The 127,381-nt window shown below is 40.8% G+C and overlaps 8 protein-coding genes across 10 annotated transcripts; 3 read left to right on the top strand and 5 right to left on the bottom strand.

Annotated features, from left to right (window-relative positions):
- Positions 1–5,419: 5,419 nt before the first annotated feature.
- Positions 5,420–12,156, top strand: tab3 (TGF-beta activated kinase 1 (MAP3K7) binding protein 3; the record flags this gene model as incomplete). The annotated part of the gene is made up of 7 exons (XM_084548737.1): positions 5,420–5,710; positions 6,367–6,538; positions 6,784–8,029; positions 8,668–8,828; positions 9,115–9,208; positions 11,449–11,532; positions 12,011–12,156. Exons 2-7 carry the CDS (start codon positions 6,437–6,439, stop codon positions 12,154–12,156), a joined length of 1,833 nt encoding a protein of 610 aa, XP_084404863.1. The 5' UTR covers positions 5,420–5,710; positions 6,367–6,436.
- Positions 12,157–14,212: 2,056 nt separating this feature from the next.
- Positions 14,213–19,151, bottom strand: tmem47 (transmembrane protein 47). The gene is made up of 3 exons (XM_084548738.1): positions 18,777–19,151; positions 14,651–14,791; positions 14,213–14,395 (listed from the first exon to the last, which is right to left on the bottom strand). The coding sequence occupies exons 1-3, from the start codon at positions 19,000–19,002 to the stop codon at positions 14,217–14,219; spliced, it is 546 nt and encodes a 181-aa protein (XP_084404864.1). The 5' UTR covers positions 19,003–19,151; the 3' UTR covers positions 14,213–14,216.
- A 3,388-nt stretch (positions 19,152–22,539) lies between these two features.
- prrg1 (proline rich Gla (G-carboxyglutamic acid) 1) lies at positions 22,540–28,447 on the top strand. Of its 3 annotated transcripts, none has more exons than XM_084547953.1 (4): positions 22,540–22,935; positions 23,597–23,637; positions 24,486–24,646; positions 25,829–28,447. In XM_084547953.1, exons 2-4 carry the CDS (start codon positions 23,628–23,630, stop codon positions 26,291–26,293), a joined length of 636 nt encoding a protein of 211 aa, XP_084404079.1. In that variant the 5' UTR covers positions 22,540–22,935; positions 23,597–23,627; the 3' UTR covers positions 26,294–28,447. The 3 variants fall into 3 exon arrangements, with proteins under 3 accessions (XP_084404079.1, XP_084404078.1, XP_084404077.1); XM_084547951.1 differs by having other exon boundaries at positions 22,612–22,658; XM_084547952.1 differs by having other exon boundaries at positions 22,540–23,637.
- Positions 28,448–28,780: 333 nt separating this feature from the next.
- On the bottom strand, positions 28,781–33,155 carry cpox (coproporphyrinogen oxidase). The gene is made up of 7 exons (XM_084547950.1): positions 32,364–33,155; positions 32,019–32,162; positions 31,795–31,905; positions 31,540–31,681; positions 30,535–30,753; positions 29,491–29,595; positions 28,781–29,390 (listed from the first exon to the last, which is right to left on the bottom strand). The coding sequence occupies exons 1-7, from the start codon at positions 32,926–32,928 to the stop codon at positions 29,306–29,308; spliced, it is 1,371 nt and encodes a 456-aa protein (XP_084404076.1). The 5' UTR covers positions 32,929–33,155; the 3' UTR covers positions 28,781–29,305.
- Positions 33,156–35,473: 2,318 nt separating this feature from the next.
- Positions 35,474–39,997, top strand: ccdc181 (coiled-coil domain containing 181; the record flags this gene model as incomplete). The annotated part of the gene is made up of 5 exons (XM_084547634.1): positions 35,474–35,575; positions 35,953–36,948; positions 37,077–37,223; positions 37,677–37,834; positions 39,590–39,997. The coding sequence occupies 5 exons, from the start codon at positions 35,474–35,476 to the stop codon at positions 39,759–39,761; spliced, it is 1,575 nt and encodes a 524-aa protein (XP_084403760.1). The 3' UTR covers positions 39,762–39,997.
- Positions 39,998–40,344: 347 nt separating this feature from the next.
- On the bottom strand, positions 40,345–88,932 carry p3h2 (prolyl 3-hydroxylase 2). Its single transcript, XM_084548621.1, has 15 exons — positions 88,266–88,932; positions 54,490–54,642; positions 53,745–53,934; positions 49,487–49,618; positions 47,786–47,919; positions 45,743–45,832; positions 45,222–45,262; positions 44,727–44,818; positions 44,483–44,610; positions 44,157–44,252; positions 43,711–43,861; positions 43,432–43,549; positions 43,233–43,308; positions 42,603–42,743; positions 40,345–41,556 (listed from the first exon to the last, which is right to left on the bottom strand). Exons 1-15 carry the CDS (start codon positions 88,680–88,682, stop codon positions 41,464–41,466), a joined length of 2,052 nt encoding a protein of 683 aa, XP_084404747.1. The 5' UTR covers positions 88,683–88,932; the 3' UTR covers positions 40,345–41,463.
- Positions 88,933–92,252: 3,320 nt separating this feature from the next.
- LOC311491018 (claudin-7-like) lies at positions 92,253–94,426 on the bottom strand. The gene is made up of 4 exons (XM_084548852.1): positions 94,052–94,426; positions 93,490–93,654; positions 92,835–92,913; positions 92,253–92,732 (listed from the first exon to the last, which is right to left on the bottom strand). The coding sequence occupies exons 1-4, from the start codon at positions 94,251–94,253 to the stop codon at positions 92,567–92,569; spliced, it is 612 nt and encodes a 203-aa protein (XP_084404978.1). The 5' UTR covers positions 94,254–94,426; the 3' UTR covers positions 92,253–92,566.
- Positions 94,427–105,322: 10,896 nt separating this feature from the next.
- On the bottom strand, positions 105,323–126,774 carry ccdc50a (coiled-coil domain containing 50a). The gene is made up of 13 exons (XM_084547765.1): positions 126,480–126,774; positions 123,088–123,150; positions 118,439–118,568; positions 115,144–115,234; positions 114,190–114,292; positions 111,010–111,906; positions 110,249–110,275; positions 109,979–110,130; positions 109,533–109,577; positions 109,126–109,254; positions 108,899–108,981; positions 108,698–108,807; positions 105,323–107,569 (listed from the first exon to the last, which is right to left on the bottom strand). Exons 1-13 carry the CDS (start codon positions 126,532–126,534, stop codon positions 107,550–107,552), a joined length of 1,905 nt encoding a protein of 634 aa, XP_084403891.1. The 5' UTR covers positions 126,535–126,774; the 3' UTR covers positions 105,323–107,549.
- Positions 126,775–127,381: the final 607 nt, after the last annotated feature.

Here is a 127,381-nt window from a genome sequence, read left to right on the forward strand (position 1 = left end):
TGCGTCCAAGGAGCAGTTTGGAGGTTAGATGCTTGCCCAGGTCACCTCACCCATGGACACGACGGGAGGTGAACCCCTTGGTCCCAAGCTGCACCTCTAACCACTACTCCCCCAAAAAAACCTTACAGAAACCTTTGAGAAGTGGCACATAAAAAGTATTTTTTGTTACTTTGTAACTAAGTACAGCACTTGTAATATCTGATTTATTTGGCACACTAAACCTGTAAAGTTACATAATTCAACCACTCACTCAGTCAGTGTGTCCGAATGGTAGTGTTGAAGCTTTGGGAAACCCCCGACAGGAGGGCCAAATCTTTGGTTAATACTGTACTTAGAAGTGAAACTTGAGACTTAAGCGTCACAGTGTCGCTGGAAAAGAAAGAAGTTGCAAATATGCATAGGGCCCCTTTGCTAAAGCACGAAGACTGTTAGAAAGCCCTTGCATAAAACTTCAAGTGAAGGCCATTCAGTAACACACAGAATAGAAACTGAACATAAAAATGGATGCAATGTAAATACATAGAAAGCCGACCAAAGTAATGCTAGTGTGCGCTTCCCCTTAGCAGCCACTTTTTGTCTGTTCTTGATCATTTTAAGCGCACTTAAAATGCTGTAAGCGTTATATTTGAACATTAAAATAAACAAAATTGCAAGGAAAGCAATGTTTTTGCATCGTTCTTTTCATTTCCTGCTCAGACATTTAATGGCTTGGGAGCCTGTTCTGTGAACTCTCAGGGTTCTGCCCTCCTCTGTTCTGAGACCTGCAGGGCATCAGGGACAACAAGGGGACAACTGCTTTAAATAGTGCCACAGCTGTGGCAACCAATCAACACATTAAGGACAGCTAACCTGAGTCAGACTGGGCCTTAGCCTCAGCTGCTGCACCACAACACCCCTGTGAATATTTATGTGGTGGTATTGCCCATGCCCCCTGCTGTGGCCCCAGTAGACTGGCTCAGGTTAAAACTGTGACTTGGCAACAAATCATCCAAGATTTTAGGTTTACCCCCTCCCATCATTTGAACCACTAAATCACAAACACATGATCAAAATAGCAGGTGAAATAATTTATGACTCTTCTCAGTGTACTCGCTAATGTATCGGTGGTGTGACAGATACCTGCCTATCAAAACATCCTGTAAAGCCACTGTGACTGTTTTTATTTATGTTTTTTGGCACGTCATGCCATGTCAGCCATGACACACTGCCATCTCAGTCTTGTGGTGTGGTTAAATTAAGCTTACTTGGTATTTTGTTCAAAAGAAACTATCTCCACTGATTGAGAGGCTATTATAGCAATCAATTGTCTCAGCATGAGACATCCCATGCAAAGAGGCATGTACTGATGATATTGTGTGGCTGCACTTTGGAAATGCTCCCGACCAAATAGCAAATGCAACTTTTCATCTTGAAATGCCTGCATTTAATTTAAAAGAAAAACACCATCTTCTATTGCCATTGGATAGCCTGTTTGGAAGCACACACATACTTAAAATCTTAAGCGATGTGAAATTTGGCGCTCTATACTACTGTTATATTTCTCCTTGATGTTTATTTTTTACAGTTTCTCTGTTGAGCAACACAAGATGTAGGTAATGCCATCATCTCCTGGCTGTGACGGCAGAGTGCTCAGCTGTCACAAAGACCACAAAGACTCTACCACAGAACAGGTGCAGCCTGCAGACAGAGCTGTCAAATGTCTGACCAAGCTGGTTTATAAGAACACAGAAAATCTTTTCAACTGAGAAGGCAATATACACTACCGGTCAAAAGTTTTTGAACAGCCTAATTTTTCCAGTTATTTATTGCAATTCAAGTCGTGCAAGTCCAATGAATAGCTTGAAATGGTACAAAGGTAAGTACTGAACAGCCAGAAGTTAAAAAAAAAAAAAAAAAGGTTTGGTTACCCAAAACTGAAAAATAATGTACATTTCAGAATCATACAAAAAGGCGTCTTTCAGGGAACACGAAGTGGGTTAACAATTTAAAGCTGTTCTGCAGCAATGAAGGTTGAATCAGCCTTGAAAGCTGGTGCTACTAATTCCTACAGGTGTTCCAACTTTTCTTGATTACTTACAACCCCCTCTGTCTGCATAAAAGCAGTGTTGGAACACACTGTGGTACCAGACCCTCATGAGCATCATGTGAACAGTATTGTACTGCAGAAAGTAGTGTGTTGCTACAAAAATGGCGAGAAAAAGGCAATTAACAATGGAAGAGAGACAGACCATCATAACACTTAAAAATGTAGGTCTTTCAGAATCATAATCAGAATCAGAATCAGCTTTAATGGCCAAGTATGACACATACAAGGAATTTGACTCTGGCAACTTTTCTCTCTAGTACAGAAGCATCTTAAATAAGTGAAATAAAAATAAAAAAAATAAAATAAAATAAGATAAAAATAAAATAAATCTCAATTTGTACACATAAACACATAAAAATACACATAAAAATTTCCTACTGGGAAATTGCAAAGAAAGTCATGGTGTCAGTGAGTACAGTTTTCTTCACCATCAAAAGGCACTCAGAAACTGGGGGAAACTCTGACAGGAAGAGGTCTGACAGACCCAAAGCCACAACTGAATCAGAGGACAAGTTTCTGAGAGTTAACAGCTTGCGTGATAGGCGGCTCACAGGACAACAGCTTCAAGCACAGCTTAATAGTGGTCGTAGTAAGCAAGTCTCAGTTTCAACTGTGAAGAGAAGACTTCGAGCTGCAGGTTTGACAGGACGAGTTGCAGCAAGAAAGCCACTGCTAAGATGTCAGAATACGACAAAGAGGCTTGTCTGGGCAATGAAACACCGCCATTGGACTACTGAAGACTGGAAGAAGGTATTATGGACTGATGAATCAAAATTTCAAATCTTCAGTTCATCACGCAGGATCTTTGTACGCCGTCGAGTAGGCGAGAGGATGGTTCCACAGTGTGTGACATCAACTGTCAAACATGGAGGAGGAAGTGTGATGGTCTGGGGCTGTTTTGCTAGATCCAGGGTCGGTGACTTGTACAGAGTGAGAGGCACCCTGAACCAAAACAGCTACCACAGCATTCTGCAGCGCCATGCAATACCCCCTGCTATGCGCCTAGTTGGTCAGAGGTTCATCCTACAGCAAGATAATGACCCAAAACACAAGTCCAAGCTATGCCAGAACTACCTCAGGAAAGAAGAACAAGATGGTAAGATGGCCAGCACAGTCTCCAGACTTAAACCCCATCGAGCTGGTTTGGTATGAACTGGACAGAAGAGTGAAAGCCAAGCAACCTACAAGTGCCACACATTTATGGGAACTTCTGCAACAGACTTGGGAAGAACTTTCTGAAGAATATTTGATTTCTATTGTAGAAAGAATGCCACGAGTGTGTTCAGCTGTTAAAGGTGGCTACTTTGATGAGTCAAAAGTTTAGAATACCTTTTGGTCTATAAATTGATTCCATGATTTTTTTTCAACTCAAATTGCTTATTTGTTCTATGCTTTCATTTCAGAGTGCAATGAGACACTAAACTGAATAATTTTCAGTAAAAAACTGGAAAAAGTGTGGTGTTCTAAAACTTTTGACCGGTAGTGTATATTATGCACTATATAGTACATACAAAACTGCAAAGTAGCTCAGTGTGATTTTAAACATTTGACTGTGCTCCAACACCATTATATAGTACATAAATAGATTTTTTTTCATATTGCCCCAAAGTTTAAATGTGTCCATCAAAAATGCTAATGTCAGTCCCCTGAGCTGACATTGTCTTAAACAACATATAACTCTGTGTCACAGCTTTGTTGACAATGAGAGAAATTGTAGCACAGTAGTTCATTCATTCATTCATTCATCTTCTGTACCCGCTTATTCCTGTTAAGGGTCGTGGTGGTCTGCTGGAGCCTATCCCAGCTGTCATCGGGCGAGAGGCAGGGGTACACCCTGGACAGGTCTCCAGTCTATCGCAGGGCTAACACAGAGAGACAGACAACCATTCACACTCACACACACACCTACGGCCAATTTAGAATCACCAATTAACCTCAATGAGCATGTCTTTGGATGGTGGGAGGAAGCTGGAGTACCTGGAGAGAACCCACGCAGACACAGGGAGAACATGCAAGCTCCACACAGAAAGGCCCAGTCGGCCCATGGATTCGAACCCGGGACCTTGTAGCACAGTAGTGCTCTGCATTATTATTTGTAGATTAACAAGTAACTGTACACACATCAACATTGTATTTTCTGCACCCAAGCAATTAAACAGTTAAAAAATAATGTACAATTTCCTTTACCTTTAAGTCCATCCAAGTTTCTTCCTGTTATTGTTACTGATGTGTAAGCACATCATTCAAGCATCTCTCACTGCCCCCTAGTGAACGAAGCAAGACAAATTTCTCTGACAAATCCTGACTTTGAGGTTACAGTAAAGTATTGTAACCAATATGTGAGACGACAAATACCTCATTGATATACAGTATATCAAACATTTTCAAGGCCAGGTTTCAGACCTGTGGACTGAAAAATGGAAAATTAAAGTTAGTAAAATGGTAAGTAGTGTCTGTGCAATGCACTTCCTCTGAACACCTTTCAGGCTACAGACTCACAAAAGCATGTGAAATGTGACATATGATATTGATGGAATAGCACAGCAAGAGCTAATTAGGTTCCTTTCTTAGGATTAAAAAAACCGGGAGCTGATCCTCCTCCACACATTTCCACACTTTAAATAGACTGAATATGAGTTCTTTCCTCCCAGCACAATGTACAGAAATACTTCTAGCCTAAATGAGTTTTGCTTGAAGTCAGCTCACTCGAATATTTGAACTTATATTTGAATTTCACTGCACCAAATTCCAAATTATATATGTAACTTGTAATCTCATAGTCTGTTTTCTAATCATCAACTGCAGAGGAACGTCTTTCTCTGCTCACCTAAAGTCTGACTTTAAGTTTGTACAAGTACAAATATTGATTTAACATCACAACTGCTAACACAAATGTGACGTTGAAATAGTATTATTTAGGGAAGAGAAGTAGACTAAACGTACAATTTCAAAAATAAATAAATAAGTTGAATTTAAAAAATATATAATCAATACATAATTTCAAACTGAGTGTTTTCATTTTTTGTCTTAAAATGTAAGGATTGTATGTTTAAAATGTTCAGTCTTTTGTGAATCCCAGTTCTAAAAAAAAAAGATATATATCACATTTGGGGAGTTTCTTATGAAAACACATATCTGTTTATACGATTAATTATATTATAATAAGAATATATTATTATTAACAATAGGCCTAATCATTGCTAGGTAATATGATGAATATATTAAAGAGGTCTAGTTTGTTTAATCATGCAGTATTTATAGGAATTAGGATAAGGAATTAGGAGAAATATTTGTTTGTAAGACTGATAACAATCGATAACAACCATAAAGATATATAAGGTAAAAGGTCGATGGAGTTCCGCCAGCATGCACACATGCGCACTATTGACAACGTCCATCCCGTCGATTTGAACAACTTCCTGGTCCGGGAAATCTGACATTATCGCGATAGACAGACTGTTCTTATGCAGTTCAGCGGCAGGGGCCTGACGCTGGAATGCGAAACTACAAGTTATTTAGCCGAAACAAAAAATTGACAAACGTCGGCGCACCATTTCAGAAATATCACAGCTCTCCTCGGGACCCAACTATGGTCCGAGACATGAGGGAGAGTCATAACATATGGTAAGTTTTCATGAAGTCGTTAGTGGCTAACTCTCGCTGGCTTTAGCATAGTTAGCTAGCTAATCCATCAACACCCAAGCTTGTGACAGCTGACCAGCCAACAGGACCAAGCTATAGCTAGCATTAGCAGTTAGCTGGCACTCAGTTGACGAATTGAGTTAATCTTATTTAGACTGATGACTTGTTTCGGCGTTTGCGTCGCTGAATTAGCCACGGGTGACACCAGACAGTCTCCCAGGATTAGTAAAGCAGTTTCCGGTCGTAGCCATACAGTATACAGGTGCGGTTGTTTGTTGTAGTGATGTTCGGAGGCTGATGTTGATAGCTAGCCTGCTAGCTAGCGATGGTATGTCGTCGTTGCTTGGTGCAACAGTATGGCTAAACAAACAACAACACACTGACCAGCACATTGCTAGTTAGCACTCGTGTGCTAATGCGAATGAATGCAAGGTGTGTTTTCCCTCTGATTCTGTGTGATATTTGGGTTGGTAGAGAAGTTGTGCCCTTTTGCAAAACTCAGGTTCTCATGCCTTACAAAGATTGCTTCATTGACATGTACGTGTAGATTACTGCTGACACATATGGCGTGTCTTAACAGGATTATTGCAAGAAATCCTCAGATATTTTAGCCGTGTCTCTCTTCTCTGCACCGTCAGGGGATGAGACCAGGTCGGCTATTTCGGCGTCTGCAGCTTTGGGCTCGTTGACTCTCTGTGTTGGCTCAGGATGGCGCAGGGAGGCTCTCAGCTCGACTACCACATCCTGCAGGACCTCAAGCAGCGCTTCCCAGAGATCCCAGAGGGGGTGGTGTCACAGTGCCTTCTGCAGGTACACACACTGATCACGTACACATTACTGCATTTCCATTTCTGCACTTGGTAAGACATGCTTCTACCTAAGTGATATTCACTTTGTTTTACGCTGCTTGCTGTGTTTATACTGTTTTGTTACTCTTATTTTTGTGTTAATATCCCTCATGACATTCTGTATTGTAAGGTGTCATATGAGTTGAAACATGATAAGAGCACTGATCACAACATTGATACTTAAGGACTGTTCTCTGTTGCTCTCAGAACAACAATAATCTGGATCTTTGCTGCCACCTGCTGGCTCAGGAGAGTAACAGATACCTGTATGGGGAGTTCCATCACAGTCCAGAGGAGGGGCGGCTCAGTCGAAACCACATGCTACACATTAGCGTTGGTTACCCGGGCCCAGAGGCAAGCAAATCAAATGGAGGAGCGGTAGGAGTGGGCCGCTCCCTCGTGCACAGCACCAGTGACACTCACATCGAACCCCAGCGGCCCAGCTACCCTGAACCGCTATCAGCTCCTGCCACCATAGCTCCTTCCCCTGGATACAATCCTTTCTTTATGGCCGATCAGAGCCGCTCGGCCAGCACTCCCACCCCTCCACCCACAATGCAGGGCATGTCTCCCACATACTCCCCCGTTCAACGTTATGCTATGAACCCTATAACAGTCAGTCTTTCGCAAAGCATACCCAATGTCCCACAGGCTCTGCAGATCCCTCCCGGGCACTACCCTAATAATACCAACACCACCTTGTACATTCGACCCTCACCCTCCCAGAGTCCACAGCCAGGACCCTGGTCAGCCCCAGGGGCACCTGTCTATCAGCAGTCCCCTTACAGCACTCCTACATATGGCTCACCATACAGCTCCCCACAGCATCAGGTCCAGCCACAGCCCCAACCACAACCCCAACCGCAACCACAGCACCAGCAATATGTCTTCCTCCCTATTAGCTCACCAAACGTTCCCAGCATGCCCTACCATCACCAGCAACAGCCCCAGCAACAGCCGGCCGTTTACAGGCCCTACCACACGAAAACCTCCCTTAAGAATCAGATAGAGATTACTTTGGAGGGTCCACGGCCACGCAGCAACTCACCTGTGCACACCCCACACCCCCAAGGAACGCTTTACATGGCCACCAGCCCTTCGCCAAGCTCCCCTTCAAGGGGTATCACAATGACTGGACCCTCAGGATCAGCAGCGTTCCACCATGGGATGTATCTGCCTGCAAGGCCTCGACCTGCCTCCTCTCCTCAGCCGGGCCAGTCAGCCTATACCTTCAAAATCAAAGTGTCCCCAGGAGGTCAGGCTCAGAGGCCGCCAAGCTCACCTCCTGTGGCCGAGGCAGAGTCTCTTCTCAACATCGTAGACCAAGGGGAGCACAACGCTGCCCCTCCACCTATCCTTCCCATTTCGGCTTTACCAGGGAATGTCGTCAGTCCGTTTCATCAAATGCCCCGACGTTCAAGCTCAGGCTCTGATGACTATGCCTACACACAAGGTAAGAAGTTCCTTTTTTTTTTCTATTACGCAGCATGTTTGTGACTGTGTCACTAATTTCTGTATTTTCAGTTGGAGTGTGTGTTTTTAGGCTGTGTGTTCTGAAATAGAGGCGAGGGAAAGCCTTTAGCCAGAGAATATCTGACTTTGTCTTAGCAGACATTTTAATTCTTGCTGGTATTCATAAATCAGCTGTAGAGCAGACTTGTCTTGTTAGAATTTGTACGTAACTTTGTGCAATAGAACCACAACGTTTCCAGATTGATTGCAAATGTGTGCAGCATTTGTTGCTTGTTGCAGCTACATGATGCATATCTATGTGTGGCCCGGGATACAACATGTTGCTACTGCAGTAATCCTCACATGCTTGGAACTTTGTTCTAAAATTGACATTGTTGTTTATTTTTAATTATAAGAGAATAGTGCAGATAACATGTATATCATAAATCATTGGCTGCTATCTTGTTTGCTTGTTTTAGACTTTAGACTATCTATGTTAATTGTGTTTGATTACTTTGTGCTCCTTTGTCCTTTTTAAGTTTGTTTGTTTGTTGACTTAAAAAACAGGTGATTGACAGCCTATTTTGAAAAAGAAAAAAAGTAATTTTGCTTTCTGTTCTTGAATGTGTTTTCTTGCAGCTCTCCTGCTCCACCAACGGGCGAGGATGGAGCGTTTAATGAAGGAACTACGGCTGGAGAAGCAGAAACTAGAGCAACTGAAGGCCGATGTCAACAATATGGAATATGATGCCCTTCAAAGACGCTTTCGACGAGTCAACTCCACCAGTCTTATACCCAGAGTAAGAATGTGTTTCAACTTCTGCATGTACCTGCACATTTACATGTTAAATCATTCCGAACTTTTTGCTGACAAAAGGGCGACCACCATCTGTGAAATTGTCACAGGTTTAAGAAAAATATTTCTAGTAACTCGGTAGGCTATAACAAGCACATAGTAAATTATACTCTGGGATTGAATCGGGATGTTGAGTGTAGCTGAAATTAAGGAAAAATCATTTTAATATTAATTAATCCCCTTTTTTGGTCTGATCTGTTTGGGTTGTGTGTTTTTTGCTGTGGCTGCAGCCTGAAGAGATGACCCGGCTGCGGAGTCTCAACAGACAGCTTCAGATTGATATTGACTGTACACTGAAGGAGACAGATCTGCTGCAGTCTAGAGGTATACCCACATCACGCTCACACACACATAAGTGCACATGCCTACACAAACCTTTGAAGTGTGTCTCTGATTTATTTGAAAGCATTGATCTTGAAACAGCCAAGCCCTGAAGCAGACAGAGTTGGGTCCAAAATGATGAATGAGGATCTACCACAGTGCATACAGATGCTGCGTTGTAAAAATGACCGGCTGGTCCCTAGCAGGACCCTGGCCAATTCTTGCTTGACCCTCTCTGTGGTTGATGCACAGTGTTTGGGTGTTATGTAATCCTTGTTGATTATGTTATTGATAAATGCATTTACCCTACCCAAAATGTGTAGAATTCGTTGCAGTTCTTTATCTGTCTACCAGTAGTCTTGATGTTGCTGAAACAGTTTACCTGGCACCAGCCTCGAGAGTGTGACCAATACTTGCAATCAGCCTAGTGCTACTAATAGGTTTGTTTTCTATGTTAAGTTGACGCAGAGCTGACATGCACCTCCCCAGAAATGTAACTATGCGCCATGGCGACGCAGAGCGCAAGAGCTGTGATTGGTACGCATGGTAGTAGCTCGTTTCTGCTTCGCATTTCTGGCGGCTTCTCCATCGCTGCAGATTGTTTTGGATCAATAAAGAATCGTTGAGGTTAACTGAGGAGGTTTGGAGATACAAACATTTGCATTAATCTGAATTTGCCATCAGGAATGTCACAATATCAGACATTTGGTGGTTGGTTCCAGATTCTGCAAAATAATCAACCTGTTGTCGGCCTTTTCATTGGTCTGCTGACTGCAAGCCTGAGGGCTTCTAGCCTCTGTCAAGTCCCAAGTTCTTATGTTGCTGTTGATGAGTTATTGAGCAAACAATAACCACGCAGTTGTCAATATCCGTAAGATACCCATGGAGTCGTTGGCTTTGAAAGTCATATACAGCTGGCAGATATGGGTACAGTGGAGGAAATAATTATTTATTAAAACTGAAAACTGGCGAGAAGACTAGTAACTTTTCCAATGGCTTCCAGCTTTAGCATCATTGCAAGCATTACCGTCTCCACCTTACACCTAGACTCAGTGGGAACGGACCCCTGCATTGCTATCTAGGTTTAACCTAGCAACAGTAACATAAAAAGGCAGGACATGACAAAGCGTAAGAGTCTTCTTATTGCCAACATATGGACAGTTGTTTTTGTTGTTTTTTATTTGTAATTTACTATAATTACTCCTTATGCCTTAAAGTGTGTTTACATGTGTTTCCAACTTTAAAATGCCAACACATGCTTTGTATTTTTTTAGTTACACATGTGCGCTTAACTGTGTCTCTTTCATTTAGTGACTGATATTCTTTTGTCTTTGTTTATTTTGTTATTCTTGCTGCCTTTAAATATTTGAAGCTGTGGCATGTTTTTGAATGGATAAATTCAGCTTTTGGAGAAGCTAGTTGTTTTAAAGGGCTTCTGAAAAGGTATTTATTGTGCTCTTTGTTTTGACAAAGAGCCAGTGTAAATGCATACTAATGTGGCTGCCTTGGACCTTTTCTTTTCCTCCTTACAAAGCAGTTTATTGAGCTAGAGAACTTTTCTATCGGATTTGTAAAAATGTAAAATGCAAATGAAATAAACATCTGTCTTGCCTAGGCCTTTACCTGTTAAGCCCACACATCTTTATAGTGGTTGAAACCATCATTAGCCTGCACTCAGCAGGCAATAAAATTGTATGTTGGTAATTGACAGAAGTCAGATTGGATGGTATCCCTTTGTGTATATGAACACTTGAGAGAACTCCCTTGTTTCATGTTGTTGCTTGTATGTGCTTGTTTGTTGTAGAATCAGCATTTACCCTAGCAACCAAGAGTGGCACTGTGTTAAAAAGGTGCATTGGTTGTCACTCATTGCTTCTGGTACTAGTGTGAAGATAAAATACTACTGTGGTCCAAATTCATTTAAAAGCTTTTAAGATTTCAGAATGCTGAAAAGCCATTTACAATGGCTCTCCATCAGTGGGATTAAAGATTAAAGGCATATGTGTGTTTTTGTGTGTGTTTGTCCAATAGTTAATAAGTTACTACAAAAACTGAGCAGCATTCACAACATTTTTGATGACTGCCTTCTTTTTGCCTGTTGACACTGCTATGAATGTTATTTTCACGCACTGCTCATGCCGCTGTCAAGTCAAAAGGCTCAGTGGGAGTGGCTGGAAGTAGGACAGGGCACTCCTAAACAAACCAATTAAACGTCTGTATCTGATTTCTGCTTTCCTCCACAGGGAAGTTTGACCCCAAAGCAATGAACAACTTTTATGACAATATTGAGCCTGGTCCAGTAGTGCCACCCAAACCTGCGAAGAACGGTGAGAACTGGTGCAGCTTTCAGGACATAACCCTGAGCCGTGGGACATTTTTATAAGGATGTGTAAAGAAGAGAAGAATGTGTGTTTTGTGAGGAAGAATAACACTTTTATACGGTTGCCAAGATACAGATTTGAGTGTCAGTGTGAACCATTCAGGTCCATATTTTCAATTTGGTACAATTTGGTACATTGTGTTTGAAAAGCAAGACTAAAAGCTTCACTGACTCTGGTCTGTATTGGCCTTCACAGACCTGTTGGCATGGAAACTAGATGAGAAACCTTGCTACTTGGTGAATGTCCATGTCTATCAACATTTATACTTGAATGGCTGATGCTTGAATGCATGTCTCACACTTGCCAGCTGAGCGACAGCCATAGTTAATTTCAACCCAGAGTTGATGACACTTAAATTGTTGGTGTGTGCTGTTCGTCACATGAATCAGTAGTCCTTTTCATGCATTCTTTCTGTTTTTGTCAGAAGGGGAGCAAAGCTCCAAGCCGGTGCCGGGGCCCCAGAGGGACGAGGACTTTGAAGGCGCCCATTGGGACTGTGATAGCTGTACCTTTCTCAACCACCCTGCACTCAACCGCTGTGAACAGTGCGAGATGCCACGCTACACCTGAACTTAGCACTGCGCTGTATTGCTCCCATCCCTTGCAAATCCTTGGATACTATAAGCCGCACCCCTCCAGAATCTGTCTCGGGATCTTCCCCTGTCAATCAATATATAAGTCCCTCTGACCTGCTGAGGAAGAGCCACTGTCCCTCTCTGCCCACCTGTCCTGTCCTGTCCCATCCACTACTCCTGTGCACTTTGACCTTAGTTTTTTTCGGCGGATGATGAATCTCATTCAGGACAGTCAGAGCCTCCTCTCATGGCAAATCTATAAAAGAAGGAGTGACACTCTGTGACTCTGTCAGTAGGTGGCTCAGGCTTCAGTAATGTCAAAGCGATTTGAGGATTGAAGAGAAGGAGCTACGGTTTACCTAGCGAACATTCCATGCAGAACAAGTGACTGCCCTGTTTACACTGTGCCCATTCCTGAACTCAAAATGGAGGCACTCCCACTTTAATCCAGGACCCCGAACTCCCTCTCTCTGATAGTGGAACAACAGAAACAATGGTATATAAGTTCTGACTAATGCGAAATGTAGACTGTACACTGTATCTGGCTCTGTATTAGAGCTCATTTCACTGAAAGAACACTAAAGACACTTGCATACAAGTATATTCCTGGTACTTTTATGCATATTATGCCACCATGTATTATGTGTTCAAAAGATGTTGATTCCGTGCAAATGCCTCAACTTGCTGTACTTAATAAAAGGAGCTGATTCTATGTGACTTGACCATGCACAACGTGCCTGGCTTATCTTACAATTCATGGATGTTCATTTTTTATCCCAAATCAAACAATCACATTGTTTTTTCAGTACATGTTTATTATGTTGGTACTCAGCAGCAAACAGTAGTGACATGCACACTCTCACTTTAACTAATATTGCATGAGGGAGAAATTTATGACCACCATAAATGAGATAGGTGATAGGTGGTCATTACCATAGCAGATCAGTGCAGGTCTATCCTGTGAGTCTCCTCTATCGCTACACTACTCATGCACAGCACATTACACTCTGGTATTTCCTTAAGTACTGTTTGTGTGGACCTTAACTTGGATGCAAAAGAAGTATACTGCCTTCTTCAAACTAGTGAATGTTCTTTTGCTTGTTTCCTACGGAGTGGGAAGATAAGGAGACATCACATGAGGTCTGTGAGCACATGCCGGGTGGTATGATCATGCAGACATGTGCGCGCGCTCAGCAGACATGGTTATTTGCCATCTTCCTTCCCGGTGATCTGCATGGAATGAGTATTACTTCATTATGCATATGTACATCTAATACAGCAGGGATGCGTTGAGGGTCTACATTAGTGGCTGAAGGTTTTACAGCTGTGTTGTTTTGCTTTTTTTTGTAACGGACTCAGTCGTTAATCCTTAACCAGTAAATGTTCCTCTCAACAGGATGATATCTGGAAGGTTCCTGTGGAATGTTTTTACTTTGATATTTCATCAGAGCACCACGACACGCTTGCACCAATCTACCCTACGAGAGGAAGAAGGCTTAGCCAAGCTCCAGATGCCATGTAACTCAGGGGAAATGCAGCATGTTGCATTCCCTGTGTCCCGTCTTCCTCACTTTGTCATCCTCAGGATATCACTTCAATAGGACATCTTCCTCTCCAACACAGGCCTTTTTTTTAAATACGTCAGCTCTTTCCTTCTCTGCTCTGATTGGTTAATGAGTCCCACCAGTTCGTCCGGGTATGGGGTCGGTGAATCCATCTGTTCCCTCTAGATTTTCTGTCCAAATCTAAGACCTACTGGAGATACTCTTAAAGGGGACATGGCTGCGTTTGAGTTTCTTTTCCACTGACAGGTTTGTTGCCAAATCTCATAAGAGAGCACAAGGCCTCAGTCCAGAGAGAGAGAGGATAGTCTTTTTGAGACAATAAATTCTCAGGATCAAACAGAAGAGCTCCATTCCACTTGGTAATGATGCGTTTTTTTTTCTGTTTCTATTCTGTGGCTGTGCACTGTGCAACAGACAGAAAATACTTATTACTATGTGAACACTGGGTGAAACAGAGAGTCCTGTGTTTCTCTTCTGGCCATGTGTATTTTTAGTAGTAGTCTTCGTAGTTTTTAGGATTGAGGCAGTAGAGGATGGCGCCTCCGAAGGAGAAGATGGTGGATCCCCAGGCCAGGCCATAGCCCCAGTTAAACTCGTGGTACACCCTCAGACTGCCTGTCTCTATGAACTTGATGGGGAACAGGACCAAGCTGCCCACCTGAAGCACCACTGCAGGGGGGAGATGGAAAGGGCTGATTTCAAAATAAACACAGTAAACACACAGAGAGAAAGATACTGACCATGAACAATGACCTGCATACAATAAATGAAAGGAAGGAAATGCAATGCACTCTGGTGGCTGCTCAAATCCTGAATTCAAAGAATAGTTTAAATATTTTTCCTTGGAAGTTGGTCAGTTATTGTTTTGTGTTTTTGGATTATCATTTCTTATTGCTCCCAGTAGCTCAGAATCTCCTTACATACCTGCAGAGAAGAGCATGACAGCCACAGGCTTGTAACAGCGACTCCTGGAGCCAAAGCACAGGGAGACCAGCGCCACGAGGAAGGAGAGCAGGGTGAGGGCAGCTCCCCCCAACACCAGGGCCAACGTGGCAATCTGCCAGTCTGATACAAACACAGGGACAGAGAGGAGGGAGGGTGTGAGGGAGGAAACCGTGAAATCGCACTGAGACAGAGAGTGGCATAGGTAGCTAAAAGGAGGTCACTCCGGAGAGCTGTGTCGGTGCTGCTGACAGGAGGGAGGAAAGTGGAGAGACAGATGAGGGGGGATAAAAGGAAGAAGAGGGAGGCAGCAGAACAAGTCACAGGTCATAGTGGTGACACTGCAATGCTCATCAGCAGAAATTAAAAAATGATTACTCCCACTAAAGTTTGTGGCAAATCATCGCACTATAAACACAAACTATTTGTGGTCGGTAGGCAGAGAGAGATCCTCATTCTGAGAAGCTGGCGACTGCTCACGAGGTTACGGTGCGAGCCACTGGGGATCCATGGCCAGTGGCAGATGAAGAATGTGAACCACGCAGAGAGCAGCCCTCGAAACGAGCACGGTGCTTTCTGGCTGACAAGAAACAAATAAATGCACACACATGCTTGGCTGCGCACACGTTCGAGCGCCTCGGTAATGGATCCCAGTGCAGCAGAAAAAGCTCTGATCCTGTGAGGTGACTCAGATAATGAGTATCCCTCCCTTCTGGCCGGTGCCTAGCTCAGCAGCATTCTCAGCATTTCATTCAGATTTACTCCAAAAACACTCAGCTGGATATGGCTGCCATATCAATCATACTTTTAGTGTTTTGTTGGATTTCCAAAGTGGAAACTAAATGAGAGTATACATGAAAGCCTTACCATTTGTGTTTGTCAAAAAAAACGCTACAGTTAAGATTTGTGTCTGCCTTCTGCACACAAAAATAAAAACAAAGGATGTTTGTGAAAACTGTTTTTCTAGAGTTTTAATTAGCCATGGGACACTAACTGGGGATCGTTGAGGGACACAATATATGTTATTGTTTAGAGAGGAAGGGTCTCTTCACTGTGTACTCGCGGAAACAGGAGGTCTATACGTAAACAGGCGGAGAATATTATGATGAGGCATTTGATTACACAGGAGGAAATCATTTAAAGTACACTGGGTGGAGAAAATAACAGACATCAAAGCACAAAGGAGATTGTAATGGGTACATATAGTTCACTCTAACAGTTCAAGACTTCAGCTTGAGAATGTCTTTTTTTTCTTAGTAAGTAGACATTGTATTGTCTATTATGGAACCCAGAAAAAAAAAAAAAAAAAGAATTGCCGAGATTATTTCTTCTCTATTGAGGCAGAGAATCATTAAAACATTCACCAGCGCGGAGAACGTGACGGAACATAAGCTGCTTATTGGAGGGAAACTTTATTCCTGGGGCCAAGCAGCTCAAATATAAACAAACACTTCTGACCAAATATGGTTCAGGATTTGGAGTTTAAAAATGGGCCCTGTCACCACAGGATGTTGGAAAGAGCCCACAAAAAGCAGAGCACCCATTCCCTCCAGCCTAGAACTTGCACAACACGAGCCCCCCCCCACACCCGTTTAAGGCCGACCCCTCGACGTTCTCTGTCGCTGCCTCGCTGGCCGCCTCTCGAAAAAAAGGGGTTGCAGTGACTTGACCTGCAGCTGTCAAGGCCCGTGGTTGCTTCTGAGATAAGTTCTCTGGGTCAGCTTGCCTTCAGCCCAGCCAGTCTGCAGCTGAAAGCGTTATCAGCCAGCTCATGAAACAGCAGGATGCAGAAAGTCATCTCCTCTCAGATTTGGAACCGTATGCTATGCACGAAACACAGCCAGAGCTGCAGCGCTTAAAGGCTTTGACGAGCAGGAAGCGCCAAACTATTAATCGGGGCCTCGCATGATGACAGATGGAAAAGGAGATACAGTACACAAGATCCAATCTGAGCATTAATTATGGTACCCTGCGTGCTTGTCAGGGGCTGATCAAGTGTTGATCAAAAAAATCCTTCGGGGCCCCAGTTCGTTTCTTTGTCTAAGAGTGTAGTGGAAGATCTGTGTCACAGAAGTGCCCCGAGTATCTCTCCCGCTGTCACACACACTTAGCCTCACTCTCTCAGGGTAGCAGGATGGAGAAGTGTTTGAAGCAGCATGATCGTCAATTAGAGGTCCCTGGTTCAAGCCCTCGGTGTTCTTGAGCAAGGCACTGAACCACCACAAAGTGGCCAACACTGTGCTGTGACAGCCCTCAGAGAGAAGCATCCAAAAAGGGGAATGATAATGTGTTAAATTATTAATCTCACCGAGATGGACTCACTCACACACTGGCTCCACATTCGTCCCTTCATCTCGCACCACCCTGGCATCAGCACACTCTGCTCTTGCACGGGTGTTCCACATTCCTAGCTCTGTGTCAAGTCTGTATATTCTATATTTGACCCCTGACTCTCCATGCCTAAGTGTGTGTGAGAGAGATACAGAAAGTGTGTGTCTGTATATAATACGCGCTTGTAATACTCTAACCCACCGTGCATGTTACTGTGATTTTCAGGGCAAACACACACTCAGGCCTCGCAGAACCAGTTCAAAACATCTGCGTGGCCAGCTGGTGTTTCAAACTAACAGGATTTATTTAATGCCCGGAGCATGACACTGAGGAAATATTGGGGAGGTAGAAGGGGTGGGGGGTGGGGTAGAAACTGATTACTGGGATTCAAATCAATAAGCCTAGCCAAGCACAAGCCTGAGGAAATGGGAAGTTCGCTGTGTGCATTTACTGTGGTATGCTGCTGCTGCTGAGAGCTGACAGGGAGACTGCATGTCTTTATATGGCACCAAAGTGCACTTTGTCTGTGCTGACAGAGTAGCTGAAGAGTAAGAATGGGTCCAGTGTGAGCCACGGTTACTCATCTCAGACGGAAAGAAAACATTTTGTCAGACTAACAAAAACACAATTCACCGCTAAGCGTGTAGAAGGACGTCCGTGGCAGCAGGGGGGACAATTGAATATACAGGAGGACACACGGTCACATAATGTTAGAAGCTCATCTCAGGGATGGCAAAATCTGTGTTTTGAGAACCTGATAAAGATCCTCTTGAGATAATTTAACACAATATTAACCACTAATACGTCAGTAACTTAAAAACAACCCATAAAACCTTGCATAACTTAATCAATTTTCAGAACCCTTTTATCATTTTGACTTTGATGACACTGCGATGAGGTGCTGTTATTTTATGCATCTTACCACCCAGTGAAACCTAATAATAAGAACAAATCCCCAAATGGAGTCGAATTCTCTCAAAGTTAAGCCTGTTCTATCTCAGATTGTCCAGCTGTGATGGAAAACATGAAATGCTTCCAGAAAGTGCTCCATGAGGGGACTCCATGAAGAAGTTTCCCTAACAGAGAAAATCAGCATTTCTGGAGTGCTTCACTCGTTTCCCTGGTTACTAATCTCCAGGCATCTGGATCTCTGGGGAGTTCTCTGCTCTGTGTTGCCCTTGCTCCTTGGCCGGTGGAGGAACCCACACAAAGGCTCATTTTGTGCGCAACAAAAGGCCAAATGAAACCCCAGCTGGACCGCTCCTGGCGAGGCAACATTCCCACATCATTCTGTGGAGCAATGGTCAAATGTTTTAAGGAAAAAAAGTTAACTAACCTAGAAATACTACCAAAGAGGGACTTATTCAACGGACTTTGAAACTTATAAGGATAAACTTTTTTTTTTTTTTTTTTTTCTGTCGAGGATAATTTCCCTATTGGAGAGCAGTGCGCAGCCCATTGTTCACCGCCTTATTTCATGTAGAAAAGTTCTGCAGTTTAAATTAACCAGGCAATAGCTAATTATAAAGTAATTAACATTTAGCATTCTCTGGGGTGATGTTTTATAATTCTCACTTACAGAACAGATTGGTTCAGCGGTGCACTGTCTGCAGGGACCCTTTGTTATCCCTGAGCGCTGAATATGAGTGTGGGTGCCTGTCTGCGCCTTTAATAGTAAAACAGCCATTAAACTACAACATCCAACTGGTTTAAAAACTTCCAAACAACATGGTGGCGCATCACCCCATCACCCAGCATAAGCTTATATGTTTCTCACCGGTGTCCAGCGTGCTTTTGCAGGACCACTCCACGGAGATGACGGGCTTCCAGCAAGACGCCCACAGGGACATGTAGTACTGGTCATCCGCCGTGACCCACGCCGGGCTCAGCATGGCTCCGACATCCAGGCACAGCGCGAGAAAGACGCACACCAGTCCCACCAACTTCAGGGGCGTCAGCGCCGACACCCGGACCTCCTCTGTGCCGCTCACGGATGAAGCCATACCATCTAAAATATCTCACTAATTAGATAAAGGAGTTGAAGAACAACATAAGTGCGTTTCGTGAAATGCGCCGTTCCAGAAGTCCACACTAAATAAGTTAGGGTTAAGTTCGTGGCTGCCCCCCCTGCCCGTGCTGTGGGTTGCAGGATGGGGAGCCGCCGCTCACTGCGCGTCCTGAGTGCAGAGGACGCTGCTGTGGACTCAGCGCTCTGCTGCTCTGCTGACGGGACTGGCACCACATCTAAAATAACACAGGGCTGCACCTGCTGGGTCCTAGTGCCTAGACCAAATAACAGACTCTCTCTCTCTCTCTCTCTCTCTCTCTCTCTCTCTCTCTCTCTCTCTCTGCCAGCTCCTAAACTTTTTAATTGGTGAAGCAAAAATGTCCATTTATCTGACTCGTAGAGACAGACTGCAGGGTGGGCCGAGTGTTGACCCTGTGACCCTGTGGAAGTCCAGCGTGAAGGCCAGACTGAGGCTGGAGTTTGGCTTCCACACAGTCACAGGAAACATAGATGAGTTTAAACAGCAGTGGGCTCATAAGGAGCTGCTGTGTAAGGTGATCAATGGAGAATTAATATTTGCACCATTCCTAAACTGACTTATTGATCATATAACTGTTTGTTTGTTTTGCAAAAACTGTAAATAAAGTGCTGTTTAAAAAAAAAAAAAAAAAATCTCTCTCTCTCTCTCTCTCTCTCTCTCTCTCTATCTATCTATCTATCTATCTATCTCCTTCTTTAGTGTTTATAATTTACTGAAAAAGTATTATTATTGTCTTCATAATCATTATCCTCATTATTATCCTCATTATAATATGTAGCATGTTAAAGTCATAGACTTGTGGGCACTTGTGCATTGTGCTACAATAGCTGAAATTCTTACAGTAAATTGTCTTTATTGTAAGACACCAGATACAGCCAATGTTTAACTGATACAAGGCTCAGTTTATAAAAGAATATTAAGGTGCTATTTATTTTTTCATTTTGGCATTGTACACCCATTTCATGCAACCATGTTCTGTGACGCATGGCCTATAAATATCAGACTAGGTTAACAGAGAAAGAAATCCTGTGATTCCTCCCACAGTGAACAGTACAGGACTTCATTCATACCAAACTCAGTCCAGCTGTACAATAACTCACCTTTCTGCAACAGATAACTCCATGTTATTTATGTTAATGGACACTATTGCACCTTACTATCATTCCTATGTATATAATATATATTCTTCCATCTCTATTTCTTGTACATTTGTTCATTTGTTCAGCTGTGGCTCAGTAGGTAGAGCGGGTTGTCCACGAACCAGAGGGTTAGTGGTTCGATCCCCGGAATGTGTCATAAGCCGAAGTGTCCTTGAGCAAGAACCCCCAGTTGCTCCCAGTGTGTGGCACTGGTGTGTGAATGTGTGTGTGCTTGTGTGAGCGAATGGGTAGATGCGTCTGTGACTGTAAAGCGCTTTGAGTACCAATAGGTAGAAAAGTACTATATAAAAGCAAGGCCATTTACCATATTTATTTTACTTGTATTTTATTTTATTTGAATCTCATTTTATTTTATGTTTCTTTTTGCTTATGGTTCTTAATAGTGTGTTTTGTATGCGACTAAGCTGCTGTGACCAAGCAATTTTTCTTGTGGATCAATAAAGTTTATCTAAGTTTAAGTCTAAGCACTGAAACTCAAAAACTAAATATATCAAAAGATCAACTTTTCTTTTAAATATTACGCTGTCGATCAGCCTGTCTTGTGGATGCAACAGAAACCATGGTGATATAGTGTTTTGTTATGTTTTCTTAAAACTTACTGTATTCCCAGGTTAAATGATATGAGTCTCTTTTAGAACAGTGTGGAGCCTATAAAGGACAAGGCTCACGTGGCTTTCACTGGTGGAGCAACGGCTGCTACAGGTTTTGATGCTTTATTCTGGGTGGGAAATGTAACATTTATGTAGAACACCAGTAAACATGTAGCTGTCGAATATAACCTTCATCCACTGAGAGAAATCCGTTTTCATCCAAGGTATTTACCATTTCCTTCTCTTCTAAATGACCTACATCCAACATGGTAACTGCTTTTCTCTTGCAACACATTTCCCTACTTAATCTATTCACAACTGACTTTTTAACTTACTCTAATATATGAAGTTTTTTTGTCTAATATGATAGTAAGTTCTTGGTTTTTATTTTCTAACTTACATCCACATGGTATCTGCTTTTCTCACACCCAACTTCTTCTACATCCTAATGCCCCTGCTCCCCCTGTCTCTCACACACACATGTGAGCACACACGCACGCAAAAAAACACACTGTGAGGAAAGCTTACACTACTCATTTCTTTCCTAATTGAACTTAGCTAATTCTTTGTCCTTAGGGGGGAATCTCTGAATTAATTCATACTGATTAACACCCCCCCCCCCCCACACACACACACACACACACTACAAACCTGCACAGACACACACAGATGATGAGACCATTTTTGAAGCCAATGACCCTCATATTTATATTTTCATAATGATAACTCCAACATCAGCATTTGTGTTGGAGTCCTCGTTTATTTGATAGAAGTTTACCGGATGTTTATTGCAGCTGCTTATTTGAAAGAAAAAGTGATCATCAAGTAAGCAGTACATTTCATAGACTAAATATATACTCTATGTAATGTTAGGCTTTGATGTGTGTGTGTGCCTCTATTGATTACAACTACTACTCAGTAATGAAGTTAATTAAAAGGCTTTGCCACCAGGAAGAGTTAACCTACACTCCCACAACATACAAACAAACCTCAATCCATATTCTGATATTTTAAAATTCACTGACAGAGAACACTGAGCAAAAGTGAATCTACGTAGAAACAGATCAAATATCATCTCTCTGCCACCAGTAATTACGAAATGTAATGATGTGTACAAAACAGCAAATCGGATTGGGAGAAATGTCTGACAAATGCTAATAAAGTAGATGAAACGGATGTTTTTAACATCTATTTTTCAGTCACTCCACTGGTACTGGAAATTTAGATTCTGCTGCAACATATGGCTAATACTAACGCTAACAAATATGACTGTAAAAATCTAATTTAATATACTGTATTAAGCTTTTGCATTGAATTTAGAGCACATTTTGCTGATGAAGCCAGCTGCTTTGAAGATGATCATTTTGCATAATAAGGAGCCTGTCCCAGCTGTCATCGGGTGAGAGGTGGGGTACACCCTGGACAAGTCTCCAGTCTTTCACAGGGCTAACACAGAGAGACAGAGTATTTGTATTTAATTTAATACAATTGTTAACATTATATAGCACCATATAAAGGCACCATCAACGAGCTAAGGTGGAAGTCTTCACTTTCAATAAACAACTTCTCATGAGTCTCTTGAGTCATGTTGAATTGAAATATATGTAACTTGTATTTATTAGCACATTACCGTAAATAGTAGAATTGCTTAAATTCCGTTACCTTCAGTTATATCTGATACCAAGTAAAGTTTATTGTGCCCTTATCTCTGTGGTGTGCTCTGTCCCTTTAACTGAAATCAGGGGGCTGTTCATTGGCCCACTATCGCAAAGGCTGTGCGCCTGCGCACTCTGCATAGCAACTCTTTCAGGTAACGGAGGAGGCGAAGGATCGTTTATGCGCATTTTGGGGACGAAAAGAGGTAAGCTTGCCAGATTAAAGTTAATGTTTGCTGCAACAAACGCGAAGTTCCACCTGTGATATTCAGCGGAGGTCTTTCCCTCGACCCCTTCGTCCGAACATCCAGCCGTTTGAGACATATGTCGCTCGTTAAATCGCATCCGAAGCTGGAGGCGCTCTGTTCCTACAAATCATCTCCGCTTGTCAATACACGGGACTGTAACCAGCTCCAACCCGTTTTTACACGCACCCTCACGGACAGGAATAGACCAGCAGCCTCAGTGACGCTTATCTCCCCGGTAAAGCTTCCAGACGTCTCTCTCCCTCCATGGTAATTGTTGTCGTGGGGCGGCGGCGGCGCTTTGTTAGGGATGTTTCAGCTGATGGTGATCTATTCTGGGCAGCTGTGAGCAGGATTCCGGTAACACGTCCATGTGTGTCCAACACTGGCTAGCAGCCGCCATTGGTCACTGTCACTTGAGTCCAGGATGTCTCATGTTCACAAAACAACAACGCCCTTTAACATCTGGCTAAGGGAAGGGAAATAGTGTTGCTGTTCAGATATTGAACAAGTGTTTCCCTCCAAATAGTTGGGATTTTCTTTTTGCCAGTAAGGATGTGATCTTATCCTTGAGCTGTTTAAACATTGCATTTCCCCTCTTTTTAACACAAGAATTTCCATGGAGTTTATGCAATCTGGTTTTAAGTAGATTCTCTGCTCTGTGTAATATGCTTACAGCTCTTAAAAATGTTTGACATTGCTTTGCCTCCTTTACAGTCTCTCAGAGGTTAGAGGATATAGCTGCAGTATTTGGTTCTTGGAATAACTACTTATCTTAAGAACCAAACAAAGGAGTAGGGTGTAGTTTCTTAGAGGGAAGTTTTGGTTACTTCAGTATCATCTGACTTGTGTCATCAGGTTGAAAGCTGTACATTAATGACTGTTTGCTCTTTCTGCAGATAAATCACCCAAAACAGACCCGCAGGAATCATGGGGACTGGTAAGTTTATTGCCTCTATGCTCTTGGTTTACCCCACAGGCAGAAATATTCCCAATTCCAACAGACTCAACAACCCTTCTCTGATTTCTTTTTTTTCCTCTTCCATTGTGTTCATATTCAACATTGTCGCCCACCGGTCAGTGGAATGTGGCCCTTCAGGTTTTTTTTTTTTCTTTTCTTTCTGTTGACTATAACTGAATAACAATTCCTATTCTTTCTTCTGGGAATTTCCTGTTTTCCTACAGTTTTCCCTTTTAATTCTTTTTAAATTCTTGTGCCGATTGCAACCCATACGTTGTGAGTCACGCAGAGGCAGTTACTTGTTAATAACGTAGTGCGTCAAGCATTCGGAGGGCATGTTGTGGCATCTTGTGCACAGTTTGTGTGGAAGAGTTTATGTTTACATAGGGGTGTGTGAAACAGAGCGACGCTGTGTCTCTCTAAGTTCATTCTCCCAGTTTCTCTTATGTGGCCCAGCGACAGGAGCCTTAATCAAAGGAGCTTTTGTTTTTATGCAGAAATGTGGGCACTGAGCAGCGCTCGGCTCTGCTGCCTTTGTTTCTTTCCCCACCTCTCTCTCTGTCCCTTTTTTTCATTTCTCGCTTTTTCAATACATTGTTGCCTTTCAATACTCTCTTTTTTTCTTAATTCCTCCCCCATTTTCTTCTGGTGAGTGACTCACCACTGCTTTCCCCACTTTTCTCTTTAATTTTCTTGTCACCACTTGTTATCTTGATTCATGCATTTTTTTTTTTTCTCACATCTATCCCAATATTATATCCTTTTCCTCACTCTGCACTTGTCTTTTCCTCCCCCTTCTTTCTCATCCCCCGTTGCCCTCCTTCCAGTGTTCCTGCCAGCACACACGGCCCACTCGGTGCTGCGGCGGCTGCGCAGGGCCAACTACATGCTGGAGGAGATGAAGCAGGGTGACATCCAGAGAGAGTGCCGTGAGGAGATTTGCACTTATGAGGAGGCCCGCGAAGCTTTTGAGAATGAAGAGAAGACGGTGAGAGCATGAGAGACACATCACAACGGACTGTTTCTTCTCTCTTGAAGACCGTTCACACAGGAAACAGAAAAGTAGAACACATTTAAACACCTGACACACATTCTGCAGGGCCTCGTGTGGATATAAACCACATAAAACTGAGTTCTTTTTGAAAAAAAAATGACATAGCATGTGTATGCGTAGTATCTCGTGATATTATTGCAGGCATATTAACATCTGAGCCTATCCATGCAATTCTCCATCAACTATGCGTCATATGGTGTCCTGCCTGACAGAACCCTCGTATAAAAATGTCAATTTCTCCATTGATTTATCAGAAATTTATCAAAATGTATTAACTGTTCACGACCGGTTTCTGGTCAAATTTCCCACCAGTCAGAACTGAAGAATCTACTCGGATGAGTGGCAAAACGTCTTCTCAAAACTCTACAAGCCCAGTTGCCTTTTTGGATATATCCACAGAGACCAGTGTCATGCACATAGACCCGATGGTTTTGGAGCTATTCCTGATTTAGTTGTCTTTAAAGTCGTCCTAGGGTTTAAGAGATTAACTCTATCAGGAATTCATGTATTTGGACATTCCCTGGTTATCTTTGGCTGCTTTATGCTGGCTAATTCTCACTTTCACCACTAGTTGGTTGGCTGGGCATCTCTGACACAGGACTCTTACCTGGAGCTAGAATCCACAAATCAACATTACTACTGCTGAGTAACTCCAGCTATAATACGTAATACATTTAAGGGCTATCCCTCAAAAGTGATATGTTATTGGGTTCATGTGTCCAGCAGTGAAATCCTATGCCAAGAAAGATAACTTACGGAATGTGGGTGTTTTTTCAGGAAGTGATTATTATCAGCAGAAAAACAGCACAGTGGACGCTAGAAAGGGAAGTGTGTTTGTAAAAGCATTGTGTGAGGCCAGAGAGCTAAGTCACGCTGTTGGATGTGTACTACAATCATGTGCTCTCTTTCAGTTTAGCTGTTGCTGTACAACGCCTTTGTGTAGCAATAATCCAGATAAAAAGTATTCATATAGAGTGCACTGTGTATACTCTGACCTTGAGTTTTAGGAAACAATTTTGTGGCACACCATGTTCTTCCTGAATTTGACTTAGTCTCATCTATGTGCAAATACTTGTCATCTGTTAACATATACTACTGTGATGTGCCCGTCTGCAGAAGCGGTTCTGGGAGGAATACACACGGGAAAGCAATCCATCTGGAGGTCTGGAGACAGTGATTGGTGGAGTCCACTCGCTCTTTTTGATCGTGCCGTTGCTGCTGGTTCTGCTCATCATCACTGCTGTTGCCATCACTGTGTGGCGCTGCCACTCCCGCAAGCGCTCACAGCGCAGCCCGAGCATAGGACACTCGCATCACAACCACGTTCTGTCAGTGGTCTCCATGGACCAATGGGGAAGGGATTACCACCATGGTGACCAATCAGAACTGAGCGTCCACAGTAGCCCGGCTTATCCAGGCTCAGAGCTCACATCGGGGAGAGGAAGTGCTGGGGACCCACCACCATCTTATGAGGAGGCTGTGGGCCATACAGATGTCCAAATAGAGACGGAGCCACCTCCACAGTATGAGGATATAGTCAACACAAGCATCGCTAGTGTCAATGGTGGCAACGAAAAGTAAACGTGTCTCTAACTACCCCTTCCCCCCATAAAGTTCTAAACTAACTCTAAGACCGTCTTGTAGTTTAGCAGTGCTACTGCTGTGGTATCACCAGCCTTCCCCATTCAACACATACAACAGAGTCACTATTAACTGTTGGAGACAGTGGACTAATGCAAACGCTGCCGGAGCCAGCACTAACCTTTCATCAGTGAGGTGAATGGTGGCAGGAGGGAGCGGATGATATTGCAATACCAAAACCAAATCCTCAAGTTACATCTATACTGTCACACTGTGGCAGACCTTTTAAGACTGCAAGAATAACAAATGTGGGAAGAAGAGAGGGTTCTTGTTGCCATAATGTAGGACAGCTATTGTAAGTGTATATAGGGGTTGAACTGATGCTTTTACAGAAGGTTAGTGCCAAGTTTTTTAAGACTTAAGAGGGCAACTTCTATGTTCTATATGTTTTACCTATTTTTAAAATTTTAAATCTGACCACTTCAAAAAATAGTAAACCATGGTTTCCATTTCAACAGATATTATATTGAAAGGGTTTGCAGAGCTTTGCTTTGCATTTCAACAAAAATTGAATATCCAGGCTAATTAACATTGCATTAAGCCATTTGAGACCAGAAACATTATAGGCTTCCAAATACTGATTGTGACCAACACCCTCATCCAAGTTTAATATTTAATCATTAGCTCTGGTTATAAGAAACATATCCGAGCTCGCTAAAGAAAATCCTTTGCCAGTCATTTACTCTGCTGATTTGTGCTGGGCAGGTAGCGTACAGTTCTGTGTGTTAACTGTAAAATAAGTACTGGAGGTGCCCACACAATCATCAGTCAAAACTGAGTATAGCCACAAGGCTGGGTGTTAGTTCTCACTGCCACATTAGCATCAGTAATTGAATTCATTGTTTGTTGTTTGAAATCAAAAAATGCGGGTTTAAATAGTCAAGTTGCCAAAACAATGCATCGGTCCAACTTCCGTATACACTTGTGTGTGTTTTTAAGATGAAAACTGAGGCCATCAGTTATGAAAGGGGCACGGTTTTGTACATATGTAACGTGTGCTTATATCAGCATGCAGCTCGGCCTGTACACACAAGGTTATATCTGTCTATCACTGTTTGTGGACAGCCGGGCCCACTGGCCTGTGTACACCTGTGAGCCATTTGAGAGTTGCTCAGAGCCTGCTTTAACTGTGAAACATCCCACTTCCTCTTTCCCCTAAAGCAAATGTATCGTCTGGGTAGGACTACAGAGCCTTATGCTGTCAGCAGAGACAGGTGCTTTTGGAACATAACAAGGGAAGATTCTGTATTTAATTTCTCTAAGGTTGAGAAGCATGTGTAATGCACCTCTATATAAATGTGTGTAGTAGGTATGTGTGAAAGTTATAGTGCGATTGTTTTTTTTAATGCATAGGACTGCAGTGAAAGCTTTGGTCCTAATGTAACTATCCTCCAGAAGGTTGTGAATAAATGAAGGCACTTTGTGTTTAAGCTGAAAATGAGCAGTTTAACGAGAAGTAGCACAGTCTGGTTTGACGTCACTCTCAGCAATGACAAAGTCATCGTAGTACAAATGAAAGTGCTCATAATCAATATGCAACGTTGCTGCATACACTCCAAACCAAATATATATACTTTACACTCACACCAATAAATGTCACATATTTTCTGTGTGAACTTCACAGACATTGAGCACTGATTACTATTGTACATTTTTGTGAGTTGACTTGTGAACCTCAGCACTTGCTATGACACTGAACTGAGTTGTGCTGGTAGAGGTAGCCATTGTGATTAGGTCAGTTGTTGTACTATTACTTACAGAGTCCTGTTTTTACAATGCCTTATCAAACACAATGTTATATAACATTAAATGCAAAAACAAACTTGTTATAAATCCTTGACTTGCGCAAAAGCTTGAATTAATTTGTAATAAAACACTTAAAATGTGCCATGTGTTGACTTAATTTCATTTGAGTTACTTGTGACCAGTTTTCTAAAGTTCTCCTTCCACAAGGATCATACTTTCCAAACACTGCTGTGTCTCAAAACTGAAACAAAAGAGTTGAGAGTGAACAAATGTGTCAAAAAAGTTACTAGAAATTGAGAATAAAGACACAAAATGTGGCCTCTCATTTGAGTACTTAACTCATTTTAATGTTTAAATTGCTAAAACAAAACCAAATATGTAACTTGCAACCTACTGTTATAAATGTGGAAACTTTATAACTTATTTTTAAACAATACAGCCCAAAAACAATCCCAGCAGCCTCCTGGCCTTCGATTCACATTCGTCCTCTCTGTGAAACATGACCCCAAATCCAAGTATTGTTTACGCCTGGTTCAAACAAACCAGGAAGTGACCCATTAACCACAAATGAAAGATCAACCACAATGTAAATGGGGCTCATCAGAGAGATGTTAATTCTTCTTATGCTTCTTTTGCTATGATTCTTAAAAATAACCACAAAAGCAGATATAAAAATCACAGTAGATTTTATTAACACTGGATGGAAGTGGGGGCACACATAGTGGCTCAGTTAGTTTTTATTTTCCCTTTCAGTGTTTTGTTAGAGAGCACGAGTAGAGCTATGACAATTAGATTCAAGCCACATTTGACTCAAGCATAGAAGAAAAGACAGCTACTGCTTGACACAAACCACCGTCAGATGAACCAAAAGCAGGTCACCTGGGAAGTTACATTGTTTGGTTTAATTTTCCATACAGGAAGCAATGGCACCAAGCTCAGTCATGACGTTTAACAACACAGAGTCTTATTATGAAAATATTACATTCCCACTGTGATCAAGTGTTAGCAAAGCTGATTTGACAAAAACAGGAAAGAGGAAAGTACCAGCATAAAACTAGACGGACAACATCAGTGCAACTTGATAATAAGGCAAAAGCAGCATTAATGCTGCTGATGTAGTCAAACAGGTAACACGTTCATGAAATACGACAAAGACGGTTTCCTAGGATGTGTTCTCATTGGCATGTAAACATGTGAGCACTGGGGTCACACCCACTCCTTGGGGTTTCGTAACGCCTCCAGCATTTCAGCCTCTCGGGTACCTTTGACAGGCTCGTGCATGTACTCCCACCTGAGGATGAAGGGTGAGGCTGTTACCAAGCAACACAGGCAGATTATTACGGTCACACAAGAGCAGGGGGGGCCGTGGCTTAAAACCAGTGTTGGTTTACCTGGCAGTGAGGGGAAGGGACATGAGGATGCTCTCAATTCTGGAGCCAGGCGTGGCCAGACCAAACTTCACTCCCCTGTCATACACCAGGTTGAACTCCACATATCTGGACACACACAGTTATAATCTAATTAAATATATGAAGACACACATTTAAAATTTGCTACAGATATGAACAGGTAAGCGAACACCATAAACATCCTTATTTATAAGTCATTAGTGTAACCAAAAAAAGGTTTAAAAAAGGCAACTGGACTTGTAGAGTTTTTTTGAGAAGACGTTTCACCACTCATCCGAGTAGCTTCTTCAGTTCTAGAGGACTGGTGGGAAGTTGAGGTTAAACAGGAACTCCTACTGAAACTTGCTTGTTGTGTTAACAACCAGAAACCGGTGCGTCATTAGTGTAAGTAAGTCATTAGTGAACGATGATTAACGTCTTCCAGGTTAGTGGGTTTATGTGCTGATGAATGGCTCGAAGATAGCAGTAGAATGTCCACTTTAAAAAGCTAAAAAGTAACCAAAATTCATACCTGAATTCATTTCACTATCCCCAATCCAGATTTCAAATTTGTCTTCTCTTTCAGGGGTAAAAGTAGAGTTTATTTCAGTTAATTGATGAGACCGAGACACAGCCCATTCTTTACCCTTCACTCTAGTTCACTATCTGCTATCTCCGTCTAGCTCACACTCCATGTCGGCATACTAATTAGCCTATTTTACTGCTGAATTTTTTATTTATCGGTGTACTGTGGAATGGCTCATTTCCACTTGAAGCAGTGTCCCAGTAAGCCATGAGAGGAACCAGAATGCAGAAAAGTGTGCTGCGTAAAGGTCTATTAATGTATTTCTAGCTCAGTCAGTGTCCTACTAAAGGGCTCCCACTCAGGCAGTGAGCTCTGCTGGGATTGGCACCAACGTCAGACCACACCAGAACTCTTTATTAGGAAGTTTGAGAACTAAAGCTTAACTAGCTAATAAAACAATGTGAGTGACAAGTGACTAATGAATAGGCATTCATTAGTTGCATTGCTCATCTTCTACTCACCTGCCTCGTCGTACCTGCTGCCAGTCCTTCTCCTCATCAGTAAAGGAGTCATTGAGATGCTTGTATACAATGGGCAGGTAACAGGGCACTACAGTGCGAGCACAGCTCTTGACGAAGTTGAAAGCCTCCTCCTGATTCGGGGAGTCCAGGTCGTCAAAGAAGATCCCCCCTATTCCACGAGTCTCACCTCTGTGGCGAATGTAGAAGTATCTGTCACACCTGCACACCAGAAGGATTTAGATTCACCTTCAATATCAACCTAGAGGTTTCATTGTGAAAACAGTGAAGAGAACTACCTGCACAGGTATATTAGCTTATTTAAACCATATACAACAAAACATTAAATTAAATTGAATGAGTGAACGGTAAAATAAATGATGTGTTTATGGCAAACATAACAAATAAGTAAATGTACAGTTAACATTAAAAGTAACGTCTGAAGCTGAAAGCACATCTATAGAAACAGGTCATTTAAAGGGAGTTTAGATGTACTGTCTCATTTGTACGTTTGCTTCGCATAAAAACTGGAGGCCGGGGGGAAGGAGCAAGTCTGGTTCTGCCTGGAACTAAACAAAACAAAAAACAAATATTTGCCTATATTTGCCTCCAAGCAACTCAGTCCAAGCTAACAAGCTGATGTCTGTAGCTTCATATCTAATCGAGCGATTTCAGTTTTCCCTTCCAACTCACCTTACGTTCAACTTAAAATTGAGTTGCCTAAATTTTACTTATATCAATATTACAAGCCACATCAGATAAGCCCCACCCAGCTTTCCCATATCCACTCTGGTCATTTACTGACTATCGTCATTGCTCAACGGTTTTTCTGCATCTGCAGATTTTAGGCAGAGACTTCCTCTTATCACTATCCCACAGAGAGGATACACCCATTATAATCCACATACACACAAATACAAAGAAATCAGGCATACAGATGCATACGTGCTGAAGTGCACACACATATTCAAGTGGAGTTTGACACACACAGGACTCATCACACTGTACCATTTCTTAAAGTCAGTGTAGTACTGCGAGTGGTGCTTGTCACAGGCCTTCTTCAGGGTGTTGTGGAAGTGAAAGGCATCTTCTTTATTGATATAAACTGGAGTCAGGTCTGTGCCTCCTCCAAACCACCACTGCTTAGTGCCTGGACACACACAAAAATGAGAAAGAAGGAAACAAGGGTTATCATTCATTCACATACTCAATAGTGTCACTGACACCAAGACACAGTCCATGACGTAAAGGACTGACACTCACCATCTGCCTCTTCAATCTCAAAGTATCTGTAGTTGAAGTGCACTGTGGGAATGTGGGGGTTCTTGGGGTGGATAACGGAGCTCACTCCCATGGCACAGAATGGCAGCTTACCTGGAAGAAAACACAACATAAATGTTTAAACACAGACATAGATGAGGTGTGCTTTAATCTCAATTAGAGCCTCTTCCAACAGATGTCAGGTGCAAGGTAATATCAGAACTCACCATCTTTCCCTTTGAGGACTTTCCCTCTGCTCCTCATCTGCTTTGCAGCCTCCTCGGTCAGGTTCCCAAATACCACCGACACATTGACCCCTGCTTTCTCAAACACTTTTCCATCCTGCATAACACAGCTGATTCCTCCGCCACCTGACACAGACACACAGGGTCAAAGGGAAATAAACTGAAACGACTGTACGGCTGTATATCCTGCCTGCATCTTTAAGCACAGCAGTCATTGGGGTATCTCTTAAACACCTTACATAACATAGGTGAGATGAAAATATAACTGTTCTCTTGCACACTGAGCTATGAGGTATAACGTTACTATGACAGTCAAGTCCACCCCACCTTCCTTCCTCTCCCATCGATCCACCTTGAACGTCCCGCCATCCACCTCCTGCAGGGCTTTGCAGAAGTCGGCCTGCGTCTCCATGATCAGCATCTCCATCCTCGTACGCATCTCCTCTTTCCTTCCCTGCAGCACACTGATGTCGGTTACCGGAGGAGACATGAACCCCTGGCATCTCTCCAGGATGTCTCCTTCTTGCTCCTTCTTCACGGCTTGGGAGACTTTCGTTGCCATCTCAGCGCGCTGGAAGTGGTTAGCGTTGGCCAAAAACCCCGCGACCGCTGCAGCCGCTGTTACCGCCGCGGCTCCACTGAGCGCCAGGGCTCCCCTCCTGGTTCGTCCGGCTGTGGATGTGCCTCCGGTCCCATGGGACATAAATCGTACGCTGGTACCCCTGGAAAACCATCTCGTTCCCGGAAGCAAAGGCACAGACGGGCTGTGAGTGGAGGATAGCAGAAGACGCTCACCCGCTGTACTGGCAAGACCCTTTAAACGTGAACTCAAACACCGTCTGGCGGTAGTCTGAGCCGTTTTGTTTACGGAGCAAAAGACAATGGTCGCCATTTGTAGGAGAAACACGCACTTCCTTCTCAGCGCGTGGCAGCCGTTACTAGTGTGTTTAATAACTACTCAAACATTATCTGAAGTTGAGCCTACGTGCTATCAGTCGTGTTTCAAGTTAAGGGGTGTGTAGTTCCTGGGTAGCGACAGGGCGACATGGGGAATGTAGTCCTCCGTTACCCGCAACGAGGAGCTGAGAATGCGTAACGTCTATAGTAAACTTCAAGACCCAGAGTGCAGTGCGCTTGAACGTGAACGTTACGTTCAGGATTTCTCATATTCTCCCACAGGCTGCATATAAATAAGTATTTATTTACAGTCTGCTTTAGAGACGCATTGGAATACCTCTGTTTTTCACGCGATTGTCTGTAATTATTATGCCTAGACTAGAAATAGAAATATAACAGGAATATTAATCTTTTTCATATTTTGTATTTCTCTTTACTGTGACCCATTAATCATAAATAAAATCATGTTTAAACTTGGTTAAATATATTTTATTTTATGAATTTAAGACTTTCGTACATAATATTGGAGATAAACGAGTCTCATGTGAATTGCCTCTGTTCTCTTATCCAATTAAGGTTAAAAAATAAAAAAAGGCAACTGGACTTGTAGAGTTTTTTTTTTTTTTTGAGAAGACGTTTCACCACTCATCCGAGTAGCTTCTTCGGTTCTAGGGGACTGGTGGGTTCTAGGGAACTGAAGAAGCTACTCGGATGAGTGGTGAAACGTCTTCTCAAAAAAAACTCTACAAGTCCAGTTGCCTTTTTTGAACCTTTATTGGATATACCATGACCTGGATGACTGAGAACCTTCACAGACTCTGTTCTCTTACTGTTTTGGATGTTTTATTGTGTGTATATATGATTATATATTTAATAATAAATAATGAAATGATGGTTATTGTTCTCTGTTACAGTGGCTTGATCCATTTCATTTCAGTGATTTAAATTCCCAATGGCCATTCGATAGAGCTGGAGAACACAGGCAACGTTAATGCCAGTCTTAAACCTCTAATAACTACAGGTTGTGCTTTTAAATAATATAAGTGTTTCTATTTTAGTACCAGGCTTCTAAAAAATCTACAAGACTGCAGTATTTTATTTTATGTTATTTTATGGATACTATTAGGATGTTTTCCCTCGTTTACACTGTGTACATGGAGATGTTTTTAATTCGTGGATGTGGACAGAGTGCGCATGTGCAACTATTAGAACGTGTTGTTGGTCTCTATGACGACGGGCCTATTAAACCTTTTAGGACTGTGGATAGACTAGAAGCAGATTATGTGCACAAGTGTTACTCCTACCGGGCGGACTACCGGGCGCTATGTTACTCAGTTATATGAAGAAATAGTAACAACACAACTCGTGATTATGGTTTTTGCTGCTTCTAACTAAACAGGACCACTACGCAAGAACCAGCTGGTGGTGAGTTTAACCATATTGCCAAAATTTAACCAATATTTGTTTCCTGTAGCCAAAAAAAAGCAAAAAAAAAAAAAAGTTCCCGCAAGTGAGATTAATGTGATGTATGTGCCGCAAACTCTGCTGTCCAGCTAAACCTCAGTGCTGTTCATTTTTATAAACCTGTAAGCTAAGCAATAAAAATAAACAGGATTTCAATCTCTATTTATGTTACAACCCGTTTTCAAGCCTAAAAATGTGGCTCCGAGTTACAGAATATATAAAAAGGGTACTGTAAACATAACCGTCATGTTAACCTGAGGGAAATAAAAACAAGAATACTCGTTTACTGGTAACCACGCAATACTAATCTCCGTCCAGTAGTTGGCGACATAATACAAAATACAGGTACAGCCTTGTATAACCCACAACATACAATGTAAATTTTATGCCATAGAAATAAACAATAAACTATAAAAACTATATTGGACTATAATTTGATGTTGTTGTTTTTTTGTCTGTATTCAAATAGATGGAGTCTTATAAGCATCCTGATCTGTTTTTTAGGCTATGTACATCTTCCATTGGTCACTGGGTATCAATCAGCTTTATCACTCATTATATTTTTGCAGAAATAGTAGTAAGAGTTTATATAATGTCATGGTCACCTATTTAGATACATTTTATGGGGACACTAAACCACCAAATCACAAGGATGTATCACTATTACATGAGAGTTTTGTGCATATTTCTACATATATTTTTGTATTTTCCTTTTATTTCTATTTTAAATTATTGTCATCAATTTAGTTTAATTTCATTCCATTTGCAGAGTGGGTTTGCTTGTTTCAGTACAATTTAATGTTTTAAAAAATCAATTTAGAGCTTTTCTTTTTTTGCACATTTGTGAGAGACAAGATTTTTAGCTGTGTAAGAAGTTGATTTGTGAAGTCTAGTTTTTGTTTTAATTTCAGTTAACTAAAATGCTAGTGTAACCTTGGAAATGATCCCAGGAACATGTTTATTGGTTGGAGATGCAGTACCTTGGTCAGCACCGACTGACTGATTTGCAGCTAGTGTAGAAAAAAAATCATATTCACGTTTAAGTCTCATTTCTTCCCTTCTCTTAGTTGTAGATTATGAGTGAGTTGGTTTGCACAAAGTCTCAGGAGGAGTATGAGGACGACTTTGAGAAGGATCTGGACTGGCTGATCAGTGAGGAAGGCCGAAGTGAGGACCAGGTATGCCTGGCCTCTTTTTGGACTGAATGATTGCATTCATGCTACATTTTCATCATCCTGCTTTTGTTATATTATGTGAAACCCGGTGCTGCTCTGCTTACTGCAGACTGAGTGCTGGATGTGTGCCTGATCCCGCTCTGTGAAAGTGTGACAGTGAGTAGTGTTGAGTTACCTGACCTGGCACATCTCAGTGTTCGCATGTGAAACCTGTGCTGTTGACATACAGTGACATACTTTCACTGTTCCACTGCTGGATGCAATATTGATGAACATATCTGTTATCACACCAGCACACCTTTTACCTGCTATGTATTGATGTTCCCCTTTCATTTACATTCAGACCTAATTAATGAAGACAGACTGTATCTACCTCACAGGGTCCTGACTATGAGGACATAGAGGCAGAAATTGACAAAGAACTGGAGGAGGATGAGAAACAAAAAGGAGGGAAAAGGAAGAAAGACTACAAGGAGGAGAAGAGAGGCAGCAAAACAGAGCAACTGTATGAAGATGAAGAGCGATGGCCATCTCCTATGGAGCCACTGGAGTACGACTCAGACAGAGACAGCCCAACTAAGTCATCATATATAGTTCCTCCACCTCCAGAGGATGACCAGACAGAAGAGGAAAAAAAGTACATTCTGGAGAAGATCCAACAGGCTAACCGGGAGCTGCAAGACCAGGAAGCGCCGGACATGACGAGACGCAGAAGGCTGCATTTTAAAGAGAAGCTGGTGGACTTGGTGGTGCCTCCACTGCAGTTTGAGAAAGATGGGAACAGCAGTGAGGTTGAAAGAGGAAAGGGCACCGAGGGTGGAGCTGAGCCAGATACTGAAGTGTCAGGGAAGTTGTCTGAACTAAAACTTTCCCCTCGCGATGAAAGAGGGGGATATGGAGCATCTAACAGGAGTGGGGAGAACAGTGACGGAGGACAGGGGATAAAAGAGGGCAGAGTCCTTGTAGAAAAGGACGGGAAATTTGACCTAGTTACCCTGAAAGAAGTAGAGAGCCAAGGTCTTCTCCCACCTATAGCAAACAACTTCAGTGACTGTTCACACTACTCACCACGAGTCGAGGAGCAGTTTGGGAAGCCCAGTAATATCCATAGTACCTCCTCCTCTTCTCGTCTTCGTGCTGGCTCTTCCTCCTTCCACCAGGGCATTGATCAGCTTCGGGCACCCAGGCCTCCAGCGCAGCCCAGGACCAGGCCCAGCTCAGCCAGCCACAACCAGAGGGGCAGCCAGTGGAAAAACAGCAAGCGGCGGGTGCAGTCAGCCACCGGGACACCCTGCCAGGACACCTATACCCTCTCCCCCCAGCAGAAAGAGCTGCTGCAGAAGATCCAGGAGAGGAAGGAGAAGCTGGCCAAAGAGGTAGGAAGCATAAAAATGTATTCGTTGTAAGATGGGTTTTTGCTGCTGCTTTTGCTTGTAAGATTATAGTGACGCCAGTATCAGATTATGTTTTCTTGTACTTATTAGTCTTCTTGTTTGCTGGTCAGGCAGAGCAGAAGAAACATGAGGAAGAAGAGGTGAAGAAACAAGAGAATGAGCTGGCCTTCAAAGCCTGGTTGATGAGGAAGAGAGAGCAGGTTCAGGAGGAGAGAAGGATCCACCGAGCCCAGGAGATGGAGAGAATGAGTTCTAAAGTACAGCCACACGGGGGCGCACTAACATTCGTAATATTGTTTTTCATTGTGTGAATTTTGAAAATGTTGTGCAGGTGGTACTGCATCCAGTGTTATAGAGAGAAAATGATTATCCATAAAGTTAGTATGGTGGCTGATGTAACACTGAATGTAATCATTCAGACTACACCCGATTTAAGAAAGCTTCACCACTTTACATACTGTATACTTTTCTAGATATTCAATAGTAAAATGCAACTTTTTTATGAATGAAAAGAGCAAGAACTAACTTGTTAGCATAAAAAGTACCCAATAATGATGAACAGACCGAGAGAAAGATCCACAAATCTCAAACTTTGAAGAAAAGTACATCAGTACTAGTGTCGGTAGTTAATATGAAAAGCTAATACAAAAAATACAAACAATACAAAAAACATTACAATGAATTCACAATATTTCTGCCCACTGTCACAGAAAGACTCCAGTGACCCAGAGGAAGCCTTCAAGTTGTGGCTCCAGAGGAAGCAGGAGCAGCAACAGAAAGAGAAGCAGCTCCTGGAGCTGAAGAGGCTCGAGGAGGACAGCGCTTACTTCTTACGCAGCCGCGAGGAGTCAGAACGTGCCTTCAAACTGTGAGTATGCTTTTAGATAGACAGATAAATGGATAGATATACGTTATTTATCCCGCAAGGAAAATTGTTGAGTCACAGCAGCAGAATATAACAGAATACGAAAAATATATACAAATCAATAAAAATAGAAAGTTAAAAAACAGGTGTTAAATATTTGCAATATACAACAAAATATAAAATACAAGATAAGATCTGTACCATTATATATACAGTCAGAAGTAAGTATGAACGTAGTAAGTATGTAAATAAATAAACAGAGACAGTATATTGTGCAATTAAGTGCAGAATGCGTAGTGCAAGTCGTGCAAGTTGTTCATCTGACACACAGAGGTGAGCTGTTGTACAGTGTTATTGCAAACAGCTTTCCTGAACCATTCTTTACAACAGTGAAGCTGAATTAGTGTGTTTGAGAATGAGCTCCCCTGTCTCTGCAGTTTGCTGTAGAGTGGGTGTACAGAGTGAACTGGAATAGCGACAGGACAGTCCCCTTAGGGGCTCCTGTGTTAACTAACCAACACATCAGACAGGGAGTTGTACAAACTGAGGCCTTTCTGACAGACAGTCGGAGGTCCAGGAGACCACAGAGGCAACGACACCCATCCCCTGCAGCTTTTCACTCAGCAGAAAAGGTTGGATGGTATTAAAAGCACTGAAGAAGTCAGAAACCATGATCCACACAGTGCCGCCACTATCACTTTCATTCAAGTCTACAAAATCTGAGTTAACTGTTAGATGATGTTACAACAGTACAGCTTATATTATAACAATCCTTGATAAAGGTTATTCTTCTGTTGAAGCTTTTATGTCACTTTTCACACCATCAGGGCCTGTAATTGACACACAGTAACACTGAGCAGAGACTAATAAACCAACTACTTAGTTCTTGGTTCTTCTCAGTTGATTAGGGTTTTGCATGTAAAATTGTTTGTGATCGGGTCCATATCCCAGTTTTCCAGAGTCCAGTCCTGCTCCCAGTCTGTTATTATGGGGTTAGAGAGTTATTCCTCAAATTTCAATGCCATGGAAAGAGGTATTTGAGTAGTAGGTAATAATTAACAACTACACTCACACATAATATGAGGTATGTTAGTGAAAATGAAGTAGAACTAAATCTCACTTCATGACTGTTGTAATGTTTATTTTATGTTGAAACAGTGTAAGAAATATGGTAATTCAAGTGTATGATCATTTTGGATGATATCATTTATGTATGTTAAACTGTACTGAATTCAGGATAAAGGTGTTTCTGTTAATTAGCCAAGCCCAACAACTAAAATTGTGTCAAAATAAAAGAAGCATGTGTCTTGACAACACAATACAATTCAACAGTACTACAAACCACAGCCTCCAAGACACAGCTGAACAGCTCTCTCGATTATTTTGAACAAATGCTGAATACCATAACTTTCATGAAGCTAAGATTTAATGCAGGCCTGTTATATTAGGACATTCATTTTCACTAGTGTACCTAATGAACTGGCAAGTGAGTGTTGTATATTAACTCCTCATAGTTATAGGGCTATGGCTTTTGTGTGTATCAAGAAGTCAAGAAATGACAGAGCCACTTATTGGCTCTTTCATGGTGATGCCATCAAACATACCAGAAAATGAAGTTGAATAAGGTTACGATCAGTTCCCCAGGGGCACCAGTAGATGTATGACCCAAGATGCAACAACATGTCCAGAAACATTCCTATGAAATGTGTACAGTACCCTTATGCTAACACTGAACTATTCTCTCATAATCATCCTTAGATGGCTCAAGAGGAAGCGGGCGGAGAAGCGAGCAGAGCAGCAAGCGGCTCGGGAGCGCTCCCGTAGGTTGGTGCTGGAGGAGCGACGAGCGAGACGCACGAGGGACCTGCTGTGTACTGTGAATGAAACCAAACCATTCAGGTTCACCGAACAGCTGGCCTACCGCTTCTGAACCAAACGAACCCAACATGCCCTCACACAGCATCAGCACACATGACCCTCATTAAAAAAAGGTTTAAACTCCACTTTTGAAGACAGAAATCTCTTCACTCAGTGATTTAACCACAGATTAGACAACACAAGACACAGTGTGGAACATAAGACAGTGTTTATTCTGGGGTCTGTCTTTTCTATTCATCCACTGTGTTAAAGCACATTCCTGAAAAGTATACCACATTGACCTCAGTGTAAATATGTCTGGGTGAATAATTCTACTATATATATATATATATATATATACAGTTATAGGTGTGAGAAAATGTATCGAGTACATGCTTTTAAGAAAAAAAAGTTGTGTAGTGGCAGATGTACCTTACTTTAAATGGGGCTCATCACAAACTGGAGCCATGTGCAGCTTCATTAGAAGAAATTAACCAATTTTGACGGTATGCCTTGTATCAGAGTGCTTGATAAATGATATATTTTTAATAGGTTACTTGAGCTGATGTAAAATTAAAGTAGCCAGTTTCCTTATGTAATATGAATTCTTGCCATGTGATGATTAATTTCATTGATCCACATTAAAAAATAAAACAAAAATACACCATTATATATGGAATATTAGATTTTTTAATTTATAGGCATATACATGTTTCGTGTGCTACAGCATTTCAAAATTAAATATCAATGAAACAAAAGTGGCCAACCTCATTAAAACAACAGGATTAAATGTCTGGTTAGCATCTTGATTCAAAAAACAAAGTTACTCTTTTTACGTTCTGATTTACAGTGCACGACTCGACCTATCATCATCAACACAAATGTAAGGAAATAAAAGACTAATATGTATTCCTTGAAACAGGAACAATTGGAATCTTTTATGAAAATAAATTGCTCTTATTAAATGCAGACAGCAGCTGTCTATTATTATTATTAAAATACATAAATAAAAGTACAACATAAACACACACTTGACATGTCCTCTCAGCAAACATGTACACCAGTATTCTACTCTGTGTGTCCAGAGGGCAGGAAAACGACTTATTACGAGTAAAATTAAGAGTGGCTGAAGACATTTTCAGTTTCAGACTCGACACACAGACAAAGACAGAGTGCACCATCATTAAATATTCAGCATATAACATGATCTCTTACTTAAATTCTTTAAATGAGTGCTATTTCAGATTCCCAAATGAGAAAAAAACAGTGCACTGCCTACTTGGAAAGTAATCATTACTGGCACAGATATGAAGAGATAGATTGATATAATGCTGTTAGTAATAACATATTCAACAGTACCATGTGAGAAGATGTAATTTGATATTATTTGAAGCTACTGACCACTGACAAGGCAAACAAACGAGACAGTTAAAATAACTCATAACATATTTGAATTTTACCCACTGGATATGTTGCCCAGAAAGAGAGCAGTGAAATGTCAGCTTCACAGTTGAGTACAACTACTAGACCTTTTCTTAACTGGAGACTGTGACTGGACAAAAAGACAATGAACCAAAGATGAACTCAAGTCTTGAAGAGAAACACAAAACAAACAAAAAAAAAAACACATGACAATGACAACATCATTAACCTTGCACTTCAAACAGTACAAAAATAGAAATGTTCTGATCCAAAGGCCATTCAATAAATAGTCAAAGTATATAGAAGGTTTTTGTTGAAGAGGGTGGGGTGCGGGTGATGTAGTATCTCTGTGTCTACAATTCATCTTTAGGGTTGATGTTGAGGCTCTGACCCCACACAGACTTTGTGTCCAATGCCTGGATCACCTCATCCGCCTGTAGTCTCTCCTGGAGCAGAAAATCAGATTGGTGAGAGAAATGTTGAGACAAAATAAAAAAAGCAGCTCTCTTTAAATATGTATCATTACATGTACATACCTATATAGTAGTACTGTAGTACAGCATTTTTTTACTTCATGGTATAGATTTCACTTTTAGTACGATACACATTTATAGTAATATTTAATCACGCCTTGTTTCAAATACCCCACTCAATAATATAAGTTACTTAAATTAGCTGCACCTCAATTAACAGTAACATATTGCTTATTATCTAAAAGGTAGTCATATTCCAATTATAATTATATGATCAATGTAACAGTGTGACAGCTGCAGATGACGACAGATGGCTCTACCACAACATGAATTCAAAACCTTGAGTAAGAGTACCATGAGTAAGAGTAAGTACTTATTATCATAAAAATGTAATTAAAAGTTAAGGTTTAAAAGCTTTACTATTATACGTGATGTCTAAAGAATAATATTTTAGCTCTATTAGAGTGTATCTTACATTTTACTGCTGCAGATGTTTAAGGTTGAATCATTTTTAACTACGTTATACACTAGAAGGGTAGCTCATTTTACAGCAACACATAAAGATCTCCATATGTTTGTAGTATTGCTATCCGAGCCATGTCATTCTTTTTGACAATGAATTTTCCAAATAATTCACAAGGGCAGAGTTTATAAAACTTGAGAAATGGGGGAAAAAAAGTCAAAAAGAAATAGTTTAAATTTCAGTTTATCAAACCAAATTTGGAGATGAAGAAACACTTTGGACACTGCCAGGCATTCAACTCTATTCTTCGCAGCGATAAAGCAAAAAAAACACGAACAAAACAAAGATTGATAAGTGTCAGAAATCTCGGTTTACTGCAGTCAATAAGCTACACGAACAGCTGACCGGACTGCTTTAGAAAATTCAAAAGTGAAACCCTGTCATGAATAAACACACCTTCTTTCAAGCTTCACAACTGTCAAGTTCTGATATTTAAAAAAATCAAAATTTATTCAAAGCAAAAACCAGAATTAGGATGGACCCAGAATCATTTTACCAGTTCTCTGAAGAGTGGGTCCAGGGTGAACCACAGAGCCACAGCACACCTCTGCCCGCCGGTGACGGCCTTCACACCATGTGGATTCTCCCCTCCTGATGAGAAGCCCACCATCCTGCCACACTTGGGTTTTACCGATGCCTAGAGAGGGTGACAGAAAGAGGGAGCAGGGACAGAAGAGAAGGTTAAAATTGATGTTAGTCCTACTGAATATTAGTCATCTAAATATTAGGAAGTAATTCTACTAGATTCAGCTTCTATGCTGAACCACAGCATAGGTGAACTCAAATGCTGAGCATAAATTATTTTTATTTTTCTATGATCACATGTGCCACAGAGAGCTGGATGTCTATCCTATAACAATTTCTCAACCTCACACAGCATCTTTTTAGTCCAAACATTACACATAGGAAAGTGGTTAACTGTTTAAGAAGGTGTAGGTAAAAAGTTAGATATTTGAGATTGGTAAATTTCAGGAAGAGTGATTTTCTTTTTAAAGTTCCGGTCAGTTTTACTGTACAAAGCTTTCATTTTAATAGTAAATGTTGGATTTGGGATACAAGAAAATCTGTAATAAGTGACTTTTCTTCCAAGACAAATACATCTCTTTCCTCAGGAGAATCATCTCACCGTTACTGTTTTGGCATCCATTTCTGTGAATATGAACTCTCCTCCTTCAAAGTCTCCATTCAGATATAACAGTGCACTGAAAAAGGGGACCAGAGAACAGACAATCAGTTCATGGACTTTGACATGTACAACGTTTCACTGTATAAATGAAACATTGCACATACATTAATAACAACTACACATTTTCACAAAAGCACACCTGTAGTCTCTGTACGTGTATGCGGGCGGTTCCTTCCAGCACTCATTGGCATCGGGGTCCAGTAGACAGTTGTCAGCATGGATGGGGTGGCTCAGGTCATTCCTGTGATCTTGCTGGCCTAAGAACAAACAAGGAGCACCAAAAGCATAAATTCGAATCTATAAAGCCTTTCACATGATAGTTTGAACATATACAGGGAACATCTACTGCATATGCCATGGTTTATGACTGTAGAGGCATTTTGATCTCTTGTGAGGTGTGTTTCGGTGATTGAGTGACCTGTGATGGCTGTCCGGCACACCAGGTGAGTGTAGGAGAAGTGCAGAGTGGAGTTTAGCATGAAGTAAGACTCGATTATTCGTCTCGCTCGCTCGCTTGTATCGTAAAACAGGCGAGCGCTCCTCATGGGCACTCTGCCCTCGAATCCATACTGAAGGGAGGAAAAAGATAAGAGAAAAGAAAAAAAAGATTACAACTACTATTAATGAAGAATAAATAAAAGATGGTGTACAGGTAGAAAGTTCCGTATACTGTATGTTGTTCAGTACAGTCTGTGAAAGCCACTGAGGTGATAATCTGATTATGTGACTTTAAACTTTATTAGCTCTGATAACAAGTTCTTTGTAGCCTTAAAAATGAATTGTACGATTGATATCATGCAGTGGGCCTGGACCTGTTGTCCCAGGTCACTGGACTGGTCAGTGGACCTGTGTTTAGTAGTGTACCTGTAGAGTTTTGAGCACAGTGGCTCCTTCAAACTTCTCATTTGGAGTGTGTGGAGACATCCTCCCTCTGTAACCGTCTCCTGCCATGGTGACAGCCTGGAAGGCAAGAACACAAACACAATTAAGCTTAAGAACGGGTTCAAACAATGAAATTTACTGTTAGCACAGGGACAAACACTCATTTACCTTCAGGTGAAAAGCAAGAAAACCCTCAACCAAAAGTAAACTTGCACTGCAAGATTTGTAGCTGCCCATGACAGGGATTTAAAATCCTTATTTCATTTCGAAATAAGTTATTTCTAAATTATTTATTTATGTGTCCTTACATGTGCCAGGTGTCTGAGCTCCGCACACTCCTCCTCAGATATAACATCATCCAACAGCACCCGCTGGGTCCCGTTCAAGGCTGCCGAGTTCTGCACTAGCTGCACACCGTCATATACCAAGGGGCCACCTACACAGATCAGAGTGCAGTGTTTAAAGAATGCAGCATGTTATCTCCATCATGGTGTTTAGAAAGAGATGCTGTATTTTCCTTCACTCCGGTTCATCTTTGCAGCAAATATTTACCTTCTCTGAGCTGCTGTGGGGCAGCGACAGTAATGTTTTTCTTCTCAGAGATGGGAACATACTCCATCCAGCCATCTGTGCCAGAGGGGATCCTGACAGACAGTAGAAGTTGTCATTAAAAGTAATTTGGCAAAATATGTTAAACACGATATTATCAAAATATCATCATATGCAGAACACAAAGTTGGCAGATACTGAAAAACCTAATTCATGAAGCCATGTTTGTGTGCACCTCATGGACACAAATACTGGCAGTCCTTTTAGATATGCTTTTCCTGCTACTCCTCTAAGTTCAACTGCTAACTTTGAGGGAGCAATGAGCGCAAACCAGAACAGTAAAGTCAGAAAACCAAAGTGCTTTCAATAAGTAAGAACTCCCTCACTATATGTGAAGGAAAGTGCAGATTCTCCTTAAGTTTGTCTCTTCCAGCACTGTCCTTCATATACGTGATTCATTGTTATTTTAAATGTCTTAGGCAACAGTAGTCTTTTTACCTATTTGAGTCATCTCTTCCACCTGTGCTGCTCCAGTAATTCTGTAAAAAAGACAAAGGAAAATTCGTAATCGGTAGATTTTATACTTGCAAAATGGCAGATAATAATAAATAAATAAAGTAAAAAGTAAGTAATTTGGGGTATTTGTGATTGAATATATATTTTTATTATGTAATTAGATGGATTGTAGACTGTAACTTGTCGATGTCATTTCACAAATGCCCAGTAGAGTGGAATGTCGTGCTGTGACCAGCAGGTGGAGGTGTTACCTCAGCAGACAGGGCCTGGTGGTCATGCCAGACACCTGTTACCCTGCTTTGAGTCAGCCAGCAGCAGGGGCACATTAAGGCTCTTACACACTGGGCAGGAGATCTGCTGTGCATCAGAGACATGTGGACTGGCTTGCAAATAACTGCCCATTATATTACAAGATCTCCGTTCACTTCTGGCCAAAACATAGAATGAAAGGGCACTGGTTTGCCAGTAAGTACTCACAGCCTGGTTTTATTCTGTTAACTCACCCCTTCAGTGAACTCCACACCCATGATTGTGCTGCCGATGAGAAGGAGCTCCAGTTCCTGCTGGTGCCTCCTCAGGTACCATGCAGCTTTCTAAAAGGACACACACACGGCAATGGCTTATGGAAAATGGAAAATGCATTAGAGACACTGGTAAAAGCAAAGCTAGATAAGCAGAAAAACAGATTTAACAGCAGGATAAAGAAATAGAACTATGTTTTAAGTACTACTTAATGAAGATCTTTGGCATGTGCATTCACAGATGATGCCCTTTCACGCAGTTACATTAGAGTTAAGAGAGTGGCCCTTTTCTCTGCCCAAATAAAGCAAAGCACAATGGGCTTGTTTTTCCCTTGGCTCTCCTTGCCTCACTTTACTGTTTTTTTCTCCTGAGTAGAAACTAAGCAAAGTCTGGGATCTCTCAAGCCTAAAATGACACAGGTACTGCTTTTAGCTTTGCTTATAGGGTGGACTGTGACAGGAAGTGTATTTATATCTAATAGTAGTAGTCTTATTAGACTATTAGATTAGTCTAATAGTCAAATAAAAACTTATTTTATTTGATGATTCATTCACAAACATTGATTAATTGATGCACAAATTATTTGACAATGAACTTTTACATTTAGATATGAAGCAGTGGCAATAAACTTACCATATTGTAATAATGTAAGAAAAACATTTTCCTAAATTACTTGTGAGTCCATGATGAGTGGCATTTTTCTTGTTGTGGTTTACATAAAAAGCCTCTTTTCCATCATTCTAAACACGAACAGCCCCAAAATTGTTCCGGAGACTTCTGCGGGCACCCTGACATGACTTTTCCTCCTCCTTCAGAGCTACTGAAAGGGAGGATTCTTTGGCAAGGAGGCAGGTGGGGCCTGGCACTGACATCTAGGGCTCTTTAAATGAGCTCCCCAAGGCTGGAGGGAGAGACGACGCAGAGAGAGGAGGCATTCTGCGGGCCTGTGACTGCATAGTAAACTGACGGGGCTGGAAAGGGGTGAGGACTGGAAAAATGTAAGCTATGAGTAAAAAAACACATAGCGTTTAGTCTCTCTTTATCTCTCACACACATTCTCACAGTCCTGCTGAGAGCCTTGCTAGCTCTAATGAGAACCAGGCTTTCTAGGAAAAAGGAGGTTGTGTACTTGAGACCTAAACAAGACACTGTGTGACTTTTCAAAGCCGCCAATCAGAGTTTGGGAATGACACACTCTCAGTGCTGAAGTGGAAGACAGCAGACATTCACCATTTAATTACTCATATTAATAATGGGCCCTCAGGAAGAAATATGCTGCCGTAAATGCACTGACGTAGCACAGTGCGTTTGATGCTTCCAGCTGGATGGAGAACATATACAAGTGAAAAGCAAACTCAAAAGAGGCAACTCCTGGCAAGCAGGGAGTAGCAACTTCATCCAAGAAATACAGTAAATGGCCCGCTGCCTGTCGTCTCCCCTTTTCCCCTCAAATCCACACTTTTCGTCCCCTCCCTGCTCTCTGTCTTCATTTCTTATTTTCCGATTTTCGGTTAATTATCCACAAGAACTGCTGACCTTCCAGTTTTAGACTCATTACACTGTATGTTAATTAACTAAAAGACTTTTTTAGTTATCAAAGCCCCAGAGCATATCGCTGAACCTGGTAAAACTGCCCCTGATAATGACTTTCTGTCGCACCAACTAAATCTAGAAAAGAGGGAAGTTCTGTACCAGCCTTTTAAATTGTGTCTGCAGATAATTTAAACATTTTAAGCTTTGTCTGGCTGTTTAAATCGGTTACTCTCTACTACACTAATGTTGTTCTTTCCTTCTAATTCTTTTTAGTCATTTACACTTGTGTTTTAGCAATATTCTACCCAACTGGATGCCTAGGACTGAAAAGTCCAAATATGTTATTATTATAGCTCTTTTGTGCAAAAAACAACACATGCTAAAATAAAAACGAGGGATGCATTCATTCAGTTGAAAATACTGTTGGTTGTATCTGCTGTATCTTTCACCCTTTGCCCTTCACATCCTTTGATAACATAGCAGATCCTGACCTCTCGCGGCTCGCCACCATCCAATCGTCCCAGCACCTCTCTGTAGTAATCAACATTGTCCGTCATGAACTCCTCTCCCTTGTGGAACAAAAGGTAGGTCAGAGCACACTCTAGCGCCTCCTCCAGCCTGTCCACTGCAGAGAGAAACAGAGACAGGAAGCAGTTTAATGAGTTTCTCTTTAGGAATACTTCTAAGATGCTCGAATCACAAATACACGCTCAGCACGTTTTTGCTGTTTTCTACTGTGTTGAGTTCTCCCTGGATGGACTCAGTGACTGCTGTATGTGAAATGTATCTATGACAGATGACATTCCAGAACTATTACTGCAATGGAGCAAAAGCTGCACTGTGGTTGACATAGTGGAAACACCAGACACTCAAAGGACCCAAGAGCTGCTAGTTACAATGAACAAATGTATGGGAAGGACTGTCCTCTAATGTTTCAGATATTTTGGAAAAATACAAACTAACACCTTCTCCACACAACTGCTTCTAAGCAGACATTCAAAGCCTTTTTATATTAGATTATTTTATATTAGATATATTAGAGGTGCAGGGTTAACAAAAGACTTCCTGTCTGGGTGGAGGCTGAGGCTGCGTGCTCCCAGATCAATAAGACTCTGGAGATTTAAGCTCAAACACAAAAGCATCACTCGGGAAGTGTCTGAGGAAACTGAAGCAGCCACAGTGCAATGAACGGCTGCTGAGCGTTGACAAACATCCAATGCGGCACTGTGGTGTGTAACACACAGTGAGACTGGGTTACTGCTGGGTGCTACTGGCGGCCAAATCACTGCTTTGTGAGCAAAGTTGAACTACTCTAGACTTCTGTTTTTCGACTGTAATAATACTTGTGTTTATGGTAAACTAGTTGAAGCTTGAGTTTAGCCAAAAAAGCAAATAAATGTGACTGCCTGATATAAATAGTATCTAAAATTATGTTTAACATAATGAGCATCTGGTATTATAAAGTATTCTTACTGTTCTTTGGCCTTTTGATAAACCTTAATTCACTGAGCCATTTCTATCTTTAAAGTAAAATAGTATAAATGGCACACTGAAACGCTCAGATGAAAAAGCAGTGTTGTGTCAGGCAGTGTTTGCCCCTGCTCTTAGTGTGTGTGTGCTCAGACCCAGCCATCCACTTTTCTTTATTAGAGCCACATGCTTATGGGTAATTAAGTGTAATCTAGTGATCTCTGTCTGTCTTTCCCAACTACACTTCGTTGCACTGTCTTGTCGAGAAGAGCTTATTTTGCAACTTCCTAGGAAACAAGGTGACGCACACACACCTGAAAGGCCTGGAAACAGCCACACAAATGCCCAGATAGGCACACAAACACACAGCACATAATGTCATTATTTGTAAAACAATCAAGAATGGGGTGTGCCCCACTGCTGGTTGACTCAACCTGTTCCTAGCTCTTTGTGGTCATTGCAAGTTCTTGCAAGTTCATGCATGTGTTTTAGGTGTACAACCCCTGGGCGTCTCCATCTTATTTGTTCATAACTGTTCACCGAGCACAGTCAGATAGCTAGTTAGATAGCTGTTACAGAATTTGTGACAGCTGTGTGCTACACAGAAGAGTCAAAGTAAAAGTATCCTGGGCGTAATCAGTCAAATCTGCGACAAGAACTGAACAGATTCTGTCTGTTCTTGAACTATTTAAGAAATTGTTGAGGACTTTGAGGGAACTTACCTTTGAAATAGGCAAACTGAAGATAGTCGTAGTGCAGAGGCAGGTAGTTCTCCATGGGTGATAGGCGGCCTGGCCGAGTAGCCAGGTCTCTGACACACTCATGTTCACAGTGCAGCACCTGAGTGAAGTGATCTGCAACGAAATGGTTTCAGACAAATTTACATATAAAGTTTTCACTTAAATAATCTTTTCTCTGTTGCTGATTCAAGTAAGAGTAAATGCAATTTTTCAACTTAAGCCTGTTGAACATGGAAATAACATTAAGTGGAACTTGCTAAATGTTGACAGAATTGGGTTACGGTCAGTTACAGTGGTTGTTTTTTCTGCCTCTTGATCAACTGGGCATTTGAAAAACTTTACATTTTGGGTAGAAGTGGTCATAGATAATTATACAGAACATGTAACAATAGTCATTTACAGTCTAATGTATCAGTGTCAGCATTCACCTACACGAAAATAACTCTTTCAATATTTGAGCCATCCAAGATTATTTTAATATGTTTGACACTAGTAAAAACCATATGCTTTGTTTTGTCTGCATAGAGAATTAATTAAAGGTTATTGAAGCAGGCAGTAACTCAGCAGAGCAGTGCTAAAAGGACTTTGCGTCAGAATGAACCATATCTACATTACAGTACAGGATAATATCATCAGCATAAAGATGCACATTACACCCCATTACAGAAAAATGTTATGAAACGTATCATTAGATGTATCATCTAATTATACAACCACGCTACTACTACTCTAAAACTGCTTTTTTTCCAAAGGTTTTACAACTAATATGGTCCTATTATATTTCACTGTGTAAAAATTCTGAGTTTAAAAAATGATTTAGCTAAAGTATTACTTAATAGTTGCTTAATTTTATTTAGATAGGCCCAAATCACAGTTTTTCTTTAAAAGGCTTTACAGTCTGTGCCAATTTCTGCTGTAATCATCTGAGTGACTTCAGGTCAGGCTTAACTGATCTTTCTGATTTACATACATCTGCAAAATATTCCAGTTCTGCAAAATGAATTCTACTCTAAGCTAAGGGCAAGCAATCTCCAGCTCAAGTGAAATGCAGAGTCATGCTGATGAAATGCAGTGATTTCACAGGAGAAGCAGTTTGGTAATACATATGATGTAGTCAAAGACTCAGATAGAAGAAAAACAGAGCATGGACAAGAAAAATACTGTATGGACTTTAAAAAATACACGGCACTCTAGATCAAATGTGGGAAATAATAAGAACCGTGTATAAAACAGATGGTAAAAATGGACATTGCTCCTAAAGAGTATTCTCAACAGCAAATGTTTTCCCTGTTGTCCAGTCCCAGTGTAGGGTCTGTTCAGGATCTGTATATACTTGTGAAAATAAAACCTTGGCATATGTTCTTCTTGATGAGTTGCATCAGACGGACTTTATTTAGTCATATAAATCCCCCTTTTCTATGAAGTGAGTCAAATAAATGTTGCTCTGCTTTTAACAGTACACAACTTTCATGCGTTCCTCGGTGGCTATAAACCCCGTTGTTTGTTTGATCCCTAGGGGAAGACAGATATTACAAGGTGCGACATATCATTTCCTTATGTCGATCCCTGAGAGGAGAGCCAGCAGAGTGGATGACAGCATGCTTGCAGGCTATGTGTGTGTTTGTGTGTGTCCACTGTGAGCATGAATGTACAGTGAGGTCACTGTTGAGCAGCTGCAGCACACTTTCCTCACTCTCTGACAGCAGAGCTGGGACCTGTTTCAATCCCTTCAGGCATCTCAGAGGAGCAGAGATCAGAACTGAATCATGCAGACTGGGTCAGTGGATTTTAAACTGAATCCAATAATACAGGAGGAAGAAATTCAGTGAAATTCCTTCTTTTTTTTTTTTTTATAAGAGATTGTATTACTTTCAAAACTACATACATGCACATTAACATAAACATTATGATCACAGACTGTCCATAGCGGTGCTATGGAAAATAATCCTATGATTGTAAGTAAAACAAAGTCTGGCCAAAACTAATTAGCTGCCTTTCTGTGTTTATGCAGCCAGGCCATACATATTTGAGGCAAAGCACACTTGTCAGCAATTAAGCTGCAGCTACTGCACAAAACCCACCTCAGGTCTGAATAGAATCAACAAATGTGTACCAGACCTCAGTTGATCCACACATATAACAATATAATCAAGCAATTATGATCTGGTCCAAGAGTTTTGTTGTGGATACATGCATTCCCTCACTATCAAACAGGCCTGGTTCTGTGCAGGGAGATAATTTGGCCCTACAGACTCCAGTTGGAAACCAATAGCGTAAAACAAAATTAGCTGATAACACATATAATGCAAGATTAGTGGTTGTTATTTATGAACCTCATTAAAATAGCGTGACAAATACTGAGTTATGAAACAGTGCTGTTACTCTTCTTTACGACTGTCAGTTTGATGAGTGCCAGTTGCTGTTGTGCTGAGTTGTCTTATAGTGACCTCTGTCCATGAAATGAACAGTCACGGTGAGGACAAAGTTAGCAGTAGCAGAGAGATGCAAATTTAATACACACAAAGAAAAGGCACAGAGCTGCAGTAGAAAAACAAGGTCAAGTGAAGTTGAGCTGTCACAGGGACAGAGAAGAATAATAGGAAGAGACAGAGGGCAGTGCTGTTGGGATTCTGGGTGCACTCAGCCTGCTATCCTGGCTTTGGTTCAGGCTGTTTCCTTGGACTGTCGAAGATGCTAATAGAGCATGTCTATCAAATCCAAGAGCTGACTACACAGCTCCTCTAATAGTTTTGAATGGCATTCAACACACTATTATTTATTTAATTTCCACACCATGTACAATATGGTCACTTTCCCAGCTGCATAGACATGTGATCTAATCTGGAGAGTTTGCTAAAACATTGAGCGCAAACTTACAAGTGCCAAAATCCTCTGGCTCTGGTATGTGCCATTGCTGTTCTACACTGTGGCCGAAAACACTCTGTAATGGCATCATGAGATGAGTTAAATGGTATAACGTGGTCTGACCTAATGTCATTGGACCCAACACAGAAACCAGGATTATGAAGGATCAAATAACATTTATAGCAAGAATCTGGAAAGTTGCTCTGTTATTTTCTGCTGTATTCTAGCAACCCTGGTGTAACCCTGGTAAATATTACAATGAGAAAAAAAAATCATGGATATTTGTGGAAACCCTGTGCCTTTTGTTTGTGTTCTGAACATGTTGGTTTTAGTAGAAATTATGACAGAAATGCTCTGCTCCGATTTTAATATCGAAAGTACTTTAAACCCAGTTTGACATCATTCTGTCACAACGAAATTCAACCAGATGTGTTTCAGTAACGGAAAAGCTAAATGACTAATGTGATAAACCATCTATATGTCTTTTTTTAAGTAATTTGTGTCATTTGGGCCTTTATTGAAAAATGGATGTAACTAATCTGCTGGCAAAATCCAACTGAGGACGTTGTGATTACAGTATAGGGTGTGCATCTTAACAACCACCTAAATGACCCAATAGTCTATATTTCTAATGCAACCTCTTAATTACAATACATACAAATAAACATCTTTATGTTTGCATATTTCCATTATAAGCAAAGTCTAGTAACGTGCTGTAAAACTGTGTTCATATGATTTTTTTGAATGTGTTTTATAGAATTACTGACACTGAATCATTTTCTTTCTCTATACTTCCTGCCCACTGAGTAAGTGCCGACTACCATCCTATGCTAAGCTGCTGCCAGGCAGTTTTGACCGCCTCTGTCAGCTCTCTCTCACTACCAAACCCAACTTGGGCTCGGAGCCACGTAGCATAACCAGGAATGTTGGTGGAAAAGTTACGATCCGCTGATAAAATGCCATGGCCACTAACTAAACTGAGTTGTGCAACTGAAGTGCAATGGACCCTTGAGACTCATCTGAATGAAATTATGACATGTTCTTTAAGGTATTAAGTTGGTGCAATATGCGGTAGGTGGGGAACCAATGGTCCACGTCATCTGTTAAAGGTCACGCAAACAACCTGCGTGAGTAAAGCATGTAAATCCCAGCCTGAATAATAACATTCTGGGTCTACTCTAAAATATATATGAGGAGTTTCATATTCTAAAAACACATCATGTCCATGTCTGTGCTGAACTCTTGTTACGGTTCTCAGTAAGGGATGGAAGACTACATGAGGGAGTTCTGTAGAAGAAGATATGAAGATAAATACACAACGCATGCAAATCAACAACAACTGTTTTCTGTCCCAAGGAAATCTGAGATCTTTTACCTGATATCAGTTCGTGGAGGCTGTAACGGTAGAGGAGATGATCGTGACCCTCAAATCTCTGCGGTCCTTGGCACAAGGCTCGACACTCCACATCTGCCCTATAGTACTCCTCCAGAGCATCCTCGAACAGAACGATGGCTCCTTCGTAGTCGCCTTTGTCGTACAACCTCACTGCTGCTGTGAAAGAGTGCTGTGAAATTGGAAATAATGAGAAAAAAGGCGTTAAAACACAGCATTTATGATCGACAGAACTGTAGCCAGTTAATAAAAGTTTTAACAAGTCCTCTGGGGAAACTTCATGATCCTTGCAGCAGCAGTTGGAATAAACAGGAGGAGAGGATAAAAGGTTAGCCTGAGCAGCCACAGTAACACAACCAAGTAATTTGCAAAGTTGCAGAGACAAGTGAGACTCTAGTGTCTTCTTGAGTATAAGCTTTACTTAAAGAAAGAAAGGCCAGAAAGAAAAACAGCCGTGGGACACGAGAGCAGGAAACGAAGGATCTAAAACTTTCTCAGCATTTAGGGTTTCACCACAATCAGCACTAAAAGGCCTAAATGAGTTTCTAGTCATTAAACAGCAAGGGCCATTAACACAAATGCCCCTTCATACAGCGACAACAGTTGAACTTTTCCCTTTAGGGAAGAACTGAAGAAGGAAAATTAAAATCTCCAGGTCAAAGGTTACGTGCTTCGGCCGGAGCATTAATTGAGTATGGAATCTCATTAATCAGGTTTTCTGTCTTACCTGGTGAGGTCGGGCTTCTCGGTCCAAAAAGTGGTCTTCCTTGACGCCCTGCAGGTCTTTGTATTGCTCCAGGTCCTGACTCATCTCCACATGTTCTGGATTGGCCTGGAAATATGTGTGAGCTGCTGCTGCTGCCTTGTCAGGCTGCTTCAACTAGAAAAAAAAGCGAGAAGGAAAGAAAGACATTATTAAAACAGTAACAACAGCAGACTGGTTGTGTTAATTAACAAGAAGTTAAGTGACACAGGTCCAAATAGACCTATACTGTTACTGCCTGAACATGTTGGCCTTAGTATTCTCCACAGATTTTCAGATTTCATGAGGAGCAAATGGACAGGTCTCTATTATTAAAAAATGTGCCATATGCTAAAGGTAAATGGACAAAGTTCATACGTTACTTGGAAAAAGAAAGTCATTTAGAACCCATGGGAAATAAGTGATATATCTGAATTCTGTTCATCAGACAGAGAGGAACGCAGTGTTTCCATCCACAGTCCATTATCTATGTGAACATTTACTCTGTGGTATTCAATAGCTCACTACTAATGTTTCTGTCCTGAGCTCAGTTTAGTGTTGAACAAGAGATGTCTCGATCGAAGACGTCTCCGAAAATGTGTCTTTTTTTTTTGTATTTGGAAGGACTCGACCTTCAGAACATGCATGGTCCCAGTCAGATAAGATACAGATCATTGTCAAGCCTCAACATGCATACATTTCTCCTCCCAGTTACAATGACAAGACAATACAAGCACATTAAATAATAGCCTGTGTCAGATTTAGGTCACTGCACACCTCCAGATACCCAGTACATATAAGCTTTTTTTGTTGAACTATTCTTTTTAACATTCACAGATTAACAAAGGTAAAAACAGACCTTAAACTGCTTAAGAAAGTCAAAGTGCGTGATGTGTCTAGTGAAGCCACATGAGGAGTTAACCAGAAGGCAGTGGAGGATGACAGAATGATTACAAGGGGATAAAAAACAGATAAGGTTCAAGTAGACAAGTCTGGAAGCAGAACCTGATGTCTGCTGGATATCTCTTGCACCACGACATTAAGTAAACTATCAAAGTGGCAACTGACGCCATTTGTTTTAATCCTGCAAACTTAAAGCAGACCGTTGTTTTACACAACCAATCTCCTGTCAGTTGAGAAGGTCTGTCTCGCCTAGCTTCCAAAAACATTACTTTCTTTTCAACAAACTCATCCCTCTGTCTCAGCAGTGATTCATGTTTGAAGTAAACCCTTTGTACTGTACTTCTGTGTTGCTTTCAGAGGAGAGTTGATAATGATTGGGAAATCCAACATTTATTCAAGACTCGCCTCTCGAGAATCTTCTGCTTGAAGAGTGGAATGAGGTTTTCTGCAGATGGATCCAAAAACAAATGTGTTGTGTTTTCTATGTAGCAAACATGTTCCAAAAACTGCTCAAAAGATCATGAAAGCTATACAGAACTACTCTGATGGAAGAAGCAGAAATTCCTCTTCCCACCAACAGCCCACATTTTTATGAAGAATGATTCCCCTGTCAGACAGCATTGGGTCTCTTTCATGTGGGAGCACAGGAGGGAGGAGAGAAAAGTATAGTTGGACATGCTTGGTTAGCCCTGAAAGGCCAAGCAGTGAGGTGGTGTGATTGCATTCCTGAACGGATCACCTTGCTGGAGCCACCGGGAGGCTCCAACATGACCGACCAGCCACCAGGGGAGGAAGAGAGCCATAATAAGACCAAGGGTGAGGGGGATATGCTAGGTTCTCTTATGTCATATTGTGTGACATATTTAATGTCTAGCTCCCTCTTGTTTCTCTTTGTTCACATGGATAGCACATTTCCAGTCCCATCTACAAGTAATTGCACATCTCTATTCTGCTTTCTAAAACTGATTTGGATGTACTAAGTAACTGATCCAAGCAAATCATCAGGACAAATAAACAGACTTACACGTGTGATGAAAACTAAATGAAACAAACTGAAACCATTTTGCTGGCAGCTGTCATAACAGTTTTAAGGAAATATGTAAAGAGTAATTACTTTCTAATGCAGAAATAGTTTGCAAACTCACAGAAATCTGAGTCAATCAAAAGCTTGAGTGCGCAGCAAAACCTGGAATGCATTTAAAGCTGATGAAATCAGTGTTAGGGTGGATTTTTCCTCTAACCGATGGTGCAATATCAAACTCAAAAACTGTGTACCCTCTGTGGTGCATTCTTCACAAAGTCGTTTTGAGATAATGCAGGGAGAAACTTTTCCTTTAAGATATTGTCGGCTCGACTGGATCGGATTATCATCTCTGGATGTGTTTAGTCCAAAGTTCCAGCAATCACAGGGATGCCAGCGATTACCACGGTTTTGGTGCATGAGGAGGAAAGAGGTGAGAGGGAAGTCAGTCTGCAGCGACCATTTATTACTTCTCTTCTTGTGGCCACAGATGCCCTCACCCCTTCAAGGACAATCTGGCTCAGCTGGAAAGGATGGTTGACAAATGCCATATCTACTGTTCCCAGGATAGACATCCCATAAACCAGGTATCATGGGATTTTCATGCTAACAGCCAACATTTCTGTTTGTAAAAGATAATGCAATAGAAAGTAGGAATGCTTCAGGAAATGTTTAAAACCACTTCTTTAGTTGAAGTTACGGTTTTTGTATCTTAATAGTTCACAGGGACAAAAATGTTTGGAACCGCTCCAATATTGAGCCAAAACTCTACAACTGCCACGGCGGACCATCTGCAATGCAATCAAACAGAGTATTTGTTCACTAAAAGTGGTAAAAGCTTGAAGATTTTGAATTGGAAGCACATGTTCATATATCACACAGCGTACTGTGAGAGGTTAAAACAGCCCCTCAGGATGACAGAGCAATAATCAATCAAAGATTTAGAGGGAGACTGCTATTGCACTGAATAGTGTAATGGAAAACAACACGAAGCCTAGAAACAGCCACACATGGGTAAATCACAATGACAGAGGAGAAGATAAGTGGTAAGAAAGTCAGACATTTTCTGGGAAAACCCCATAACACTGCAGTCTGCACATCATTAGCCATAACATTTCTTTTTTTATGAGCAAGCATCATTAAACTCTTAATTTGCTAACCCACAAAATTAAACATCTGATAAATCAATGTAGTTCATCACGCTAGTGTAAGTGTAGCAAACTTATTGGAAATTATTGTTGAGTTGGTGCCAGACACTAAAACTCTGCAATGAAAAGCAAATCTTTGAACACATTCAGAAGTGTACATCTCGTATCCCAAGAGTATATGCATGAATTTCAAAGAAGCACCTGCAGAGATGAATAACTACCACTCAGTCTGAGCCCTCCGTTTGCCCTCCTTGCTAAAAAGCAAGCTGTGTATGAGCTGTTGGACCGCCCTGCCACTCCAAGAGAAGTTCTCTTCATGTGGGAACAAGGTCAATGCCAAGTCAAATGCACATTTGCATGCTTTTTTACTTTGGACCTCCTGCTTGATTCGTAGGTATGTAACTAGGCCTGGGCTGGCGCCACAGACACAGAAATGATTCTATGACAAAAAGCACATCCAATGTCTGCAATCAGTGTATGACGCAGAGCTTGGCACACCAGTGGTCAAACCCAGTTCTGAGCACCTGAGACACAAGCTGTTTCAAATAGTTTCTATGGTTCACAAGAGGATAGAAACCTTTAGTAAATCAGACAGAGGTTAATGTTAAGGCTAACAACGGGCACAAGAACAGTTGCAATAAGTCACATGTCCTCAGGTAGTAAAGATTACAAGGGTAGTTGGTTGTTCAGTGGTTAAACAATGTCTGAAACTCTTTCCCACCATACTGTGAAGGCCTTGGGTGTCTGTAAAACAATTCCTCAATTAGTATTTAACTGTTAAAACACAAAATTGACTGCTAGAGCAGAAGCAGTCAGAAGCAGCTACAGTGAGCTGTTAGATGAAGAGCTGCAGCCTCCAACTTCTCTGCGAGGTAACCAACTCCTTTCAATGTGCCCTGCTATTCACAGACTCATGCCCAGCACAGAATGATAGAAAAAAGTCCAACTGTTGCCTGACTGCCGGTTGTTGTGCTGTTGGCAGATCAACCAAAACAGAAATGTTGAGACTATCACTTTAAGATCATGTTCATTCAAAGCCCCAGATTCATGTCAATAAAATACTATGTTGATATGGTGAGTGTTAATGCAGGGTACACCAGTGGATAAGTTCAATGCACTAGCCCATTCCAGAGAGATTACTAAACATACAGCGTACAGTATATCCACTGTTTACTTCATGGTAACCAGAGGGTGAAATGACATCATGATGACTTTCCAAGGTTCTTAACATCTTTACAGTTTTATAAATTTCTGTGCAGTGTTTTGACAAATTAAGTCAAACTGATCCATTACTCAAGCTGGACTTGCTCCATTGTATTTTATCTTCTCACTGTTGCCTGTAACCAGACACCACTCCTGTCATTAAGTGGTGACATTAAATACACTTAAAGGTGCAGTAGGCAACTTTTATAAAACTAACTTTCTGTCATATTTGCTGAAACTGACCCTATGTTCAAGTATAATTGCATGAAGCAGGTCATTTAAAAAAAAATTCGGCTCATTTGGCCCCACCTAGAGCCTGTAGCGCGATTTGCAAGACATCCACCGCTCCACATCCAGATGCACCAATCACGTCCAGGGGTGTATGTAACAGAGTGTCAATCACTGCTCATGGACACGCATTTCATAGCGCCCTCCCCTCCCTCCACCACCTCGCACCACTTGGCCGCGGGCGTGTAGAAGGAGCCGGGACATAATCCTCGTCTGAGGCCTGTGCCTCAGCTTCACTCTCAAACGTCTAACCACATCAACAGGTAGCGGTCATATATCTACCACATAGCAAATTGATAAATCTAAACTGTGGAATAAAACGCCACAATGAATGCTTCTAACTGTTTTTGATAGCAAACATCACCGATGTAGGCTACTTTCAGAAACATCCTAACCTTGGTTTTGTCCTAAAGTTGACTATTGCTAAATATTTTGACCTAAAATTATTTAGCAATAACTAAGGGTATTATAAAAACTATTTTGTTGTTGTTACGTCGGTGTGTTCCATGCTAGTTTGTTTACTCGCTCTCTCTCGGTTCTCTGCTCGTGCACAGTATTCCAGGGCCAATATGCACGCGCTCTGTCGTGCACAGCTCTCCCTTGTGGGGGGAGGGGCTTGGGACACCGTTTTGGGCTTTAGCGGAAAGTGGGGAGGGACTGAGAAGTTGTCGATGTTCAAATTTTTTGGCTAAGTCCTGGATCTTCGCAATCCTGCCTACTGCACCTTTAATGACTAAATATTTGTCATTAAGTTAATATTTAGCCTGCTAATTGTCAACCTTCCTGGAAAGATGCACTAAGTCATTACTGACTACCTGTAGCACACTGTGACCTCAGGAGACTTTACATTGAAGTATTCCAGCAGGAACATCTGCAGGAATGATAACAGTAATGAAAAGTACTACTTCTGAAACATATAAACACAAGAAAAAACTTATTTGTGCACAGATGCTCCCTAAATATTTGGAAAGTATTTTAATGAGAGCAATATTTATCTACACACAGTAATAATTGTTTCTAATCAAAGCCATGGCATATTTACTTCACTGAACTGAGGTGGAAGATTTCTCTGAATAAGCAGCAAATTATGCGCAAAAAGATGTGTTTGAAGAAGACCAAGCAACATCAATTTAGACATAACATGAGGTTGTTGCCTGTAACAAGACACCATTCCAGTCATTAAGTGGTGTCATTAAATACACTTATGACTAAATATTACATTAGTCATTAAGTTAATATACACAGAAAGGCCCCAGTCTGGCCTGGATTTGAACCCGGAACCTCCTTGCATCCACGCTAACCACCACTGCACTGCGTTGCCCACATTGGTACATCACTAGACATAAACAAGCAAATGATACAGATGATGTCTGGACCTACAAAAGCCCTCGTCTCTAGAGTGACGTGTGCTGTAACACAAACAGCTAAATCTGAGCTTGTAAGAAAAAGGAAGGAAAGAAACTACAGTTTATCACATTTACACTCCACCAGTAATGAAAAGTACTACTTCTGAAACGTATAAACACAAGTAAAGACTTGTTTGATGCACAGATGCTCCCTAAACATTTGGCCCAGAAAGTATTTTAATGAGAGCAATATTTATCTCTCTGTATACACAGTAATCATTTTTTCTAATCAAACCCATGGGGTGTTTACGGTCAGTGAACCGAGGTGGAAGATTTCAGACAGATTCTTAACTATGTAGTCGTCCCCAAAAATAAGCAAGTATACCACTCATATCTGTCTCTGAATCAGCAGCAAAATATGCGCAAAAAGATGTGTTTGAAGAAGACCAAACAACATAATTTTAGACATAATATGAGGTCAACTCTATGATAAGAGAAGAGAATGTTCAAGTCTTGACAAAGAATATGGGTTGCTTCTAATTTCTGGGCAATAGTAGTGGTTCGAACATGAGGGTATGGTTTTACAAAACCAACATCTGGCAAAATGTGTACTGTATACTTATTGTCTGATCAGTTCCTGATTCGAATCATAGTTTTACCAACACTGGGTCAAAGGTTTTGTACAGCTGCTTGTACTCAATTGAAACTTGAAGACTGGATTCTGTTAAATGAAAAACATGTTTTTATTTCTCAATGGTAAAAAGTTACTGTGGGAGTGGGCTGCTTTTCTTGGACTTACATCATAGCAAATTTAATATTTTGTGGTTTTGGACTGCTGATCACTGGCAAACAAAAGAAAATAAGAAACAAAAACATCTGCAAACATTAACTTTGACTGATGAGTTTCTACAGACCACCAAATGGATTGCTGATTAAAACAAGTAATTTAATCATTAGCTTAAGCAATATTTTTGGTATTAAAACCCTTAAATACAATCTAGTGAGCAATCTGCACCTGGATTGCACTGCTGAGGTCCATTTAATTAATATTTCCAAGCCTGAGAAAACAATATGGCACTTTAAGAGGCTGGCACTTGGATATGAGCATGTGGTTGGAAAGAATGTGGAGACCATTTCTTAATACATTGTCCAGTGAGTGGCACACATTATACTATTAAACAGAGCTTTTACATTGCCAATGATATCTGAAGCAGCTACAGTGAGTGAATGGATTGGCCCCAATGCCTGGCATGGGAAATTCACTGCTGGAAGGTTTGTCTAAATGGCTTATTACCTCCACATGAGGCAAGCATCCCACTTCCTCCTACTCTGGATCGTTTCAAAGGCACGCAGGGAGCACTTTGATTGATGAATCGAGGAATTCAGAGATTCCTGGAAGCCTGGAAAACAACTTATGTCTGTTTTGGAAGACCCCTATCCAACCAGACTGTCTTGTTATTTGACAAGATGGAGGTGAAACCTTTTATTGGACCTTTGTACCCACACACTGTCAAAGGGTGCTTTTGATTAATGTGTAATGCTAATTGAAGAGTAAAACCTTACAGCTTCCACAAATGAACCTCTCCATCGTGCACACTTCAGTCTTTTATTACAATAACACTGCAGCTTTAGGTCACATAACATCTTTACTGTAGGCAGAAGGTGTAAAGAAGTCGCTTCATAATCTGAGCTGAATAAAACAGACGAGGGTTTGTTTTTGCTCTTCTGCTAAATCAATTAACACTTAAACACAAGAACTTGACTGTAACTAATTTTTTTCCCATGCTAGTCAGGAAACCAACCAGCCAGTCAAGGTGCATGTTACATACAGCATAGATAACATGTTTAGCACATGCTGCGGAAAATGAAGTGGGGCTTTTCCTCTGAGTGATGTCACTGGTGGAAGTTGTCTACTTTGATGTCCTTCCTCCTTTCTACTCATTGCTCTCTCCATCACACCACCTCTCTTCCTCTCATCTGTTTGTTCCTGCTGACAGTTCTGCACAGTGGCCTCTTTCTGCCTGTCCTCGCCCCTCCCTGGGCCAGAGCGTGGTTCTCTTATAAGGTCACGTCAAAGGAATTCCTGAAAAAGTCTCACCGCTGTTGCTGCTAAAAAGCTTCTTTCATTACACCCTTAAGACACGGGAGGCATGACGAACTTGGAAAAGCAAGCTCCATCCTTCAGTCACCTCCATCCGTCAACCTTTCTAAAAGCTGTGAGACTGTACACAGAAAAGAAAACAGCCCTAGAATAATAATGCCACTGTTCAAAGGGGGCGAACCCCTACTTAGGTTTGGTGCTTCATGCCCAAGTTGTGTGTTTGGAAAGTGCTGGCTTTGATTAGGAGGGAAATGGGTGAACATACTTGACCACTGAGGCCTAAACTCACCAGGAACACAAAATGTGAAACAGGCCCACATGATCCTGAAACTATTAGTTATCAAAACACAGTTTGTATCTATTATGAGCTAATCTAGATCAGGAAACCAGAACTACGGTGGCTGTTGCACATCTGTAGCCACAACTGCCCTGTAGCTGACATCATTTGACTGTAGAGGGTAATGACTGCTTCCATTATCCTCTCCATCATCACTAACGTCCCAGTTAAGCTTTCTGGGAGTTAACACTGAGACACTACACAACCTTTTCCCTCTAAGCTGTCCTGACGCCACCTGACACCACATCAGCTACTGTATCCCTAGTCAACCATCACACTCTTTCCCGTGTCTGACCTCGCTTCCTGCACAGTTTCAGGACACACAAGGCCAGCTTTGTGTGCAAACCTCTAAAACACAAGGTGTGTATGTTTAAAATAGCGCAGACAGGGTGGAAAATCACCTATAATGTCTTCCTCCTACTGCGCCACCGCCATGCCCTCCTCCCAACACCTTTCTCACATTCCCTCATTCTAAAAATACAGTAGGACACACACACACACACACTTTTCTCTGGAACTTCTAAACATAGGCCTTGTGAGCCAACATCTTTTTTTAATGTTACAATGCTATGAGCTCACACTCCAGTTTCCATTCATATAAAGGTGCCTTTTGAAAGACTGGAAAAACTCTGTCCAAAATATTTAAAAACAGTCGTGTTTTGTCTCTGTCACTTTGCCTTTGGTTGAGGCCGTAGCATGTGTATGAAAGCTGTAAACAGACTGGAGCTGGAGCCCACGCATTGGATACCACACTCCGTGTATACACAGTAGGCTTTCCTCAGCAACTTCTATCATTTTGAAAAGGATTAATGGAAAACATTCAGGGGAAGTTGCTTTTGTGCCAGCAGATACATGAAAACATTTATACCAGCTCTCATGTTGAGTTTAGATCTTTACTGCCTCACAACAAGACTTATGCGGAAGCATAAAATGAAATATAAAGGCAACAAAAACACAATAAGATAATTGAAGGCATCAAAACTGCTGTATGCACTTAAGAGGCAGTCTATACGCCATATTCTAAATGTGTGAGTAAATGTTTTGGAACAGAGCTACAACATATGCGGCAGAGCTGTCCAAAAGCTCAGCAGCACTATTCCTTTACCGTTGTTGAGGAACAAACTGAGATTTCCCAACTATCCCTGAGGAGAAAACATGAGACAAAACTACTCAGAAATGTTGAAGACCTTTCGCTCTGTTTTCCCATAAAGCTCCAGAGACGGGGGGATTTACTGTATAAGAGGGGGTGGATTATGAGGAACAGCGCATTTGAAGGAAACATTTACAAGCATGCCACTCAGACATAGGGGGTCAAAGGTCATCCTCTCGCAAGAGTGTGGGCCGCACTCAGCTTTTCCACTGTGGCCGTAAAGCTATCAGTGTGGAAAAATAAGAAAAGGTGAGCATGATGTGGTGTTTAAGTGTTAAATCTAAAGCAGACAAATGTTTACTTCACACACAACAAGAAGTACACTCAGGGACACTGTGTGTAGGCATTTGTGAGCCAGTGTGTGTGTGTGTGCCACAGCAGACAATGCCCACATTCATCCAACCACTCTATTCTCACCCTGTCCAGCCCCCATATACCCCAGAGAAATATAAAATATATTTGTTCATGTTGAAATCAGTCTGGTGTTGAGACAAAGGGGATTTCACACCCACAGCAGCCAGCTTTAGCTCAGAGTATGAAATGCATCTGAGGACCAAACATCAATGCAAAAATGCCAAGGGAGTCATACACTTTGAAGCCACTGGAAGCCATCAATCGTGTCCTTTTTATCCGACACAAATCACAAGCTGTTCTTTTTGCATTTAATTTCAGCGCCCCATATCCCTCTCGCTGACATGACAGTAACATCATTTAAAAGAATATTTAACTGTTGAGTGTAGTATTTCCCGTAGATTAGAGTACGAAAGGGTCACGTGCCCTGAAGGTGCATTTCAACCTTTAAATATGGTTCAGCCTCACTCTGAAGAGGTAATGGATCCACCCTTTACCCTTCACCGGGGGGCTAAATCAAACAATGACAGAGTGGTCCTGTCTAACATTACATCACAAAATCTAGCCATCAATCAAGCCACTAACCCCTGGGCCCTGAAAGAAGAAAACCTTCCACATACTTCACACAATCATATGGAAAAGGTCAAGAAGTGGCCTGGAAAGTAAGCAAAAAGAGTAAAGCCTGTGTGATTTAAGGATTAGCTAAAGGAGAAAAGAATGCTGCTCCGACAGTCTCTTTCTAAAGCTGCTTATGGTATGCAAGTTGAGACTAAGCTACCCATACTACGCTCAAGCATTAGGGCTCGTCGAGAGACCGGTAGTCCATTATATGGAGCCAGGAGATAAAATGTCCTGTCCCAATGCCCATAAAACAAACATCCCTTTCCCATTTACACAAGCTTGAGACATGGTGTGGAGTTTACAGTGTTTTCCCTTGATTTCTTCCCTTTCACTACCTCCTGCGGAGTTACGCAACGGAGTTCCCCTGCAGAGACCACCACTAGAGAGGATGCAACTGAATCCAAGAGATAAGGTTATAGAGAAGCTTAGAGAAAGTTGTAGTTTTGCAAAAATGTCAAGAGGCCAAAAAGGAAAGAGAAGAAAAAAAGTAAAAAATTAAAAATGAAAAAATCAAGACACAAGTTTGTCATGTTAACTCTTAGCTGAAGGCTGTTTCCATGATCCATCCATTTCCATGATGTTCAATCTTCCTAATCTTACCAATCTCTCTGAAGGACACCCGTTGCTCTCATTTTCTTCATTTTATTAAGATGATCACTATTTTGTTCATTTGACAGCTGATCATTTAGCAAGCATGCTTTAATTACTGAACAGATCGAAGCATATTCAAGACATTGTCTGGGACAATAGTTGGAGGTTAGCCGTGTAAAAAAAGAAAGAAAGAAAACACAACAATAAAACCATTAATGTTTGTGTCAATGGAATGATGGCAAGTTTGCGATTGCAAAATAAATTCAGTAAGGCTGCTGAATGAAAACCGTGATACAATTTAACAACAAAGCATTGGGTGTAAATTCCTCTGACAGCCTGGAACCATTATTGTGGACAGAAGAAATTCCTGACATAGTTGGAGACCAAACTAACAACTGAGAAATTATTCAAAGTCCAACTGTACAGAGATACGCATCAATATGTGCACAAACACACATGCAAACCCTTTCACCCACTACGAGATTTTGGCACACGTTTGTTCGCATGTGACAGAAGTAATAACTTTGATTTATGGGGGAGTCAATTTTAACAGTTAAAATACACTCGACACATAATGAGATGATACAAAATGCAAATAAATCCTCGGTGGAAGTGTTGGGAGAAAAGCCGACAAGACCTCATTTGGAGCTCTTTCTTGGCATGCCGCCACTTCCCCCTTGGGTGCTGTTACAAAAACCTCGCCAAGCAGACATGTCAGGGGATCAGCACGCCGCCGAATTTCATCTGGCTCTTTCAGAGAACACGGAGGAGTGCGTGGACACACACTGCAAAAACTTGTGAATGCATTTGCACGTGTCAAGAGGCCGTGTCTGTCGGCAAGTGAGGAAGCAAGCATCCATAACTCTGCAATAAGACACGAGGCAGGTTATTTACAGCAGAGAGGCTAATGAGTGACCCTGACCCCATGTAACGTGGGGGTAAATGAAAAACTGGGGAAACCTGAACGTTTTTTACTAACTTTTTTGGATGGAACTTTCAAAGAACTGTTAAGGGTCGCGGGGGTCTGCTGGAGCCTATCCCAGCTGTCATCGGGCGAGAGGCAGGGGTACACCCTGGACAGGTCGCCAGTCCATCGCAGGGCTAACACAGAGACAGACAACCATTCACACGCACACCTACGGCCAATTTAGAATCACCAATTAACCTAATGAGCATGTCTTTGGATGGTGGGAGGAAGCTGGAGTACCCGGAGAGATCAAAGAACTGCTGATGGGCAAATTTTGGTTTAATGCCTCTTTTCCTAAAAAAAGAAGCTCTCAAGCTCAGGTTATCGGGTTTATCACAGGAAATTATGTCTATCTTCTAAATCACATTCAATCAGTGTGTTCATTTCCAGATAGACAAAAACATAACCCTGATTTCAGCTAAATCGGTGGAGGTAATTATAAACTACCCACTGAGAGATGGAGGTAAATATCTTCACAGGCCTCTTACAGTGATTTGCACTCCCTTCATAAACGTGACATATTAATGTTGATGCTGTCACATTACACAAATCTAACGTTCTTAACACACAGCATGCTGACGGGAATTTAGGTCAAACTGCTGGAACACACACATGATATTGATTAACACACATTTTCTGAAATACATGGTCTCTCTGTCAGAGACTGTGTTTGTGCCCAACTGTTGTATATGAATGTGCGTGTCACATGTGTAAGCAGAATGTTTTCCACAACAGTAAAATCCAAATGATCAGTTTGCTCTCCCTTATGTCATTTTCTCTCACTTTTACAGGCAACAGCTGCATGTAAATAATATAAGCTTGTGTAAGCAAACAGGTCTGCGCCTGTCTACCTCGTTCCCGAGTGGCTGGACATGGCTGCAGCCAGAGGCCGGCGGGGGCCAAGAATGATGACCCAGTGGTCAGATGTCGTAGGAACGAGCATGCCTCACATTCTCAAGCAGGGACGGAGGAGCTCTGGAGTTCAGACGAGACACAATGAGCAGGAAGCAACTGCAGCCCACCAGGGGATAAAGAGAAGCTCTGATGAACACAAAGTCAGTAATTAAACTGTAATTTACTGTGTGAACACAACACAGATACTAAACAGAATAAAAAGACACGAGCAGATTCAGAGCTTCAGTTTCTAACTTACTTGCTGGCCCATATTTAGAAAACCCTCTTGTCTTTATCCTTTAATTTTATTTGTTCAAAGCGGTTTAAGAGACAAGTTGAAATGTTACACTTGTGTGCAGAGCAGCATAACATACAGGAAGATATTTTGATGTACAGCCTCTGGGTTTTTCATTGACTATAGTGTCACCGTCCAATCGAAATTCAATCATTACTTACACTACCATGAGACAGCATGGAGGCAACCCTGACTAATTTGTGCACCACAAAAAGCTGGAAACATTTGATTCCCTTTCTAGGAAAATGATGCACATAGAACCCTGGACACTATTTAAAAAAAGGCAGTGAAGCGTACAAGAATTTAGTTGTGAAGGCAATACTTTCATAAAAGAGTCTGGAACTGCTAGGACTGCTCGACTGCACTGCACACTCTTGGTTGTGTTTGGTCATTTCAGTGATGCTGCTGGCTTGTCTTTGCTGCTTCTGAGCCATGAGCTAAACACATGCACAAGCACTGTTAAAGGCTACCAAGATGAAAAAAAATAGACATCACCATCAAAAGCTTACCTGGAGTAAAAACATACTACACCAAAGCCGTGCTAATCTTTAACATCATGAATTCAGACCTGGCAATAATATGATCCACGTGTTTTTCCCTTGAGGCCTTAAATATGGTTCCAGCTAGAATTCCTATTTTTTATTATGAAAAGCTGCTTACACTTTACTTCTGCTCGTCATTGTTCTTTGTTACAAGGGAACCCCTCACATGCTTTCGCTGTTGGAGGTACAGGTCCTACAGCGATGTGGGTGCAGGCTAATGGAAACCAATTAACCCCAGTCTGTGTCCAAGCCTGTTCCACTTGGCAAATTACAGAAAGAGCAAAAGTCTGTTTCTCCGTGATTGGAGTATTTAAGAAAGCTTAACTCCCGTAAGCCGGCAGAAACTGTGTCCATAGCCCTACTCCTCCACAGCGTGATCGGTAGACGTGGAGAGAGGCTGGCCAAGATGTGGGCAGTTTGTTTAAAATCTTACACTATTTGCTTGTCTATTGATAATGTAATTTAGGTTCTTTTTCCTGTTGGAACAAATCTGTTTCTGTGTGTCAAATTATGACATGAGGATATGCGTATGAGAAAATGGATGAGATACACTTGACCGATACAATCAGTGAGGGTTATGTAACTTTAAACCATAAAAACTGAAGTCCCATCTAAATAAATACCCTGGCTGGAGTCAGAATTGGGCAAAAGGCGGTCTATTACAGGACTAACAATCGCCAATTAACCTAACTTGCATGCCTTTGGAGTGTGGGAGGAAGGTGGAGCACCCGAAGAACAAAGATAACATGGCACAGGAAGATCCCAGCTGGCCTGGAAGGTTTGAACCCATAAGCTTCTTACTGTAAAAATCAGTGCACCACCCTGACCAGACTCATACAGTTAATATACAATTTAAATAAAGCACTATAATGTAGTAAAGACTTTCAATGAAATGCTGAACAGTGATGTTATAGACATCTGTGTGAAATTTTTTCATAGTTAAAGTGTGATTTGTTGAGTTAAGGCCACCATGTTTTGTAAGGTGACATTGAGAAGATTCTGAACACCTCCTCCCTGAGTGCTAGTGGACATTTGTGCCAGATCTGAACAAAGGGACATAAAACTACTAACATGAAAATTTATGTTGAAATATTTCACTAGAAATCATCCTCTGAGGACAACAAATGTCAAAATGGACATAATTTGACTGTAATATAGTCAATATTTGTTGAAATACTTAAGCCTCGAAGCCATCCAGACTGAAATGTTTAAATAAACACAAACAAATGGAGGATCTTTGTCACTGAAGGCCTGTAGTTTTAAGACAACTTCACTGAATGATAGCACAAAATTCCTTCTCACACTGTCAAAATGACTGAACTCCTCGCTGACTCTATTTAGAACAAGAGTTTCCGTGAATGACTGATGGCAGCCAATGCTTCAGCAGAAGCCATCCTGAAACACTTAGAGAGAAAGATATAAATCAGGCACCCCTCAGTCTGCATGGCAGAGCAGCCCACCTGGCAATGGTTTCTTCTGCAGTCATGCTGGGCCAGGCAATAAAATCAAAACACTTTCTATGGTGCGATCGAACACTGGCCTCTTCCTCTGAGGAGCGCCTCAGGAAATAAGAACACGAGCAGAGATTACCTGTTGAGGTTAAACCAGAGTCACTGTGAGCTCTGCTTGGCTCGGAAAGAAAAGGAGGAGGGGGAGGAGGTTTATGCGGACAGGAGGAAGTTATTTCTTGCTATTGTGTCACACTTGCTTCATCGTCTCTGCTGTTGTGCAGCATTGTGTTTGTGTACACCTCAGGCAGAGGTTTGTTTGGGCATTTGTGCCCTCATACATTAATGTGTGTATCCGCACAACCACCCATGTGCTATTCAATCTCCCCACTGGTGTTAAGAGCTTACAGACTCTGCAGTCTAAGTGAGCGAGGAGAAAAAACAAAGACAAACCCTGACCCTTGAAAAGAGCCCAAAGATTCTCTGTAAATTGTTCTCGGTCAACAAAGACAAAGAGTCCTGCTTTTCCTCTGCCAAACACCACAACACACACAAAGCGCAATTCTCCTTCCAAGAATTCTGAATATCCATATTCTTGCAGCTTGGACACTCTACTCCACCTTATTTTCAGGGCCTGAGACTCTGGCAGGAAACAATGCCAGGTGCCAGATAGTTAAGTAGTTAGTAGTTAACAGAGAAACTGCTGGGAATCAGCAACTATTAAACCCTGGTGAGTACTTTTAAATGTTTGTTGGATGGATGTGACCTGTAACTGCAGAGGTGAAAGGCAGAAAGCTCAATTATCAGGACTCTGCCATGATTGTATACTGTGAAGAAGTACTTTGGCAAAGAAGGGAGTGGAGTACTGGAGTTAGACATCTGTCCGTTATAAGAAGTCTGCTTCTCTCACTTTCTGAGAAGTATTGGTTGTAGCTGGCACGCCATGTCCAACAATACTCCCCAACATCTGATTGTTTCACAAACACCTCCATCCTATACAGAAATATAAAAACAATCTACATCTGGAGACACATAAAACATTGAAAAGGGTCTAAACAAATCTGTTGCCGCTTTCACATCTGCTTGATAACTGGGGCCAAACAACACTATTGTCAGTATCCATGTTATTCTATCTGGGTCAGATGTCTTTGAAATCACATGTAGTCATCCTCAGGCACGTTTGGACTGGGCCTAACTGGTCTTGTGCACATTTTTGGAAACTAACTTGGAAACTGTTGGGTTTGAGTCAGTTTCTGATCTGGTCCAAAATAATGAACCTGTGTGTCAGCTCAAACTAAACTAATCAGCAAGTAGACGATTGTAATACAATTACATAAAACATGTCTAACACAACTTTAATTTCATGAACTCCCCAGGAAGCCACTACACAATGAGACAGCACAATCATGATACCATAATGGTTATAGCAATAATAACTCTCAGGCGAGCTGAAGCCACAAATCCAACATACCAGTCCGGCCAAACATACATATTAGTGGGAGTTCTTTAAAGCTGGGGTGACAATGTGAACTCACACTGAGAAAGCATCTCAGCCTGTGTTTACATGAGTTTAAGGCTGAAACCGATTCATTTGTAAATCCTGTGTGTAGGCTCACATTCTTCACACACGCATGCTGAGCTCTACATTGTGAACAGAGCTGAGAGGCTGTTTCCCTTGTAATACCTTGTTTACTGCCAACATAAAATGGCATCACTGCTATAAGGGAAGGAGGAAATGAAGAGAGGAAAATGTCTCCTATTACACTTGTACACAAGCCCAGGACCAGATTTTGGGTCAAAAAAGGGGTCAAATAAGATGCAAACAACTAAAGTGCTAATGTTGGCTCTTTGGCTTATGTCTACTATTGTTTTTGGCCTTAACTGAGTGCACGGGTCCCCAATGTTTTGGGTGTAACTCTGCAAGTAGTCTTTCTAGGGAGGAGAAGAAAATGACATGTTAACCAGAGAGGCCAGAGTTCACCCCACCCAGCTGTTTAAAAAGAAGCCCTTGGGCACAGCCAGCCTATATTTCTATCATTCGCCCTCACTTGACTTCACAGCACATAGTGATGTTAATTAACTATTTGGAGAGAGATTATTTGACCAGTTTTCGCCATTAAACAGGAGTAAGGTAGAAGCTAAGGGCAAAAAGAGATTTACACTCTGTTAGGGTCAGACTTTGATAGTGGAAGGGGCTTAAAAGTGAAACATGAGAGAAAGCCCCGGGGATGTGTTTTAAACAGGATCAGATCAATCAGATGAACCCTCTGTTTAAATTGTCAAGGTTATGAGATAACCATCTGCAGAATCATCTTAATGATTTACCAACTGTGACCCAAGAATGTTCTTTTAGGTCAATCCATTTAGCCGTTGTCGAGATGTTTAATTTTTTGTTGGACTAAAGTTATGTGCTTGTAGTCCTGGCAGTAAATTGTTCAATATTCTAAAAACACTACCGGGTCTTACTTAAGTTTCACCAATGTCCTTCCTAACAACAAAAATGCTTTGGTCCAAACAGATGAACTTTGAATGTTGAACCTATTTTTACATTCTTCAACTTGTTTCCCACTCACGAACTAAGAGTTTTTATAGCTGTTACATAGATTTCCTTTAAAAAAAAAAAAAGAAAAAAAAAAGGAAAAAGAGTTTCCTCTTGTCCAGACCTGAGTCATCTCATCCCACACACAGCTGCTAGAGCTATATTGGAGAATGATTGATATTTTTCCTTTCCTCCTCCTATCATGAACTGTAATTTCAATCATTTAGTCTAATGAAAAAATACAAAAACTAAACTGTTATAATGTGGAGTTTTAGATTAGAAAAATTGCCTGCATCAATCAACTGTAGTAATTTAGAAGGAAGAAAGGGTCCAGTCACTGAAGTGACTCCACTCCAATGAGTCACAGCTCAGATAACAGGATGTCCCCAGGGGAGGAGAGGAAATCCCCAGCAATCTGGAGGGGGGAAAACACCAGCAGACCTCCTAAAACAAAGCTTTAAAACAAGCTCAGCCATCTACACTAATAATAACTAAACTACTTGTAGTTTCAACTCAGCAAGAGGGATTTCATGTGGGTATTACAGATATAGATAAGGTGCATTGTACGGAAAGATAAGAACTTCATCAAAAGAGCTAAAGAAATAGATCATTACATATACATCATTATTAGTGACGTGTGTGGGGGTGGTTCCAAAAATGTGGAGTGACTCCCAAAGTGGAGGCTGACCTAATTTCCTCCCAGTTCACAGCTGTCTCATATTGAGACCCTGAGAATGAAATCGCCAACCTCTTTCCGTGTCTCTTCTTCCTGCCTCCGTTCACCCAGGACGGGGTTGTGACAAGGAATCCAACCACGCGGCCTCCAGCCACAACTGCTGGTTCCATTAACTTCATTAGCTGCTGACTGCAGTCCACAGACATAATATTCCGAACACATGATCTCTTTTGTTTGGGTATTATTTCAGACCGCAAAGCCAGGAATTGCTGTGATCTATATTATGTGCAGGGAATTAGTGGAAAACATGCAGAAAATGAAATAATCAGTCATAAAATCCGAAATTCACATTCCTCACCTTCACCGTCATTGGAAAAATGAACTTACTTAAAGGCTTTTGTAGCCTGAGGAGGTTCAGGGGCTAATGAAATGTGTTAGCAGCTGAAAACATCGTAATAACACGCTTTCAGAGTAGGGTAATTCCCAACATACAATACATAATTACAAAGCAGGGAGTGACACAATGCATGTCTTAACTTTCACTAAGCCATCCACAAAGATATGCGCCATACTCAAGTTAGAATAAGTCACTGCTCCAACAGTTAATAATACCTCTCATAGTGTTCCTTAGGCCTGCAGGATAACCAAGCATGAGGGATTGTTTTGAGTGTATATTTCCACACTAATCCACGACAGCTGTAAGAGGTGGGACTGATAAAAGCAAAGCAGCCCAAAGACATTCCCACAGACCTTGCCTGTTAATCTCAAGCAGTTGAGGGAAAGTGACACTGACTTTGCTTGCAGGAGACACCAAAAACCAGGCTCTAACAATTCCCACTTAAATTTAATCCTGGATCTTTTTTTCCCCTTAACCCACTGAGAAGTGAGGTGAGCGTGATTAGAGAGAGAGAAAGAGAGAGACACTATGACTGAAAACACACAGGGCAGAGGTTACTTTTCATCTGACACCAGTGATCCACCATCTATGTGGGTCAGTGGAACAGAGGTAAGAGAATCAGCTTTGGGAACGTGAGGTGACTGGTAACTGCTCCTAAGTATGCTCACTTGGATGGGTTAAAAGCAGAGAAACTATTTTAAGTATTATACCTTCGTCGTAAACAGTAAAAAAGCAGATCACGTTGACGGGGGAAACAGTAGCAGATCTGCCCCAGGCCCCTTCCATATCAGGACTAATACCACCACACCCCACATAGCAAAACTGGAAAAAGAGCATGGTCTAACATCATGCTAACGCTGACACCATCAAACTTTTTTTTTTAGATGTACACCAATAAATGTGTCACAGTATCTATCAGCCAACAGTAAACCCATTAAAAATACTTTAAATTAGTTTGTCTTAAAGTTTGTCTCAAAGCAACAGAAACTGCAGTTAGAAATGATAAAAGGTGGTTTATTATTATTTTTTCAGTAAAATGTTCTTCTCATCACTAAACTTGGGCACAATTCATTTAAAAACAGTCACATAGGCACCTTTCAAAATTACCTCTGGCTAATACAGTATATGACCATTTACTTTTTCAGCTTCAAATAATCAGTATTAGTTGTGCTATTACGCTCTTTATAGGAGCCCATGAAAACTTGTTGGTACTTTTTCTGATTTCTATTTAGTTTTGTTTGAATATACCTTATTAGTTTTTTATTCATCCCTGCACACACAAATATATCGAACTAAAGAAGTTTGAATAATTGCAGACAGAGTTTCAACAATTCTGTTCGGGTCTGGTGAAAACTGGGCATAAATATATTAAAATTAAGTTTGAATGCCACCAATTCACATGAGCTCATCCCGCCCTGGCAGCAATTTGATATCTGAGGCCAAGACAGCGCCTGGCCACGCCATTACTGAACCTCTCGGCTATGTCAATCGCGCCCCACATGTGGTCCGAGTGGAAGCCTCCCACAGGCCGACGGTGCACCGAAACCACATAAACGGTGGCCAGACTGTACTGTAAAAGCACGGAAAACCGTATGTACGACATGCCTACACGCTAGTGAAAACCACACTGCAGCCGGCAAGTGAGAGGACAAAAAGCGCTGTGTTTTTGTTGAACTGCTGAGTTCAGGCCCACACAAGAGTTTAAGAGTGAGGAGACAAAAGGGCTGAAGAAACTTCTTCACACAAAGAGCATCCTCAGAGGAAAACTTAATTAAATGTACTGCCACTTCAGGTATTTGGAAAAAACTATCCAATAACAATGACCAGCAGAGCATACTTGTATCAGCACTAACCTGATGTACAGGATATTAAGTTGTCAAGAAAGGCTGACACACTGCCAATCATAAAACAAATCAAACTTTACTTCAGAGACACTACGCAATTCTAATAACCCGCAACATTTTTCCACTTAAACTATGTGTACAAAGAACAGTTGTTTACTGTCCAAGAGATACATGACGTAATGAAGCAATTTCAGCACATTACAATGGCTCTACTGTATAGAAAGTCATATTCAGCCCTCTCATCCCAGTTTCTGTCTTTATTACTGGTTCTCTAGAGGAATTAACCGCTTGTTTCCTCAGAATGACAGTCTGAGAGGTTCAGCTTTCTGCCCAAACCATGTAAAAATTCCTCCTTGATGAGGAGATGCTGTAAACCACTAACCCATGGAGCAGCAGCCTTGTCATTGGTTCTGTTTGTATCCCTACTGCTGCTTAGGAACCCAGCCACAAGGTGTGCTCCTGCATTGGGCGTCATTAATTAGTAGCCTTTTCTGAGAGGAAGTAGTAACAAAGGAATTTTCCTGCTGCTCAGCTGACATTCAACATCTTAATGAGACGTGGTTCAGTTTAAAGAAAGGAATTTAGTAAATTACAGTTCACAGTTTATGATTTATTTCAGCCGTGCCAAGGAACATCACACTCATAAGGCAACATATGGCAGGAACATGTGAGATATTCCTAAGACTTATAATTAACATAAACCACTCTAACTACCATGCACTACTTTATTTAGACCGTTAAAAGGAAACACATTGGACTTTACTTTACTAGAGCTTGAGGTTGACCTGTAAAGCAACATGAAAAGGCAAATCTGAGACCTGTGGATTTCTACAACGTAGAATGCACATGTGGAAGGAGGACAAGACGTACAGCCCAGAATAATTCACATCTACAGATGTTCATTTTAATTATACGTTGACGAAGCTGTCCGTGTACAAAAGATGCATTGTTGTCACGGTCTAAAAACACACTTGGCAGCGCATGGCTTTCTCATCCACACTGCTATCTGCTGCACCACTTAACAGCACTATTGCACAATAATCTCAGTTTGAGATAACATCTGAAGCAGTTTGACAGCAAGGAAAATTAAAAGTTCGTCATCAGTTTGGAATGAAGAGTCATAAATACTATAAGATAACACTTATTTGACCGGGTGAACAGAGAGAGTTTGCATACTTTAGTCTCAACCTAGCGCATGTTAATATAATTAACTTCTTATCAGATATTTACTCACTATTATAACGCATCTTTATGCAATGCAAATTAGCCACAACAAACACAGCACGACTACCTGCATATAAACACTGACACACATAAAACACCTGAGCAACCATTAAACGTATCACAACTCAATCACAACAATCACAAATCCACGTTATGTTATTTCATTCTAACTGAAAAGAGCAACAACTAAGTGACTCATTAGCTAGTTTGCAACTACTTTTTCTTTCCTGCTCTCTAAAGTACTGCTGCCTTCATGAAATGCTCAACTTTTAAGTCATACCGTTGGCTTTAAGTTGTAAGTACACTGTTCGTAGGCAACAGTTGCGACCTAGAAGTCGCCAAAGCTAACAGTTTCCTAACAGGAAAAGCAAAGGCATAATGGGAAGAGATCAACTTTTTCCCAAGACATATAAATTTGCAAAAAAAAAAAACTCTATACAACTAAATGACTATGTGAGCACAAGAAGGCCCAATATCACAATATAATATGCGTTTCCCTGGCAACTAGGGTAAAGGTAATATGACACCCTCGACAGGAGAATGAAACACATCAATATGCTGAATAATATGAAATAGTTCTCTTAGTGTGAAGACTGTTGAAACTATTTGGGATAAAATTAGTACATAAAATAGCATACCAATGCATAGTTATGTGCACTGTGCTACTCCATGCTGAACATAAGTAATGGCCATGAAAACAAAAGCAAACTTGAGTCCCTTTGTGCTCTAAGCAAGAGTTCAAACTCCTTCAGAGCTGGTCAGGACAGTATAGGATAGCCTTGGCCTTCCTGTGGACCCACGTTATATAAATACCTCTGAGCTGCACCTAACGCACCCCAAGTATTTTGTCTACTAAATCAAGCGGCTTGTCAAGTCTGTTTTTCTGGCCCTGTCTTCACGCCAGATGACAATGCACGAGGATAATCCTGTTTCTATTAAATTCCTGCAGAGTTCCTTGAATTAGATCCTCCACTGAACCAGAAATTAATGCCAGAAGCACCAGAATCCTAACATGTAACCGGTCAATTTACACAAAAATGAAGGTCAGAACTGAGCAAAGCAAGTATCTTCCTCTCGCAAATTCTTATTTGCAATCTACACTGTGACAGGAATCTCAATGAGCTGTTTTCCCTTTCTTTCTCAGGGCCTCCTAATAAACAGAAATATCCACCACAAATATACCAACAAAACTTGGGGTTGGGAACCAAAGCCAGCAAAATAGAGCAACTTCGAGTTTAAAACAAGAAATGACTATAAACATGCCACCCTAATATATGAAGCACAAAAAACAGGGTTACATTGAACACTCTCTGCTAGGATGCCAAACTGTCTTTGGAGAAATGTCTTTTGTCCAAAACTGGCCTTGGCTGTGTCAAACTGTTTACGATTCCAACAGGAGGTAGCGTTTATTTTCCAGCATCCCTCTATCTTCACAAGTCCAATGAATACATCTGCATGGAGACAGTCAAGAAGACTGATGCCTTCCCATTTATTGAGTGCATGTGGTCAGAGGGTAATACATCGTCTTGAAGTGGCAGCTCTGAAGTTGTTTTCTCTCAAAATCACAGCTGAAGCCAAAAAGTTTACATTCTTGCACGGGGGCTCTTCCATTGGGTGACATTACAGAGCTCTGAATGATTTTTATAAACTTGCCTTCCAAATCTGCACTTTAATGACAAAACTGGCAAACAGACCTGAACATAAACACAAGCCCCAAGCAGGAGCCAACCATAAAAACTGTTGTAAAACAAACTGCAACATGTACACGTAGTGTTATGAGTCAGACAAAGAGTAAATCACATTATATCATCCTGAACTTTTTAAAGAATAGCAGCCACATACAAATCATTTTACAATTAAAAAGTACTTTGTGGGAAACTAAAATAATGCACAACAAATCATTGTAAATTATTGTTTGCTACGGAGAAGACATAAAACCAACATTTGTTTGTAGATTCAACAACTATGTCAGGGCTCGTCAGTCCTGCTGCCACAGTAATTCTTTTCACAGTGAACTCAATCACTATTCACAAACACTTAAAAATACACATGGCACTCTGGAAAACTGATCTATGTATAATGTTTACGATTTCTGGGCAGGAACGTAGACTGTATATAAAAGACAAGCGTAGCCACCAAGTATAGCCAATGTGGAACACCACTGAAGGTGGTGGGTTGAGCAGCTCCCCATAAATCATCAACTACTTTCATAAAATACTCAATAAGTTTTTATTTCAACATGTCCCTCTGACCTCATTAGCTAAAGTCACTTCTCCCGATCAGTAGATATTAGGCCTCAAAGAGAAGTGTGTCTGGCTTGATTGAGATGATCGAAAATGACTGACAAGCCATTCACAGGTTCTCAGTCAGATCCAACCCTCGCTCCACCCCAGCTCCTCTCTTTCCTCCAAATACGGTCACAACAGGCACCAAAAAGCTAGGATAGAAACAACCGAATACCAAACTTCAAAATGATAGTCCACTGTGGCTATTTATAGAGCCCAAACTACCACTGTGTTGTAAAATGGTGGTTTCTAAAGTTAGTTTTGACTTTCCATTTAATATATTTTACAATGATTCACACGAGCCCACAGAGAATTAACCCTGAACGCTGCAGTTCTCATCTCTATGGAACTTTTTAGCGTCTTACTGCTCGTTGTGTTCGTTTCAGTGTTGTGGTTCATTCTCACTATACATGATGTTATTTTCAGTCGTAGATTTACACTATTAAATAGCCATCAAGTGGATTCAAGAATGCTTTGCAGATGACATAGTCCTGCTACTCAGGGGAAGTCCTTAATTTATAGCAGGGTCTTTTTTTAAGGATATTTGGCTAAACAAGCTTATGATGCAAGATCAAAACGTACGCACTTTGTATTATCCAGTTAAATCCCCATCCCTGGAAGCCATGAGATATGACCCAGCCACATGATGAGAGTGCCAAGCTGCTTCCAGCATATTTTAGAAACAGACTTATTATTTTTTCTCTATATCAGGGTCTCTATTTAATTTAAGCAGCATGAATAATAGTGTAAGCAACAATCAAGAAGTAGTCTGAGGTTGTAAGGCATCTTTATGAAATAGAGACCATTGTGTTTAGACAGGCAACTTACACAAATCCTGCGGGGCTTACCTCAGATACTGAAAGCAGCAGTATATGATAGCCATGATCTAATTGGCTAATTACCTGAACCACTGAGAAGGACCTCTTATTGGTTAGACATGACATAATGCGCTACCAAATAAAAAAAATCGAGCCTCAACGTCACTTTCTCCATTCCTGTCACACGACTCTGATAAAGTAGACAGGCCTGTTTGTGGCTCCTCATCGTGCCTACCACTGTTCAACACTGTTATTAGCCGCAATTCAGAGACCCGAACCAGATGTGGAGGCACTGTGAGGTCAGTGTCAACTGGGGGTTGGGTCAACATTGGATTACGAAAACTACTCTCTCCTGCTCCCTAAATAGGTGTTACATCACCTGCAGGGGAAAACCTCTCAGGGAGAGGAGATGCTGATGTCTAAGGACAAAGATAAGCACGAGATTCTGGCATTATACACTGCTATGATTAACTGTCCTTTGGCAGGCGGAGGAAGAGGGGAGGGAGCGGAATTAAAGAAGAGTCTTTTTGCCAGCTCTTAAACACAGTGACGTGTAGCATAAGGTGAATTCAGAGAACGGTCTTTTTATGTGGTGAATATTTACAATACAAGAAAGGAAGTACATGGCTGAAACATACCTCAGGCATTCTGTAATATCTGACATCTACACAACTATCTCAATCTCTGTAGTACAAACACTCTAATACCCCAACAACGTGTGCTTATGCAGCACACACATAATACAGAGTCACCATGTGAATGATTGCTTTACAGGCTGACGACAGCAGAGTGGGGCTGGATAAACAATCAACACTAATTAAATTTCACAGGAAACAGCTGTGGGGTCAAATAGGCTAACAAACTAATCTCAGTATATGAATGATTCTTGCCTGTGAGTAATACTTGATGAAGAATTAAAGATTGAAGTTTTAAAACATGATTGAAAATCTGGGCCTATTTTAAGGGAAAGAACATGATTACTGCCATTAATGTCCAGTTGTCATTTCATCCATCATCAGATCTTTAATGTCAACGTTGTGGACCAGTATGCCACAGAGTGAAGTTCAAGCTGTAAACGGCATTACAACATGGGGCTATGTTGGATTCCAAACAACAGTACAGCTGTGGTGTTTCATCGCTGCTCTCTCTGCAGTCAGATTCCATTTACACAAGGACTCAAGCAGATTCCAATTAATGTCAACACAGCTTGGTCAAGAGGGTGGAGACCATCAATGTTTGGGCCTCTCCCACACACACACAGAACTAGAATAACATGCATTTCCTCTGCTATGATAGCGCAGTGGCAAATGTGTGCTTCAGCAAATGAAAAATTGGTTGCTGTGTTCTGGGGCCTGCAGGCGCCTTGCAACTTCAACCACAGCACGCCAAACACTACAAACGTCTTGTAATATGGGACCCACTCACTAAAGGAGCCTTTAGTTCAATACATGGCTGATCGGCACAGGTGAAATACTTGAAAACCATGTGAGCACTGTGTCTCTGTAGTCTAGATCTAAACTGCCAAAGGAGCAATTTCATTTTCCAGTGTTTTCCTACCAGTTTTAACTTCCTGCACCCTCTCCCCTCTCTGTGGTTTCCACTCCACAGCCTATAGCCCTCAACTTCTCAGAAATAATCTTCCGAGGATGGAGGCAACTTGAGACGCAAGAAAAATTTATAGCTCACGGTTGTACAGACTAAGCTGTGAGGTGGATAGAAGATATGTCAAAAGCTGAGGAACATTTTCCTTTTCGCATGGACTGAAAGGTTGGCTTAAATATGTGCCAACTGTTTTGTCATAGCCAAACATGCGTTAAGTCTGAGGACACTACGTTACTCAGTAAAGTTCCTGAAATGGCCACTGGCTTATGTGAACAAACATTTTGGAAAAAAGAAATAAAGCCACAACCACCAGTCAGTAGACCCTGAACCTACCTGTGCCCCATCTGTAGGATGACAACAAACTTTTTGTCAACAGATATTCTGTCTGAAGCAACACATCAGCAAATCAATTGTCCACTTTAGTATTATGATCACATAACAGAGAGAGGTGGTTTCTCTGGCCCACAGTAGCCAACACATAGTTCAAGTCACAAGTGAAGCTGAACAGATGTTTGGCAAACTCAGCTTTTTCCATCCTATCCCTGATACCTCCACTCAGACACCCTGGAGACTTTGGCCAGGCTGATAATCACCAAACACAAAGAATAATACACACAAAACCAGAGAACCTGTCAATTACTCAAAAACAACAACAAAACAAAGACTCTTAGATGTATATGTTAATGCTGTTCTCCAGTCGGTTGGCTCTTGACAATAAACGTTCGTCCAAATTCTCCCTTTTCTGAAAAAGGATATTGTGATTTTTAATAAATAAGTAATACAATGTGGTCACAACGTGACCAGAGTGATAAATGTCTCAATTAATCAAGAGGTTTGGTAGATTGAATCAAAGATGTGTTGATTGCTACCAGCTTCCATTTCTGGCCAGTGTGCTGTTCTGTTGGGATTCAGCTACACTTTCACAGATGCCAGTACTTAAAAAAGTCATCTCTGAGCCAACTCTGACTCTCTCCCACAGCTGCTGTCTCATCCCTGCTTATATATCACTGCACTATTTTCAGTGCTGATCGTTAACCAGCCTCTTGCGACCTCCTGCAACCTGCTGTGACCTCTTTTCCTGTTGAAGTTTAATTGTTAATCAGGTTGAGAACAATATGGGGGTGCCACAGCATGCCACCGCATTCCTGTGATGAGTTATCCGCTCATATCCAGTCATGCAGAAGACCTTTGGCACAGCCAAGAGCCGCAATGTCTGATCAAAACACAGCTCTTCACACTAGGCTACTAGAGCCAGGGGAGCATTGTAATGCAATTGCAAGTGTGTGGAAAGTTGTAAACTCTAAAGATAGAATCCAGTCGTGCATTAACTGTTTACCATTCCTGTTATTGTTAAGATACTATAAACACAGGTATTTGTTGTCTTGGGAATTTAAATTTGGAATTTTCTATGCCATCTTACCCTGTACGCTCTCTAACACTCACTAACTGACACTTCATATATTTAATATTCAACCTTGTTGTGTAATGACTTCACTGGATCTGGTTGCCAACAAACCAGCAGACTCCAAGATGGCAAGATGACACTTCCCTGCTTTGGTCTCCAATGAAAATTGATTATGATCTAGCAAAGATCTGCCAGCCCAATCAAATCATTTGTTTGCGTAAGCAGATTCGTATCCTGATAAGAACGGTGTCTGGCTATGCTAAGCTCACAACTCTAAAAGCAGAACTCCAGTTTTTGTACAGACAAAACAAACAATAAAACAGTAAACGACCAATTAATGATTTCCACATCCGCGTGCCAGAACTGATGCAGACTTTGAATGTGGGCAGTTCCCTTCACGCTACAACTTGTGTACATGTCAGTCTGCTATGTAAATTGGTTATTCAGTGCCTTTGCCTTTCACATCTTACAGAACCAAACACACAGGTCTCCTTTAGATGGTACTGAAAGGTTGGGTATAACTTTGCAATTTTTTTAGTATAACATACTGTAAGTATAGCAACTAGTTACAGATTAGGCAGCAGCATTGATTAAGGCTTACGGTTGCCAAGCACTATCTTCCAGCCAAACTTTGTTGCCTTCCCGTCCAAAGCACAGTGGGTCAACATAACACGGAATTTCTGTAGAAATTGAAAGAACTTCCCACAGGAAGCTGGCTAGCTGTGTATACAGTCTGCACAGTCACAGATTTTGGGCTGCACGTGGATGTCCGTAAAGGTGTCCACAAGGACCTCTGCGGACTTGGCCAGATGTCAAAATTTAAGTCATGCAGATACATCGATATGAAAAGTAAGAATTTTCTGTCTTTATGTAAAATGTTGCAAATAATGGACGGACACAAAACTGGTACCCAGAGAAATCTAGAGAGTAATTTAAAGGTAGGAAAGACGACATTGTGCTCTCAATGGATCTGTTATTTAGTCACAGCGAAACTAGTCTGAGTCTGCAGTCATCTGTGCCTGCACTACCTCTCATCTTCCATCCAGGCTTGCAGCACTTTCCAAATAGGATAACCGCAAAACGACCCCGTGGACACATCGACTACATAAATCTGAGTTGGCGGCGAACAACCTGCTTGCCTCTGGCAAATGTTTTTACTGTCTTTAAAAACTCAGAGCTCACTCTTGGTGTGTCTGAACCCTTCAGTCCCCTTATTATCAGCTGCAGATGACAATAATATCATCTGTGATTCCCATCGAGCACACAAAGACTCATAGCTAGGAGCTATGTTATTACAGAATCGTTTTATTTTCCACTAAAATTTGACTAGGTCGAACATACCTCATGGGGTACAAGCAATAAGTGGAAGTCTAAAAATGGAAAGAGACATTTCACCCCTCAGTGCAATTTCTCTTCATTTAGGCCTTGCAGCATACGACACATACACCATGTGTGTTAATCTAACCATGTGGCCGTCCAGGATTGAACTTGTGCTCCAAGCTGTCTGCAGTGTTGTGATCAAATCAATACAATCAGAAGAGAGAGTGGATCGCGACTGAGCTGAGACTTTAAAGTGACATTCCAAAGTTGCCTCACTACAGCAGCAGTCTTCCCAGCATGTCCTGACCTTCTTTCAACTTTTAACATCATGCTAGGAGGTTCTGGAAACAAAATGAAGCTGGGATGGTTACTCCAAGAGAGCAGTTCTCTACTCTGTCAGTGCAACATTAAACCATAGCTTACATTTTGGAATCCCCGCTAAGTCTCCACATTTTTCATCACTGTTGTTCCTCGGAATCTGTGCTACATTTACACTGATGGCTCCAAAAGCCCCATCTGTTTTCATAACTTGGGTTAAAATGGGTGCACATGATGAGAACATCAACATTACACAACATCATCAGCTCCCATAATTACTAGTAAATGGCATCCTTAACTCCCAAATCTGTACGGGATGAGCTGGGTCACTGCAAGCTCTGAGACAAGCACCACTGTGGCCTGAAAATATGAGATGAATGCATATAGACACATTAGCTGGCAGCTGTATGTTTCAGCGTCCACACACTGCATTGTGATGCAACCTTACTTGGATAGGTTGAATGCAGAGGACAGATTTCTCCACAGAGGCTAATAATGGAAAATTATCTGAACAGAATATTTGTCATAGCCAAGGCATGGGAGAGAGGGCAAAGTTGGCAGGGTTTGCTTGTAATGGTGTAGATGTTTAACTCCTACCATCCTGTTTCAAATCTAGTCTGACATATTTGGAATCAAATTTGAGATCTCAAATAATACTTTTATGCTATGTTTAGACTACAAGTTAAAAGTTACCAACATGGATAAGTGTGGTCAGCTACACTGACATTGTCTTCCTGCCTCTCTCCACTACCACTTATCAAAAATAAAAGGTATAAAAGGCCTAAAATTTCCTAAAAAGGCCTAAAAAGTAAATAACTTCAAGCATGTTGGTCTTTTCAGTATGTTTTACACTACCACAGGACCTAAATTGTAGCCTACACAGGTAACCTAAGGCGCGATCATTTACCTATACTTGTGCGCTGTTCTGTAATGAGCAGCTCATTAGGAACTGAGCTGCATATCTTGGAGAAAATAAATGAAATGATGGACGAACCTTTACTGAAAATGCAGCAAGGCACAAAAGAGAGAAAAGGTCTGAGTAGATGATGTGTACTTGCATGCTGCAGTAGTTGCAGTCTGTGTCACCAAAGAGGTGCCTGCTATGGGGTGGATCAACGAAAGAGCATAAATCTAGCTTAAGACAAAAGAATGTTTGGCTGCAGAGAAGAAGTTTGGAATGACTGACACTTTTGCAGGTGTTGGGATTAAAGTGCTTGGAAATACAATACACAAATATGATTTCAAAGAAAATACAACGATTTCATCCAGGGTTTCTGTCCCCAAGTAAAAAAGGTTCTTGTGACAAAGTAGGTATAGTATTACTTAGCAAAAGACAAAACAATTCGTAACAACAATTACATTAAGGCTTTCACTCGCTTTTTTATAATCACAAAAAAGTTTTAATTGTTTTCTAATAGTAGCTCCTACCTATGATACCAAGTGTCCTACTTTCATGAGTCTTGGAATATCAACACAATGAGACCTATCATATTAAGAATAAAGCTGGTGGAGATACAATCTCAACTTGTCCCCGAGGAAAGATTTTTGATCGCTGTAGTTGGGCGGCTGTAAAGAGAGCTGCGGCCAGTGGCAGCTACAAAAGTCTCCCTTTAATACCAGCAAAAGGTGGCGTGTCTCGCTTTTTTTAGAAAAGCAAATAGACCACAACAGGAAAATAAAATATTTGCCAGTCTAAATGATGGTAAAGCTGGGGACGTGCGCAGCAGCCTGACTGAGGAGAACAGTTGTTGACTGTGGAGTCTCTTCTAACAAGTCCAATGGCAGCATTATGCCAGAGGCTTTCTGGAGGAGGGTGTGTGACGCTGGAATGTTAAATACTGCAGGAATGTTATTTATTTTCATAAATACCACCAAGTACCCCCCCTACTAACACACATGTGAGGGGGCCTATACACATATACACATTCAAAATCAGATATCAGTGTGCTTATGTACACACTGACTGGTCTGATATGCTCCTATCGGCCTGGCTAAAAGGAACGGCCCACCTCTGCCTCTCTTTACCTGCAGTGGGATCAAGATCAAAGCGCTCAGCCTTGATGTCCTCCCATCATGTGTTCCGTTCATAAAGACATCAGACCCAGGACAAGCTGAAATAAAGATCTGCTCACACATTCACGAGCTTTGTTATACCAAAAAAATACATAATGTACTACTTTATTCTCTCTCTGTTCTTATTTAACAGATGTTAGAGAAATCATAATTCTCTGCTTAAAAGCTGAGTCATATTTTTACAGCTGGGCAAGCATCTGCGCGTAAGGCCATGTCCCATGTCTAGACAGGAGCGTGCACTTTTATGAGTACGTTAGCTCAGCTGTACTCTGCTGACTCAGAAAAAAACAGGATTTTTCCCTCAGACAGTAACAGGACCGAGCAACTTCCTACCACTTCTGAGAAGAGGAAGCCATGTGTCATCGACTGGGCATTTGGAACCAGTCTGCAGTCGACAGCAGTGGAAGTTGACTGGGTGTCAGGTACGTGTGAGGAGATGGTGCCAGCTTCCAAGCTGGACTCCAAATAGGTTAAAATATTGCTGCCTTAGCCAAATGAAGAATAAGATTACACTACAGTCTGAGTTAATTCTTTACAGACTGAGATGTAGGAATCGTTGTAACACGGCTGCAGTCATGTATGCTCAGTTTCCATACGTTTCATCTGTCATCTACTAACTAGACTGTCTAAATAAAGATCCTTTAATGAAAATATCCATGAGTGCTGTTCATAGTTCTTTTTTTTTTTAAAATGCGTGCACACAAAACCTAAGGCTAATATTTTCAGAATACCACAGATACATCAGTCCTCACTCCTGGGAACAGATGCACCACAGAATGTCAAACACACAGAGTCTGAATAAGCTATTATACTTTGTTTCCAGCTCTCAAATTTTATCTTTCTACTGAGTTGTTCCCACGCTGTGTTCTCACCAAAAGCCCAGCCAAAAGATGGACCTCGTGGGAAGTACGTGTTGTTGTGGAAAAGTGTTTGAATGGAGACAAAATATTCTCCTCTTGTGTATATTTAGTAGGAAAAAAATGCACTTTCAAGTCTGGCCTCGAGTTAGGCACTTTTAGAAAGTGGGTTTCTACTGTGACTGTGGGAAGGGGCAGGGAAGAAAAGAAAAACTCACAAACATTTTCTTCAAAACTAACACTGCAGGCAAAGGAGCCACATAAAACAAACCCTTTGCTGTAAACAAAGGACCGAACAAGTGCACAGTCATCAAGTCAAGCTGATGTGGCCCAGCTACTGAGCTTTGATCCACCTGTAAGGAAAGTTACTATCAATGTGTGCAGACACACAGACCAACCAACATCATATTGCCACTGGCGGGGACTGAACTCCTCCAGTTTCTTTAACTTTCTTTAAGTTTTTTTCTTCCCATTGTTGTCTTTGTGTTTGCACTGGGGGTTTCAGGCTCTGGGTTCAGTAAAGTGTCTTGAGACAATTTGTACTGACACTATATAAATAACATTTAATTGATTGAATTTTCTAAAAATGACCCAAACAACTTTGTGTTTCATTTCCCATGACATCCATGTAATATTTAGGTCTCTGCAGTCTGACCAGTAATATCAACAGGCCAGTATTACCGACTATAGTATGTGTGGTACTTTTATACCTTTCCTAAATATATGATTTGATGTATTCTTTGTAGAAAGTGTTGACGAATTCCAGTTAGGTTTACAGTTTATCTATTGCTCTCAGTTTTGATATTAAAGTTTCCAAACCATCCTGTTTAATAGCAGCTATCATTTTTGGGTTTTTACATTATATACAAACAAGGTAAATACTGGCAAATATATGCATTCTTTTACAACGTTCTGTTTTCTGAGGTTTACCAAGACATCCAGTATGATCCAACATGTGTGTGGTTATATTGCATATTAGTGAGGTACTGGCACTTTGCATGCTTGGAGATCGTCCTGTGACCTCTCCTCTTATCGCTCCGCATCACGTTGCTGGGCAGCAGCTCTAGCTGATGAAGAATGCAGCAGCAGGTAATGTTGAGCTGGGCAGCAAGATAAACTATTCCCCGCTGAGTGGGCAACAATAGCCCTCTTTCAGACCAGATTCAGAAGCAGACCCCCACACCCCCCACCCCTTACCTTCAGATAAGCCAGCTGGAGATAGTTGTATGGGATCCTCCTGTTGAAGTCCTGAACTACATCCTCGCTGACTCTGTGCACAGACTGTGTGCCGACTTTCTCCTCGATGCATTTGTTCATGCACGCCGCTCTCCGCAGAACCACATCGAAGAAGCGCAGGTCCGAGAAGGTCTCCTCAAACTGATGGTGGTCCTGGCACCTCAGCCGGCACCGGACTTTAGTGCGCCGGACTTCACTGTGGCTGTTGAGCGCTCCCTCCATGTAGCGCACCACAGTTTCATAGTCGCTGTTGTAAAATGCCTGCACTGCGTTGTCATATAAAAGGTCGTAAGGCTCCAGAAAAGCTGTCGAGGATGACAACACGGCGGATAGCAGGATTATAGACGAGATAAGAGCCGGTGAAAAGTTTCCATCCATTCTCTGCTTCGGTTCAGACAGCGAGGAGCGACAGGCGGACAACAGGCAGGTCACAGCAATCAGCTCAAACTCGTTTCACGGTCCATTTAAATGCTCCTCTAAAGGCAGAGATGTTCAGAGCTGCACCGGAGCAGGGCGGAAATAATGTTAGTCAATCAGGGACACACATTTTGTCATGACCCCTCCGTGGCGCGGCTAACTCCTCCCCTCCAAGAGATGAATGGCCACAAAACAATCACAGCTCCCCTTCCTTACAAGCAAGGAACCAGTGGAGGAACCACGGGGGTCCTTCGAGGAGTCAGCACTAACACGAGAAATCTGCTTTTATACATTTTTACTTTATCTCATAATAAGCGTTCAGACAGGCGGCTTTTACCAACAATTTACCATATCGTAAAGTTTGTCTTAAAGAGAAAAACTGAAATGGAAAAGTGTGACCTAATCTCAGACTAAATTGTCTACAAAATGCCTGAAAGGAATACTTTCCTCTGTTTTTCTCGTTTATATTCCAAGATTGCCCACCATTCTAAATTAGAATGGTACATATATACAAAACACTTATCTTGACTTATCTCGAAACAATTTACGCAATTATGCGATAAATCTAGCGTTGACAACTTTATTTTGTCTTTTCTTTTTTTTAATGCCATATGGAAATGATATGGTTGTAGAATATTATAAATTCAGATTCTGATTATTTTAAAGCGGATTTTCTGCCTTTTCTATCTTCTGGAAACTTCCGTAAACAAAATGAATACTTGTCAGCGCCTGAGAGACACAGCTGAGGGCGATATTTACTGGACACTGTCTCCCTCTTGTGGTCATTGATAGGTATAAACGGTTTTATCATTTAAAACGTTCTCACATTCATTACTCAAGACTGGACGTGTAAATCTAAAAAATAAACAATTCTTCACCTGTTCAGTTGCTGTTTACTCAGAACTAAGTGAAACTAGATGCCTCGATCGGATAGTCGAGCTGGTAAACACCACTTACAATTCTAACAATTTTCACTGAACACGTTTTGGATATAAACGTGTTTGTTTACATTTTGTTAAATTATGTCATCTTTTAAATAAATAAGGGCTGAAAAAAAGTGGAATGAGTGACTGTTTTAATGTAATACCAAGAAAGAAGCTTTCTAAAAGATAAATTTGAAGGCAAATTCTGAAAGACCAGACGTCATGATTCTGCCACTAGATGGCAGCATTGAGATTTTGGAATATTTCCGAATGGAATGTGACTTTCCAGCAAAAGAAAACATAAACTTACTGTCAAACATACATTTTTTTAAACATGTTTTATCTTTTGGCTGTGAAAGCAATTGCACGAACACTGTAAAAATATATGGCATACTGTATGCCTACTATTCCACGCTTGTGTTCATAAATCCAGGTCAATAATCCATTATTTACATAAAGTAAATGTGATAGCTACATAGTCTACTTATCATTTATACATACCTACCTGTCCAAGACCACATCCAGTCTTCCCCCTTGGTTTTCCTGCCATTAGCACCACCATTTTTTGTTACTTGCCAACAAATCTCAAACATGTTCTAATCCAAACTAAGCATACAGAACTTCCTCACTTGTCCTTTTTGTGTTTAATTTTGTTAGAATGCTAACAAGCAGCTTTTTCTGCAAATCTGGGAGGGTGTTAAGGAATCACAAAATACTCCCTGATCATTATTCACATTACACATTTCTGCTGATGTGTTCCTCTATTACAAATATGCCTTGATTCTCATTCATTACAAATGTGGGAATTTTTGTTGTGGGGCTGCAGAGTTCAGATAGTGTCCGTAATACCAGCAGGACAAGGATGAGCGTACTGTGACTAAAGCCATGCAATACAACAAACATAGTGGATTAGTACAAATTGACTGCAGACAAGTCAGATCATCCACTCACACAAGTAGTATTTCTTGCAAGGTAATTCCATGCAGCCACTGTGATATATATCATGGGTGGAGTATATCCACTCACAATAATACAGGATAAACTCTTGCAACAAGATTTATGTTTCTTCATTTTCTAAAATGATGTAACATGCAGTTCCTTTGCTTACATCTGTGTTAAAAGTATGGGTGTAAGTGCTGTACATTTTTTCCTTTTACTCAAGTGCAATGCACTTTTCTACAATTTCCAATCTTAAAGTAATTGGATCAACTTCTGTTGAGATTCACGTAATTCCAACAGTTATGAAAAAAAAAGAAGAAAGGTCACATTGTTCTCACTATGCTAAAGTCCTGTATAAAAGAAAAGAGTACATGACGATGGTAAACATCAGCTTGTTTTAGCTTTACATGATCCCACAGCCATAACATAAATAAATATCCATCACGTGGCTTCCTATTTTCTTCATTTACTTTTTCTGGGAGTTCAGGAAGGGTTTATCAGAATCTGGGCAGCAGAGTGTCCGTCCCGTGAGAGATAGTTTACATCCGCTGAGGAGGCAACACAGATCCTGCTATTTGTTGTGTTTCAGCCTCAGTGTGAGAGCATTTCTTTGCCAGCCTAAAGATGTTTTTGTTTGCCTTGGAAAAACAATGGTTCCCATAAAGAGAAAATGAAACCCTTTAAAAAAATGTCACATTTGATAATGTATTGAATCGTTTTTGATGTTTCTTACTGCTCAGGATTTCTTTTACAGATTTAGTTGTTGATTCAGATTCAAAATTGTATATAAAGAGGGACAAATTATCCCCACCGTGCCGAGCTACATTAAAAGGATGCTCACAAAATGTTGCATAAATAAACAGTACATAATCCACAAGTATTATAAATACATACTCTTGATATCATTATTAAAAAAAAAAAAAAAAATCTGTAACATTATGAACTAAATCACATTATCCAATTGAATAAAATTAAGTTTCTTAATCATTTTGTTGGGTGTAGTGTGTCATTGTGTCTTTACAGCGCTTTGAGCACCAGTAACTAGACGGCCGTTTGCCTCAAAGTTTGATCATTTCACAGAGTAATTATGCATTTGTGTACTACTACTACTGTACAGCATGTTAACAGCTGTGTGTCCCTCTCTCCATTGCCACTCCCCTCCCCTCCTCCTTCTCTCTCTTCCTCCATCTTCTTGTGAGTGTCTCTGGCCTGGAGTTGTGTGTTTCTGACCTGTGGAGCTCTGTACTACATCTATGGTCCTGGTCTCATCAACCTAGACCCAGTTATCCACTCCTACCTGAATGCATCTCCAACCTGCCTATGATACCTCTTATATTCAGTCATACAGCAGCTAACTCACTGGCTGGGTTTTGTAAAGCATCTTGAGACTATTTGTACTGATGCTATATAATTAAAATGTTATTAAATTGAATCAATTGTAAACTTACTGACCGTCACATACAAATTGACAAAAGTGTATATAAAGAGGAACAAATTATTACTGATTAGGATGCTCACAAAATGTTCCATCAAATTGACTGAGCACAAGGTACGGACTGAAGAAAAATGCTTTTATTTTTATTTTCAAAATATACATATGGTTATCTTTCCAACTGACACATAATACAATAAAAACACAAGACAAAAAAAATATTAAACTTTACACATATACAAACAAATCTATGTTAACACCAGTGTGAAAATCAGAATGTAAAGGGAATCATTTGTAAAAAGGGTTATATGTCTGCACTGTAATCAACCACAGCAAGCAAACTTTTAACAGCTAATTTGTACTTACTAGTAATCCATTTAAACCCTTACTGTTTCACATTTTTTAAATTGACAGCAGAAGAAGCTACTGCTACATCTGTGTCCACTGCACCTTATAAACACATGATGAATTCAAACCCTGTGTCTAATCTAATTACTGGGTGGTTATATTCTTGTAACACTCCAAACCTACAGATTCTCCTTTTGCCTCCACTATACGTAGTTGGAGTTGGGGTTGGTGGTGGGGAGGAGGTTTCTGGAGCTTATGGACTCCGATGATTTAGAGTCGCAGCATCTCCTACAGCTTAGGAAGGCGCCACCAGCCATAGTGAGGAGTCCACCGGCCCAGCTGACGAACACTGCTTTACCGAACTCATAACTGCAGAGAAGAATAGATATACACTCATTTAGATGAACTTTTGTTTGCAAGATCAGTGTGTGTGCATGTGTGTGTGCATCAGGCTTCTCTGGAATGCTGTACCTGTTCAGACGATGTGCTTCATTGAAGGTGTCAACAATCATTTTGACGTACCAGGAGGTGATGATGATCGTCAATAAACCTAAACAAACAAAGCACGTGATATTGATCATCACAGTAGGGCTAATTTCATTTATTCATTTCACTTATTAATCACCCAAAAAAACAAAACATTATTTTCACAGTCAGATAATGATGAGATTATTTTCTTTACTAATCATTTAATCGTTTCATTAAATGTTAGAAAACTGAGTAAAAGTGCTTCTTACACCAATAATGATGATATTAAATATGTTTGATTGAATAAGAGAAAGAAAAGCAACAAATCCTCACATGTTCTTGCAGTTTTCCCTAAAAATGACTTAATTTAATAGAAGTATAGGCATTTCTTTTTTGTGATCAACAACAGTTATTTGAGCTTTACAGTCATTTGTGTGTTTTATGTTTCTAATTAGGACACTGGTTTCATTTATCAGTATTATTACTAATTGACTGCAAATACAGCAAGTGAAGCATCACGATTCACTAACATGATTCGTGACCATAGTTTCTCATGACGCTATACTCATGTAGGATGATGAACATGGAGGCATCGTCCACACACACTATTGTATGTGACATGTGAAAGCCTGCCCGACTCTGTTCACTCTGAACTCACCAGAAATCATGAACATGATTCCTCCGATCATAGCCGTTGTGGCCTTGTTCTCTTGCATGCCATCCATGAAGCGGGTGCACTTCATCCCCACTGTGGAGGTCATCAGCGCCACAGCAGAGAGGAAGAGGCTGAACAGTATCACCGCTCTGGTGGCCTGGACCTCAGCTGTAGGAGGAGTGTAAACGTACATGCAGTGAACTTTTCATTCATACAATCTGTGAGTGTTGGACAGTTTGTGACTGCCTTTCTATAAGAGTCCACATGAGTCATTTTACATTTTTCTGTAAGTATAATAACTATGAAGTCCAGTATTGCATAAACTTTGTCACATTCATAAAATAATGGAATATAAATATGAAATAAAAAATCAACAAATACCCAAAGAGTGGACTGCAGTACTTAAATTCCAGAAAAGCAGACACCAATATACACTACATTCCTGTATGAATATCAGACTGGGGCCATGAGGTCAAAGGAGTAACTTCTGGCTAATTATAGCAACTTATTGTAAGTGGAAGGCATCTCAAAAGGCAGTGTCTGGCTTTCAGGGGATAGAACTTACTTGGCAGCTTCAGCAGCGACTCGTGTATTTCACAGGTTGTTCGCTCATTGCCGCTGCAGCTCATCCACAAGCCCTCATAGATGCGGTGCGTCTTGCCCTGAGCCTGCTTCTTCCACTCCACCATGAAAGTAGCGGCAACAGTAGCAGCGACTCCGCTCAGTGAGATGAAGAAACCCAAGAGCTGTAATCCAGAGCTAGCCATGGTACTTAGACAAGAGCACTGTTTCCAAATGATGTTAAAACAATGATCCGTTGTTGTTGAAGTCAAAAGTCGCTGACGCAAAGTGTTCTCCCTCCTCGTAGTTCCTCAGACCGTTATGCGTGCACTCCGCTGGCTCCTCTATTTAAAGTAGTAGGCGCATGACGCATGAGGGGCTCCTATACTCCACCTGAGGCTGACAATGAGGGGATATTTTCTCAAGAAGTCATAAAAGATTCATTAATGTATGCTGGTATCGCACGAACCTTTACCAAAGAATTTTGTAACATTAATAGAAGTTAGCCTATTATTATTACATTTTAAAATATTTTATTATTTCAGTAGTTTATTCAGTTTATGCACAACACTTGCAGAGCAAATATCCTATTAATGCTCACAATCTACAGTTTTATAGCTGAAAAAAAAAAAACATTTTAAAACGTGCAAATGTTGCATATTGAATGTTTTTGCCAGATGCGTCCCAGATACAAATTGGTCCCTGGAGTGGCACGCAAGGGGGTGGGCACTTCGGCCCCACCTATGCCCTACTACACATCAGTAAAAACAGAATGTACACGTTTCTGCATGTACCTAAGACGATCAAAATTAGATAATAAACTGGAGCCCAGTTGTGCCAGCTAAATTGTGTTACACGTTTTCTAATTGCAGCTAATGATATTTGCTTTATGAGCCCTTCTTGGAGCTCAACATTTTTGGCCTACGATACAAATCCACCTGGGGCCTAGCTGTCAGCCCCACATACTGTATACATGAAGGCCCCACCTAGTTATGTTGACAGGTTCATTGTCATTAACTATTCCAAAAGATGCGTTACGGATAACAGTCAAATGCAACTGATAAAATCCGGAGGTTGCTCTAGCTCCACAGTAAAATCTGAAACCGTTCAGGAAACTTGCATCTGTAGGTTTTATTCTAATCAACCTGACACTGATGGCCTACAGAAGTTCACATTACTCAGTTATATCTTACTAGTGGCATGCTATATGTGGCCTGCAGTTGTGTCCAATTAAACATGTAGAAACACATGTTTTCAGACATATTGTTGATGTATATTCTCGTTTTTAGAACAATGTGTGTTAAAAGATGATCGTTTTACCACATTAGCAATGTCCTATCCCCTATAGTGATGTTTGATTTTAAGCTCGCATTTTCCTGTTCATGTGCTTGCTTAACTGTTACTGTGTTATTCACTGAGCTTGATGCAATAAGCATCTATCATTGCATGGACTTCAATAGGTCTCAAAAAGTTCTCATACATAAAGTAACAAGCGTAAAAACAGGAAACAAAAAGGGTTAACGATACAGCAGTTAAAAAGGAGGTCTTTCACTTAAACAACTAGGTTAACATGTTCAATTGTCATTCCTTTCCTCAGCAATTTGGAGCAGCAAGCTTGTGTTTGTGCAAACAAACTCTTCATTTTACTCAGCCAATTAGCAAATTATTTGACCATATTTGGTGAAGGGGATGCCAGTTTGTAAACATTTCCATTTGTCTCTTAGATTGGATCGGCGTCCACCCTTTCCTGAAATAAGCCTCTATCAAAACATTTCGCTGCAATTAAAGTCACAGCTCTGACGAGGGCTTGACAAAAGCAGGTCATTTAGGACCCCTCCTTCAGAAGCACCTACTTTATTTATTCAATGTTTGTCACTTACAACGTTTAATATCACTTTCATGGTTGGCTTAGGTCAGACTTTATACCAAGGAAATTCTTGTTGCATGCTTCCAGTCTGCAAGCAGCAGCATCAACTGCTTGACGACAATATCAGGAAACTAGCTTCATCAAATTATGAATTGGCTAATGCACAATGAGAAGTTATTGAAGTGCTGAGTTCTGGGAATAAACACCCTTCCTGTGAACTTAAGCAAAATACAGGTTAACGTTAGTCCCGGCCCTCTGTCACTCTACATGAACAACACGATGTTTGTAAATGATGTGTGATTCATGTAAGCGATTATTGGCCCCTGCCCTGTATGTGTAATGACTGATTCATGTCCTAGGAGGATATGATAAGAATAATAATGATGGTGTACGTGCTTGCCACAGGTCTAGCAGGTGCTGGTGTATGCTGTGTGTGTATGATAAAAGTATGAAACGTTAAGTAAAGTTTTCACTATTTCACAGCGGGTTGTGGTAATGTATAGTGGGTACTTTGAATGTGTCAAAAATGAAAGCCTAGAGTAGTATTTTATTTCGAATATAAGAAATTGTGTTCACTCAAGTTGAATTATTATTTTTTGTTTGTTTTCGTTGGGCTTTCATGGTTTTATCTGAAAGGCAGAGAGAGACAGGAAGTGAAAGGGTGAGAAAGAGGGGACTTTAAAGAAAGAGGGGACTGAGAGTGAGTCGCTGGATGTAAACACAGGATTTTCATGTGGTACTCAAGGCACCACTGGACCACAATTCCTCCTTTTATATATGCTGTATGTGTGCTTGCATGTCTAGCATGCACCCCACAACTTGTTTTGCCTATGAAGACCAATAGTTTTATTTTAAAAAGTATCTCATTTTCATTAATTTTCTGTAACCGCTTGTCCTGTAGAGCAGGGGTGTCAAACATGCAGCCAGCGGGCCAGAATCGGTCCCGCCAGAGAGTCCAATCTGGCCCAAGGGATGAATTGGTGTGAAAGTGACACAGAAGACATTAACTGTAATTTTTCAAAGAAATTGGTAACTATTCCTTGGTTTGCACTGTTTTAGTCAGAGTTGCAGATTTGACACAATGCAAAACTAAACTTTAGATGGTAGCAATGCACCAAAACCTTAAAATGTTTTGTAAAAGGATAGTTCACTAAATGGAAACATTTTTATAATGTACCTTTTTGCTCTCAAACAAAGGGGACAAATTGAGCTGTAAGTGGGAGCGGAACTAAAATGAGTTTGATGCCTCTGCTCTAGAGGGTAGTGGGGGGACTGGAGCCTATCCCAGCTGTCACTGGGCAAGAGGCGGAGGATGTCCTGGACAGGTCTCCAGTGCTAACAGGGATAATACAGAGAGACAGACAACCATTCACACTCACACCTACGGCCAATTAATTAATCACCAATTAATCTAAAGAGCATTTCAATGGATGGTGGGAGGAAGCAGGAGCACCTGAAGATCATCCACGCAGGGAGAACAACTCCACACAAAAAGGCTCTAGTCGGCTGTTGGATTCGAACCCTTGTTGTGAGGTATCAGTTGTAACCACCTCACCGCTGTGCCGCCTCAGTATCTGAAGTTCATTCACTTGTTCATTCATCTTCTGTAACCGCTTGTCCTGTGAAGGGTGTATCTAAAGTTGAAGTTCTTGGTCAGTAAAATGCAGTGAATAGGCCCAGATATTTTAGGAAAACCACAAGTATTAGCAAAGCTAAAAAGATCACAGCAAGTATGACTATATTTGGACTTGCTGGTTAGATTGATTAAATCGAAACTATTGCAAACATCAGTGTGACGGTAACACAATGTATTTTTAATCATCCTGATGGTCACTGCAGTGAATCATCTTGAAGCATCATACTGTGGACATTGAATGTTTGCAACTTAAACTGATTTATGCTTCCACGCTTCCCTTTCTGCATCCAAAAAGAGCCATTTTCCCCATCCTCAGAATAGACATCATGTGATGTGAAAAGAGGAAGAGGTCCCAGAGCGTGGGATGTTGTAAGTTGCCTGTAACATTAACACTTTTTGTGGTGTCATGTGATGGTGTAATGATGTAAAACCGGGAGGGTTCATTGTGTGACAGCTGTTGCAGCTACACCCACGTATACAGTCAGAGTCTGGCTGCTGAATGTAAGGTTTGGAAATGATGAAAAGGGAGAAACTAACACACAGCATGAATCTGTGTTGTAATCCCCTTCTAACAGTAAATCTGTTTATATATGTAAGATCTGTACCAAGACAGCACGTTATAGAACGATAACTGTTTAGATTTGGATTCATGCTGTATGTTGTCACTATGGTGATAATAATGCACCAGCCAAACAAAACTCTGTACCCTGGCAAAATTCCCACCTGGAAGAAAAGTTAAAAAAATTTAAAAAAAGAATTCATCCTCTGCATGATCATGTGTTGAGATATTTCAGTCTGGACTATCATTGCAACTCTGCCACCAGTGGGATTAAGTGGACAAAATACATTGAGATTACATTTAAATAAACAATAATGTGTCAGTCAACTAACACCGCATTGAGAAAATCCTTTTTAATTTTTTTCTCTTAAGTTGTACACATACACTTAAAATAATTGAGAATTAACTGAGAAACTAAGCAAACTGTATCACAGACACAAACACATTCCCCAGATAGACTTCTCAAACAAAGGACGAGGCAGTTATTTTAATCATTATCAAAACTCAGCAGGCTCAAATAGTTTCCTCTAACAAGTAAACGTTTGGCTGTTGTGTGGATATAAAATATCCATTAGGCTGTTTTGGCAGACAAATTACTGATAGACTGTTTGACAGACAGTTTTCCTCTGGGGTCAGCGAACTCTTAATTGTTTGTTATTGTGCCTTGTTGTAGTTCTATGTCGAGTTATTGTTTTCAGTGACTGGGGTAGGATTATGAAGCTGCAAATGCTGTTTAATGTCGTAAAGCTCCAGCTGCTAATGTTTTTGTCAATTTTTTATCATGCGTATCACGTGTTATTCTGTATTGTTCAGGAACCACTGGTCGAACCAGTTTTCAAACACCCACATCGAGGCGCCTGAGCTTTTACAGGAAGTAAAGATTACACGCCATATATACACATTTTGAGCACAGGCACACTCATATTCTTTGATTCTTCTTGTACAGTTGACCCCGTGTAAATTGGAGCATGACTTTGTTTACATCGGTTTAATGGGTTCCATTATTTCCGGCAGAACAGGGTGGTAACGAGCACAGTGGAGATGTAGATACAGCAGATTACAACGCATTACCAGCTGAGTCATTTTGAAGAGTTTACTGGATACATATAACAAGTAGTTTAACTGAAATACAGGATTCACTTCTTGGAAAATAGCGCACCAGCACTTGTTTAATCACAGGGAAAAATGTCATCATTATAATCCACAGGATGGATTCAAGGATGGAGGTCCTGTCCTTCAAGTTTCCTGGTCTTGCAGGCAGCTGTCTTGGCAAGGCTTCCTGCAAGTGCGGCAAGATTCTCGTCATTATTGCACAAAGGGAGGAAGCAGGCGTCAGCAAGGAGCAGGCTACAGTGTAAACTCAGTTCTGGGAATTGTGGAGAGTGATTGGAGTTAATTACACCCAAATATTTATTTAGTTAAGTTGCTGATTCGAGAAAAATTAAGTTCTTTAAGTCCTGCAAAAAGTATTAGAACATTGCTAGGCTGGACTGAACCTTATTGATCATATAGTTTATTCATGTCAGTCAGGATACTCTAATGTACACAAAAGTTCCCTCATGCATACCTTCATTTGGTAATGGTGTTTGGAAGTACTGTACACACTTCCATTCCATACAAATGATGCTCCCCTGTATTCTTTCATTCAACACCAGATGAAATGAATCAGTTAAACAAAGTCTAAACATTTTAAAGACATAAAGGCCTGGAAAACTGAATGTTCTACTTTTAAGTTCAGATTAAACTAAAAATACTGTATTTGTCTCTAAACCTCTGAAATCTAATCACATAGTTAATCTGGATGGTATTAACTTTGCAGTTGCAGTTGTTTTTGAATGAGATATGTTCTCTAACTCACACAAAACAAATGGCCAGGCTGTCTTCTTCCACCTGTGCATTGTTTGAAAACCAGATGCATCCTGTCTCAAAATAATACTGAACAGTTTATTCATAAAATGTTCCAATGTTTCAAATAACTCTCTACAAAGCCTCCAGCTGATTCAAAATGCTGCCGTGGAGGCACTTACAAGAATTAGTATGCTTGTAAGTGCATGTAGTATGCTTGTATGTAATAATCTTTTCTCCTGCTCTACCCTCTTCTGTCTCACCTAACTCTGATTTTCCAGTATTTTCAGTGGCCTTAAGCAACTTGAGACAACTTTGTTTGTTATTGACGCTGCATAAATAAAGTTATGCTGAGTTGATATTAAAGGGGACAGTCATCACACTTGAAGAATATAATGTGAACAAGCCTGATGATCAAGCGGCGCCTGCATACTTTCAAAAGCCACATATGTGTATGAAGGAAAAATACAATAAAGGAGGACGATGCCATCTAGAGGCCTCCCTTAGCAAGACATGCACCAAGAGCAGGAGTAACTGAGGCAGACTGTCCTGAGACACCTGTCACAAGACCTGATGCTGACTTCACTGTTATGGTAAATGGTAATGGTAAATGGCCTTGCTTTTATATAGCGCTTTTCTACCTATTGGTCACAGACGCATCTACCCATTCGCTCACACAAGCACACACACATTCATACGCACTGGGAGCAACTGGGGGTTCAGTGTCTTGCTAAAGGACACTTGTTTATAGTTCAGACCCCAGTCAGTTCCTTGCTAGTGACCTGCTAGCAGGGTCTGTGGGCTGGTCACGAGATTGTGTAATATCATAATGTCCAAAGTTTTATTTTGATTTCTTGGTTGCATTGTCTCACACACGCAGCTAAAGGGAAAGGCTGCTATTACGCCTTTCTCAGGTAAGGAAGGTTTGACCTGTCAAACTGGTGAAACTAATTACATTAGTGATGGCCGCATTCCACTTGGTGTTTTATTGCTGAAGCTTGGTGTGATACATCTGAATGTTTAAGAGTGATCAGACTGTTCCCGATTGATGTCTGTTTAATAGATCCTTATTTTAATTTCTTTTTCACTGTCTAAAATAATTTAACATACATAAGATAAGATAAGATAAGATAAGATAAGATAAGATAATCCTTTAATATATCCCACAGAGGGGAATTTACTTGCATAATAATAGGAAAAGTAAACATTAAATACAACAGTATTTCTACATATGTGGTCTACCGGGAGCAGGGTTGGTTGTACAGCCTCACAGCAGCAGGAAGGGAGGACCTGCAGTAACTCTCCTTCACACAGTGCTGGTGAGGCAGTCAGCTGCTGAGGGTGCTACCCAGTGTTGTTATAGCGCCATGGAGAGGGGTGGGATTGGTTTTCCATCAGGGATGAAAGCTTTGCTTCCATCGTCCGGTCACCCATCACCTCCAGAGGCTCAAGAGGGACAGAACCAGCCTTCAGTATTTATACACAGTCTAATGAAGTGTGGAACCCATAGCTCAAGAAAGTCCTCTTCAAGGAATGGGCTTACCCTTTTTAAAGTATATTGACCTAACTGAAGCCACAAATTCTAATTAGCTAACACCTTGGTCAACATCCAAGTAAACCAAACACACTCAATATCCTTAATGTGCAATAACCTATGGTTACATGCGCCTTTTTCTCTCAAGTGCAATATACATACACACACATACCATTTCTGTTGTATTTAATATTCTGTGTTTTTGTACTTATTTAATGTTAACTGCTTTTTATCTCCTGTGTGCACTGCCCTTAAACAGTGTACTGTTACAACGCTGCAAATTTCCCCATTGTGGGATACATAAAGGATGATCTTATCTTATCTTATTTCTATTTGACTTGTGCTACTAACATTATACTTGGTCTAGTTTGACTGCTTATTGGTGGGGATTTCGTTAACTCATGGCTTGTTAAATAGGACTTGTTCTTGAAGACTTTTATGGCTTCAAGAAAATATTTGTCAAGCACTTGGAAAGTATCAGAAATCATAATTAAATCCAACTCAGAGAGGAGTTTTACAAGTCAAATGAACACATAAAATAAAAAGGTTTGCCGTTTTCTTCTGTTTTTTTCTTCCTGGAGCACTACTCACATCTTAAGAGGAAGTGTTTCTGCAATCTGGCCTGACTACTTTAGGTCTCCTAATGTCACCCGACCAACGCCTTTTAATGCAACTTAATAGTCCTCAGATCTCTGAGCAATTAAAAAAAATCTTGAGAAACTCCCCCTTTATTATTTAGGCTTGTATTATTATATGTTTGTACATTTGTGTGGATGTCCTGTAATACCATTAGTCATATTGCATGCGTGTCTTATTGGGTCCGCTTGCTTTCAACTGCAATTGTTACAGTTGATCAGTATCCCCCAATAAATTCAGTAGTACTCCGTTTTGTTGTGCATGCTTAAACAAAGCCCTGAGGATGGCCTCTGCAAAGCGTACGGCGGTGACTCCCTGCGTAGATAAAGCCTAGGTGCTGCTACAAACCTGTCTGATGTCATTCTTTCATCAGGCACAGCACCGAGCGCCTCGGGCCAAACGGCCTGGTAAATTGTTTAACCCAGAGTTTGCTTTTGTCCACATACCTCTAGTCAAGAGCTGTCACTTTCTGTATTTGAGCCTTTAAATTATGTTCAAGAGGCATGAGTGTCTTTACCTAAGAAGTTTATACAAGTTTATACGAGCTAAGATGAACATTAAGCATACGGTTTGAGATGTAAGGGCACATTTCTCACATCAGTTTGATCCTAGATGCCTACCTGCTGTCATGCACTGGGACATAATTTTCCTTCATGGAGTCATATCAGACTATGAGCTCTTTTCTACAAATAACAAAAGGATAGATTTGAGTTTAGTCAGTTTATCTTTTAACTGAAAATTCAGATTAGGAGTAACTACTGATTTTGGAAAGGACACTGCCTTGTTAGATGTGTGACACCAGAAGCAACTCTACTGTTGAACTGTATGATCAAAACACGCTTCAAAGAGGAACCTTAAACTGGAAATGTAGTGCTTAAACAACTTGTGCTCTAAAATACTGTGATACAATAATAAATAGACTAATAGATAATATGTTCTTCAATTTTAAGATTTTAAATTATAATGTGCAACTTGTTGTAACCCATTCTATAAAAAGATAGAGCTTGGATTTTCTCCGTTGAGGGTTGGTGTAGCGCCTGACAAAATAGTTCTCTGACTACCTCTACCGGTTTTTCCTGAAGATGTGCCCCAGGCTGTATCAGGCCCAGAGAGGAAAATAAAACCTCCAACGCACTGAATAAAACAAGCTTTTCCTTTACGGAGTCAGACCTAAGAGTCATGAGAGGGAACATGTTTCTTCACTCTCCCTCTTCCTCTCTTAACAGGATTTACATCTTGGTAAAGGTCCTGGATAGACGGAAAGGACAGATTTGGCAGTGTCTCTTTCTCTCTCTTTCGCTCTGTCTCTCTCTCTAATAAGTGGGAGTGTCTTCGTGTCTCAACACGGCGTGTTGCAGTTGATAGACAGCTGCACTCACCTTTCTACCTGCTAGTTGAGACACGGAAGAACAGTCAGTCCTCGCGGTTCATCAGTGAACGCAGCAGCTTGTTCACCATCCCCGGGTCAGGTGAATGACTGAATGATCCGATGACCCCAGCCAGGACAGGTGAGTTCAATTGCCTGTAAATGTATGTTGCTTTGTATTTTCTGTGTAGTTATACAACAACAGTTAGCAAACAATCTTGATAGTTAAGAGCAATAACACCATATTTCTTTAATCCAGCTTCCTTTACAAACACCTGTTGCCGCTGGCCTATGATTCTGAGAGTGGCATGAAATGTTAAGTCAAATTGATTAGCTACCATAACTACAAGTCTGAGCCTGAACATCAATAAATATGTTATAACTCGTGAGCTCCTGTGTTATTTGTATTGGTGATCCAGCAAGTACAGGAAGAGTGCACACACGCACACACATCTACCTGCATACAACAACTGGAACAGAGTTGATATACAAAACACTAACTCCAGTTTCTGTTCACAGGATGGATTTACAGCAGTTGTGTTACCCACACAGCTGGAAACTTTGCCTGGGAATTTCTGTGCGCAAAAATTTCAGTCATTGTTTCTGGTCGTGTGTGTAATGTGCATCCACGACTGAGAAGAAGGGCCTCAGTGGAGGTTTGCTGTGCAAAATTTAAATCCGTTCTTGAAAATGTATTTGGTTGTATAATGATGAGAATACCCAACTTCTGCATCTTCGATATTGAGCTGAAAACATATTAAAGCAGCTCGGGAAATTAAAAGCTACCAGCCACTTGTTGGTCTAATCTTCCTTTTGATACATCTTATATCGAAGCCTCACCTGATGTTGATTTTATAATTGCCCAGTTACTAGAGACACTGGGAGTGAAACTGATACCCGTTTGATTTCAAAAGGTTTAATCTCACCACAGCAGCAGTATTTCTGGTTATAGAGGTGTAGCTTCAGGTAGTTTAGTTGTGACATATCCCACAGAGGGCATGGCAGTGGTGTTACCACATGCAGACAAACCTTTCAGAATCTCAAATATGTTGGTGAACCAGCTCCACTCAGTCATTCTCAGATGATGGGTGTAGCTCTGTACTTTCCTTGAGAATGGCATAACCTAATTAAAATGCTGACTATAAAAACGAATCACTACTTACAGTTCACTTCATACAAGGAAACAGTTACACACTAAATACACCAAGCACACATCTTAGTCCATAATTAAGAGAGTGAAAGAACTTCTGTATGTATTTTAATAAAAAACACATCTTTACCCTAATGTTGCAAATTATCCAATGGTTTCTTCTTGATTAACACATGAAACATATGCTTGCACAGCACTAGCTGAAGTTTGTGTATACATGTCTTTTAGATTCAGTTAGCGCTTGTTCATATTTATATGCGCAAACACCTGAAGGTCTGTAAAATAGCTTCCTTCAAACTGGTTTCTTTCGTTTGGTAGAGCTGTGTTAATACTGACCAGAAATACCTGCATGAACACCTTTAACAGACGAGTGCCAGTTTGTGTAAAACAAACAATGTGACACGAGCCTTTGTCAGCCAACACTGCAATTGGTTTACACACACAAACGTCTTTCCTTAAAGGAGTTACTGACTGCAGAATTTGAGGATAATTGGAAGATCAGTGTGTCATCTTTGTAATAAAGTGACATTCTGGTAATGAAATCCCTTCAAGAAACCTTTAGGTATTTTGTCCAAGGTTTGAACAGTGCTGTATTACTGCACTAATACACAGTAACAGCGTTGAAGGGGGTAGCGTTGAAGTGGTTTGTGACTTAATGAATAACTTGTATTCATAAACAGTGGAAATGCTGATACGGTTTATTACATCTTGAGACGCTGTAGGTAAAAGCAACTGTTAATTCATTGTACTTAAAAAAAACGTCATTACAGCAAGTACCAACACATACAATATGTGTTGATTCATGATTGGTAGGATTGCATACAAGCCCTAGATTAAAGAAAATGAAAATGATTGTTGTTTGATATAGACAACATGTCTGATGCACAACATCCACAAATACACAAAGACACATCCTAATCATTGTCTTTAACTGTCCATGTGTCCACAAGGTGGTGCTCTTATCAAAGAATATATTAGGAGATCCACTTCTGTGGGTGTGGTAGCTCTGCTACAACCACAACAACTCTCAGTCTATTCCTTTTTTAAGTCCCTGAAAATATTACAAACATATGGCACACATCTCATTCTGTCAACAGCAATAAGCACATATTATAATTCAATAACACCTGGATGTCTGTACTCAGCAATATTAACTTTACTTGGTTCAAGAAAACTGGAAATCTTTTCTTAACAAGGGAGGTTGTTGTGCAAGTGGATTTTTAATTTAAGGAACATTCCTACAACAAAAGAAGTTGGAAGCAGAACCAAATGTTAAATGAATCCTTTTGTAACTGTGAAACAATTCAGTAAATTCCAGAGCTTAAATGTTCTCTTCATTTTTCCTTAAGATCCTTATTCAATATGAACAGAAATGCCAGATCTTGAAACAGTAAAAAAAATATATAAAAAAACAGGGGCAGGAATGTGACTGATTTCCCTTGATCAAGACACACTTCTATTGTGGCAAGGTTTGTTTTTTCTCCACAAAGGAAGTGACGTCTGCCTTTGAGTTTGAGACAAAGAAAAAAGGGATTGGGAGGGACAGCAGGGAGAGCTACAGGAATGGAAATCCAGAAAAACAATATGAGGAAAGATGACAAAATATCGTATAAAAAAATAAATATAAAGCTCCCAAACAAAGAAAACTAGCAGGAGAGGTTCTACTATTTTGACATTGGGGTAATGATTTGGTAGCATTTTTAAAAAAAAATAAAAAAAATAAAAAAAATAATAGAAAAACAAAAACAAAGCGAGAAAACTAGCAATTTGCTGTGAGCACAACCATGAAGTCAGGTTTGAAACAGACCAGCAACTTACATGCATTCCATTTTGGTACTGGTTATTTTATGGTTTGTAGAGGACACAGCGATATGAAATATTGGCAAAAAATTTATATATTGTACAGCAGTAAATAGCGGCTATTTTGTTCATTCACAAAGATTATTGGCTTTTTGTGGCTTTAGCCCTTTCTGATAATAAAGAGAGAGCCAGACAATTTGATATAGAGCTGAAATGCATGTGCACGGTTGTACACTCTCAGTAAGCATGCACATAGAAACAGTGAGTCATATACAGTCATACCACTTTCAGTTGAAGAGTTAAAAGTGGATAAAAAGTGCCCCTCACAAGCAGAGAACGACAGCCTACAGCCAGATAAAGTTCTGTGGATCACCACAAAGCTCCACCTCTTCTGCACCGGAACAAGGTGGTAAGCATGTCAAAGCCAGAACTACCAGCACCGTGTTGAAAGCTATATATATATTATTTTTTTTCAAATTGAGCAACAGAAATGTACCCCTCAAGAGTCATTGGCGATGTTGCACATGGATAGGGCCAGTGAAGCCCGTTTGTTTTCACAGCGTAACAAGAGCACGGCTGTAGGAAGCAGCTGCCATGGTGTTATCTAAGACACTGTAGCAGCCATGTTGGACTAGACAGACATGTTTCCATGAAGAGTCATGAGGACAACTGACATTACATGGTTATATCCAGCAGAGGCCTTCAGCCCTTGTAATGGCACGATCCACAGATGAGACAAACATTAGCACAGGATGACCACAGCTGGTAAGGAGCCAGTTTCCTCAAATTCAACAGCTAAGAATTAAGGGTTTATGTCACAAGGCCTTTGGCGAGTCTAAATGTCAAGTCAGTTAAAAGAAATTTACAAATAATAGAAAGGAAAAGATGAGCGTCGTTCCAGCACTCTCAGACCCACTTGTTCAACTCTGGGCCAACTTTAGAGAGTATTAAAATAAAAAAAAAATAATAATACCATTGTTAACTCATTAGATTGTCCCAAGGCTTTTGGTCAACAGAGTGTCAACGGTTTAAAACAAAAAGATAAATAAAAAATAAAAAAGGGATAAAGGAGGACTGACGGCATGTCTGGACATGGTAGAGAGTCTGAGTCACCGCTTGTAATAGGCACCTGGAAAAGATGGAAGAGAAAGACAGATTTATCAGCAGCTTCATACATCACACTGCAGTTTAAAATAGTGTTTTTGCACTGCACACTGCACACTGTTCAATTTCCCTGAATTTTGAGAAAAGGAATTTATGTTTTCTTTCTGGATTTTTTTGCTTTTTTTTTTTAAATATGTGAAACAATGGTAATTTATGCTTCAGCACTGCTCATTATTTCCTGTGTACCAGTGGTCTTCTCCATAGACAGCGTAAATGAAGCCAAAGCTGAACGGCTTTCATTCATTCAAATGACCAGCAGGGGGCGAAAGAAGTCAGCTTGCACATAAATCTATATGAAAATGACCCAAATTCTTTTCCAAATGACTTTAAATCACTACTTTTAATTCTACAAAAGAGCGAGTTGGATTTACATGAGTTTTACCATTTGACTTTTGTTCTATGTGCTTGTGCTAAAGATTAAAAAGAGTCATTTCAATTTATTATTTTGTTTTTAGTCTGTTTTTCACGAGCCAAAAGGGGCTTTCCACTAAATAGCTCACTTGACGTGACTATGGACGTGCTCCGCTAACCAAGCAAGGTCACTAACATTGGCTGACAAATTAGCTATGCTTCATTCTCTGGCAAGATAAAAAACAGGATGGCATGGTCCAAAACTCCAAAATGCAAAATAGTGGTCTACAGACCAATGGAGGATGTTACAGTTGCTATGTCTGTTCTTTTAGCGATAGTGCTTGTCTTTGTCATACATGATAGACAAATATTTGGGTTTTGAACTGATGGTTGGCCCACACAAGCTAGTTCTCACTTAGAGCCCTGGTTAACCGTCATAGTTCTTTAAAAACATTTTTTTGACACTTTAGAAACCAAATAAATCGTTATTTGGCTAACACCAGCATCGTAATTAACTTGATTAAGAAAGATTAGTACAAAGAAATGTATACTTTTTTTCTAAGCTGATGAAAATCTTCTTTAGAGCTTCAGCAAATTCAAAAGTACCATTCATTTATCATTTTACTGCATGTCCAATCAGAACATCTGTATCTTCTGCAGAAAGGAGCAATTTGTGGTTAAAAAAAAAAAAACCATATAATTACTTCATAGTTTATTTAGGATTAGGTAAATAATAAACTACCTTTGTAAGCAGCCTCAGGTCTGGTGGGTGCACGAGGGGCAACAGGATGCTCTGAATAGACGTAGCCCGGGTTCACATTCTCATAATCATGTGTACGAGGTTGAGGAGGTCTGAAACACACAGGAAAAAAAGTGCATTATTTAAACTATTTCCCCTGACTTCCTGACTGACTTTGAATATTTGGTCTTAAGAGTTGTGTACCTGGTAGGCTTGTTGTGGTTCTTCTGTCTCTGGTATTCATGCTCCTCTCGTGTTCGGGGTCGGACAACCTCCTCTGGATTTGGCTGTAAAACCAAAAGTTATAGTTCCTGTAATTATGGTCCTAGTACCACAGTGGAAATACTCTTTTATATGAAATAAAATCACAGTAAAAATAATTTCACCCTGAAGCACACATTTTAAAAATAAGTGTGGTTATGGAAAATTACCCTGTAGTCTCCCTCTGGTCGCCTTCTCTCCATGGCTAGCCTCTCCCTCTCTCGTTCCTTCTCTTTCTCCCGTTCTCGATTCTTCCTGTACTCCCTTTTCTCTTTTTCCATCAGCAGTCGGGCGATTTCCTGCCGGAGCAAGATACAGAAAAAGCTTCAAGTCGTACCAGATTTCACATATCTATATGTCTATATATGTCATGTGACATAATTCCTACTCAGGGATTCCAAACGCAATCAAAAAGTGCCCACGTTACAGTGTCTGTTTCAAAGAGTATTAATTACCACTTCCATTCGTGCATTATTTCTTACATAGTGTCTGGTTTAAGACATGCTTGCTCAACACGATATGAGAAGATAAAAAAAAAAAGAGGACATAAGAAATGTTCCCAGGCTTGCCTACTAACCTCATCTTGTGCCACTTGGGCTGCACGCACATGCATCTTGCTTGCCTGCAACCAAAATTAATCAAAAGTTAATATTTAGGAGATTTAAGACTTTAAGTATGCTTCAAGTCATTAGCACAGTCATTTGTCATATTACACTATCACACATTATTAGCTCTGGATATCAAGGAATTTGCAACAGTGAAATCATCAATATTAGAAGTCAGCCTAATCCCACACAAAACTGAAATACTGTGACTATACTAAAAACAACAGCGTGAAGAACTCATATTTTATTTTTCGGGCCCCTTATATTGATAACTCACTTTCTAGAAACATTAACCTGCAGTCATAAGGAATAACAGTACTAAGTCTTTGAGGCAAGTCTTCGCTCTCAGTAGTTTTTTAAGTCTGCACTTGAAATATTACGATTCAAAATCTAATTATTTTCTTGTTTCCATCCTCGCCTTTATTTCCTCCTCTTGCAGTTTCTTGGCCACCTCCATGTCAATCAGCTCCTGATCGCGAATATCAAGCTTCGTTAACCCCTTCGTGGCCTCGCTCACTCCATACTTAGTTTCTGCTACTACTGCTCCGCTGCCTCGGTGCACTATACAACCTGTGAATGGCAATACATTTCATGAGCAATAGATTAGGGGTGGCATTTTGATTTAAAAAAAAAAATAACTGATTATCACAATTGTTTTGTTGTAAACCGTAAAAAATTATGATCATACTTTCCCCCAACCCTGAGGCGATGTCTTCTAATTCCACGGTTAAGACCATCAGAAATTGAAAACAAAAAATTAAATGATCAATTTACATGACAGAATATGATGGAAAATCTGTAGCATTTGTTGATAAATTATAAAATGATTATCAAAATAATTGTCAAATTGTCAATTGATACCTCATCCAACACCAGACTTACTGCTACTGTCCATTGATTAAATAAATTAAACCATTTAACTCTTTGGCACCTAAAGGGCTGCAGTGCATCTTCACTGGTGTTTATAATGGATTTGTTTGCCTTTGACAGCTTTGGGATTAGATAATACACAGTTACAGCGCTACCAATGGCAGCATGAATTACATGGTTAATGAGTTGATAACACAACCAGCTCATCTGCTCAGAAACCCTTTGTGAATGCCAAAGTTTAGCTCATCAAAATCCACAGAGTTATTCTACTAGAAAAACCACAACACACATTTCATCGTTGGTACAGTCAAATCATTGCTCAGTGTTAAAACCCAGCAAACAATGCAAGAACAAGCCAATCAAATAGCACAAGAGCAACAGATCAAATCAAATCACATCAGCTGTCAGAAATGACAGTGCAATCATTTTTATTCTCATAAAAAAGGGAGAGAATGGATGTCGTCATTAGTGATTGCCATATTAGATCAACCCACCACCTCAGATTGCCACAGCGGAAAGCCACTCCAGCACACCACACAAACACCCTCGCAGAGCCCAGTGGGGCGCTCAGGGTTGTACCTGTCTCTCCGTTGAGATGGCTATGACTGCGTTCCCTTCCCGGACCCTCACCCTGTCGGGAGACCATAAACTCTTCCGAGTCCTCTCTCCTTTCGACCTCATCAAATACATCTCTGGGGTCAGAGTGGACACGCTCCCGGCCCCTGGCCCTCCTCTCCCTCTCACCATCATCTTCCTCCTCCCAAGAAGCCCTGCTTTCCCTTGGTATGCTCCTGCTGTGTCCCGGATCTAAAAAGTCTTCTTCAAGTCCTCTGTCCCTGCTTCTGGCTCGCTTTCTGTCTTTGTCTTTTTGCCTTTCTCTCTCTCTGCGTCTCTCTGCACTGTGTCCTCTATCTCTAGATCTTTCCCTGTCTCGTCCTTCTGCTCTGGCATACTTGAGATCCTGCTCCCTGTCTCTTCTGTGGTCTTTTCCCATATGCCTGTCCCATTCCTGATCTCTGCCTCTATCTCTTTCATGATGCTTGTCCCTTTCTCTGTCTCTGGCCTTGTCTCTTTCAATGGGATACTGTGGTGGAGGTGGTCTAGCTGGTCTCTCCTTCCTTCTCACCACTCTCTCCGTGTCCTCCTCTCTTGGGTACCTGCCTCTTCCAGTCTGTGTGGGTTCATAATCTGGATACTTGTCACCATGTTTGCCTCTGGAGGGCAACAGGTGCTCTGGATATGGATCAGCATGTCTGCTACGCCCTCCTTCTGCCACTAGGTACTGCTCAGGGTATTTGGAAAGGCTGTGGGGTGCTGCTGAGTCCAGTTTTGGGTACCTGCTCCTTTTAGGCTCAGATGAAATATAATCTGGAGAGTAATCACGATGTGAGCTCACTGGAGCATATGCATCATGTCGGCCAGGGGAACTTGATTTATGATGGGTATGTTTGTCCAAGTCAAGGGGTCTTCTTGCAGCTGAGCAGGGCAGCAGAGTGGAGGGGATGATGATGATGATGGTTGATGAGAACATGGAAATGTGAAAACAACAAGAGACAGGAATGATATAAGCTAAGAAAGTTAGTAAGCACTGAGTTAGCGGCACCTGTGAGGAGAGTGGTGGTCAAGAGATAAAGTACATACTATAGCTGTAGAGTGTAGGTAACAGATACAAAAAATGCCCTGAGATGTCATAGTTAATCCAGGAAATGTACAATAAGCTTCAGAAAGCAGAGGCAAGTGTTTGGATCCTGAATATAAGATGATGAAATTATAAAACCGACATAGTGAACACAATATGCTGTTATACCTTTGTCAAGTGTTCACAATAAAGAACACATTATTCAAACTAACATGTATTACACCATATTTCGACAAAGAAAACATATAAACCAGAGCATAACCGACTTGAGCAGGAAAAAAAACTGAACCTGAGACCGAACAGCATGTTCACTTCTACAAAAACCTGTCTGTTGGGAATTGGTGTGTGACTGACATAAGTTTGAATGAAAACAAATGAGTGGAAACGCACACTGGGAAACACAAAGCAGAGCCCAGTCCTCACCGTGCAAGGAGTCAGTTCAAAGGAATTCCAGTTATCTAACCGGCTGCTTAACATCTACTCAACTTCTTGGCTCTAGCTTTTTATAAAGGAGATTGACTGGTACTTGGTCAGAGTGTTTGCTCTCTTTTGTCCACAACTCTTCTACATAGCCTGTCTCGACCTCCTTTTCACCACTTTGTGTGTGTCAAGTGGAGACAGGTTCTGCTCACATGCTGGTTCATGTTCAACTTTGATCCGCTGGATTGAGAAGAACAGTCAGCAGCTCCTCATTTCCTCAGACCAGCAGCCCATTACATGGCCTGACGAGAGGCTATATGACAGCTCAAAAATGTGAATGTGAAACAAGTGGATTTTTGAGATCTAAAACGTATCCCTGCAATAAACTCACATGTGGCCAAACAAAATACAGACTAAGTCCCAAACATTCTGTGCACGGTGTCCGATTACTCATCGACACGTCATCCCCTTAAAGTGTTAGATGTTCAGTAAACAAAGGCGCTTGGAGTAGCATTCATGCACACACCTTCAGCAGGGACATTATAGGTGAGTGGTTATGTAACTTACAGGGCTGGACACCAAACACAGTGGAGCTGGCAGTGGCACAAATATGACTAGCACTGACTGAAGAGAGGCAAAGTCCACAAGATTGTAGTTTCATCTTGATGACCTTCTATCAAGAAGTGAAACCTCAACAAGATAACAAGACCAGTAGACTAATAGCATGAACAACTCACCCAGTCCTGTTTATGTCAAAAAAACTGACCAAGGTCTGAGTCTAGACAAAGCTGTATACACTTTAATCCCTGCCTCTGAAACTATTTGCAAGTCCGATAAGCTTCAGTCATTAACACCGTCAGCAGACAGTTCAAGATCAATGTTACAGCAACTGGCCACTTTTCGGGGGAAATTTCTGATGTGTATAGTGAATTACTGTAATAACAGTGCAAACTAAAATATGTTCCAGACCCTTTACACCAAGAAAAAACACAATATGCCTAAGGGTTCTGGTAGGAAATCTGGGACTCAACAGGACATATTAGTTTCAGAGGGTTGAGACCACTGCAAGAAAATAAAGAAATAAAGAAATAAAAACACTATTCTCCTACACTCAAAATCATGCCCATGGTTCAGGAGGTGTAACCTGCATATAGACCTATATCATCTGCCTGCACTGGATTTCTTAATGAAGATGATCAACCCTGACCTTAAAGATGACAAAGGACAACAGTTCACAAAGTAGTCAAATGAGAGAACGCCAAATCAACATTTATCAAATTATGTAACATAACTGACATGAACTTAAATGTCTCTCTGACTGTATTTACTATCCAATACCTAGGGATTTATTCAGGTAAAATCAGTTATTTAAACCTGAGCCCACTTACAGCAGGGGTTGTGCTTGAATGAGAGCTAAATGACAAATTATTTCTCTGCAGCAACTAAGCCTTGCTCCAAGGTTAATTATGTGCTTATAAATCCATTCCAAAATCTTTGCCTCGAGTCAGCAACAATCTCCAGCTCTGAGCGTCAAAACTCCACCCTGAGATATTTAAAGCTGAGAAAAAAGCAGTACATGGAGAAAGGCCCAACCTCTATCATATCCTTGCACAAAAACTCATTCATGCAACAGAGGCACACGAAGAAGAGGCACAGACACACTGGAACACAAGAACATTAGCCAATGGTGTTCTTCCCACCTCCGTGATCTTCAAAATACTCCTCCTCAAAGTTTGATTCCAGCTGCTTCTGTCTCCTCCTTTCCTCTTTCATCTCCTTCTCCTGCAGCTTACGAGCAATGGCCTACAAACAGACAAAGCCGCAGTAAACGTGTTGTCCCATTTGAATATATATTTGAAAAATTTACTAGCGATATAGAGAAGGTGGAGTGCACTGTCTATAATTTGACATTTCAGTCATTACAAATATTTTCTTAATTGGAGGCAGTTGTCAGTGGACTGAATCTGAACCTTTGGCTTTGTTAAGAATGCAAGCTAATCAGATTTGTTTCTTAAAACAGATTTGAAGGTCAGACTGTCTGTGCTGTTATTTGCAAGCCATTAGATTGGATTTGTGTGTCACCAAGCTATCGGCATGGTCTGAAATGGCAACAGCTTGAGAGTAAGGAACTAGATATCGAAAGGTAGGGTCCTTTCTACTTTGCGTGTACAGAGGCCTCACTACAAAGTGCCAGCAGATAATTCAGTTCTGCATTTGTCAACACACTGCTGCTCTCCATGCTCTACTCCGGGCATGGATTTGTCTCAGCTGTTACGTCACTTGACATCATTGTTGTGTCACATTGAAAAGCTGAATTTGAATCAATCTGTATGTACCTAAACTTTCATTTGGTCTGGCTGTCCGAACCTATGACTGGGAGTGTCTGAACTGTCCATTTTATCAACAATAACATTTAATACTGTAGCATCAAATCCCTGCTCTTTATGTAGGTCAGTGGCATAAAGACTGACCGTGAATACAGCCTAAGCCTATATGGCCATCACTCCATGAAGAGAAGGGGGACCATGATTCATGTGGATGACCCACCCATTAAAGGACATCAATACTAGAAGTCAAGTTATTGACAAATGGATGTACCGACGTTGTACTTGAATGGTCTGAAATGTGTCATTGTGTACGTGTGTGTCTCTTACTGCATCCTTCTCTTCTTGCTGTCGCTGTTGTTCTGCCTGTCGGACCAGTTGTTCCTGAATCTCTTGGGCTATCTCGATGTCTTGCCGTTCACTGAGGTTTCCAAAGGTTCATGGTGTTTACATGTACATGGGGAGGGAAATGGACAAAATTAACAACAGTGCAACTTGAACGACAGTTGGATAATCATAAAGATAATATACGAGTGTATTAATATGAAATCCTTAACTTTTAATTCTTGATCCATGTTCTTATAGTTCTGTAATTTTGGTTAATTATAAACATCTTACGTTTTTCTAAGCATTAAATATGTTTAAAATAATCATGTTACATGACAGGAATGAACACACAATGAGCCCGGCTTTGAAGTTATCTAGCGTGTTGGTAGAGGTAAACGGTGAGCTTCAGGCAGGAGCAGGAATATCTTTGTCTGCCGTAATCTCAGTTGCCTTGGCTCACTCTCATCTTCAAATGACATGATTCTGACAACAACACCATCTGCCTGGAGGGCTGGTATGCAAAGATCATTTTTCTGTGTGCAGATGTACATGAGCGTAATGCTTTACTGACAGCAGAACAGCAGCAACTTACCTACTCTGAACTATACTTGTATTAGACCCGAGCTGTTACCAGCTCAGCAGGACTTAAGCTTTTAAAAGATAATAAACGGTAGCACCGCAGTATGCCTTCAACAGTGTGTACAAAAAACAAGTAATGCGATATTCCCCTGTGTCTGTGTGAGTTTAGTCCAATAACTGAGAGTGGGTGTACATGAAGTGGCATTGGCACCTCCCTGCAGTACAACAGCAATGGTCTGGCTGCATAGATGGTGGAGCATCTGGCCTCTCCCTGGGGTGTCCACTAGAGCTAATCTATGTTTGTGTGTTTACAAAAGTGATATCATTGAACTGTGAGTCAGCAATAATATGTTGGTCAAAAACTTGCAGAGCAGAAAGAAGGGCATTTTTTACAGGTCCCATTTTTGCATTCTTCTGTTGCCGCTCATTATCTGGACTGAAACTGGGGAAACAACACTATTTTTATGAGCAGTCACCAAAGCTTGATTTAAGAAACACTGAGGCCATTGTGGTTAGTATGCATGTGCTTCAAGTTTTTAGACATAGAGCTGGAGCAACCCCAAAACCCTTAGTGAATATAATTATATATATATATATATATATATATATATATATATATATATATATATATATATATCATGGCTACCAATGATACCACACAAAGACCACAAGAATGGCCGAGGCTGCCTGTGTCTAAACTTGTATGTATATGATACCAGGGCCCGTATTCCTAAAGATTCTAAGAATCCTCTCAGAGAGCTCCTAACTTAGCCTAATAATTCCTAGCTAGGAGTCTTAGCTTAGGAGTGATTCCGGAAAATTCTTAGAGAACTCTGAGCAAGGAATGGACAGAAACTCTTATCTTAGTGAGGAGGTGTGGTTGACCTCGTTGCTAGGTATGAGTCATCATTTCAAGAGGTGTGATTGGTTGATCCTAAAAGCTAGATAAAAATACACTTTTGGTGATAATTGGCCTAGAATGGACGTCAAATTAATAGACTTAATAACAGAATCTAATCTCTATGAAGACTGTATAATTATAAATAATACTTTACATAAAAATAAATAAATAGTATGCTATACTTTAAAAAGTATCCTATAAAATGTGTGATTAAACTCAGGCCACTACCACAGTATTCACATGCTGATAGTTCTATTTATTTGCTTTCATTCATTTACCACACTGGTAACATTTTGCACTTCACCTATTTGGTATTAACAAGAGTAAAATGGCTCAGCTTTCATCAATTTCTGTGATTGCTAACCGGCCTAGAAGAAGCAGTGTTGGTTGGTGTTCAAATCTTCCAAAAACCGAACAGCAGTGGAGAAGAAATGAAGTAGGAAACCCAACTGGACAGAGGAACAGTGTTTGCTTCTGGATCAACTGGTCAATGAGAATAAAAGTGTTTAAGACGTAGAATTGGCTCCAAGTAATCACTGCTGCATTGTTGCATTTTTGCATTTTTCCTGTTGCTAAATACCTCAGTGTTGTGATGACTTTCATTTCCGATGATACAGTTGTCCCTCGCTATAACGCGGTTCACCTTTCGCGGCCTCGCGGATTTTTTTAGTGCAATTTTGCATGCTTTTTTTTTTTTTTTTTTTTTTACAGCTCATTGTTTTTTGCGTCCTGATTGGCTAAGGGACTGTAGACCATTGTCAATCAATCTCCTCCGTACGGTGTCTCTTGTACAGTACAGAATGCGTTCAGCTTGCCAAATTTACATATACAGTATCTTTGATCGCTGGCAGTGTGACTGAAGTGCGGTATGTTTGCAAGTTATTGAGAAAAGTGTATAAAGTGTGTAGTGAGGGGTTTTGCAACCGTAAAACATTTATAATCATTGTAAAAAATAAAGCTGACTACTTCGCGGATTTCGCCTATCACGGGTTATTTTTAGAACGTAACTCCCGCGATTAACGAGGGACCACTGTATTGCGATTGTAACAAGCTTGATTGTCATTCAGTGTTTGGAGAATATCTCTCCTGTCTCTTCTTTCAGCCATTTTCTCCTCTGCTTAAGAAATTCCTAAGCCTCCTAAGAGTCCTCCTCCCTGCTCTTAACAGATCTCACCTTAGGAGCACTCTTAAGAGCTAAGATTATTTAGGAATAGCTTTTATCTTTACTAGGAGCTACTCCTAACTTTGAGAGGGAAACGTCACGATTTTAAGAATTTTCTTAGAATTTGGCCACTAGGAGCAACTCTTAGCGCTAAGAATCTTTAGGAATACGGGCCCAGGTGTTTATAGTGAAGATACAAATCTGCTCAACAAATATGAATTTGTGATGTAGTAAAGCCCTTACCAGCTCAGATATTCTCTGCACAGCTATGGTAGCACTTCATAAGAGAGCAAGTTAAAGAAATGTTGTTTACATTTAATAAATGTATATCGATCAGGGACACATCAAGGAGTATCATTGCTATGGGGTGGGGCTGTCTGGTCTGGTCTAGGTGGCTGGTACGAATTTAAACCAATTCATAATTCTGCATATGGATGACAAATACTAATATTTCTCATTACTAGATTATGACCAGATAAAAACTTTCATTTTTTAATTTCTTATATTAAATAAGCAAAATTAACAAATAGTCAGATTTAAATCAGCCATGTAATTCCTGCTCCTCCTCGCCTTCTCTTGTGTGCATGAATTTACTGATTTGTTTCTTTCAACACTGCTGTGTGTGATGAGTATGTTAGTGGATGAGAGACACTCACATGTCAACATGTTGTTTTTGGTTCTGGACCTTGGCCCTCTCATCCTCCTCCTCTTGTAGCTTCTTGGCTACCTGCAGGTCCTTCTGCACTAGACGGCTCTTATGGACATTGGATGCCAAGTGGCTTTCAACTGTAGACACAAACATATAAGCACCACTCTTGAAACTGTGTACACACAAACCAGAGTGGGCCAGCTGGACAGTACTATTGATGAGGAATCAGATAAATGATGACCAGTAGAGCACTAGAGAGACTTTTCTGATGTTTTCGTCTCTGAGGAGCAGTAGTGTTGTTTAGATGGTGGACAGAAGACAAGATAAACGTGGAGGGCACAGACGCTTCAGGCTCTGGTAATGAACAGAGAGCGGTCTTAGTCACTGAGAAATAAATGTTCACAGCTGAGGCGTTGTTCCAAGGTTACGTGATGGCACGTTGTGGGCCATAACAGATGATAAATCCTGCTTGCTGACGCACTCCAAGCACTTTGTAAGCATGGAGAGCATCACTCAAACGCCGAGCTCTGTTTCACCTGGCTATTGATCTGTTCCCAGCTTTCATGTGAAAAGGACCAAATTACATTTGGCAATTTACTTGCGAGAAGTACCATAAAGTTTCCGCTTTTGACTGGTTGGACTGAAAGAAGAAACTGAGTCACAGCTGTGCCAAGTTGATAAAAAGACAAGCGGGTGACAGATTTTTTTCAGATGAAGCTATGATCAATTTATATAAGTTGATGACACCTCAAGAAAAAGGCACAACTGATGTCACAACCCAAGATAAGACTATCATTTATCCAATGCCATTTTCTCTCAACAGAATTTATTGAACATGACCAGACATTCTGACATTTGTTCATTCAGTAAACTCGACCTTGCATAGATCTGGCGTCATTCAGAAAAAGAGGAGTTAGGCTGAGAAAGCCCAGCTATCTCAGCCTCAGACATATCAGTGAAGAGTTGTACACTCAAATGAAGAAAACACATTCCAGAAACAAAAGACGCCAAGTCAGGACACAGCCATAAAAAAATGTTTTCCATGTGACATTTGGATGCTTCACTATTCTGCATACTCAACATTTTGAATGGAAATAAAAACCAGCTGTAACCCCACAGCATCTTGAAACTAATGTGCTGAAAAGCTCCCTATGGGATGGCCATCTATCGAAATGATGAAGGAAAAAAGAAAGGGATGCTGCACATTTAGGCGACAATAAAGCTACATTAGCCAGCCTTCTCCGTGGTGAACTCCAGGGTCAAGGGTGAAACAACCATTTTTCCAGCACAAACCAGATCAGCTATTGTGACAACAGTGAGCCTTGGTTGTAGAATTCCAAGGCTTTAAATGGAGGGCAGGCCAAGCAATACAACATTAATTACAGCTAATTTGCACTTAGAGTATGGTTGCGTGACATCTGGCCTTTTCTCTTTTGCACGGCTCGTTGCATAATTTACCCCCTATGGTGATATAAAGTCACATTTGTGGAACTATTGTCCAGTGAAATGAAGTGTCTGAATGTTCTCAGTCTTACAGGTCATGGTATATCCCAAACACCAAGCTAAACCAAAGGCAACTTCTTTAAAGACTTTTCAGCATAACACAATCCAATCAGCCAGCTCTATTCACGTCTTCTCTGTCTGTCTTTTGGACGCTTGACACATCCTTAGAGTACCAATAATTGTGAAAAACCACAAGCTAAACATTCATTCATTCATTCATCTTCTATACCCGTTTAGTCCTGTTAAGGGTCACGGGGGTCTGCTGGAGCCTATCCCAGCTGTCATCGGGCGAGAGGCAGGGGTACACCCTGGACAGGTCACAAGCTAAACAACATCTTCTAAATGCAGACAACTACTGTGTTGTTAATAGACGTGTGAGTTTCACATGGGCACCACTCACAGATGTTGCTAATAAAAACTAAACCACAACACAACCAGTCATATAGCACTGAAGAAGACTCTCAGGTGAAATGTCTTCAAGGAAACTCAACAAGTCCAGTTGGCTTTGTTTTAGCCTTTGTCATTTGCACATACATGTTTTCACACACTAAATTAATCCATGCTTCAAACCAAAAGCTCACCAAAGAATTCTGAATTTTCTGTACAATCTTAAATCAGCAGCTTCTTTTTGTTGGTTCCTGACATTTCTTTATGCAAGTGAAGGAGATGAGGAGGTGTACTTGTTAGTCATCTGCAGATATTCATTCGTGTACAATGAAAGGAAGGCCTTGTTTTGTCTACGTCTGAATTTGTGTCTGTACTTGGCAGGAAATATGATCTCAACTGATAAGAAGATGGATTTAGCTTACATCTTAAATGATACAAGATTCTGACGAAAATAATATTAATAATAATCCACTATACTGTTAAAATGAATAGAAAGCAGCATAGGGGATCATACCTTCTTCCGAGTCTCCAAAGTGTGGAAAAGATGCAGCCACATATAATCTCACACGAAAGCACCAACTAATCGAGTAATGTATGCTGGGATACAGAAATAGCTCATAAAAATGCACACCTACAGTTGTGCTGTCAAACTTCAGATCTGTGCTAAAGTGCATGAGATCCAGATAAATCACATGCACCAATACACTGTAGCCTACCCTGCCCCAATACAGTACTGTTGTAGTATCCTGCCCCATTGTCTCATTTAATTGTGTGGCTTAAGCAGGGTTTATATAGGCTTAGTCAGGCTGCAGACAACATTGTGGGCTTAATTAATGTTTTTACTGTTGACTTTTATAGTTTGTTCTTTTGCAAAGCAAGCATTAAGTGACTTGGAAATATAACAGTCCATAGTGAGACAACAGGTCTGCTGGAATAAACATTACAACAATAAAATTCTTCAAACAGTCTGTTTAGATAAAAACAGACTGTGTAAAGACTTTTATTGTCGAATAATATCTTATCAGATACTATAAGGGTGTTATAGTTCCAAAATGGTGTGCGAAGGTGCACATGGCAAAGTTTTCCTTAGCTTCTGTTGTTGCATAATCACACACACAAGGCAAGGAGCCTGCAGATTAAAATGAGATTTCAGAATCAGAATCAGCTTTAATGGCCAAGTATGTACACATACGAGGAATTTGACTCCGGCAATTTTGCTTTTTTTTTTTTGGCTACTTTAGGTATATTTCGATCTATTTAATAGTACACTGTCCCTTCTTATACATAAATTAATACACTACTCAAAAAAATGAAGGAACACTTTTTATTAAGAGTATAGCATCAAGTCAATGAAACCTCTGGGATATTGATCTGGTCAGTTAAGTAGCAGAGGAGGTGTTAATCATTTTCAGCTTAACAACAGGTACACAAGAGGCAACCCCCAAAACAGGAGTAGTTTTACTAATGGAGGCCACTGACATTTTTTCTCTCCTCATCTTTTCGTTTTTCTCTAGTTTTGCATTTGGCTAGGGTCAGTGTCACTACTGGTAGCATGAGGCGATGCCTGGACCCTACAGAGGTTCCACTGGCAGTCCAACTTCGCCAGGATGGCACACCAATAAGTGCCATTGCCAGAATGTTTGCTGTGTTTCCCAGCACAATCTCAAGAGCATGGACTCTAGGACAGCTGGACAGGGCCGTAGAAGGTCCTCAACCCATCATCAGCATCGAGGAGGAACTGAATGAGCACTGCCAGAGACCTACAGAGTGACCTCTAGCAGACCACTGGTGTGAATGTCTCTGAGCAAACAAACAGTCAGAAACAGACTTCATGAAGGTGGCCTGAGGGCCCGATGTCCTCTAGTGGGCCCTGTGCTCACTGCCAAGCACGGTGAAGCTGAATTGGCATTTGCCACAGAACACCAGAATTTACAGGTCCACCACTGGCACCCTGTGTTTTTCACATGTGAGCACATGTGACAGACGTGAAAGGGTCTGAAGCCATGGAGTACATTATGCTGCCTGTAACATCATTCAGGATGGCCAGTTTAGTGGTGGGTCAGTGATGGTCTGGGGAGGCATATGCATGGGACACCTCCTCTACAGGCCAGACAACGGCACTCTGACTGCCATTAAGTATCGGGATGAAATCCTAGGACCCATTATCAGACCCTACGTTGATGCAGTGGGTCCTGGGTTCCTCCTGGTGCACGAACATGCCGGCATCATGTAGCCAGGGTATGCAGGCAGTTCCTGGAGAATGAAGGAATTGATCCCATTAACTGGCCCCCCACGCTCACCTAACCTTAATCCAACAGAACACCTGCGACATTATGTGCCTGTCAATCCTACTCTGTCAGGTTACACCTCAGACTGTCCAGGAGCTCAGTGATGTAATGGTCTAGATGTGGCAGAACACACCCCAGGAAACCATCAATCGTCTGATTAGAAGCATGCCTCGATGTTGTCAGGCAAGCACGAGGGGGCCATACAAACTGAGTATAATTTTTGCTGCAATGAAATTTCACCAAAATGGACGAGCCTGACACATCATTTTTTCACTTCGATTTTCAGGTGCCTTTGAATTCAGTCTTCTGTAGGTGGATAATTTTAATTTCCATCAGACAAGTTGGCATCCTTTCATTCCCAACACATTAACCAGTCCTTCTCATTATAGATATTCAGGATGATTTTCTTTTTTCCTATTGAGATTTGATGGGTTTTCAAAGGTTTCCTTAATTTTTTTGAAAATATGAAGATTCTTACTTTCTTGTTCCTGGAGGTTGTACGCCAGGCAGTGATCCTCCATCACAGCAAAATCTCGGCACACTGAAAAAAATAGAAGGATATTTAAATTCAAACAGAGTACTGAGAAAACCTCTACCAAAAAGCAACATTCAAAACTAGTTTCGGGATGCTCATTTATTCAAATGCTAGGCTGCTAAACAAGGCAGATGCAATGCTAGATTAGAGTCTGGCATTCACAGTTTCACAGGTTTAACATCCGGCACATCATCCTACACGCATTCTTTACCAGTACAATTATTTAAAAAGTGAACCAAACTCAAATACAAGAAGCCTAGTTTAAATTGACTAACTAAAACACAAAGGCAGAGAATCAATGTAAGATATCAAAACTTAGCATAAATCATCTTATGTTTGTTCAGTATCTCTTTCTATCACAAACGGACTAGAATACATCACAGTAAAACTGCTACACAGTATTCCCAGTGTGTTTACGATGTGATGTGCAGATTTGTCCAGATGACTACTGAATAAAAACAAATTAAGCTAAATCTAAAAAAAAAAAAAAAAAAATTCTCAGACTCCAACTAGGCCCGAGAGTGCGTATTTGTCATTTCGACACATGGTGTGGCCATCTGCAGAGTGGCTTGGTGACTTTTTGTCTATCCTAAGATGAAGTGAAACTGTAAAGAGGAACCATGGTCAGAATAAAAACCCAACATAAATAAGTGTAAGCAGATGTGGTGTCTTAAAAAAGTTGAGAGGTGAGATTGACATCATAATTTAGAAATAGCCTTGTCACCAACAAGGAGGAGGTGTTGCAGGAGCAAAAACACAATATGTTTCTGCTTTATCAAACCATAAGCAGAGTCTGAGAGTCATATCAACAGTAGCTGAGAGAGAAGTAATTATTCTTTGGCCTAAGCTTAAGGACCGTTACGATAACAATCATTGACCTCAAAGATCTGAATATAGAGGATGGAAATCTCTATTTTTCTGCTTATGTTCCATCTTAAACAGCTATCTCCACACCAAATCTCAACCACAGCAATCTTTCCATTTTGGGTTTCGATATTACTGATGCTGCCAAAATGCTGTAAACAGCCATCCTGGAAACAATTGTGCAGAACGTCGTAGGAGGGGAGCTTTCCTCATAAAAACCCCCACACATCCATCTGAACTGTTGTGAAAGGACGCAGCTTTTTCTCCCTTTGAATATTCGGGGTCCACCAGTCTTCAAACGAAGACAGTTTCCTGTGTAGGAGAGCTAAGGGGAACTTTCTTACAACCTTACAGTAAGAATGGATGTGAACGGTCAAAATGGTTCAACTACCCAGTTTGGTGGCAGTAGTTTTGAAATTCTGCAGTAGGATTTTTTTTTTCCATCAGCTGAAAACGTGTGTAAACATCATAGCTTCAAATATAGACTACATCATGCAGGAGACCATGAGCCACCCTGCTGCTGACAGCAGTTCTCTTCAGGAAAGACAAAAATAAAGAGACAATCTACACATGTTTTTGACACCATATATATTGTATCCCCTCCCAGATTTTGTGGCAGTGTACCCACACTCAGTAATCCCATATTGCCAGACTAACAGCTCATCATCCACTCTGACAAAATTACCTCATCCACATAAAAAATTAACAACCAGTAACGGACAGGGACTATATGTCAGTATACACTGGAGACAGCTCTGAGGAAAAGATTTACTGCTATTGCATGATCACACTCTGAAGAGCGGCCCAGATTGTCTGATTGTAGAAGATGGCTCATGACTTAGTGCAAGGCTGGGATAAACAGATGCAGAGAGGAGGAGGGCAAGACCTCCACAAAGCCTCACACTGACTCGGGCCAGTTCAGGATTTGATTAACACTGACTTTTTTCAACCATATGCTTAATCTTCTTAGCCAAGTAACCTGAGATTAATTGTGGCTGGTCCAGCTTTCCGCATCAGTAGTCTAACAATTTTGGTAAGTGTAACAGTTGCTTTTGAAGCTTAAAGAGGCAACACTTTGCAAAACACAGTATTTGCAACAGCAAGCAACAAGTGCCAAAAGGATTACAGCTAGAAGCTGTGGTTTCAGTTCACTTTAATTCAATCTCACTTGAAGCTGGATACAGGAACGACCGAATATGGCAGCACCATGCACATTGACCACAAGAGAAAGCGTTTGTGTTTCATATGCTGTTCAAGAGCTGGACATTTCACAGTGTATACTGCACTCACTTGCCAGTTCATTAGGAATGTATTCTACTATAACAGTCCTGAACTAAATCCTAATTCATGACTGTTACAATGTAGTTTGTGCTGCTGTTATACCGTACTGGACTAAACACTAAAGTGTTTCTGTTATTTAGGCTAGCCCAAATGACATAAATAGAAACACGTGTGGGTACAAAACAATACAGTTGAATAGCTCTACAAACCACAGCCTCCAAAATGAGAAAAAAAGTTGAATCAACATTATTTTAGACAAATGCTGAATACCATAACGTTCATCAAGCACAGTCATATCACAATGTAAATATGTTCATGAGTGTACCTAACAAACTGGCAGGCGAGGGTACTTTCCACACATGTGAGATGAAACTTAAACTTTTCCAGCAGGTTTCTCACTCTCTCCCTGTGCAGACCGGACAAGCAGTGGAAATGCAGGTTTCTTCTCTCTCTGACCAGAATAACAAGCATGTTGCCGAGCAGCTGCTTCACTCCACCTTCCCATCAGAATGCTATCCCATCTATAATCTGTCTCAGTGTAAAAAGCCCACTCAACAACTACTTTTTACACTAAAGTCAGTAACAATAGCACTCTAGGTTTCATGTGGCAATGTGGGAGGGGCTGCTGTTAGTTTTCTTTTAAAGATAGTGTTTCAGAGTAGTTACAGATTTTTTTCAGTGTAACTGGATTTGTCCTAAAAACAAGTGCACTTTGTGTTCAGAGCTCTGGTTGAACCACATACCTTAAAACAGACACACAACTCTGAGCGATCAGTGCTAAAGCCACCAGTCACCTGACCCCTGTAACACTGCATCCTCTCACTATGTTTCCACATTGTGAAAATAGCTACACACTTACTCATCATAACTTCACCAAAAATTGTGTTTATTGTGAAACACAATAATGACGTCCATTATAATCTTGACTGGACAACAGATTTTGACTGAGACACAAAAATCTGGCACGACACCTGCACCCAGGCTAAGGAGTCTAATTAATGCTGACTATCTGACTCCAGCATTAAACACCAGGCAGTGAGCTAGCATCCACTAGCAGGCTACCACCCACTAACCATATTGTGTGAAACCAAAAAGAAGCACCTGTGTTCACTGAGTAAACATTAGCTAACCGTGATGCAAAACAGCTAGCTCGCTTCACAATTATCCAGCAAATATGTCATGGACGTTACCCTCTTTCACTCCAGGTAGTTTTTTCTGGTCGATGCTAACGTTACATTCAGCCATGTTGTCACCGATAATATGTCAAAAAAAAGGAAAAAAAAAAAAAGCCGTTGACGCTGAATTACACTTCCGCGTTTCTTCCGAAGGTTAACGGCCGCCTGATTGATCGCCTTTACTCATAAACCCGATTGATGGTTCAGGTGCTGGACGGCCCTTTTGATTAGTTTCGGTAGCCACCCTCTCTCGATAGGTCGCCTCTGTAATTGCCTGGCTGCTGCTGCTCCGTCGAAGCTAGCGTGTCAGATTTTCTACGAGCGTTCCTCCCTCCCTACAACCAGCCCGCCATGTCCGACACAGTCAACACAAACATCCTGGGTGGAACTGTCAAAATAAAAGACTTAAGCTTTTGGCGTTTCAGTTATTAAATAGCCTGAAATAAATAAATACATAAATAAATAAATAAATACATACATTTTTTCTTCTTCAGTATCATTAAATATCATTAAAATACTAATATTAAAGTAGCATTAAAGTTAAGTACAACTAAATACATTTGGTTTAAAAAATACATACTAGATTTACATTTTAACTCTCAAAAGCACTGCTATTTTTCTTCAAGAGAACTATGCAGGACTGATTCAAGTTAATTGAGAATGAATGAAAAATCCTCACTGTAAATTCTGACATGGTATTTAATCAAATACATTTAGTAGAACTAATTTAGTCTTTGTCAACATGTTGTTTACATTTACTAAAAATAGGTTTGCAGAGATTTGGGATTAAAAAATTGGACCAACTCATTGTTTTTAAATTCAGTCCCCTTAGAAACAGTACATTTTTGGATAAAGAGGTTTTTTTTTTTGGAACATTTGGACATGTGTAGATAAGTTTACATCTACTAGCCACCTTT

Source organism: Chelon labrosus (genome assembly GCF_963514085.1).
Source record: "Chelon labrosus genome assembly, chromosome: 7".
Classification (NCBI taxonomy): Eukaryota; Metazoa; Chordata; class Actinopteri; order Mugiliformes; family Mugilidae; genus Chelon; species Chelon labrosus.

What these genes read in the sequence shown, in the direction of transcription:
- tmem47 (XM_084548738.1), bottom strand. Translation starts at nt 19,002, where the DNA reads ATGGCTTCATCCGTGAGCGGCACAGAGGAGGTCCGGGTGTCGGCGCTG. An exon ending in CAAAAGCACGCTGGACACCG is followed by an intron (nt 14,792 to 18,776) that starts GTGAGAAACATA and finishes TGTTTGTATCAG; the next exon opens with ACTGGCAGATTGCCACGTTG. An exon ending in TGTCATGCTCTTCTCTGCAG is followed by an intron (nt 14,396 to 14,650) that starts GTATGTAAGGAG and finishes TCCCCCCTGCAG; the next exon opens with TGGTGCTTCAGGTGGGCAGC.
- prrg1 (XM_084547952.1), top strand. An exon ending in TTGAGAATGAAGAGAAGACG is followed by an intron (nt 24,647 to 25,828) that starts GTGAGAGCATGA and finishes GCCCGTCTGCAG; the next exon opens with AAGCGGTTCTGGGAGGAATA.
- cpox (XM_084547950.1), bottom strand. Translation starts at nt 32,928, where the DNA reads ATGGCGACCATTGTCTTTTGCTCCGTAAACAAAACGGCTCAGACTACC. An exon ending in TCGATGGGAGAGGAAGGAAG is followed by an intron (nt 32,163 to 32,363) that starts GTGGGGTGGACT and finishes TGTCTGTGTCAG; the next exon opens with GTGGCGGAGGAATCAGCTGT. An exon ending in TGAGATTGAAGAGGCAGATG is followed by an intron (nt 31,682 to 31,794) that starts GTGAGTGTCAGT and finishes GTGTGTGTCCAG; the next exon opens with GCACTAAGCAGTGGTGGTTT.
- p3h2 (XM_084548621.1), bottom strand. Translation starts at nt 88,682, where the DNA reads ATGGATGGAAACTTTTCACCGGCTCTTATCTCGTCTATAATCCTGCTA. An exon ending in TCCAGCTGGCTTATCTGAAG is followed by an intron (nt 54,643 to 88,265) that starts GTAAGGGGTGGG and finishes TTTTTTTTCTAG; the next exon opens with TTGAAGCAGCCTGACAAGGC. An exon ending in GAGAAGCCCGACCTCACCAG is followed by an intron (nt 53,935 to 54,489) that starts GTAAGACAGAAA and finishes CCAATTTCACAG; the next exon opens with CACTCTTTCACAGCAGCAGT.
- LOC311491018 (XM_084548852.1), bottom strand. Translation starts at nt 94,253, where the DNA reads ATGGCTAGCTCTGGATTACAGCTCTTGGGTTTCTTCATCTCACTGAGC. An exon ending in AATCATGTTCATGATTTCTG is followed by an intron (nt 92,914 to 93,489) that starts GTGAGTTCAGAG and finishes TTGTTTGTTTAG; the next exon opens with GTTTATTGACGATCATCATC. An exon ending in GAAGCACATCGTCTGAACAG is followed by an intron (nt 92,733 to 92,834) that starts GTACAGCATTCC and finishes TCTTCTCTGCAG; the next exon opens with TTATGAGTTCGGTAAAGCAG.
- ccdc50a (XM_084547765.1), bottom strand. Translation starts at nt 126,534, where the DNA reads ATGGCTGAATGTAACGTTAGCATCGACCAGAAAAAACTACCTGGAGTG. An exon ending in CCATCTCAACGGAGAGACAG is followed by an intron (nt 110,276 to 111,009) that starts GTACAACCCTGA and finishes CCGTGGAATTAG; the next exon opens with AAGACATCGCCTCAGGGTTG. An exon ending in CCCAAGTGGCACAAGATGAG is followed by an intron (nt 109,255 to 109,532) that starts GTTAGTAGGCAA and finishes TTGCTCCGGCAG; the next exon opens with GAAATCGCCCGACTGCTGAT.